The sequence below is a fragment of the Alligator mississippiensis genome, chromosome 1 (assembly GCF_030867095.1).
Source record: "Alligator mississippiensis isolate rAllMis1 chromosome 1, rAllMis1, whole genome shotgun sequence".
Taxonomy (NCBI): Eukaryota; Metazoa; Chordata; order Crocodylia; family Alligatoridae; genus Alligator; species Alligator mississippiensis.
This window is the reverse complement of record NC_081824.1, coordinates 177880342-178024520: the sequence shown is the minus strand read 5'-3', so window position 1 is coordinate 178024520 and position 144179 is coordinate 177880342. Positions and strand designations below refer to the sequence as shown.

Here is a 144179-nt window from a genome sequence, read left to right as displayed (position 1 = left end):
CCCATCCACCTGTTTGTATGCAATATACTGTTTCTGCAAACATCCCTGCTCATATACTCACTTGCAAGGAGGTTGGTGGAAACCTAACACAATGCATGTACTAACAAAGTGGATCCACTGAAAAATAAGAAAGAATATTCATAGAGAATTTAGAGGAAGATTAATATTTCCTAACTGTATAGTGGCACAGAGATATTGATTTAAACTCTGATATACATACATTGAACCTCTTTGTCAGCACCAATAGTGCCAGATTTTAGACAATGAGTGAAGTCAGGTCTTTGGAAGATCCTAGACACAGTCATCTCTTGACAGCTTAGATTTTTTTGCCACTTCATGCCAGTCTGCTGAAACCAATAGGGACTGCAGGGCAGCAGTGGGGCTTATTTTTTCAGGCCACAATACAGCGGTTCATTTTTTCAGAGAACCTTATTAAAACATAACTGTAATGAAGTGGGGAGAGGGGAGACAAGCAGCTTGGGGCTCCATGTAATTATGTGCCCTGTATTGTTCTACCATCTGCCTTGGATTCACTTGAAGGTCACATTTGGACCCTACCCAACCTTCTATGAAACTGTGTACTCATTTCTAATCCCTCTTACCTTGGCACATCTCCCAATAGTCTATGGAGGATGGAGGGTTTCGAATTAGTGCCAGAGGTATTTTTACCTGACTCAGTCCTCTAACGGATTAATGGACAAGCTAAGCCAAGGCAGAATTGAAGCCAGACTCTAACAATTGAATTGTGCTTGTGAGACTCAGGTTGTGTGAAGTTAGTAAGGATATGAACTTGACAACTCTATCCCCACCTGGGCTCCGCGAGTCAGGTTCTATTGCTTAGACACTGTACTGAATGCAGTGTGGCTCTCATGAGCCTTGATTCATAGATCTGACTCAACAAAATATAATGGAAGTTTCATAGTTGTTAGGGGCTGGAAAGGACCCTACAGATCATTGGGTCCAACCTCCCTGCACTTGGGCAGGAAAGACTGCTGGGGTCAAATGACCCCAGCAAGATGGGCATCAAGATGCTTTATGAAGATCACCAGGGTGGGTGACTGTATCACCTCCTGGAGGGAGCCTGTTCCAAACCCTTGGTACCTGACATGTAAAGAAGTTTTTTTTTTCTTATGTCTAGCCTGAAGTGATCTTCAATCAGCTTGTGCCCATTATATCTAGTCCTCCCCTGGGAGGCCTTGGTGAATAGTTACTTCCCCAGGCCCTGATGTACTCCCCTAATATACTTATAGGCTGCCACCAAGTCCCCTCTAAGTCTTCTCTTCTCCAGGCTGAACAGTCCCAAGTCTTTCAGCCTCTCTTCATATGACCTTGTCTCTAGGCCTCTAATCATGCATGTGGACCTCCTTTGGACTCTCTCGAGCTTCTCAACACCCTTCCTGAAGTGTGGCACCCAGAACTGGACACAGTATTCCAGCTGTGGTCTCACCAAGGCCAAGTAGAATGGGAGGATGACATCTTTAGCCTTGCTTGAAATGCCTTGGTAGATACAAGCCAGTGTTTGATTAGCTCTGCCAGCTACAGCATCACATTGGTAGCTCATGTTCATTTTGTTGTGTATTATGACACCCAGATCTCGTTCAGTTGTGATGTTGGCAAGTGTAGCACTGCTGAGCCTGTAAGTGTGTTGTGGATTATTTCTCCCCAGAAGGAGCACTTTGCATTTTTCTGTATTAAATGACATTAATGTGAAGTCTTCCTACCTTGCAAGCCTGTCTAGGTCACAGCCTGTAGCGCCAGCCTTTCCTGGAGTGTGACCACGTTCCCCCATAGTTTGGTGTCATCAGCAAACTTTGCCAGTTCACTTTTAATACCCGAATCCAAATTGTTGATGAACATGTTGAAAAGCACTGGTCCAAGTACTGAGCCCTGAGAGATGCCACTGGTCACCTCCCACCATGGTAACTCATTCCCGTCTATCAGTACTCTTTGGGTCCTACCACAGAGCCAATTACCTAGTCACTGGACTGTGAAATAGTTGAGGCTGCATACTTCCAATTTAACCATGAGTACATCATGGGAGACTAGGTCGAAGGCCTATTTGAAATCCAAGTATATGACACCAACCTCATTTTCCCTATCCAGGTGGTAAGTTACCTGATTGTAGAAGGAGATGAAGTTGGTCTGGCATGACCTGACCATAATGAATCCATGTTGGCTATCATTCAGAATACTACCTTCTGTTAGTGATGGACTCTTTGATAATTTTTTCCAGGACTTTACCCGGGATTGAGTCCAAACTGATTGGTCTGTAATTCCCGGAGTCCTCCTTTCTCCCTTTGGCCTTCTCCCCACATTGGCCTCCTTTCTCCCCACATTGGCCTTCTTCCCGTCTTCTGGGACCTCTCGGAGCATGCAGTCTGAAGATCGCGCTCTGCTCTGGCCCCAGACCAAGCTGCCTCACCACAAGATCCCACCCACTCCAGATGAGCCCCCTGCCCTGTCCTGCCATACACCCTGTCAGCCCAGCTAGGGCCAGTCTCCATGGTAACCCAAGCCTTGTGCTATCACAGCGCAGCTGGGGCTGGGGTCTCCACGGAGAGTGGCCCCAGCCATGCGGACAGGGACTGTTGGGAAATGGAGTCTGGCTGCCAGCCGGATCTGCCATTTTGCCCACACCTGAGCTAGAGCTAGATGGAGGGAAAGTTTAAGGCTTTCAAGTCTTAGCAAATATTTGCTTTTCAACAAGGTGGAAAAATGGCGGTATGCAGGTATGAAAGGCAGGGTCTGCACTGGGGAGGGGAAATAGGCCTAGGGCAGTAGCTTTGAGAGAAGAGTTAAAAGTGCCTCTCTTGAAAAACCTCTTTCATTTGTGAAGAGGACAGGGATTCTTTCTTGTTAGATAGTGGCAAAGGGGAGCCATGATGCAACTGGCTGTTTGCAACTATTTCTTCTCCTTCAAGCTAGCTTGGGTGTCCACACACTCCGCTACAGTCTGCAAAGTAGACATACCCTTTCTATGCTCATTCATGCTTACAGCTCTTGCTGAAGTGCTCAATCAGGTCTAGGGCAACATTTTTTTAGGAGATGCCCAAGAGGAGTCAAATTCTTGTTCCAAAGACGTTGGAACTATTGAACCAGCTCCAAAGCACAGTGAAATTAATGATAGTTTTCCCATTAACTTCAGTAGTCTTTGAATTGGAACCTAAGAAAAAGAGCTGTTTTGATTGGACACCTAGGTAACCTGATATATTTCTGTTCTGCAATGAGACAAACATTACTCTCAGACAGGTTTCAATGTCTAACTCTTGCAATCGCACTTTCTGGATTCATTTTCCTACTGAATGCGTTCTAATCATTTACAATTGTCTCTTTAAAAAAATATACTTCCAGGAAATCTTAGTGAATGCCTTGAAGAGCTGTAATGGCTATTAGTAGGAAATTTTAGCAGTATTCACTTCTCTTTAATTGCCAGTTTATAGTTTGCTGAAGTTGGGTACTGACAAAAAGTCATTACCTTCTGACTTTGATTCAGTTTATAAAACCACTGAGATGGTGGGACTTAACTTCCTCATTGAATCACCACTGCTATTCTCACTCTTGTTGACAGCAAAAAGGCTAACCCCTGAATAGGCCTTGAGAAACAAACAACTCCATTCCCCCTCACTGTGCTTTGGTGCATGTTGGTGAGCGTTTGCATGGAGGCAAACCTGTTCTGCAGATAAGAGCAGGCCCTTGAGTTCAGCACTGCCAATCTGGCTGTTCCATTGGCAGTACCTGGGGGTCATGGTTGACCACAAGATGAACATGAGCCTTCAATGCGATGCTGTGGCTAGTAAAGCAAGCAAAACGCTGGCTTGCATCCATAGATGCTTCTCAAGCAAATCCCGGGACGTCATTCTCCCATTGTAGTCAGCCTTGGTGAGGCCACAGCTGGAGTACTGCGTCCAGTTTTGGGCTCCACAATTCAAAAAGGATGTGGAGAAGCTTGAGAGAGTCCAGAGAAGAGCACCGTGCATGATCAGAGGTCAGGAAAACAGACCTTACGATGATAGGCTGAGAGCCCTGGGGCTCTCCAGCCTGGAAAAGTGCAGGCTCAGGGGTGATCTGATGGCCACCTCTAAGTTTATCAGGGGTGACCACCAGTATCTGGGGGAACATCTGTTCACCAGAGCGCCCCAAGGGATGACAAGATCGAATAGTCACGAACTCCACCACAACTGATTCAGGTTGGACATAAGGAAGAACTTCTTCACTGTCCGAGTCCCCAAGGTTTGGAACAGCCTGCCGCCGGAGGTGGTTCAAGCACCCACTGTGAACACTTTCAAGACACATTTGGATGCTTATCTTGCTGGGATCCTATGACCCCAGCTGACTACGTGCCCCTGAGGCAGGGGGCTGGATTCGATGATCCTCCGGGGTCCCTTCCAGCCTGAATGTCTATGAAATACGCTCAATAAAACACAAGAAGAAGAATCCTTCTGAACTGCGTGTTTTATGATAATCACTTGGTATTTCATGAGTATAGAATGACTATGCTCATTAACCAAACTCCCAGAGATTTATTAAGCAGCTTGGTTAGTAAAAGAACAATTAAAGATTAACGGCTCTGTGACTGGCCTGTGCTTTTTATATACCCAGTTGTTAAAGTACAATAACATGTTTCTTAATCGTTTATCATTTTGGCACAAAATAATTGTTTGTTATTACCATTTGTATTACAGTAGCTCCTAGAAGCCCCAGCCAGGGATCAAAGTCTTACTGTGCTGGGTACTTTGCACACATAATAAATAGACAGCCCTTGTCCCAAAGAGATTACAAATTCAGGAACTTAGATAGAAATTGAAAATTATTTAATATATGATGATGTTGTCTTTCACATTCTCTCTCTCTCTTTCTGCTTATGGCAAAGTGACAACCCAGATGTTCACTATAAAGCATCCCTGTTGCCTTTCTTGTTTTGCTGTGTTCTCCATAGCTTATAGTTAATAGGAACATCTCTAGTGTTTATGCTAGTGAGTTATATAGGAAGCAGAAAGTTCTGTCAGAGAAAATGAAGGTAATGCTTTGTTCCTGGAATCTGATCCATCACACACTGTGGTATTTCCTCCTCAGTACCGTTCCCTCTCGCTCACTAAAACACATATCGGGTCAAACACATTACAGTTGATTCTTCAGTTAATGGCTACTGAGGCTTGGTTTCAGTATGTTGTAACAAACTCAGTAATTGAAAATTGGGATGTAGGAATAACAGCTTCATCTTCATTTCAGCACATGCATGCTTACACACAGATACAAATGCAAAAGAAGAGAGTTTTGCCTCTTTCATAATAAACAGTACTTTATCCAGCATGATGGCATACTCTCATTCTACAGTAATGAGCATGGTATTCAAATACAGAAATCTGTGTGCTGATGGTTATTTAAAGACAAGCAAGTGTCTGAGCTTCCATGTGTTTCAGAGGTGGAGAATACACATTTTCTAGTCCCCTCTAGGAGGAAGCAGGCTCCAGGAGTAATGCCAAGAAAGGCAAAACTCACCCAAGCCAAACACTTTCTCTTTGGATTGGTAGATCTGTTCTGTACACTGCCAGTGATAACATGGATCCTTCCTACTTTTTCACCTCTTCATGGCTCACTGAAGGTGCTGTTACAGGTTACCTTTAAACCACTCTAAAACTGGAATGCTAGGTGGTGTTACAACTACAACAGTTTCGGAGCAATTGCAGGTTAAAGCTTAACGTCATCTCCGACTTGCACAACTGTGACTTGCCACTAGACGGCCTGGTGAGTAGGGGCATGGTCAAGATCCAGGACTCGATCCTTCCTCTGGAAAGAGGCTGGGGGGTGAAAAACAGCAATAACATGGGGCATTTATACACATACATTTGTCTGCTCCGATACGTTGGAGATCCAGCACATGCACTTGTATAAATAGTGAAATGTGCACCAGTGCGCTTTGAACTAAAACACTTTCAATGTGTTTTAGTTCAAAAGCATGCCACTGCCATTTTCTCAGTGCTGACACACATTTCAGTGTTTATACAAATGCATGTGCTGCAGTGCTGGGCACTTTTCAAAGCTTGGGGGGGTTAGAGATGCCATGAGCTCTGATGGTGGGATGGGACAGCACAGAGGCCTGCAGCTAGGCTTCATCCCCTGCCCCCCTGGCTGTGGATGCAGATGGCAGGTGCTGGCTCTGGGATCCGGGCACGGGGGTGAGCCAAGGTGTGCTACAGAGGAAATGCTGCAGGCTTCTGCTCCCACTTCTGCTTTGCCATCAGCCATTGCCAGCTGCAGGGAGTGCGTGTGTGTGTGTGTGTGTGTGTGTGTGTGTGTGTGTGTGTGTGTGTGCGAGTGCGCATGTTTGTGTGGCGTGCAGCCCTCAACAGCTCACCAAAACTCACTAAGTGTCCCTCCAGCCCAAATTATTGCCTACCCTTGTTATAATAGCACCCTGAGTCACTGTAGGGGGAACTCAAATGGCTAGAAGTAAAGGCAGCAGCTGGTGTATCTGTTTCTCTTTTGCAGCAGCTGGGTTAGGGCAGAAATGCTTGGTTTTCTGTCAGCTTTGCTCTGTCCTAAACCTTGCTATGTACCTTCTATCTCATCTTTCACGTTAGTCTTTGATTAGCAGACTTTGGGTGCCTTTTTTTTTTTACTCCATAAGTGTTCACTTTTTGGCTCTGTCACATTTTCTGCACTAAAAAAGGTTAGTGATGTAAATACAAAAGATTAAGGCAGTGTGGACTATAAGTTTGTCTGCCTGGTTTGATGAGAGGCTTTGCTCTTAGTCTCCCAACATGGGACTACACTAATTCCACCCGCCCAGGTACAGTTCAGCCTTTCCCTCCCTGCATCCATTGTGTCCTCAGGCTTATGCTGCTGTGCCTTGTCACTGCCCACACACGCTCCTTGACCTTTAGGATGCATTGAAATGATCTTTCATTTTCCAGTCCTTTACTGGATGAATTGACTTCCAGGGACCTGGGAGAGTAGGTCATTTATTCCATTCCTTCTTAGAAAATGCCTGAGAATTGTATTGCACTTTTATACCCCAGTTCCACAGATATGGTCTGCTGCCAGGCCAGCTAGTAAGAGTTACATTAAATCTCACAGGGCTCCGTGTTGGGTCACAGAAGAAGAAAGGCTTAAATATCTGTTTTTTCCAAGTTGAGAAATCAAAGGTAGACTATGCAGTACGGTTATGCTAGTACATGAAAATGTAATCACTGGCCCAGTTTGAAGGATGGCAGATTTTCTTAAATCCGCTGTAAAAATATAAATAACAGAGGGAAAAAAAATCAAAATTATTTGAAATGTCTCTGAGAAGTGTCAAAAATGTTTGCATGGGGCAATGTGCTGTTTTCTGCTGTGATAGTCTTATCCCCCTATATGTACTGAACCCCTAGGTATTTGGTTTATCTATTTAAGGTATTTAATTAATACCTCAGATAAGGTACTGATCATTCTAGTACCTAGGAACTGATAATGCGTAGCTGAGAGAGAACTTCATTATCAAAATCCACCATGCAGCTCTAAGAGCAGAATTTTACCCTGACAAAAGAATCCAGCATTTGAACTAATCCAAACTTGCTCTTGTGTGCAGCCTAAGAGTCCCTACTGGTTAAAAACATAATGAAAATAAGATAGAGTGAGGAATTAGACTTGCAGCCATGTTAATTTGAAACACATGAGCCTATAATGACAGAATGAAGAATCAAAGCCAATGCACACACCACTTCTTTTCTTTGGCAGAGCATGGACATAGGTTGGTTTAGTGTCATAGGATTTCACAGTTGGTCCTTCTAATGTTTGTTCTTGAAACGTGCAGTATTGGGGATAAACCCTTGCGCACACAAGTGGCATTTTTACATGTGCTCGGTGCGGTGCGGGGGAAGTGCTTTAATTAGAGCAGCTCCTGCACTGTCATGTATCGGTGTCCCTGCGCTTCAAAATGGGGGGGGGGGGGGAGAGCACTAACTATAGCTTGTTGAACAGTATTTAAAGTGTCGCCATTTTGAAGTGCGGATGCTGATACACAAGTTGTGGAGACTGCTGAAGCACGCTACTTAGTATGCTCCAGTAGATTTGATTAATCGGAGCAGCCTCCCTGTACATCTACGGGCACCCTAGGTTTTTAGCTACTAGTGTAGCAGAATTTAGGGTAAATTGTTCTGCAGTTGCATAAATAGGGTCTGATACAAGGGATTTGTACCCAAGCTGCTGTGCTACTGACTCACATGTTAGGATGAACAGGACCTTAAAATCATGAAGTTTAATTCCTGACCATCAGTTCTTCTTTGTCTGAGATCTCAATAAGACAGGTAAAGTGTTGGCCATGACAGCTCAAGAATTCAGCCTGGGGTCTGGTACCCCACCATGGAGTAAAAAGGCGTCTTAGCTAATAATTGAATTGGAAACAATAGATATTTGGACTGAGAGGTGAAATGGAAAAGGCAGGAGTGAAGGAACCTCTGAAGACTGTTGAAACCCTTGCATTAACTAATAGGGTGCCTGGGCATAGCATCACTTCCCATTTGCTTTTAATGGATTTAGCTTTTCCTCCGTAATCTTTCCATTAGGTGCTGTTGGAAGCAAAAAGGACCGAGTGCCCCCCTCTGGTTGACTTAACTTCAGCATAAACCCCTAACCAAAACCTGGGAAGTTAATCTACCTCTCCTGGGTGCTTGACTGAACAGCACATCCCTACTTGCAAAGCACTGCACTGAGTTGAAGGGATTAAAGCAAAACATTGAGAGGGTGAGGAAATAAGTTTGAGTGAGCCAGCAGCTAATAAATTAACCACACTTCTAAGGGAGGACTCCTCCTTATAGGGATCTGAGCCATAATCCACACTTGTGTCCTCTTGCTAGAGCTCAATGAACCAATAAGCTCTTCCCTTCTCTATTGCACCCTGCTCAGTTTGTTGTCCGAGAAAAGAACACACTGATCTGGAATCTCTATTCCCAGCCTCTATCACAGCACTGGAGCTGAGTTGGGGGCCATCACTGGAGTCCCTTGCTGGTGCCTATAGTTGCAGTTCAATCAGTCCCAGTCTTGCTGGATGCATCTGCACCATGTTGAATCTTCAGAAGTAGAAGAGTAATACACAGGACCCTCAGGTAGGCTTTGCCACCAGGGATGTTCTCTTGGCAGGGGCCTTTCCCCTGGCTCTCTGCCTCTTTCAGCCTTGCCTAGACGCAGCTTGGAGTGGTTGTCCAAGAGATTTCGTCACCAGAGTGACCCTTTGCTCCATGGACAAATAGTGTGATTCTTTTATTGCATCATCAGGGATCTGTGTTTTCCATTTCCCATGGGAAAATGGAGTAAACCATGGATTTTACCTTTTACCGGAGGCAAACACAGATTTCTCATTTTACTGGAGAAACCTATGGATTATACAGTTTTACAAGCTCTCTGCAGGCTGGCAGAGTTCCAGCCTACAAGGGGGCTGGGAGGGAGTGGGAGGAGGGCGGTCAGGCAGGTGGTGCACACATGGCCACCAGGCAGCCTGGAGGGGTGGGGAATTGAGGCCCCCATAGGGTGGGAGGAAGTTGAGCAGGGCTGGGGCCAGGGATGCTGCCCAGCTGGGCAGTGCCTGGGGGTTGGAGCCCGGGGATGCAATGTGCAGCTGCAGGATCCTGGTGGGAGTGGGATGGGGCCATGTGCAGCTCATCCAAGGTGGGGGGGGTGGCAGCTCCCTACTGCTGCATGCACTCCCAGGGGAGCAGGGGGCACCCACACCCCCCAGATCTATGTGTGGGGTTGGGGTGGAGTGGGATTCCCACTGCAGGCTCAAGCATGGGGGGCACTCTGCTCCCTGCTGCTGCGTGCACTCCCAGGGGGCTAGGGTGCAACTGTGCCTCCCAGATCTGGATGCAGTGTGGGGGCTGTGTGCTGACCGCTTCAGGCTCATGCTTCCCCGCCCTACTACCATCCCCCAGGGCCTCCAAAGCTCAGTGTGTGTGACCCAGCACTGCAGGGAACAGCGAAGCCGTGCAAGAAACTGCCTGCCCCTGCAAGCTCCATGCTGCCTGAGTCCCCTGTGTGTAACCCTGTGTTGCAACCCCTGCTGCAGCTGTTCAGGCGGGGGGCGCCTTGCAGAGCCTGCAGTGGCAGGCAGCTTCCTGCGTGGTTCCGCTGTCCCCTGCAGCACCAGGTGGCACACACTGGGCTGCGGAGGCACCAAGCGAGGGCAGCAGGGCGGGAGCCCACAGCGGGCAGCGCGCACCCCCCACTCCAGGCACAGACGTGGGGGGCACAGGTCCATCCTGCCCCCTGTGAGTGCGTGCTGCAGTGGAGAGTGGCCCCCCAACCAAACCTGCAGCGGGCAGGCAGCAGGGGAGGAGCCGGGCTCCACTCCACTGCAGCAGTCACTGCCTCCTGCCAGGGCTATGGGACTGCCGACTCGGGTCCCTGGCCCCGTAGCCCTGAAAGCTGGGAGCCCCCTCCAGCAGGTCTGGGGGGGAAGGGGCACCAGCAGGGCTGGGGAGTTGTGGAGCGGAGTGAGGGGAAGAAGGGCTGGGGGGGATGAGGGGCACCAACAGAGCCAGGGGGCTGTGGGGAGGGAGTGAGGGGCACCAGCAGGGCTGGGGGACTGTGGGTGGGGGAGTTAGGGGCACTAGCAGGGCCAGAGCGGTTGTGGGGTGCCCTTTCATTTTAATAACAGATTTGGGGGGGTTTATCAGAGAATTTGTGATTTATTTATTTTTTTTATCAGACAATTTGCAATTATTTTTTTTTTGTAATCGGGGAAAACCAGGATTCCTGCTCATCATCCTTTAGGAGGAAAAGCTTTGTTGCCTCAAACTCAATGCTTAACTCTTCTTTAGCCAAAACGTCCCTCACCTGTCATTTATCTGAACTGTAGATGAAGTCTGACCCATCCTGTCACTAGCAGAGCTGGAATAAAGCTCTCTCCCCTCTAGAGCCTCTGTCCATCTCCCTCTAAGCTGCTTTCCCTGATCACCAAAAAGTGTCAACAGTGAGATCCTTCCTTTCTAGTGCTTCATGCCACAGGGTTTACACCCTACTCTATCTTGACAGGATCCTTACCCATGTCATCAGTTATATCCTCTAGGTGACCTTAATTCTGGGGCACACAATCCAGCAAAGTGACTAAAATGAAATTCTCTTCTGTCCCTTAACTGTTATTTATTTTGACACTTCATCCCAAGTGAACCACAAAGCTATTTGGATACAAAATCTCCTGATTGCTTCATGCTTCTGTCTTGACTGCAGCCTTTAGCAGTGTAATTGTCTGGATTACATAAGGGGCTGGATTATGTTCTAGTCAAATCCGCTTCTACCAGCTGCCTGCATGATTTTCTCGAAGGCAAAGTCCACCCTCATGAGGTATTAATGAGCCTGGGCAAGGTTTTCCTCTTGGTTACACTCCTGTAACTCCATTGAAATGAGGTGTGCTTCGTGAATATAGCCAAGGGAAGAACTTGACCCTGCTTCCTTGCTGTGGGCATTGCACTATTTTTAACTTGTTTCAGTTAGGTGAGCAAGCTTGAATGTAAATTTACCATACAAAAGCCTCTGGATATAAAGTCATTAGTACGAATGAACTAACAGGCTGACAGTATTTTCTGGAAGTACCTGACCCTATCAGCAGGGACTGATGGTGCTGAGAAAAGCTAAAATGGGCTCTTTTGTTTCAGTGAGGCAAGTGGTTTATTAGATCTAGGTTGGATCAAGGCAAGAGTAGTTCTCCGGTGAGAGAGAAGATCAAGAATATGGGCTGAGCGTTCCACGGGGAGGAGCTCCAGTGGTGGCCACACCTAGAGAGACAGTCTGAGTTGAACTCTGTCTTCTTTTGTTGCTAATTTCTGCACTAATAAAACCACCAAGGGGTCAAGTTTGGTTGCTACATAACATTTACAAGAATGTTTTGAGAGGATCATCTGCTTGCACGCTCCCTGCTGGATTCCAATTTGTCCTGCTTATTAAACAAAGTTGATCCAAATGCTTGTCTTTGCAGCTTCATTTATTCCCTGGAAGTATTTTATGACTTTTAACTTCCCCATTAACACTTCTAATTGACACTGGTAGGGCACTTGCCTGGTTGTCTTTATCAGAGATTGGCAGAGAGCATTAGCATGAGTGAATCATGACTGCTGTCCTCAGCAGTAAAACCTGTAATGGTTAATGACAGTGGAACTTGGCCTGAATATCACCCCATTGAAACAACTGGAACAAGTATGAGCCTCTCTGTTAAAGCAGGAAAATCCTTAATCAGAAAAAGTGCCATGGCTCCAGGCCTGTTTACACCTCTATCCTCTTCCTGGTCTCTGGGCATGTGTACATGTGAATTTAAGCAAGCTTGAATTTAATCCACATTAAACTAATGCACATTGTGTTTTTTGGCAGGTGTCTACACATGGTGTGACTTGGAACTAACTTTAGTCCCAGGTCAGTGAAGCCCTGCCACGTGCCCCTGTGGCCACCAGAGGGAGATGCAGCCTCTGGACACATGGCTGCCAGCACTTGCCAGTGATGTTGAAACCAGAGCCGGTTGCCAGCACCTGGCAGCCATTTTGCAAGTGCACCCTCTGCACTGTGACCTCTGGGCTGACTCTTCCTGTGTCAGAACAGCAGCATGTGCCAGCTCTGCTCCTGCCACGGCTGTGCTTACCAGCCCTGCTTGCTCCAGCTCCTGGCTCTGGTGCCCAAAGACAGAGTCCCCCCACTCCTCAGGGCTGCTACAGCTGTCCTGCTCACCCACCATCATTCTGTGTTCCTGCTGCTTGGCCACTTAGTGCCACCCTATTTTCCCCTACCTGCTCCAGCTGCCTGCTGGACAACTGGTACATTGCCTTCTAGTGCCACTGTGCAGCTGCTCCCACCTGCTCCACTGACCACAGGCTCCAGAATGCCACTTCTGGGACCACCGTCATCCTCCTGTCCCAACAGCCCATCGCCTCTCGGCCTTGCTCCCCTGGAGCTGGCGGGCCACTGGCTACAGGCAGCCTGGCTCCCCTGCCCCCTTCCCAGGGTGGGCTAGGCTGCTGGCAGAAGCTGCTGCCCCCTCCCACATGCCAATTGCTCTGCTGCACTGCTGCCCAACCCATGGTGCGCAGACAACTGGGGTGAGGGGCTGGCCATGCCCCTATCTTCCCCACAGGGTGCCTCTCCAGGGAGGCGCCTCAGAGCTGCCCCCCTTATGCTGTTGCTGCTCCCCGAGTATGTCCCTGCTGCGTGTGCCCCAGGTGGTACATGATGAGCTGTTTGTGCAGGTGGAGTGCTGCTGAAGTCACTAAGTGCTGCTGCTGATCCTGCTGGTGCCCTGGCACACCTATGCTCCTGGTTTGGTACCCTAAGTGGTGACAGTGTGAGGGGCAAGCCTGAGTTTCCCCGCAACCTCCACCACTGCCTTGAGGGCCACCTGTCACAGCACTACATGTCCCTGTCCCCCACTGCTGAGGACAACATCACTGCCAGCATCAACACCTTCCTTGGCACATGAGAGGCCTGTGTCCACCCAGCTGTGGGGACAAAGGCTGCTCAGTAAAGTTTTGAATTGTATCCTGCCTCTCTGCATGCTGTGGTGGGGGTGGGGGGAAACACCTGGGGCCAGGGGAGTGCAGGCACTCTAGGCAGGGAGCAATGGCAGGGGCAGGGGCAGGGCTGGGGACTGGGAGGTCCCTCCCACAGTGCAGGACTTACCATGTGTCCGAGACTGGCAAGGCTGGTGGCTCGGTGCAGGGTTCCCTGTCAGCAATGGCATCCAGCTGTGCCCAGTGTAAACAGCCTGTGATGAGTGGCAGGCTGGTGCCCAGCCAGGTCCCCTGCCCAGGGAGGACCTGGCACTGCTGGCAGCCAGTGGTGTCATGGCTGGCCACTCCTTCTGGTGGGCTGTGGAGCTGGGCCAGGGGTGAGGGAGCCTCTAAGCAGGGCTCCCCAAGCTGTCAGTGAATGCAGCAACTGGGGAGGTGGGCAGGGCAGGGCACTGAAGGCCTGAGATCCCCTCCTTCAGTGACAGGTCACTGGAGGCCTCATGGTGGGGTGCAGATGAGGGAAGGCCACCCTTGCTGGTGGCACTTGCAGGGCTGCAGCATGGTTCCTGGGGCACAAAAATGTGGGTCAGCTCCTGCATGAAGGGCATGGTTTTTCTGGGCATGACTGGACCAATGATTGAAGTCAGTCCTGGCCACCCACTGTGCCTGCAAGACCTTGGCCTACATGTGGCATTACCACACTGTCCAGGAGCGGCCTCATACATGCATCCTGGCTGAAATGGCCTCATAAATGTGGGTGTTCAAGTGCCCACCCTGAGTGAACTGCTTCTACATGTTGACCCCTCCCCAGAGCACCACAAGGGGTGGATCTCCTTGTGGGTCCAGTTGGGGCCCTGGGCACTTGGGATGGGTAGGCATGCAGGCGGGGCCAGGGCTTGATGGGGACGATGTGCTGGACATGTTCCCCATGCTGGCTGTCTAGGCTCCTGTACAGTTGTCCCTGCAATGCTGGCCCTGGAAGACTGCCAGCAGCATCCAGTATAGAGGCATGGGCAGGGACAGTGGGTTGCATGGCAGAGGCACTTCACCTCAGTGCCTACAAAGAGACAGAGCTGGGGATGAGCAAAAGTAGGGAGCAGGTGCTGGTCCTGTTGCCATAGAAAGCAGGTCCAGCAGCCCTGGGGGGGGGGGGATCTCAGAGCTGGTCAAGGGATGTAGCAGACTGCAGACCTTTGCAACACTCTTCTGTGGCCAAAGAGCAGCTCCAGCTAGGGGACAGGACAGGCAGAGGCTGCCTTGGTCCTGTCCAGGGGGGCACATGGGTCTGTTGGATTCCTGTACACAGCAACACGCTTGCCCAGGCTCCTGGGGTGTGTGCCCCAAGGCATAAAATGTCTGGAGGCTTTTAAAGCCTGCAGCTGGGGGCTGCCAAAGAGCAGCCCAGCCCTGGAGAAGAGGCAGCCAGCCAGGAGCCCTGAGGCTGGGCTCTAGCCAGCCCCCTGGTGGCTGCAGACCCAGCACTGAAGTCCCTGCATTAATGTGCATTAATGCTTCTACACATTAATCCACTTTAACTAATCACACCTAAATTTGGTACCTGCTTCATACAGGTATCAAATCTAGGCACAATTAGTCTAAAATCACCATTTTTGAAGTGTATTAAAGGCACACTTGTGTAGATGTGTGCCCTTAATGCACCTTAAATTAGACTAAAGTGCATTAAATGCCCATGTGTAGACACACCCACTGAGTACATTCCCCTCATGTGGTGGGGATATTGTGCCTTTGCTTTTGGCGTGAAATTCTGCAGTTCTCTCACTGAACTTGAGCCCTGGGGTATAGTACGCTGTTCATCAATACTTCCTCCATTAGGTTTGACTGAGTTTGCACACCTCGGGTGCATCCCCATGAGCACGCATGTGTGGTTTGTGGTGCCGCAAACCCATCTATGGTGCCACAAACTGCACATGCTGCATGTGCACATATTTGCTGCATTGCTAAGCATGGCAGTTTTTTTCAACACTGGGAGATCCCAGTGTAAAAAAAAAATACGTAAAAAAAAAAAGCAGTGTGGCGCAGGTGGCTGCAGGGTGCGCCACTCAAAACTGGATCCTGGCTGGCCAGAGCTAAACTCTGGCTGCCAGCCAGATTCTGCACACCTGGATCACCACCACTGCTGCCCTGGGAGGCCCCCTAAGGCCCCAGGCAAGGCTGCTGGGGCCAGCCCGGGTGCTGGCTTCAGCCTCCCCTACCCCACCCGGGGCAATTTGCTGCACACCGGAGCATGCGTGCAGAGGTGTGTCCAGGGATAACTTGTAGCAGCACAAATATGTGCCGCTGCTATTTGTCCCCAGGGAAATGCACATTCCCACTTGGGGGGACATGTCACCCTTCCTGTTCTTCTTTCGGGAGCATGTGTAAGACTGCTCAAGACAAAAGACTTATTTTACAGTAGGAATAAAGCATAGGGAGGTTGGGAGAAGGAGGACTTGAAAAACAAGGAGTGTATAGACTTCTTTTTTGCCTAAAGACAGTTGTCTTCTCTTGATGGTTTTCTCCAGGTTTCTCCCCACATAACAATAAAAGCATAAAAGTGGTAGTCCTTCTGAAACATTCCCCCTTTGAAATGACCCTAAGTTTGTGTGTGTCCACTCCTAAAATCTCAATCTGGTTCTCCCAAACAGCTCTATTTTGTTTTGAGTCTTCCTCTTTAAACTGGCATGGTTCTTTTTGTAAATTGCTTTAGTTCTTTTCTGTGTTCCCAGATGATGGCTCTTCTGGACAAAATGAGAGCTTAAGGCTCAGGAGGAGATTAAGCAAGAATTCTCAGAGCCAGTGGCTCTGCCATTGTCCCTTAAGAGCCCTCAGGTAATTTGCTCAGGGGAAGTTTAATTTGGGCAGTTAATTCTTTTCTTACTTGTTTTTTTCCTGACAGCCACCATTAAGTTCAACCAGTATATTCATACAATAAACATCCCAATAGCAAGACCAGCATACAGTATTTGCAAATGATTACAGAACACCTCGAAATTTGTCGCAAACAGAATTTGACCAAACACAGTGGGTGTATCTACATGAGATGCTGTGTCGCCATGACACTGATGCTACTGTGCAGTAGTAATGAGCTACTGTGCAGCAGCTTGTGTAGTAGCTTGTTGCTACTGCACAGTAGGGTCAGAAATGACCCATGCGCTGCTTGGACTGCGCAGTCAAGGGCATGTGTAGATGCTCCCAGTGTTACCCAGATTACAGGTAGCCTTGTGGGTAGGCTGATAAGTGACAGAAACAGGTCAACCGCCCAACCTTTTATTTGCTTGCACCTTTTATTTGCTTTGCTTTTATTTTTTAAAATATGAAAACAAACATTTATTCCAAAGTCTATCTGGCTACCCATGACAGCACAACATAGGTTTTCATCTATACCAGCTGAGAAGACTTGAGAGGTGGGAGGACGGTGGCATGCAGATTGGCAACAGGTCTTCTTGAATTTGCTGAGTTCTCCAAATTTCCCTCCAGCCTATGCCCAATATTTCAAGATGTCTCTTTAATATTCTAATTAATGATCTCTGTTTGTTTTTATTTAACTTTCTTTGTTTCACTGAAACTTTTGGAACTGGACTGAACCAGAGCTCTTGTGAACTTGGAAGGTGTCATTTAGTTGGGATTTATATCCTTGGGAAAGAAAGAGGGAGGGTTTCTTGTGCCCTCTCTTTCCCCATTGTGGAATGTGGTTCCTGTTTCTTCTTTACCTTAGATTATGGTCTTCTCTGACAAGACTGTTTTTGTTTTATAAATTATCTAGGCATTTTAACAAAAATATATCAATTATAGCAAAAGAATATTTAATACATTTGGTTACATCAATAACTACTATTTTAAGGTAAGGCTATGATATAGTGTATGCAGATTAATTTAATGCATGGTCTTTCCTTATCTCCTTTCAGGCCTTGTGCTGTGTTTAATTGTTTGATGGCTTCCTTTACTTGCTGACCAAGTTAGTTGTCACATCTGCAAAGGTTCACACTATGGTAACTCAGAAACAAGCTTTGGGGCCTTCTGCTTAGCAACACTTCTGCAGCTTAGTCGAGGCCCCTTGAAAATGGCCAAGGCTGGCAAGAACAACAGCTGGCAAGAAGGACCCTGTAGTGACTGCAGCAGTCACATATACTCAACACCAGATCCAATAGTTTGTAAAGGGAGGTGTGGGAGCAGTAGCCAGCACTGTAGGAGTGGCTGCACCCCCATTCCCAGGTTCTCACCCCAACTGAGATGGGGAGGCCACCACTCTGGAACAGCCAGATGGAGACTTTTTCAAGTCCCAGAATCAGGTAAGAATATTTCAGCTCCCGTTCAGCTCCCTCTCCCTTCCCTTCCCTTCCTGCTCAGAGGCACCCCTCTCTCCCATTTCCCTCCTTGCCCTCTTTAGTTATTCCTCTGGGATCAGGAAGTCGAAACCTGTCTACCACCACCACTGTCCAAGGAGCTCCTGCCTTGCTTTAGCCAGGGCTGTAAGAAGCAGCTCTGTGGGAATCTATGCTGGGCCAGAAATAGTGGCAGCAGGTTTTCCCTCCCAGTGCCCACTCCTGGTCTGGCAGGGAACCCCCAGGATACTGAGTAGAGAAGGAGCATCTGCTACTGCTACCACCACCCTCAGCTGAACCTAGTTCCCCATGCAGCCTGGCTGGAGTGAGGCAGAAGCCGCTCTAACACTCCCCGCACTCTCTGGTCAGCTGGGTGAGGGGCAGCGGCAGCAGCTGGCAGGGAAAATTTCAGTGTTAATACGACTCCATGAGACCCAGATTTTCAGTTTCATGGTAAATAGAAAAAACATTTTAAAATATTACTCACAAAATAGAGGGTAGTACCCTCTTCTCTTTCTTCTAGAAGCAGACTCTAACCATAAGATCCTAGCTGGGAAACGCATGAACTCCATTGATTTGTAAAGCACCAGGGAGCCAATGATGTGGCTAAAATCCAGGTACAATCATTTGCAATCCACATCCTCAGCATTCCTATCTGCTGAATAGGCTGTACCACGACAATGTCCACACAAGACATTTTAGACACGTGAAATGAAAGGTACCAGCACTCCAGCTCTTTGCTCATGATTGAGGCCATGCATCCTCTACCAGCTAGCCAAGAAATTGCATGGCTTTGGACCTACTTCTGACCCTGTACATCCCAGAGCCTTGCAAGTGCTAGAGTTGCTCTGTGACAAAGGCTACCCCAACACACTAATTGTTTTGTGTGGGTAGAAACAAGTCTCTAACCCTATATTTAATTGTGAAATTAGCAAATTGTACTGTTCTGATTAGTTTCATAGTCTCCATAGCATTGATTCTGTTCCATGATTGCATGGTTCAGGTAAGCAAGCAGCACAATGTAACCTACAAATTGTAAATTTGATTGTAATACCCACAGTCTACCCGTGTAGAAAAGTTACAAAAGAATCGTAATAAGGAAAATGTTAAATGCACCGCGGAATTTATACAGCTAGTCAACAAAAAGTGAATTGATAATTATGAACTGCACAGTGTTTGTAAAAAAACAGTTTGTGAAATGATCTGCAGGCCAAGAATTATTGGTTAAATGAATTCATAAATCATTCTGAAAACAGATAAATGTGAGAATGCTGCAATCTGTTCATAAACAGCAAGAAAGTAGAAATAAATTATCTATTGCCGGTTATTTACTGGGAAAGCTAGCAGTAAGGCAGCACCATGTCTTTAATATTTGAATGGTTATTTTTGTAAACATGAAGGACTAGAATTTTATTCAAACTCTGAAGAAAATGATGGTTCACAACACTCTGTTTCTAGAGCAGGAACCAGATTTTCAGTTTTGTGGGAACTTGAGTTCAGTGTCCCATTCCTTGCCCCATTCTTGGATGGAGGGAAAAAAATCTCATAAAATCAAATTTTGGTGGGGGTAGGAGGGAAATGTAGGTTTATTGAAATGATTCATTATTTCAACTCTGAAACTCTTCCTAGTTTTGACACTTAATTTTAGTAAATTAAAAGAAACTCTGAAATTATATGTTGTTTTCAAATGAAAAATTAGTGTGCCAAAATTGTTGAAATGGAATTTTCCATAGTAGGAAAATGTTCTTTTAATTTGTTTCCATGAGGAAATGTCACTGAAATTGATATACTTTAACAGCACATTTTACTTTCCACAGACTGGCATTTTCTGAAGGAAAAGTGTTCTATCAGAAAATTTCCAAACAGTTCTAGTGTTATCTTCAGCATATGGTCAAATTTCAGCACAAGGCCCCTCCATCCCATTTTTATTTTAAGAGCAGTCCATCACATTCAGAATTCAGTGGATATTGTTTCTGGAAACATAATGGCATGATATGTCCCCAAGGGGTTACTTTTTTTCATGCCAAATTCTACCTGTAGTTGCAATTGGATCTAGTTCAAATATTGTTGTATACTTTCATTAGGCCCTGTTAAGTAGTTTCAAATTTCATTCAAAAAGTAGTTGCACTTGATTAATGAGAAAAGTAGTTAAGTCATTATGTACACAATGCTAAATGCTGACATCCCTGCTTAGTTCTCACGCAGGTATATTCCTGAATAAGAACTAAGTACAAACTGATCGTGGAGCAGGACTTTATGATCTGCCCACTAGTTTGTGCAGTTAGAAAAGTTTGTGTTTACCGTAGCAATACTGTCATAAATGTGAAAGCAAAAAGGATGAGCACAGACAGCAATTTGCCTATAAATAGTACCTATAGATTATTCATAGTCTTCCTGCATCTAAAGTAGAGGAGGCGAATAAGTGGTAACATGAGACAGGTATACAGAATAATGCATGGGCTGGTAAAATTGATTGATGTCTGTCTTTTTCTTTTTTGCATCCAGCCTTATAATACAAGAGCAATGGAATACCCAATGAAAGTGACTGGTTTGGGCAGAGTTATGTTTTTTCCCATCTGAAAAGTGAAGAAAAATATTCCTGGGCATTTCTGGCCAGGTTCAGAGGGAGTTTTACAAGACTAAAGTATCACCCCCACCATTTTATTTCACTTTAGAAAAATCTCTCTCCTGCCCCCTCCCCTGTTTTTCAGGGGATGGAGGAGGGAAAAATTGAAAGTGTGAATGAAAATATTTCTTCCTCAAAAAGAGAAATTTCTTTTCATTTCTTTTCAATAAAAAGTCATTTTCTATGGAAGAACTCCTGACAGAAAACTTCCACAGAGCTAAAAATGCCCTCCTGTTCCTCTGCTAGTGGCAATACCATATGTAATCTCACCTTCCAGACAGGAAAAATAACAACAATGATCAATCGCATGAATAATCTGAAAGAGAAAAAATATGACATAACAGTCTTACCAAAGAAATTGCATTGTTCTGGTGTTCATCATAAATGGGAAGAAATAGCATTTACAGATAAGAGCACAGGGTTTGTCTTACAGGATTAGACCACTGGTCCATCAAATCTATTCTCCCTAGCAGAGCCCAATATCCAGTGAGGCAAAACACCTTAATTCAGGAAGCCAAATGTGCATTTAGGAGGAAAATTCCTACCTGGCTTTGCAGTAATCACATTATCACCAGAAGTGTAATACGTATTTCATTATTTTTACCAAATAGAATAATACTTAGTACATCTATCGGCTCTTAACCTGAGGAGCTCAAGGTGCTTTACAAACATTAATTAATTAATTCTCGATGTTGATCACAATATAGATGTTTTAAATGAACTGTCTATTACCATAGAAAGGTTAAATGAAATACTCAAGGTCACCGAATAATTCAGTGGAAAAGCTGAGACTCAGACCCAGGACTTATAGCTCCCTGATCTAACCACTAGATACACTGTCAGACCCTGAAATCTTTACTCTATCTTCATTAAATCTTTTTCCCTCCACAAAGACTCTCATTTGCAACAGATCCTGAGCTGTTGCAAACTTGCTTTTCATTTCATTGAGTGTTGCAAGTTTGGCCCCTCTCAGCACATGGGAGTCTCAATGTCAGTGGGAGTTTTACCCAAGCAAGGACTGAATAGCTGCTCTGAATCCTAAAAGTAGTCATTTTCCCCATGCAATGCAGAAATCATAGTTGACAGCATAGAAAGGATAATGAGACAAAGTATATTTTGCGCTTCCATGATGCCCACAATCTCAAAGATCTTTATAGTCATTAATTAATGATGTTCATTACTTAGTTCAGTACCTCGCTCAGACGTAGATTGTAGTAGTGGCTCCATTTTGTAAAGGGAAAAACCAAGGCAGAGAGGTCAACTAAGGCCAAACAGGAAGTCAATATCAGAACAACACTTAAATCTCCTGATTCACAGTCCTGTGTTTTCTAGACATAAGCACTTCCAACTCTCCGATTTCTTCTACGTACCATAGACAAATAATGGCAAGTAATCCAAATGCTCATTAGCAGAAACAAATCTCTCTTTGTAGGATTTTAAAGCCACTCTGAAAATGGACACATCAATATAACCCTCCATAGAAAAGCTGACAATCACAAAATGGTGTCATGCTGCAATAACTGAAATCCCCTGCCAGGCTGCTGATGGTGCTTTCTAATCAACTTTGCAATGAATATTCTTAAATCATGTTAATCCACCATTTAAGCAGAGATATCGGTTCCAGACAATGAATCACAATACCTGGAGGGGAATATACCTGCCGCTTCCCCAGAGAGCAGGTGATTAACAGAGCACGCATGCTGTCAGATGAGCTAGCAGCAGTGGCGTTTATCACCTCGGAGCTCCTTGCCTCGGATGAGGGAAGTCGTGCTTCCTGCTTTTGGTACAATCAGCTTTTATTTATGTGGTGCTAATGTAAAAGCATTCTTAAAGGAAAATGGCACCTGTTTTGCTCTCTGGGGTAAATTCTGCTCAGTTGCACAGATGTGTGTCTCACTGAACGTGGCTAAATGCTGGACTGATACCATGGCTTTCCTGAAAAAAATGACAACCCTCTAAAAATTCATGAGGTAAGAAATAGTCATGAGTGAGCAAATTTTTTTAGAGAATTCATGACCCTTAGTGCTGGTCTGAATGGTAATGAGGAGGCTGAAATATCAGCCTTACATTGTTTGCCTCATTCTTTTCAATGTTCTCCTTCTCTTGTGCTTCTAGAGTCCAGCAGGTATGGAGAGCCCTGAAATGCCATGCCAAAGGGATATAAGGTTCCTTGGGTGAATTTGATATATTTTATTAGACCAACCCAAATGGTTGGAGAATAGTTATTAAGCAAGCTTTCGAGGTCAAAAACCCTTCGTCAGGCTAAGGAAGTTTCAGCAGTTGGTGCATGCTCTTCCTGGATGGAATGAAAAGTAAAGAAGCCAGGGGCTGGGCTGGGGAGTCAGTTGCCAGGCAGATTGTAATGCATCAAAAATCCAATGTCTATGTTTAGTCCCTGATCTCTAGTATCCAGCAGGTTGATGAAATGGAGCTCATAGGCTCGTCTCTGGGAAGTGTTGTGTAAGTTTCCCTTGAGGATCAGGACTGAGAGATTGGAGAGAGAGTGGCCCTCCTGTGAGAAATGTGCCCCCACCGGTAATTGGGTGTTTCTGTCTGATGGATTTCCAGTGTGCGTTCATTCTGGTGCACAGTTGTTGTTTGGTCTCTCCTACATATCTTCCATCAGGCATTTGGTGCATTGGATGAGATATATTACATTCCTGGAGGTGCAGCTGGAAGATCCTGGGATGCTGATGCCTCTGTTGTGGGGTGTAGTAATAGTGGAGGTGGTGGAGATGTGGGGGCAGGTTTTGCATTTCTTGTCCTGGCACGGTCTGGATCCATTTGGTGTGTTCTGGGCTTGAGGAAGTTTGCTTCTGGTGATGAGGTTAGCAAGGTTCGGTGCTTGTTTGAAGGCTAGGATGGGTGGCTCTGGGAAGATCTCTCTAAGAATAGGGTCTCTTTCTAGTATGGGTTGCAATTGTTTGAGGATTTTCCGCACAGGTTCGAGGGATGGGTGATATGTCATAACCAGCGGTGTGTGATTTGTGGGGGGTTTTCTTCTGTACTGCAGCAGTTCTTCACGTGGTATCCAGGTGGCTCTTTCAAACGTGCGATCTACCTCTCTGGAGGAGTGTCCTTGTTGGGTGAAGGGGCTTAGGTTGAAGCAAACTTCCTCAAGCCCAGAACACACCAAAAGGATCCAGACCGTGCCAGGACAAGAAATGCAAAACCTGCCAACACATCTCCACCACCCCCACTATTACTACACCCCACAACAGAGCCATCACCATTCCTGGATCTTCCAGCTGCACCGCCAGAAATGTAATATACTTCATCCAATGCACCAAATGCCCTGATGGAAAATACGTAGGAGAGACCAAACAACAACTGCACACCAGAACGAACGCACACCGGAAATCCATCAAAGACAGAAATACCCAATTACCGGTGGGGGCACATTTCTCACAGGAGGGCCACTCTCTCTCCAATCTCTCAGTCCTGATCCTCAAGGGAAACTTACACAACACTTCCCAGAGATGAGCCTATGAGCTCCCTTTCATCAACCTGCTGGATACTAGAGATCAGGGACTAAACATAGACATTGGATTTTTGATACATTACAATCTGCCTGGCAACTGACTCCCCAGCCCAGCCCCCGGCTTCTTTACTTTTCATTCCATCCAGGAAGAGCACGCAGCAACTGCTGAAGCTTCCTTAGCCTGACGAAGGGTTTTTGAACCCAAAAGCTTGCTTAATAACCATTCTCCAACCATTTGGGTTGGTCTAATAAAATATATCAAATTCACCCAAGGAACCTTGTCTGTCTATGTCCTCAGACCAACACAGCTACAGCCTACACCCATGCCAAAGGGATCGCATCCCAAACAGGAGGAACCTGTTCCAATGGGATTTCTGCAATCTAGCAGCTCCCGCAATTTGGATAAGCTTGGGGAAAGGATCTGAATATCAGAGAAGCTTTCCATGTTGAACCCCAACTCTGAACATTTCAAGGTTTATTCATCACTCCTAACTACAGTATTAACTATAATAGCTCGAATTAACTACAGTAGCTTGACTACTTATGCTGCAGTTACTGCTGTGGCTGAAGCCGCTGTAGACATGTCTAACTAGCTTTAGACTAACTGATCTGCATACTGTTATTAGGATGCCTGCAGCAACAGAGAGCTCAGGGCAAGCTAACTATCTGAGTATTTAGCCCTGACATTCAAATCAAGGGTTCCTTCCCTTGGGCTCCCTGAAACCTGAGGATTCCCCTATATCACTGGTCACATTTTACCGCCTTGGCTTCAGGCTTTGCTATTATGGGTTCCATTTCTAGAAAGCTTTGCTCATATAAGCAACCCTTGCTCACTCGAGCAATCCCACAGAAAGTAAACTGGACTTACAGCTATGGGTAGAAAAAAAATTGAGAGAAATCTTTACAGCCAAGTACAGATAGTCACAAAATCCAAGGCAGAATCAGTTCAATCTTTGCAGGTTCATCTAAACTGTGTAGATTGAACTGATAAGCAAGTGAACAGACATCATTTTTTACTCTGGAAATGCAGCCACGTGACTGCAGTGGGCCAGGCCAGAAGCTGGGGGGTGCTAGAGCATGCAGGCCTGCTCAGCTGGAGCAGACAAGCTTAAGGCACGGGTAGCCTGCCCACCCTGCGAGGGGTGTTGGTGGGGGAGGTGCAAAGCAGTCTGCGATGCTGGGGGACTGTGAGTTAATTTGAATCTGGAGGAGATCTGGGACAGAAGTTCAATAAACCAATTTAACCTAAATCAGTTAAGTCTGATACTACATCCATCCAGATTTATCTTAAACTGGTTTTGGACATTCTGAAAGTGGTTTATGTGCACTGAATTTCTGTTGTTACAGATTTGAACCAGTTTCCAATCAGTTATACTGGTTTATGTGTATTTTCTGCCCCTAGCCTAAGTCTTAATCGATACTAACTTAAAATACCTGTTTTTCATGTTACATCAAGAAGAACGATGCATAACCATAGACTCTCTGTGGTGAGTCCACCCCTCAGTGCCTTATCCCATGACAACCTCTCCACTGCCTGGTGAAGCCATGAGGAAAATAGCTTATGTGAAAGCCAAGCAGCGGTGAACACATACCACTTTCCTGTAACAATGGCTGCATCTGAAACCACAACTACACAAGCTCAACCATTAATTTGTGTAGAAGTGCAAACAGGTTGCTGCAGATGTCAAACAGGAGAGGGGTGTACTTCAGGCCCAGTTTGGCATTGCTGTATTTCATAGATTTCATAGTTGTTAGGGCTGGAAGGGACCTCAGAAGATCATCAAGTCCAGCCCCTTGCCCCAGGGCCAGGAAGTCAGCTAGGGTCAAAGGATCCCAGCAAAATAAACATAGTATCGTTTGCTCTTGGCCTTGAACTGTGGTTCACCCAGGATGTGTTTACTCAAGGAGGAGAAAAACCGGCTGTATAAAGGAGAGCTGGAATGGAACTGAAAACAGTGCATCTGTTACCTTTCTGGTTGTGGCTGGATAGCTTCACTGGAGGCACTGCAGGTAAAACATCGCTTTGCTATTTTATTTATTAAAAGATAAGGTAGGAAAATACAAGTATTAGTATTGAAACAGCATCACTGACACACTGAAAGGGATTTTTCTTGGTGAGATAGAATAAATTACCTGGCCCAATCCTTTAGGTACACTGTTACCTGGAGGAAAAGCAAAGATGAGTTTGCCTTCCTGTAAGGGGTCTTCGTGCTAACGTGATAAGATGTCAGAAGTAATTGGATCTAGTGGTAGTGGAGACCCTCAGAGGAAGAGAACTTTATACAGTGACTGTAGGCTGTAGTTAAATGACGCAGAAAAAAGGTAACTATGTTGTATATGCAAGATGAAGGAGATTCACATTCATGAATAACCAGAAAGGAATTCTTTTTAGACTGTTAGGTGTAGAAGACCCTGTCAGGATAAGGACATGGGAGGTGCTCTTGCTTCTTGATCAGGCAGAGGATTCTTGAGTTATTTTGCTGCTTTCCTACTGATTTGCTGTGTCACCTTGGGCAAATTACTTTAAAAAAATCCCTGGCTCTTTTTCTTTTTTTAAAAGAAGAAATCTGTATGCTTCACTATCTCATAGGAGCATGGTGAAGGTAATTCATTGATGTTGATAAAGTGCTTTGAGATCCTTGCCTGACAGGCTCACCAAGAGAAAAAGGACTTTCACTACCACAGCAAGTAGTGCATGCCTTAGTCAAGGTTAAATGTGAAGCTGCATAGAGGATTTGGCAGTGTTGGTTCTCTGGAATTTTAATAATGTGTGAGGTTAAATTGCAGTGTCTAACCTCCTCCCCCAAGATACAGAAGTTGGCTGGGCCAACATTTGTTGGAAATGATTTGAGAAGACTGAAAAGAAAAACATTCTCAAAGATATAAAACACAAACATGTTCTTCATTGGCTTATTTCTACTTATGACTCAACGGACAATGGCAGAAAAGGCTACTGAATATTGATGTGTATAATATTACATGAAAAGCCTCGCCTTCGCCATGTGCGATAACCAGCACTACCTGACATCACCAAGTAACTCATAACAATACTAGCTGGTTGCCTTTCATGTGGGTCAGAGCTGGAGCTGGATGAAATGCACACTCTTGTCAATGGGTTTTGCAGTGCTTCAGTGAACAGCAGGTAGTCTTGGCAGTCTTGGGTTCGCATGGCAGTCCTGGGTTCTCCACCGGGATTTTCTGATGGGAGTGTGTAGGGGTGAGCCTGTTTCTCTTTCTATTTCCCCAAAGCTTGACCCATTCTTTCCTGTCCTCTCCAGTTGTGCCAATATTGATTTCCCCTTCTCCCATCCTGACTTCTTATCCCAGTCCCAGTCTCCTTTGTCTCCTACTTCCAGTTGAGTCATGGACAACTTTCCAAAGGTGGTCCATTGCAATAATTAGAAAAAATGACATTGTGCAATCTTTTGCTAGCAGGAGGGGAAACAGTGGGAAAATTAAAGAGGAGGTGAGAGAAACAAGCAGGGAAAGCTAAAAGGTACCAAATAAAAAGTTAGTTATAATTCTCTTTTTAACTTGGGTTGTGGTAACAGCTTAAAGAAACTCTGAGAAAATGTATGTCTAAGCCCTTCTGAGTAATAGCATCTTTCCCGTATGACAAAGAGGGAAACAATGTCTTGCTGTCCATGTCAGTAGGTGTTTCAAAATCTCACCAGTGTTATATATTGCCCCCTCCAAAAGAAAAGATTCAGTCAGAAGGGCTCTTCCTAGCACTCGTGGAATAAAACTCACTTATGCAAGGGCTAGCACAAGGACAATGCACCACTCAGATCACACTAAAACCCTTAGTATTCAATTCACTGTGACACCACAACCAGCACAGTCACTTTAAGTGACTCAAGTCCATGTACAGGGATTGTAAGGTGGTAACAAATCAGAAAGGCAATAGTTGGTGCCTGCTCTGCAAAGGTGTAGATACCTGGCCCTGGGAGGTCAGGGCAATAGTGACTCAGGAGCTGAGTGCATGTTCCTGTACCATGGAATTCAAGCAGAACTGCATGATTAACTGCAATAGATATAGAAGTGAGAGTGATAGATATGTAAGTGAAAGTAATACAGCACAAGGGTCTGTATAGACTCTGTGAGCAAGGGTGAATTTCAGCCACACAGAGCAAGAGCTTGCATGCCTGTACATGTGCATGCTTATTGGCTAAGTACAAACATTCAAAAAGCTCGAGGCGGAATCAGGCTAAGTTATGTAGTTCTCTGTAAGCGGCATAGTTTACATCGGTAGTATGTCTGCAAAGCTGATGAAGTTATTCTGCAGGGGGAAGGTAGCTAAGTGCATTGTTTTCTTCACTCTGGTTGCTAAATTATTCCTGATGTGTTAAACAGTGTAATTAAACACACACGCGCGCGCTAAAAACTCTTGTTGTTCTCCGTCAGAAGAGAGAGAGAGAGAGCGTGTCAGCCCCAGCCTTCAAGCTCTGTTAGTTTTAATTTGAGTTGTGGAATTAGTAATCAGTTTTGCTGGAACACTGTTGCAGGAAATAGATCTTTGCATGCAAGGGGCTCAGGCACAGTTTCAAATGAGTATTTGTTAAGGAGAAACCATTCCCTTGTCATGTTATGGTACATTACGTAAGATTTATTTCTATTGTATTAAAAAATGCAAGCCCAAAGGGAATGTTCTTTTTTCATGTTGGCTGAGGGTGATTTCTGAATTTCATCTGATTCCTTTTACCCAAAATTGCCTCCTTTAATTAAAATAAGACATGACAAGCCTTGTCTTTCCAAGGCTACTATTACAGGTCCTAAGAGACATGGCATAAAGCCAAGTGACTAACAATCAAGCAGGGTGTTACCCTTATACAGAACAAGGAAGTTTTAACTGCAGTTTTAATAAGTTTAAGTAAAGTCTTCAATGTACATGTTGACACACAGACAATCAGGAGGCAAGCATTCATTTCAGTGTCAGCTCCTCATTCAGAAAATGATGGGAGCTCCTTGAACCCCTGAGGATGAAAAGTAGAAGGCACTTTCATTTGTCAAAAGGGGAATAATAAGATCCACTGGTTGGAAGCTGAAACTAGGTATATTCATTCTTGAAATGAAACATAGTGAATATAATGAAGCATTAGAGCAACTTACCTAGGGACATGGATTCTCCATCTGCTGCAGTCTGCCAAATGAGAGATTCAGTAGCTCAAAGAGTAGCTGTGGACTGGATGCAGGAATGACTGGTCAAAGTCCTGTGGTCTTTCATGCAGGAGGAGATCAGTGATCCCTTCTGACCTTAAAAATCAATAGTTTCTCTGCTCAAAGTGACAACTGAGTATGAAAACAAAATGTGGTTAATTCATAATGCAGATGACAGGAATGGATTTAGAGGCAAGGTTGGATGCATTTTTCTGAGGACTCAGAGGGATGTTAGCACCTTTTAGAGAAGAGTGGCACAGCTTACACTGAGGCTAAAAATCTGGTTGAGTAATCTGGGATGGTAAAACCCTTGAGGTCCCATGAAGAACCAGAGTTTTAGCATTCTTTTATGCTCCTGTCTCATTTTGTATATTCTAACTGACTGCTCTTTAAATAATGAAGAGTCCCTAAGTAATGGAGTATTCGTGGGTTTGCATCAGACTCCAGCGTGCTTGCGGGTGCACCTGTGTGCATGTCTGTGACTTTGAAAAAGACATGGGATCAGTGAAAACAAAGATCTGTAAATGCTGTTTTTACAACTAATAGCATAGATGGGAACAAATTACATTATGGCTTGAGCATATGGGAGTCTACAAATCCTGATTTATCTCCCCTCATCTGCAAGTATGGTGAGGAACAGGGCTGGAGAATCGAGCAAGAACCAATGAAGGATCCATGTTTACCTATGGATTCACAACCAGACAACTTATCTTCTGAGGCTTTTCTCAAATCCCTCTTCCTCACTTTTGAAACATGGTCTACTGTGTTCTTTGTCAAACGTAACAGGGAAGGGGTCTAGTGCTAGAGCTATTACTCCTTGAACTCTTCACTGTTAGCAACTTGCTCAGTGCTGTGCCACTGCTGTGCACGTCCAGAAGTGGGCAAAATTCCTCTCTCTGGTGACAGGGTTTGCCCTTTGTAAGCATCATTCATGTTACTGCAACCAAGGAAATGTCACACTGCAGTGCGAGTAGGAGCTATTCCCCACAGAGAGTTGCTCTTTGGATATTTTCTACATGAGCAAAGACTTTCCTGGTTGTTCTGGACCCAAGCAACTCACTCAAAGGAATGTCCCCAGATTTGGGTAGCAGGTTGCAAAATCCAGGTATGGATCTGCACGTCACAGTTGAGTCAAGTCAGAGATTGAATCACAGAATCTAAATGCCCCTGGTTTTGGAGTAAGTAATGTTATTCCTGAGTTCAGTCAAGGGGCTGTAGTCAATGTTTAGGAATAGATTAACTGTATTAACAAATACGTTAAAGAAGAGGTATGTAGCAGGGAGCCAGCTTGACCATACAGCTACTCAGAAACCTTGTTTCTAACTAACTGTCCACAACCAGTTTTCTTCTATCAAGTTGGTTACATCTGTACAAACTTTTTCTAGGGTCAGTTTCTTAGAAATATTTGTCAAATGCAGATTTGGGTCTATGTCCAAATTCTGCAGCCCAGTCTATTCACTCCATGCTGGTTATTTGAGAACATGATCCAAACTTCCATACAAGTTAATGAGAATCTGTCCATGTCTGTCAATGCGTTTTGGAACAGACTCTGAGAAAAGACGCTACCAGGGAAGCGTGTTTCTTGGTGAGCAGTCTCAGCACAGGCAGGTGTAGCAAAGGCAGGTGCATCTGGGGGTGTCCTGAGCAAACAAAGGTTCAAACATTTTCAGTGAGCAAACAAAAATGAAAGTAAATAACCACAACACTGCCCTGCATGCAAAGAAACCAACAGCTACAGGACTTAGGGAACTATTACAACTGCCTGTGATCACCTTGCTGTAGCATGGTTGGAGTGTTGTAGCCAGAATGATTCAGGAAATATGCAAGAAGCAAGGTTTCTATTTTTGTAATATCCTTTATCAGGCCAAATGTATAGTTGGGAGAGTTGTCAGACAGGCTTTTGGGCACCGTGTGCCTTTCCCCTTGTCTGGGCAGACCTGAGGAAGGGCACTTTATGCTTCAAAGTTTGGCTCACAACTCTCCCAACTGTATGGTTGGTCTAGTAAAAAATATCATTGAAATACAAAAAACAAAACCCTTGCCTCTGTCATCATCTTGGCTTTTTTATTCCCCCTCCCTGCCTTCCTCCCAAGAACAATTTTCCTTTCCCTTTCTTGCGCACATTCCCTTGCCCCGACTCACTCTAGTCTCACTTATGCTACCTAGGTTATTCAGTCTTAGCTCAGTGTTTCCAAGATCACTTGCCCTTCCTGTCCCTAGAGAAGACTTAAAATTGAATGTAAACCAATGGCATCATGGGTTTAAAGATAAATCAGCTGGGATTTGACTGCTTCTCTTTTCCACAGGCATTTCCAGCTAATGAGGATGTTGTCACCTTCGCTGCCTGCAACCTTGTCAGTAGCTGCTACAGAATCTTCCCTCTCCCTGGGTGCTTGGAGGGCAGCATTTCAGATTTGGCAATTAATAGCAGTCAACACTGTTTCTCCTTTACAGGATTAAGAACATGATGCTAGCCCCTGGCCCACAGCGCAAGCTAGTGGAAACCTGGCAGACAAGGGAGAGGCCTGGGAGCCCACAGAACCTCAAGAAATTAAACAACCAGGACTTCAACCACCTGAGAAGCTACTACCTGAGCAAAGGGCAGCTATTTGAAGATGGCACCTTTCCAGCACATGCCAGTTCCATTGGCCCCCAACTGCTCCCTGAAGACACCCTGCGTCATATAACATGGAGGAGACCAATTGTGAGTTGTTACTCATGATGGGTTTTAGTAGCTCTGGTTTGTAATAGGAATGCTAAAATCAGTGTAAATAGACAGATGTTTCATTTTATATGTTGCCTGTTAGCTGCACCCATGAGTGAGGAGCTGTGCACAGCAGTCCTGACCTGAGAAGGACTAATCATTGTGTCTCAAGAACTGTGCTCCAGAGTTGGTGGGAGAAGGTGTTTAATGTGACATCTTCTGCAAGAGTGCAGTATATGTTCTCCTCCACTGGCCATTTTGGAAATCCTCAATGCCTGCTTTTTAAATAATGGAGGGTCCAGAGCCTGGAGCCTTGAGGGTAGGTGTCCTCAGGATTCACTCTTCTAAAGAGAAGAGAGATGGTGCCAAATCGTTAAACTACTCACTAAGGAAGGTAGAAACCTGGGCTCTAGGCTCTCCTCATCCTGAGGGGATTCAAAGCCACATCTCCCCCATTCCAGGGGAGTACCCTAACCATCAGGTTATTATAGTTTGAGGGTCACCCTCATTGCCTTGAAGATGAGCCACTAGGAAGCCCACAATGCAGGATGTATGGAGCCAGAAGGAAAGCAAGCAAAAGGGAGCGTGCCTCTATCACTTAGTGGTTTGAGTACTCAGCTGTGATCTTACTCTCAGGCTTATTTCTGATGTTCTTCAGTGACTGTTTGATGCAGCAGACATTCACAGTCCTGAGAAGAGGGACCTCACCTCCAAGACGAGTGTCCTAACTACTAAACTACAGATGCAGGCTCCCTATTGCTTTCTGTCCCTGGCCTTATGGTTCTTCCTTTATTGGCTTCCCAGGGATACAGCTTCAGTGGAAATGGTGGAGGCTGACCCCACCCAAGCTATTTTGGAGCCTCGTTGTTAGATGTTTGAATCACCTAGATGTGAGGAAGGCCTATAACCTAGGTCTTCCACTTCTTTGGTGAGTGCTCTTACCACTAGGCTATTACATGGAGGGTAGGTGGCAGCATCATCTCATGCTCCTACACCAACCATATTTTGGAATGGAAATGCTCCTGGCCCTCGCAGCTTGTGCCTGACTCAATGCTGTTGATATGTAATGAGCATTCTCAGATCTTGCCTCCTGAATTTGGAAGAGTTGAAGGACTGCTCTGCCTTGTGGTAGGCTCTCAGTGTTACTTAAGTGGGAGCTAGGCTTAGCTGTTCAGTTGCTCAGTGTCAAGAGTCTAAGGTTAGGCACGTAGGGAAATGTACAGTCCAAAATGTAGGTGCCAAATGACTTCACTGACCTAATGAGTTTTGCAACCCCCTCAGGCGGGGTTCTTCTCATTGGTGAAGCTGGGCAGTTCTGCCTCCTGGGTGAAGGTGGCTCTGGGGGAAGCCGAGTCAGCAGCACAATGGCTGCCCCAGTCACCCCTTTAGTTATTCTACTGGTTCTTCTGGACTACTTTTTTGGACATAGGTGTTTAAATTTCACTTAAGTCCTACCTAAATCTCTTCTCTGGACCTCACCCATAGCTTCCAGTTATTTAAATGACAGATAACAATTATAGCTGCTGTTCTTGTTTTAATAAAGCAGTTGAGGAGCAAGCTTGTTTCTATTTTACCTTGTGTCTTGTCAAGAAAATTGCCAATTACCTTCAGAATCTGGGCTCTTTATATCTGGCAGTAATACACAAAGCAGAAAGAAAACAACCTGATTTTCACACACCAGGCAAGTTAGAAACAGCTTGTTTTGACTTGTAAAGTGAGCCAATTTGATATGGGAGTCCCTGAGGGGGAGTGAAACAGGAGAACAGAGGCATCATTTTAAATGTCACTCTTCTTGATTGTGCAGTAGCTGCAGTTTGACAATAGACGGGAACATCGTAGGCCATGTTTTCAGAACCGACCTATGCTTTTACATGAAAAGTGTGTGAAACAATATGCATCTGCAAAACTGTATGCATGCATGTTTTGCATGTGCCACCTCAAATATTATTGTTGTAGGCAAGGCTGAGAGAATTGAATGAAGCAGGGGTCCCATAGAGAAAACAGTGTGAGAGCATGTAATTAGAGACACTGTCATAATCAGAACTATGCAATTAACTGATCTTTCAGCTTACCAGCAATTCTAAAAAGTGGAAGAAAAAATGAGTTTCATTCTGAATGAAGCACTGTATTCTGCAGCAGAGCTCTTTAATTTAAAAAAAATAAAATTGGAGGAAAGTTCTAAATAAAAGGTAGGTGCCAGCTGAAAAAAGTAAAGTGTTCCCACTTTAAAATGTTAAAACATTCTGACTTTTGCTACATGAGCAGTTCAGTAAAACCTGTGAAATGTTTCAGTGTTTCCAAAATTGCCTTTTTTGACAGGAAAAATGTTTCCACAAAAACAATCAGTGCAACTCTAATTGTAATGGCATACAAAAGGGAGCTGAATTAAGGTTCTACAGTCAGCCAGAATTCTAATGGCCTAAAGTGGCTGAGTGCTTGAGTTTGCAACATTAATAACATCAAAACATAAAGCTGCTATGCATACCTGTGAATGCATGTGTACACACACACAAACACTCATCACTAATGTTGCACCTGCAGATGGATCACTGGTTCAAGGATTGAACGCTTAAGTCACCTCAAGTCCAATCAGTGAGCTGCAGTAGAGATCATTCTCCAATTGAGGGATTGCTGATGACACTTAGGGCACAGACAGACGTTAAGTTTGTTGCACAATTGGCCCCTTGAAAGTGCTGTACATCCAGGCCCTGACAGAAGTGCATGGCTGCAGAATGCTTTAAAAGTGCCTGATTGTGGGACAGATTAACCCTCATTTAATGAGGATTCAGATAAAGGTGCTCCAAAGCAGAGCACTTTCATTAACTTCTGGTTGTCTGTGCCCCCAGGGCTGTCTTCAGAATGGGAGGAGGGAAGGGAAGGGAGGGAACTCCGTCTGGGGTTTCCATCTGGGGTGGATTGGAGCCCCCCTGAGGGATAATATTGTCTGTCAGTGTGTATCATTTTTCAATACACTGTGCTCAAAATCACAGCCCACCGAGTCTAACAAACACCTTTACAGATGATTGTGCCAGAAAAGACCATGCTAGGGTCAGACTCTGATACATTTCCTTATGTTGATATGTTTCCTTATGTGCCTTACGTTACACTTCCTTACTCCACATGTTGTCCATGGATTTCGTTACACATTTAGGCACCGTTCAGCAGGGGTTTAAAGTAAGATAGGATGCAACAAATGGCTGTGTCTGGCACCTAGAAGGGCTGGGCAAGGAATGGATGAGGACACCAGTGATGAGAACTGCATATTTCTGTGTGACACTCAGTGGGCGCATCTACACATGTACTTTAATGTGCATTAACCTATTTTAATGTTCATTAAAGCATCAGTAAAAACCCTGTATTATTTAATGTACATTAAAATAGGCTACTGTGCATTGGGTGCCTATACTCATACATTGAGGCTGCTCTGATGAGCTGTAATTACAACCCGTCGGAGCAGATTTGATTAATCAAGCCGCTCTAATTAAAGCACCCCCACTGCCTCCCAAAGCATGTGTATACATGCCCATTAAGCATCACTTAAAAACTGTGCACTTTAGTTAATGCGCATTAAGACATTTTCTTAGTACCACACAATAGAGGGTGCCTATACACGAGTGCAGAGGCTGCTCTGACACACTGTAATTATAGCATGTCAGAGCAGATTTGATAAATTGGGTTTGCTGGAGCGTGGTAATTACTATGCTTCAGCCAGCCTCCTTGTCATGTGTATCAGCATCCCCATGCTTCAAAATGGTGGTGGGGGCGCTGTATCTAGAGCTCATTTGATGAGCTTTAGATGAAGTGCTCCAGATGCCATTTTGAAGTGAGATGGACAGGCGCTTTAATTAGGGTGGCTCTTGGAGCCGCTCTAATTAAAGTGCTCCCCCCACCCCACTGGAGCATGTGTATATATGCCTGAAGGTATTAAATCTAATGCGCATTAACTAAAGTGTGGTAATGCATGTGTAGATGTGCCCATTTATGTAATTCAGGTTTCTTCTGGCCATATCAGTCCAGATGCATGGGGCCTGAATGCATTTGGTAGTGAAGACTCCTGAGAGGATTTTCTTTCTGTGCCAGAAAGCCCCGGGAGGGGAGGGGAAGAAGGAAAATGTGGAATGAGTTTGGCAGCCACCACAGAGAATTTTTCAGAGAAGGGGACTCGGGGAGAGGTTGCTTGAACAAAAACCTGGGCTGCAGCCACACCACCGGGTCTTACTGGGTCCTTTTTAAATGCTGCTCCTTCTGAGATGCAGCATGTCAAAGGACTAAGCATAAGAATAAACCCTGAGCAAATGTGGCAGTTGGATTTAAGCTCTCCCCCCCCCCCCCATTGGAGATCAGTGTTTAATTTGAGACATTTTGAGCAGTTCATATGAAATATGAGAAACAAGCAAGTGGTAAGGGGTGCAGCTGTTCAGCGGTTCTTTTAGTTTAGCAAGCTATTTTCTGGGGTGAAGGGAAGTTGCTTATCCAGCTGTAGACCCCAACAGTTTTCATAGCTTTGGTATTTTATGGGCGTTGCAAGGACCCTGCTCAATATTCCTGTTTGCCCAAAATAAAAATCAATTCCATTTTTTGTTTGTTTCATTTAATCAGCCTAATTGAATGGAAGCAGCATTTCCAGCTGTGACAGTTTCACAGAAAGGTTTCTTAGCCTCTTCAGCTGATTGAAACGGAGTGCATCTACACATGCAATCAATGCAACATGATAAACTTTGGATCAGTTTGCACCAGAATACACTACTCCCAGGCACAGCATCTACATGTGTGCCTGGAGCAGCAGCACTTTGAGCCAAGGCAGAGCAGCCCTGGGTTAGCAGCTGACTTGTGGGGTCAGCCCCAGGCTCTGGGTGGTGGTGTGAGGTAGGAGAGGGAATGGCTGGTGCACAAGAGTGCCAAAACCACAGAGCTGTGTGGCAGATCCCCAGAGCCTGCTGCCAGCACAGAATGGGCAATGCCTTGTGGCAAGAAAGAACTAGCTTGCATAATTGTCCATTCACTTCCGTGAATGCTCCCCCATGTCCCACACCCTCTGCTCCACACACCCACCCTCTGCTCCTCACACCGGGCTGGGGCCTGGGGGTACAGGGCAGTGGGTTGGGAGAAGGGCATTAGCAGGGATGGGGGGTGGGAAACTGTGGGTTTGGAGTGAGGGGCACCAGCAGGGCCAGGGGGCTGTTTTCTACTTAAAGTATTTACTGGGTGGGGACCGGGCACTGTTGTTTACAAATGGGTCTTGGAACAAAAAAGGTCGAGAACCACTGATATAGGAGAACCTGGATTTTGAGTAGAAACAGAGGTGAGGAGTTGATGTAACATTACTGACCTCTCTGTTTACCAAAGAAGGGTGTAACCTTTGAGAGAAACTCCCACAACAAGCAGAAGTATAGGATTTTAGACGTCTTAAGCTGCGCACATAGTAGACAATATATTGTTAATCAGAGCCAAGTAGTAATGCTCTGTTTGCTTTCGCTATTTGATGTTTTCTTTGTGCCACCCAATTCAGGCTAAAAACCCCAGCCATGTAAATATTTAGATAGAGGGAAGTGTCTTTTTCACTTATCAAGTGCTTATTTGGATGGCAGTTCTTTTTCCAGAATAAACCATCTCTGGTGGTCCCTGTTTCTTAATGGCTGACCACCTCACAATCTCTATCCTGGGAAATGCTAGAGAATTACTAGTGCTGACATTTTACAGGTTTTATTTAGGGAAGTTAGGCCTACCCTGAGTTATAACAGATCACTAAAGTTATGGGAGTGCAAATAATTTACACCTGGATAAAGAAGGTAAAAGGCTTTATACCCTGCATCAGCTGTTCCATGTCAGCTCATGTGCCTCCTCTTAGTGAAAGCAGACCTGTAGCAACTTACCGCTCTTTCAGTGATGGCCAGTAACTGCATTTTGCTTTCCAACCTGCCTTTGGTTAAGAGCATGGCCACAGGAAGGTATTGTAGAGCAGCTGATGCACAGTGAATCCTCAGTCCCTTTTACTTCTTGGTAAAGTGCTTGTATGTCCATACTCTAGATCAGTAGTTCTCAACTTTGTTTGTACCAGGACTCATTTGTAAACATTGATGGTCAGTCTTGACCCAGTGCCCCTTGCTCCTGACCTGCTGCCCCCTGCCCTCAGGCTCGAGCCCCCCCCTGTGTGTGGGGCAGGGGTTGGATGTGTAGGGTGGGGCATGGGGGGGCCCAAAAAGCCCTTTGCAGGCTGTAACTCTGCCAGGCTACATGGGAAAAGCCACCGTTTCCTAGGTTTTTCTCCTTTTAAAGGAGAATCCATTTTTAAAGTTTGTTCACAGCCCTTTCATATATTCTTGCAACCCACTTTTGGGTCATGACCCATGGGTTGAGAAACTCTGCTCTAGTTCACACAGTAAGTCCATCATAAAGTAGAGAATGGAACCAGTGTCTTCCCAGACTAGAAGCCTATATAGTGAACACATAACCTTTGCAGAAGTACGGCTCCCTGTAGTTATTCCTACAGACTAGGGGTGGGAAATTATTTGAGCCCAAGGGCCACATAGGGAGTTTTGATGAGCGGGCACAGGCCAAGCCAGCACCCTACCCCCTCTCCCATGCAGCAATGCACAAAAACTCCCTACAGGGCTTTGGGTGGGTGAGGAACAGTGCTGGGGAGCAGGATGGGTGGGTGAGGCTGGGATCATGGGGCAGTGACAGCTTCGGGCTGGGGCCTAGGCTGAGGCATAATCTGCTCCCTGCATGCCCTGTCCTGTGGGGGAATGGGGGGTGTATGGGTGTGTAGAGGGGCCTTGTGTGCATGAAAAGGGGGGGGGGGGGGATGCTCCCTGGCCTCTAGGTCTCAGGAGCCAGCCAGGGATGAGGGGAGGGAGGGGGATGCAGGGGGCATGTGCAACGGCCCTTGTCCAGACAGTGCAGTCCATAGCTGCCCCCATGGTGCTCCACATGGGGCTGAGCCCTGCCTGAGGAAGCCTGTGCCTTACTCCCACCCATGCCCACAAAGCCAGCCTTGACCCCAGCCCCGGCCAGTGTGCAGCTTCTGGCAGGGCTGTTCCTGCTGTGACTGCAACCAGCTGGGTGCTGCTCTGCTCCCCTTGCCTGTAGTGGGAACTGCCTAGCTGAATCTTCCCCTCCTCCCCTCCACAGTGGTGTAGCAGGGACAGGAGCAGAAGCTGCCGCTGAAGGCAAGGGGAGCGAAGCAACACACGGCCAGCTGCAGCCACACCAGGAGCACCCCAATAGAAGGTGGGCATGCTGGCCAGGACCTGGCTGATGGGACTGTTCAACTCCCTTCACCTCCAGCGGCTGCTCCTCCTCTTGCTCCTGCCCGTGCTGTGCTGATCTGGCTGAGCAGGCGGGAACCTTCAACTAGGTGGCTCCTGCCCCAGTGCACGGGCCTCCATCTCCTGGCCACCTTTCACCTGCTCCATCTACCCACGGCTGGCTGCTCATTGCGCTGGGTGGGCAGAGACAGTGAAAGGCAGCTGGGAGCTGCAACCAAAGCCCAGCATGCCAAGGCAGGATCTGCCTGGCTGAAGCTCCCCCCACTTGCAGTGGCACAACAGAGGCAAGAGCAGGAGGAGGAGCTGCAACTGGAGGCAAGGGGAACAGAACAGCCCCACCAGCACAAGCCCCAGCCAGTGCACACAGCTTCCAGCAGGGCTGTTCCTGGTGTGGCTGCAGCTGATTGGGCGCTGCTCTGCTCCCCTTGCCTCCAGCAGTGGCTCCTGCTTCTGCCCCTGCTGCACCACTCTGGGTGGGCCAATGGGGGAGGAGCTTCAGCCCAGTGGCTCCTGTTGGAGGCAAAGGAAGCAGAGCAGCACCAGGAACAGCCCCTCCAGAAGCTGCATGTGCTAGTCAGGGCCTGGGTCGAAGGACATGGGTGGGAGCACAGCCTGGGCTGCCCCAGTGGGAGTGGTGGGGCTCGGCCCCACGTGGAGAGCTGTGGGGGCAGCTGCCAGCTGGATCCAATCAGTTGGAGGGCAGGATCTCTCCTGTAGGCTATATTTTGCCACCCCTGCTATAGACTTATAGGACATATAGACTTAAAGGTTAGCTATTCTTGGTATTATTAGTATTGTATATCTGTGTGCTTGATACCTTATAAATACACTGATGGGCAAGTTCAGGGCCAGGTTTCAGTCTCAGCTGAAATCTAGAGTAACACCGTTAAAGGCAAGAAGGTCTGCTGGATTAATATCTGTGTGACTGGGTGCATCTACACACAAAGTTTACTTCAGTTGCCTAATTAGCTCTGCAGTAAACATCTCCATGTCTACACATGCACCCTTATTAAGGCACATGAAACTAATAAAATCCAGAGCAGGCTAGTACTTGTAAATGTAAGTACTAGCCTGCTCCAGAGTTTTTTCATGCGCAGCAGCACAGGTGTAGACACTGGCCAGCTGGCTAGGGCATGAGGGTGCTTCAGGGCAGGGGCTGCAGGGCAGCTAGCCCCACACTGAAGCACTCTCATACCTCATCCAGCTCCTCCACAGTACATTGAGCCTGGGTGGAGCAGCCGAGGGCTGCTGCCAGCCAGGGCTGCTCCGACCAGGCTCAATGTGCTGTGCACAAATAAATTCCAGAACAATATATCCCAGAGTTTTTTGCTCCTGGGTTCACATTCAAACAGCACACCCACTCTGGAGTTTATTCTTGTGCATTAATTGCACATGTACCTACTGAGAGCAAAATTTGGCCATCAGTCAGTATGAACCTCCATAGTGACTTGAATGGAATTTGGAGCCGAGCCCTTAAATAAGTAGCCCAACAAATCAGAACAGAGCATGATGAGAAGCAGGCAGGGAACTGGATGGAGAGAAACAACAGTAAAGAAAGGAAAGAGCATACTGGGGATAGAAAAGCTGGCAGGAATTGAAGTGTAGGCTCCACCTTTTCCAAAACTGTTCCCTAGAGTCCTTTGAACGTTCATTGTGTGAGCCATAGATCTGTTCTCCTTACTCTGAGCCTCTTCTTATTGTGTAGTATCTGTTTACCAGCAAAGATTGTTGGCCCCAAGAATTACGTGGAACTGTTCCATTTTGAGTAAATGATTAAATATTCCCTGGGCCAGTGAGAGGGACTAAAGAAAACTTCATGATTAGGGCATCAGATGCCGGCAGAGATGAGATTTGAATGAAAGTCTCCTGTATACTATATGAGTGTGCTAACTACCAGGGTGCTGACTATTCTGCTATGGGATGTCATTGTCTAGCTTTCTTTTTTATTGAGAAAATCAAAGAGAAGTGTCAGTTTGTCCCAATGTGGAACAAAAATAAATTCTGACACTTTTAAATGTTTTATGGAATAGATTTTTTGTTTTCCTGCCAGACCTGAAAAAAAAAATCTGTCCAGCTATATTGTTTGCTTGGCTGTTATGATGATTTGCCAGGTTTTTCAATAATCTCTCTAAAACATATTTCATTTCTGCTTTATTCCTGCTTACAAATGGATGCATTGACATTGTCCTTTTTTCCTCTTCTAGTGGGTAGAGAGGGACCAGATTTTCAAACGGCCTCAATGTCCAGAGCTCTCCTAGTGATATTTTTCACTTTACTTCAGCACCCAAACATGCACCCTATGTGGTGAGATCTTTTGCAAAACCTACTCAATTTATGTCTTGATGTTGCCCAATTTAAGTCAGTGAGATTTTTGCCCTTGTATTCAGTGGGAGCTGGACTACACACTTGCTGCCTACAGATCTCCTCTGAAAATTTAGCCCTTGATGTATCGTACTATATAGGGAGAGTGCAGTGGTGACTGTCATCTTGATCACTGCCATCCCGATACATTTTTCTGACTGCTATTTCCTACCTCATCCTTTTTGCTTCAGGTGAGGGTAGCTAACTGTCTGTAAATTATATGGACAGTCTGTAAAAAAAAAAAAAAAAAAAAAAAAAAAAAAAAGACTAAAACACATGTCTGTGAAGTCCATAAAAATGAGTTGTCCATAAAAAAAACTAAGAAACTGTGAGCTTGATTGAAATCTATCCTTGGTATGAGGCTAGGTGCAAGTACTGATGGACAGACAGAGCAGAGCAGAGTAGAGCAGCACCGTCATGTCTGAGCTTGACTGAAGCTTGACGTTTGCTGGAAGCTCAATATCAGGGCTTTGTGGCCTACAGGAATCTATGTTGCACCCTTCCCCATTGCCACAGGCTGCTTCTGTCTCCTATTGGCTATTGCCTACCTGCAATGTTCAACTTGAAGATAGGGATGGATGCACAATCCTGTGCAGTTTGAAGCAGTAGGAGTGACAGGGAGGGTGGAAAATAAAATTTATTTTCCCCAGATTTCTGGGTCGGAGCTTGAGCCAGATTAGAAAGTTGGAGCATTTTAACATGGGGGAGGGCAGTGCCTTAGTTAGAGCAGCTCTGAGACCCACTCCAATTAAACTGCCCAGGGTGTCTCATGTATCAGTGTCCCTGCACTTCAAAATGGCAGTGGGGGTGCTTTATCTAAAACTTGTTGAATGAGTTTTACTTAAAGTGCCCCCACTGCCATTTTGAAGTGCAGGGATTGTGATACACAAGACACAGAGGTGGGCTGAAGCACAGTAATTACCATGATTACTCTGATGCACTGTAATACAGCAAATTGGAGCAGCCTCCCAGCTCTTACATAGGCACCCTTGGTGTTAAACCCCTAAATTTGAACCCAGCGCTTGTTACTGCTATCTAGGAACTGGCAAATAGGTTACATTTACGTTACGTAAATCATAGGTCAATAAAAACATAGTTCAATAAAAAAGTGTAGTTGTCAGTAAAAGTTTGCAGATTGTCAGTTAAAAAAAATTCCTGGGTTGACCACTGTGCATCAGTTCCAAATATTTACAGCACCCTTCCTGGAAAAGGACTGTGTTCTAAAAAAGTTCCACGCCCTTCCTGTGAACCTTTTCATATCTGTTTGAGACTGCTAGTTTCAGTTAAGCCCACAGATAAGCTCCATTCAGGTTTTCCTCAGAATTCCTCCCTGTTATTACAACCTGACCTTTAGTTTTTGACTGCAGGATGCTCAGTTCTGAGCTAAAAGCTGCCATTATTCCAGCAGGAACAGTCAGTTTCCTTTCTAAGGTGCATTATCGGCTTCCACACTCCTTTAGATAAAATATCCCTCAATATACTTTGACTCAGCTGAGAAACTGGATAACTCACTCTTGACAAGCAAATGAAGAAGAATCCCCTTTTCTTGTGTTCTTTATTTTCTCCTCCTTTGTGTTTTAGTAAACATCCCCTGAAATAGGAAGAAATCTAAGCATTACCTAATTTAAATAATTATATGGCCCCCACTGCTATAGAGTTTGAACACCTTTCAGTCTGTAGTTTTACAGACTGGGCACTAGGCCACAGAGAAAGTGACTTATTCAGTCTATGATGGATTAGAGAATTGAATATTGTCAACCTCGTTGGACTTGAGGTGTTAAGGACCAAGGTGTTGGCAGTCTGGCTTAATGGCTAGGCACCTGAATATAGATCTCCTGAATCTCCTTAGGCTAATACATTTAACACTACATCACCCATCCTCTCTTGGGCTACAAAGGTACTTGTAAGTGTGGTATGGAAAATAGAAACAAGGCAAGGACCCACAGATACCCAGCAGAAGTAATCCTTTCTGTGAAATACGTGAATGAATATGTGAAACATGTTGAATATGCAGATAAGTATCCAAAGTTACTTTTTGTTGAATTTGTTAATGACAATGAATAACTTTACATTACTTTATGTTATCTGTATAGTTTGTGCTTGCCAGCCTGGTAGCACTCTTACCCACATTATGGTTGTGGGGTCATTTTGTTTCAGAATGCCCTTGGACAAATATAACATTTTCCACTGGTGTAATGTTCTCCCCTAGATTCCTGGAGACTGCTCTTAACTGGGACTGCCAAATTGGGACTGCTCTTAAAATGTGCTGGGTAGATTTTATTTTTAATGGATTTTGTTCTGGCTTCTGTTTTTATATGTAATATTCACTTGTGCGTAGACAGCTGGAGGCATTCAGGCTGGGGCTGTCCCTAGACTGTATCTTTCTCTGGTTGGAGAGGTCTACTGGCTTCTTCCGACTGAGGAGCCCCCTTCAGCTCAGCCCTTGCTGGTAAGCTGTGCTGAAATATGCTGATGTACCAAACGTGTTTAATTTTATGACATGTCTCCATAAAACACTAACTTTACCTAGATCAGTGTTTGTCAGCCTCATTGGACCAAATATTGACAGTCTTGCCTAGTGGTTATACACCTGAAGTATAGGTGCAGTCCAGATGAGTCTCCTTGGACTAGGTCTGGAGCTCTGCTTTGGCCTCATTACACAAGGTAATGAGAATGCCAGCTCTTACCTTTCATACAGAAAAAGAATATAGCAGTTTCTCTGTCTCAAAGAACTCAGATAGAACCCAACAGGTTAGATTGTTTTTGACACTATAGATTTCTATATGAAATCTCTGATTTTATCTTGTGAACCACGGGTAGGTGTTCGGACACCTAACTGTGCTGCTATTATGTGGCAATTTCCAATACCCTTAAAAGGATCTCCTGGCACCCCAGACTGCCACAGCATCCTGGTTGAGAATCACTGATCTAGACTGTGCATGTCAACATAAAGTAGGATACTTTGTCTGCTTTGTCTGAAATCCCGTCAACAGCTCTTCAGCAGAACAGTGTCGGGCCAATATTTATATTTATTTTATATGCATATATGTGGTTTACAAGCAATGGTCTGTAGCATAGCCAAAGCTGTCAGTCATCATTACGCTGCAACGTTATGGCCACTCAGAACGTTGTAACAACAATGGGGGGAAGAACAAGAGTCACAAACACTGTTACAGGGAAGATAAATGTACCCATGTGAATGTGAAAGGGCAGCAGCAGTGCACCAAGATATATTAGGGAAAGTGGGGAGCCTAGGGTACCAGTCACCGGTATCTGCACAGGCACCATATGCCATTGGTTGGCCTGAAATGGCTTCTTGTGTCATCCCCCCCACAAGAGAACTTTCAGTGGGATTCTAGGGGGTGTCTATTACTATGAACCTACTTCACAAAACTGACGGGGCTCTCACAGCTTTGTGAGTCATGTCATATGCAGGTTTCATGTTGTCAAATCAAACATGCGAGAAGGAATGCCAGTCCTGCTTCATGAAGAGCTGCTAAATGATTTTTCTTGCCCCAGCTGTCAGGTGTTGCTTCTGCCTCTTGCCTCTATGTTTGCTTAGGCATATTTATTTGCTGCTGCATTTGGGACTTAATTCCATTTCAAAGCAGACTGTTACACAGCAGAGAGGTGTTACAAGGGTTACGTGTACAGAAGGCTCAGAGATATAATTGAGTGAGCATCTTTCTACCAATAAATACAAAGATGTGATGCAATTATGTGACATTTGTTAGAGTACAGCATGCAAGCATGACACATTTATGAGTGCAGGGCTGGGTTCAGAGGCTTTTAATTTTTAATTACTCAGACAGAAGTCTTCTATCTGAATAAGGACTGAATTAAAGAAAAATCAGTAAGAATGCAGGAATTTGGCAGACAGAAAATAAGCTCTCTCTCTGTAGCTTCATCAACAGAAATGATGCAAAACATTTCAGACAGTTCTATATTAGTGGCATGTCAATCACAAAAGACTCAGAGGTTTGATCTGGAAAAGCATGGCTACATCTGGATACTGATCCAGATAATTTGAGCATGTTTTTCTCTCTCAACAAGGAAAGAAAAGCACGTAAACACACCTCTTTTTTCCCTTGAGCTAACCTCCCCCTGAGTACCAAGAACCCTGAAGCTATTCTTTCCCTTCCCACCAGCCCTTCCAAAAGACCATGGTTTGATAGAGATGTTCAAACCTGGACAACATGGTGAGAAGGGAGGCATGAGAACCTGAAGAGAAGGTTGTGGGAAGTCAGAATGCCTTTGGATGTCAAGGTGTGTAGACCATAATCATGGCTTCCGTGGAAAACAGCATCACAAATTAACAAAGAGAAGCCTAAGTATCTCCTTTCCTGTAAATGGTAGGCAGCATGTTATAGTAGAGAGATTCAAGGTCTTTTTCCCTCTTCATGTAGCTTCAGAGGGCTGTTTTTGCCCAGGAAAGTTGTGGCAATGATTTTCAAAGTGCTGGAAGAGCATTCACTAATTCATCTGAAATATTTGTCTGAGAAGCATTTGAACTTTTGTATGCCTCCATCAAGCAGAGTGCCAAAGCTTGTGTAGTTCAAACATTAATATTTTTACACAGTCATGATTGTTGGATTAATATCACTGGGAGGTAGCAAATAATGACCTCCTGGGATATCGGTTGAAAAGTTACAGAAGAAAAAGACTACAAGTGACAGGAATGTGCATGAGTGGTAGATACTCATACTGCCCTTTGCTTTTTCCTTCATTCAGGAGATACAACACAATCCCCGTTTAATCATGGAGGGTGTTAGCAGATTTGATATTGTTCAAGGAGAAAAGATAGGTAAGATCTAAGTGACAAGCATGGAGCAATAGATTGCGGTCCTTTGCTTCTGCTGTTATCTGAGTACTTGGTGTATTTCACTCCACACACACTCAAACCCACAGAGAACACAGGTATAACTATGCTATGTGTATTCTACAATCATTTATACATGGTCTATGGTTCAAGTCCCTGTGAAATCAAAATGATACCCATTGTTGCTATCTATTTACCTCTAGGTGTAGAAAGAGAGGCCTAGTTGAGGCCCAATAGAAAGTAACATTCAGTGGATCAACTTCACTTCAGTGTAAGAATTTGCTACTTCATTTGGCTTTGTGACTGTAAAGTCCTTGTCTAGCAACTTTCAACTTTTTCTTTTCAGGGTCTTCACTTTTACCATCCCTCATAACTAAGCTTACCATAAGGAAATCTGAGATATCCAGGACATTCACATTCATCCAGGACATCTGGGACATCGCCCCCCGCCCCTTCCCCATGCTGTCACAAGTTGGTAGGGGTGAGGCAGCATGCCAGGCAAGCAGCAGTGCCTGCCTGCACGGTGCTCTGCACCACTCTGACTCCTGGACAGACTGTGCCCTGCGCCCCTGCATTTTTGATACTCCCATTATAATTGCGAACAGACAGCTGGGACCAGCCTCTGAAATCTGGGGCTGTCCTGGCTAAACTGGGACATACGGTCACAGTACTTATAACTATCTTCATTTTCCTTGCCATGGGTATCTGTCTTTATCTTGCTACAATTCCACACATTTCTGCCATCCAGAAATCATGTCTCATTTTGGGAGTCACTATTTATTCCTTTTGAAAGAAATAGCACTGTCACCAAGTTGGTCCTCCCAGCTCAGGGCCTGGCGGTGGCTGCACACCATTTATACTCCTTGTAGGTCTTAGGATACTCACACAAAGTAAGGAGCATATTTGTGGAAACCAAGTGGCTCCCTACAACTCCTTCATGGCAGGCAGATACCATGATGGGTGTAGTCTATAAAACAAGTGGTTCTCAACCTTTTTAGACTTAAGGCACCCTTTGTTAGTGTCAAGGCACCCCTCATTAGACTCAAGTCATCCTTTGGAACATGCCAGCTCTTAGTTGATTTTTGACTTCACAAAGATAATAGAACAAGTTCTCCTGCAAAGAATTCAGAAAGATCACAGCAGATCAGAATGCCTTTAACACTGGGGTTTCCTTTTGAAATCTCTGAATTTGTCTTGTGAGTCATTTTGCCGCACCTAGCAGTGAATCACTGCTATAAACTTAAATAGAGAGAAGGATTCATAGATTCTAGGGTCGGAAGGGACCTCAGTGGGCCATCTAGTCTGACCCCCTGCCCCTGGCAGGCAAGAAAAGGGTCACCAAACCTGGGATCATGTGATCCCAGTCAGGTGCCTGTCCAGGCGCCTCTTGAAGACCCCCAAGGTCGGGGCAAGCACCACCTCCCTTGGGAGCCCACTCCAGATCCTGGCAACCCTGACTGTGAAGAACTTAAATAGGATAAATAGGAATATAGTCCATGAGGTCTTTGAATTTGGGGCAGTGCTGTCATTCATGCTTGTTTCTATTTTGTCCAAACTGTTTTTGACATTTTATAGTAACCCTGTTCCCAAAAGCAAAACATTAGAAAGAGACAGATCTTGGTAAGGGAGAGGAGATCATGAGGCAGCAAGTGTGATTGCTTTGTTGTTTCTTGTCTCCTTGAAGGTGACTGCTGGGTTCTGGCTGCCCTGGGTTCTTTGACATTGCAGAAGCACTTTCTGGAAAATGTTCTCCCAAAGGATCAAGAATTCCAAGACAACTATGCTGGGATTTTCCACTTCCGGGTAGGTCACATGTTTGTTAGTGGCATTGCTCCAATGTACTTGTCTGAAGAGTACAAGTGATTGTGAACTACAACCCTAATCCTAAGCACCCTAGACCTTTGGAGTGTTCCACAGCAGACCCTTGCTCAGAATTTTCTCAAAGGCTATGATTTTCTAGTAGGCTAACACACTTTCTATAATCCAGATCCTTACATGCTTCAGGGTATTGGTATTCTGGTTCTGAGCATTATAGTTTGTGCTAAGGGTGACCAAACAAGTTAAAAGTGTTCTGATTAATTAGTGTACGTGCATATTTAACACAGAATTCTTGTATCTTCTTTAAATTTGTCCTACTGGTTCTCACTGGGCGCGTCTACACGTGCACCATTACTGTGCAGTAACTTAGGTTACTCAGTTAACCGGACTCAGGAGTAAATTTGCTACTTGCATGATGCAGGTAGCAAATTTACTCCTGAGTAGTTACTCTGCAGTAAGGCATATGTAGACACCTCACTGTGCAGTACCCCTGTTTGTGTGCACTGACTTGGGAGTAACTTTACTCCCAAGTTGGTGCACACACAGCATTACTATGCTGTAATGCCTACACGTGTAGATGCCGGTCTAAAAACCGCTTACTGCACAGTGAATGCACGTGTAGACATGCCCACTTATCAGTAAAGCTGGATTCACTATCTATTTGACCTTTCTCAAGCTTTCTTTGTTCAGCATCTTCACCTCGCACTGACATCCAACAGACAGGAGACATAGGCCGTTTGAAATTGCTCTGCTTGTGACATTTTAAAAGTAGGCCAGATTCTAAGCCTCCCACAAGTAGATGAATATGTAACTAAAATGGAGGCTTTACAAAACCAAACATCTCATAATCCAAATACTAAACCACAGAGGGAGAAGAACCATTACATATCACCTTGTCCAATGCATTTTGTCTTAAATACATCCTGTTACTTTTGTGCAATCTAACATAACTAATTCTAGCAGATGGGTGTACACCGCTTCTCTTGAGAGTGTACGCTACAGTCTAACTACTTAGACTGTACAGGAGAACTATCCTGATATTTCATCTAAATCTTACTGTATTCCATTGCTCCTGGTAATGCCAGGTGTTTCAGACTCATTCCCAACATGCAGAGGTGCAAGATAAACCAGCTAGTCATACATTAAAATGAAGCAAATGAGACTTTCTTTCATAAGAGCCTCAAAAGGATTATTTAGGATAAATCCTTAAATCTCAAGCTGTATAAATACATTATAGCATTTGAAAATGTTTTCTCTGTCCTCTCACCTGCAGATAATACATCTGCTTCTATTTTTCCTGTAACAAGCAACCGAGAAAACAAACTGAATGAAAATTCCTCTTCAGCAGTACCCTTCAATTATTCCATCAAGGATATTTTAGTGCTGTCCCCAGCTCTCAGTTCCAGGCAACATCACTAACAAGCTTTCAGGTTTTCATACGCTGATATGAATCACATTTTATTTTCCTATATTGTTTTGTTCCTTTTCAGTGTTCTTCACTTTACAAACTGTGGGCCCAGTCCTATCAGCTGCTGAGGGTTTACTATAAAATGCTGAGCCTGGTCAACTCCTAATATGGTTATCAGGAGTGAAGGAAGCTCAGCACCATATAAATATGAGATTCCATGGATCAAATCTATCCCTGGATTACCTGCACTGAAGTTAATTGAGTTCCTTCAGTGATAAGTTAATTCTTAGGGTGCACATGAATCGCTTTGTCCACCACATGAATTGGTACCTCTGGGGTAGAACACAGCAGCCATGGTAACACTGCACTGCAGCAGTTCAGAGATGAAAAAGTATTCTTTCTCCTTCTGAAAGATTTGGAAGAACAAAGGTGGAATGGTTCTACCTAAGATGAAGACCAGTCATGACACTGGGGGTAGAGTCCCTGATCCTGTGAAAAGGTTGCTGGGATCTCTAATGAATACAAGTGATCAAAGCCTCAGCTTCAGGGCTCATTCAAAAGGCACCTTCCAAAAACTACCATGGCCCATAATCCTGTCTGCCACAGGAATTGAAACTCAGAGGATTTTCATCTCTGCTGTTCTTGGCATCCAGTTGCCAGCTGGTCAGTAAAATAAAAGCCATAAAAGCAATGTCATTTTTTTAAAATCAGGAGATCGCCTTCCTGATTTTATTGATTAAGGAAACCAGTGGGTGTCAAGAGCTGTCTTCCTTGCATGCAGCCTCAACAGGACCCTTCCCTGTCCCATTCAGTATAATTCCCTCAGCTGAAGTCCTGAGGCAAACCTCCAAAATCTTGCTAAGCCTGAGTCATTGGTCCTGTATGTGTTCAGAGGAAGTGCTCCCCTTCTTTGATCACCAGTGCCACTTCCAGCAGCATGCCAGGGTTTGCCCAGGTGTTCATATTCAAGTGCTGGCTCCACTGTGGGTGAACTGTCTAAGTTTGTGTGCTCTGACAAGCCCAAACAGGCATGTCTATTGGAGCCTCAGCAGCCCTCTTTATCCAAGAGTAAAAAATGCAATTCTAAAGTCAGAAGGTCTCCTAGACTGCACTAATCTCCAAACAGAGGCAAGAGTCACGTTGTAGTTTGAACTTTACTCTTGACTTATGGAAAATCTCCAATATCTGGATTCAAATTCTCCTAGACTGCACTAATCCCCAGACACAGCGTATTGTTTGTACTCTGGAAATATGTTTGCTTGTTATGTTTACACATGAGGTGCTGTGTGAAGGTGTGGCTAAATTGCAAACCTAAATCCTTTACACCTATGCTTCCCGCTTTGTGAAGTTGGCTATTGGACTAAGCTTTCCTTACTGAGCCAGTACTCTCCACTCTGGGAGAAAAGGGCATTTTCATTTAGAAGGACAGCAGTTTAGATTTCATAAGTACTCTCCCATTTTTTACTTTCCCTTATAAAACTAAGGCCTCGTATACAATCCATCTCTCTCCAGATTTCAGTGATTCAGATATAACCAGTATTCTAAACAACCCTGGCTTTCGTGTTATAAAATATGAACCCACTTCTTCGTCCTGTATTTAGCCTAAAAAAATGGGTGGTTTGGTGTCAGGCAGACTGAGACAAATTATCTATCCCTCCTTTTCATTTAAAATCGCTGAGCAAGTTGGTCACTGAGGGTTTCAAGTGCAAATAGCAATACTGTTTTAATAGAACAAGTCATTGTATTTTTCATTCTCCAAAGCCACAGTTATTCTGAGCTAACTCTACCCCAACAAAACATCACTGAAGTCCTTAGCAGTAAAACAGCTCTGAATGTGGCTTCCTATGATTGCAAAGTCATGCTGCACTGCATTAATCTGCTAATGACTCCTTTAGATTTTTCCCCACTGATCTCTCTCCTTATCTCCCTCCTTGAAATGTTTCATCAGCTGGATCAGTCAGAAGAACACCTGTTCTGCCCAGCTGCTGAAGTGGCCAGTCACTTCTTTTCCATCTATCAAGCAGATGGATAATAGCCCAATGTCATCCTTTTTCTCCCTCCCTCACTGTTCTCTATATGGCCATTACAGATCATATAAAAGTTTACAGAGAGCTATATCTAAGCAGGTTTTAAACTCAGGAGGATAGAAATAGAAAAAAAATCCAGAGGCTGGAACTTGATGGAAGGTGTCTCTGACCAAAAGGTATCCACAAGAGAAGACCCAGACAGCTGAGTTGTGAGATTTGCCATTTTGTCTAGACACTTGAGTTTTTTGTTTCTCTGAAATACCTGCTGTAGTCCAATTATTATTGATACCCACCTCTTAACATGTCTATAGCATTTTTCATCCAACAGGATCCCAGAGCACTTGATGTCCCCAAGTGACTTCACCTGCCATTGAAAGGCAGTCACCTTTGAAATGAAACTCAGCAGCTTGTTTAACCGTGCGCAGCAACAGTCCAAAACAGTTGAGGAGAGGAAGCAAAGACATTACACACATCCCTGGTTTAGATTCACTCTCAGGCTATTTCTGGAGACTGTTGTTTGGAAAGAGTATTTATTCTTAAAATAGGTTCATTCTTTTTTTTTTTTTTTTTTCCAGTTCTGGCATTTTGGAGACTGGGTGGATGTGGTGATAGATGACAAGCTGCCTTTCCTTAATGACAAATACCTGTTTGTCCACCCTCGGACGAGAAATGAATTCTGGCCCTCCCTCCTAGAAAAAGCATATGCCAAGTAAATATACTCAAGGTGTATTTTTCTTTTCCACTGCAGAGTCCTTCATTTATGTGGGTATATGCTGCAACTGCTGCTATGGATAAAATATCCTGTGTAGCACTGCTTGGGATCAGTCACTGCTTCTGAGTGCTGGATATGTAATAAATAGAAGCTGCATATACAGGGAGCCAACACTGTCTGAAGACTGTAGACCTTGGACTGAAGACACAAAGTTTCCTGCATCAGTTCTGGGCTTTTGAGTGCTAGCTGGAGTTTAGAGCAGTAACACAGTAAGGTTAAAAACCTTCTCTGACTGTCCCTGACCTAAGGAGCATTACGGTCCAATGAATAGGGCATTGGTTGGAAACTTGGCAGACTTGGGTTTTACTGGTATTTCCCTCTTCACACCTGAACTGATTTCATATTAGGCAAGTCACCTTACCTCTCCTTCCTTCCCTCCCATGTTTGTTTTTGTTTTAGGTTATAAGCTGTTCAGGGCAGGGGCTGTGTTTGCACAGTGCCTGACACAAAAGAGGCCCTTCCTTAGTTGAGGTCTTTAGGTGGTATCATCAGTGGCAAAAAAAAAACAGTTCCTGCTGACAGCCATGTGTTTGCATTCACAATCGTGGCAGCAACCAGAAGTCACCACTTCTGCTTTGTTCTGGATGCTCAGCTGTGTTCCTGCACTGCTGGGCACCATCATATTAGCAATAATTAGAAGTATAGTTATGAGTAGGAACTGAATTTTGGACTTTTGGCACCAAAGACATTGTCCTTTATTAACTGAGCTAAAGAAGAATTATTGGGCGCATCCAGATGAGTGCACATATGTGTTGTGTGGTGCCTCAAAGCTGCTTGAGGCACTGCAAATCACACACGGCACATGTGCACCCGTTTGCTGCACTGCTAATTTGCAGCCTGGCAGCAAAATTTGACACTGGGAGACACTGCTGTCAAAAAAAGCTGCATCAAATAAAAGCACTGTGGTACATGTGGCATCAGCATGCACCTCCAGAAACAGAGCCTGGCCATTCAGAGCCACACTTTGGCTGCTGACCAGGCTCCGAGCAGCCAGGTTAGAGTCACTACTGCCCCAAGAAGCCCCCAGGTCCCTAGGTAAGGCTGCTGGGGTCAGCACAGGTGCTGGTCCCAGCCTCCCGTACCCTGCCCAGGACAATCTGGTATGTGCTGGAGCACACATACAGAGGCGTGGCCTTGGGCACAAAGCAGCAGTACAGATAGGTGCCACTGCTATTTGTGACTCAGCAAATGCACACTCCTGCATATGCATGCTTGGCTAGATGCGCCCATTATGGGTAAGTTATAGGCTGGGGCCAGTAATTAGGAGACAGGACTTAAAGCAAACCTGTGTATAACATAGGGTTTCTCAACTGGGATGTTACAACACCCTGGGGTGCTGCAAGATCATGTTAAGGGTGCCATGGCACCCAGCCCCGCTGCGAGGAGTTAAGCATCTGCTCCTCCTCCTGCCTAGCCCCAGGCATCTCAGTGCCCCATGGATAAGCAATGCTTGTGGCTGCTTCCCACCCCCAGCAGCTCACATGCTGATCACCTACATGTTCCAAGCAGCTTGCTCAGCCATGGATGGGTTAACCAGTGTGGGGCTGTGGGATTGTGCTTTTCAGCCTGGGTTGAACCTCAACTCCTCCCATGCTTCCAGGACTGGCAAGAGTGGTTGCAGGAGCAGGTGGCTCTGGGCTCTAGTCTCCAGCATGCAAGTTCCTGGAGGAGTGACTACAACTGTGATGGCCATACTTGTTCCCTCAGGTGCAGACCACCTAAGCCACATGGTGGAAGGTGGGGGTGCAATGTACTACCTGCTCCTTGTGTCCCAGGGTTGGGAGGTTCTCATTAGCATAACTCTACATCCCAAAGATTTCTGTAAGAGGGTTGAGCCCATCTGGGCCCCATTTTTACCAGCAAGATTAGTTTTTGGGAGTCTTTTTAGTGCGTTCAAGTGTCAACTGGTGCAGTAGCAACAAATTCCTCACACATTTTATTCTTTTGCAAAATTTGGAGAAGCAAAATTTGGGAAAGATCAGTGATTCTCAGTGCAGGTAATGCAGCACCCTGGGTTCTATGAGATCCTTTTTTAAGGGTGCCACAAGGTGCGAGGAAGTAACCACTGTAATATATGCACATGCTTTTGAAATGGGGTGCTGCTTCCATAGAAGTTACCAAGGGGTGCCTTGAATCTAAAAAGGTTGGGAACTATTGGTATAACACATACACACACAGCACTAAACATAACCTCTGCATTTTAGTAAATTTATTAGAGGATAAGCAAGTGTTAAAGCATTTGTGAGACTCAGAAATAGAAGACTTTCTGTCATGCTATATCTCAGAAAAGTTGACTAAGTTGCCGGTCCCACTTTGCTGGGTAAGTTTTCAATTACAGAGTGAACTGAGCCTATATTACATTAAAATTGCAACAGATGCTGTTTATGAGATTTCCATTTGAGAAGGTTTTTCCCTGCATACATGGTAAATTCCTTTAATCGGTGTAGGACAAGGACATTGCTTAAAAATACAATTAGCCTCAAATTTCATTTTCTGATTCTCCAGTTTATTAAGTACAGTGTACCCTGTGGTTTTTAATGACATGCCATACCTGCTGTAAGCACAGTGCATTTTAACTCATATTCTTTGCAGTTTCAGTAAAAGCATGTGGCATGCAGCATGAGGCTAGCAGATAGCACAGTGTATTCTGACTCAGGCGATCACAGGTCTGTGTCTGCTTCTGGCCTGCTGAGTGACATAGATAAATCACTTCACTACCGAAGGGCTCAATTTCCTCATTTGTAAAATGGGGATAATCATATCAGATTGCTTTGCTTTGGAAGCTATTACTGGGAAAGAGCAAAAGGGTGTCCCTCATATGATCTTGAGAGAGCATCGGTGGTGAAATACCTTTTCTATTGCATGGCTGCTCAGTTGCCAATGTGAAATCAGCAGTGGTCTAAGTTCAGTTTCTAGAGCTGAAATGGAACTGGAGTAGAGCACAGAGCCACTGCTAGCATTCCTGTCATGGAAAAAAAATCAGTCTTTGCTTGATCTGTGCAATAGCCCTGTTCATATTTTATGCTTGTGATTCAAATCATTCTTCCCTCTATTGCCTGAGTCCACTGGTTGTGCAGTCTGATACATCTGCAAAGCTAAAGAAACTGCTCTTCAGTTCAAGTGGCAAGACCATTAGTTTTGGTCCTTACAGTCCCAGATTTCATCCCAAGGAAATCTACTGTATCTAGGGCTAAGTACAGACAGTGAAAAAGCCTGAGGCTGAATTGATTCAATCTTTGTAGATTGGTCTATACTGCGTAGATTGAACAGATAAACAAGTGAACAGACATTCACTTTTGATTCCAGAAATGTAGCCACATGCCTGCAGTGGCTGAGGCCAGAAGCTGGGAACCACTAGAGCACAATTCCCTATTTGGTTGGGCAGACAGCTTGGGCCAAGGGTAGCCTGCCCACCCTGCAAAGCGGGGGAGGGGGGCTGTGGGGGAGGTGTAAAGCATCCTGGGATTCTGGGGGACTGAGTTAACTTGAATCTAGAGGAGATCTGGGACAGAATTTCAATAAACCGATTTAACCTAAATCAGTTAAGTCTGATACTACATCCATCCAGGTTTATCTTAAACCAGTTTTGGCCATTTTTAAAGTGGTTTATGTATACTGAACTTCTGTTGTTTACAGATAGGAACCAGTTTCCAATCACTTATACTGGGTTATGTGTAACTTATGTTTCTAGCCTAGGTGTGCACATATCCCTTCCTCCTGACACAATGCCTTTGTAACCTGCTTATGTACTCAGAGAGCTTTAAATGGGAATTCATTTAGTTAACTTCCTCTGTGCATCGCTGATTAAGATGGACTATATGGACAAATACATTTCCTTTCTATTCAGGTTACGAGGCTCCTATCAGAACTTGCACTGGGGTTACATTTCAGAAGCTTTAGTGGACTTCACAGGGGGAGTCCAACTGCACCTTGATTTGCCTGCCTCCATTCCTAAGCTGGAGGAGGTACTGAAAGCAGCTGACAAATCATGTTGCCTGATGGGCTGTACCACACCTGGAAAGGTAAGTACAAGGTCAATCTTCCTTTCTTTTACTATATCTGTATGAGGGTAGCATCTCTGAAGGAATTCCTGTACAACAGAAACTCTCAGAGGTAGTCTGTATATGTCTGTATTATGTCTCTATGGGTCTTATGGTTCTCTCTGGCTCTCAGTCTAATTACAGTGATGAGTATCACCAGAGAGGCTCTCCCTACCTAAATGAAAGGCTGAGATACTTAGACAGAAAAACCAGATGCTGAAGTCCAGAAGAAATTTTATGGATCCAAGGTACTTAATAGGCCTGTGCGAAGTGGCTAGTATTCGCTTTGGATTCGGCCGATTCGGGGGACAGTGATTCAGTTTGGTGTTTTGAATCACTGTCCTGAATCGATTCGGTCAAATCTGATTCAGAGATTGGGCTGCTGCCAAATCGGCTGAATCTCTGAATCGGCCCTATCCCCCACCCACTCACTCTCAATGGCTGCCCTGCCCAGCCCCAGCTCCCAGCTCTTTGAAAAAAAACCAAACCCACTCATTGGCTTCTGCCTGGTAGGGGGGTAATCCCCTCTGCCCCCACCACTCCATGCCACATGGGGGGGCTCTGTCATGAGCCCCCCAACCCCCACCCACTCTCCCAGCCCTCCCATGGTTGCCCTGCCCGGCCCCAGCTCTGGCCCTTTAAAAATAAAAAACAACCAAAAACCATAGACTCACTGACTCCTGCCCAGCAGGGGGGTGATCCCCACTGCCTCCTGCTGCCCCGTGCTGCTTGGGGGGGGGGGGGTCTTCCACAAACCCCCAGAAGCCCTGAGGCTGCTGCAGCAGCCAGTGAACCCAGGGTTTGTCTTTTTTTTAAAGGGCCAGGAGCTGCGGCGGGTGGGGCAGCCATGGGGAGGGGCTGGGAGAGTGGGCAGGAGTCAGTGGGTGCTCAGGGGAGCTGGGGGAGCAGGCGGGGGATGGGGCCAGGCAAGGGTCCCCCCATGGTCCCCTTCCCCTAGCCCTCTCTCCCCCGCCCCCTACTTACCAGCATGGAGTCTGGGTCCAGCTCTTTGCTGCAGCCAGTTGCCAAAGCTCTCTAAATCTTTTCCAAATCAATTCAGAGAGCTTTGAATCAATTTGACATTTTAATTGGTCTCCTGATTCGATTTGGATTCGGAGATTCAGCCACTGAATCGGGCTGAATCTCCTCTGAATCAAATCAGCACCTGAAGCTTTGCACGGCCCTAGTGCTTAACCTGTAAATTTGGTTTATAAATACTGTTTCTAGATAGCTCCTGATCGAGCCTTAGACCCCTTGTACCAGGGTAAATTTGGATCAGTGACTTTGGGACCACAATTACAACTCAGTTTCTAGGAAAGGAGGACAAAAAAGAAAGTATTTGGAGGCATTATTTGATATTGACTAATATTTCAATTAATAGAATCTACAGTTAAAGGCTAAATAAGGCAAGTTCTTCAAAGCCTGAAAATGTATTCAGAGTTATGAGGAAATTATGTAATGCTGCTTTATGGGCCAGTCATGTTCTGGTAGGGGCATCACAAAAGGATTCACAATGTCTGCTGGCAGGCTGCTAAGAGACTCCTGCAGATTTATACAGAACATGCAGAGTTCCAACCAAACATGTGTCATGCACTCTTTACTGCCTAGTTCACTAGAGGATAGAAGTCTACTACTGCCAAGCAGATAATGGAAGGATCCCTTCACTTCAAGCAGTACAGACCTCTAATGAGCTGTAAGACCTCTACTACTATCAATGACCAAGTTGCTCCAAGTCTGGACCCTTATGAGATTTGCAGTTGCACAATGCCCTCACTATTTCATTAAGGTTTTTGGACATGCGTATGGCTATAGCGTGACCTATTGCAGCTGAGATTCTGATGTAAACCAAAAGTTGGTCCCTTTTTTTTTCCTTTTCTTTCCTTCAAATAAATCAAATATCAGTTATGCGCATGGATGAATAGATTCTTGCTAGTCCTTCAGAGGGCTAAAGACTGTGCTATTTTCTTTTCAGCAGTCACTTGGAAACACAGAATGGAAGAATGGACTTGTGAAAGGCCATGCCTACACTGTGACAGGGGCCAGAGAGGTAAGCATTGTAATCCTTCCTCAATCCCCAGTCCTGTCTACATTAGTAGTTGTTCTTCTAGTCTACTCTGGGCTACTTCAATAGATTTTAAAATCAGAAGAGACCTTTACAGTCCTCTAGTGTACCCCCCTGTACAACACCAGACCACTGAATTTCACACACAGTCCTTGCAGTGAGCACCGTCTTTCTACAGTCTCTGATTCTATGAGCACATCAACATGTGCAAATACAGCAGCTGGAATTAATATGCAATATGTCGCTGAGGCTTGCAAACGCTGACACCATTAAAGTGGTGCAAAAGCATTGAGTCCGCTTTAAAGTGTTGTGCACACACACCTTTGATTTTGTCTACGCACGGCCTAGTACTCTAGAGTAAACTCTCCCAGGCGTGTGTCTACATGTGCAGGGATGCAGGAGCTGATTTGCTGGTCCTAGGAGCAGACTGCTCCTGCTCCCTGCAACCCTGCACTGGGCCCCCGCAGCAGCCAGGGGGAACTCTCTCTGGGCTCCCCCTGGGTGCTGGCCCAGGAGCTGGGACATTGCTCCCTGTCCTCAGGAACTGTGTGCTGCCAGGGTGGGCTCTGCTTCCGGAGCCTGGGAGGGGACAACATCTCCCTGCTCCAGCAGCAGGGAGCTCCCAGTCCCTGCTCTGTGATCATGGGGCTGGGACTGAGAGATCCTTATCTCCCAGTGCCAGCTCTATGGTTGGGGGGCCTGGGCTGGGAGATTTTTATCTCCCAGCACCACCTCCATGGTCATGGGGCCGGTGCTGGGTGATCCTTATCTCCCAGTGCCATCTCCATGACCACAGAGCTTGGACTAAAACAAAATTTGAGGGAATTTCCATTCCACCAAAAAAACCTAAAAAACTTTTAATCTTATCTTGGTATAAGATAAAAGTTATTATGGCATAACATCAAGATTCTTTCAGTGCTGGATAAAATAAATGACTTTTTCTTACATTTTTAGGTTTTTATTCATGTGCATCTCCCCTCCTGCCCCAATATTAATAATACCTGACTAGGGGAAAAGCCCATTTTGGGGCAAAGATACACTCCACCAGTTCAGTCCAAAAGATTCATTTCAGACAGCATTTTTGCTTTTGCAGCAAGGTCAGAGCTATCTTGCGGAGCAGTTGCTCATGGTCAGATTGGTATGGACCGTGGGGTTTTTCTTGCCTTCCTCTGTAACAGAGGGTGTATCCCTCTACCCAGGATCTCAAGTATATATTGACAACATTTCTTAGAAGCAGGACATTGACTGCCATGGTTCTCCTACTTCACCTGTGGCAGGTTAGGGTGTTAGGTTTGTGTTGTGTCAGGGTTGATGGTAGAGTTTAGATTATGGTTTGTATGGGATGGTTTGGATAGAGATAATCCTGCTTCAGACAGGGATTGGACTAGATGATGCGTGAAGGTCCCTTCTAACCCTACTTCTCTTCTCTCTGTGGATGTGTTGACGGTGACAAAACAAATGGGGAAGCCAGACAATGACTTAACTTCCTCTGGAGCCTGTTGTCCAGCTGTGACTTTCAGAGGGAGATATGCCATGCCCTTTACTCCAGAATCTCAAAGCACTTCGCAAAGGGATTTGTTTTCCTCACCCAAGTGGCAGTCCCCCTCTAGCACCCCAGCCCAAGCCTGCCTTCCCAGGAAAGGACTTTTGGTTCTGTAGCAACAGGTCAGAGCAACCAAAGACCTAAGTATCATTCCTAGCTCCAGTCACTCCTTTCCTCAGGGAGAAAATGCTTTGAGTCACTCGACAGTGACTCTTGGATGATTGAAGAGTTGACTGAATGGGCTCCAGAGTAATCCCTATCCGGCTACCACAGATAAAGGGGAACTGTTATGATCTTGAGCTCTGTGAAGTAGAGGAGTAGAAGGGAGATGAGCAGGGGTGGGAATACCACTGCTACTGCTTTGTATGTGTTGGGGAAGCACAATATCTAAATCACTGGCAATGCGTAGAGGGTGCATTCCCTGAGATTGGCAGTGCATGCTCTGAGATTGACTGCTGCTGCCACGGCCAGTGGTGCCTGGGGGCGGTTGCCCCCGCTGCCAACACTGCCGCTGCTGCCTGCAGACGGTTGCCATGCCCCCAGCCTCGGGAGGCATGCAACATTCATGATCAAAATGGTGACTATAGTATAGAAAGGTGAAGAGTCAGGGGATGTAATTTGGCGAAGTTCCCCTAAAGCAGCAGTTCTGAACTGGGGGTACATGTACCCCCAGGGGATACACATGAAGCCTCATCAGGGGGTACATAAGATATATTTCATACATTATCTAACACAGGTCGAAGGGCCTAAAAAAAATTAATTTCCCATTGCAAGGTGGTACATTAAGTCTTACTCTGAGACCAAGGGGTAAGTCAAGTGAAAAAGGTTCAGAACTGCTGCCCTAAAGCAAATCAAACGATATAGGTTTACAGCAACCAAGGAAGGATCTCAGCCTGTCTAGGGATTAGAGAGCAAACCCAAGAGCCAGAAAACCTGAGCAGCTGTTCCCAGCTCCACTCCTGACTTCCTGTGCAAACACAGACAAACTGTTAATCTGCCAGTTTCTAGCACATGCAAGAGAAAAATGCTGCCTATTTACCTCTCTCACAGGAGCACTGCCGAGGAGAGGAGTGGGGCATCATCTTTGGAAAGCTTGTAAGGAAACTGTCCCTGTTTTTTGTGGAAAATTTTCTGCCTGTACTGAGCATTCATAACCTCCAGTAACTCCCTGAGTCTATGATGAAAGTTAAAGGCAACGCAGAAGGCCTAGTTCCCCTATCACTTGTCAAGTTTACTGCCACTGACTTCAGCACTGTTACTCCTGAGTTAAGCCAGCGAAAACAGGAGAATCAAGCCCAGGAACTCCAGTTCCTGAAGAAGAAAAAGTCTACCCCCTTAGCAGGAAATACTGAGCTCAAAAGAATCAGGGATTGGATTTCAAGTTTACAGTGAGTTTACAAACACCACAAATAGACCAAGAGAAAAATCCCCAGTCTCCTCCTCTAAGTATCACTCCCATTTCCATATGCTTTATCTCGGCCTTGTACTACAAAATCTTTGACTTGACTAGCTCAGAAATGCCAATTGTATGGAATTAGTAACTGCATTTTCCTATTTGTGTCACAGTACTAGATGGCAAGTCATTGACTGCTTCTCTCTGTATTAGCTCAGTGCTTATTGTGCTACAGGAGGAATGGTTATGATTTTCTCTTATGCTTCATTTTTCTACCACACAGCAAGGAGGCATTGATTTTTAGCTGCTGCCAAATGAGGTCAAGAGTTAAATCAGTCCTCAGAGGTGCAAAGGTGTGTTATCTATCTCTGCATATCCTGATTGTGGAAAGCTATGACTCCTTGGCTTTTTGTTCTTTTCCTTTACAGATACCTTACAAGAATGGCTCAGAACACATAATCAGACTGTGGAATCCTTGGGGTCATGGGGAATGGAAAGGACCATGGAGCGATGGGTATGGATTTAAAGATTTAATCTTGTCCAAAGGCTAGATTTATTGCCAGAGTGGGCCACCCGAAATCCATCAGATGAAAGCCCCACTTGCAAAGCTATCTCCCACAGAAATCCAACTGAGGACTAAAAACATGAATGTGATGTTACTTTTATACGTGCTCCTAGCTGCATCTTGTTCAGCCATCCCTTTGTCTCTAGCAAACAACTTTTACTGTGGATAACTACAGGTCTGGTTATCTACTGTCTCTATCTGAAGTAGGCTCTGAACATGCTCTTGAGCATTTAGCTGATATTTAATACTTCCATCCCATATAGGATTAATTTCTGTGCTGCTGAACAAGGGTGTCTATGTAGATTACTCCTGCTGCAATATTACATTGGGTGCTATCTCTGTAATGTTGAATCTTGAAGGGGGAAGAGCTAGCAAGAGGGCCATTAATGAGGGCACAAATCCATTGGTCATCTGTCGATAGCTAGCCAGTGGGACAGGTTTTTATGTAATTGAATGGGAGGAAAGAGGATGGGCCCCAGAGGCAATGTAAAAGCATAGAGCTTCCATTTGTATAACCGTAGTCTTGAATGGATCTTCTGGGTCCTGCACATATCTCAAGGAGTTTCTAGGTTTTGCAAGCTGGCCCTCCTGCTTGCTCTACTTGGGGATCCATCCTCCCTTCTGAGAGTAAAAATTATCTAGAGAAAATCCCATGGCTTTGCTGAGCTATTGAAAACTATCTGTACTGAGACCAACCTGAATCTAGCTCTTGTGATTTCTGTTTCTGACTGAAGCTGGTGTTTTCTGAGTGAAGAGCTGTACAGGTGCCACTATAATATTGTGATTTAATAACAACAATTCTGCTCTCCTCTGGTGCTAACAATGCTAATAACTTCTCTGCTGAGAAAATAAGCCTGGTACTTAATGTCTGGATGGGCTGATGGGAATGTAATGTGTGATGCAGATATGTTTGAGCCCGGGATAATAGCTATCTACTCAAGACAGCATTTCCCACTTTTTGGAAGGGTGAACTATAATCCTAGCTATAATTGAAATTTCGCTGGAGCACGCTTACAGGTAAACTGCATAAATCAATAAATTATTGATTCATGCTCTGTTTATTTATCTTACGCTCTGCAGAAAATACAATTATCACTTAATTATAAAACTGCTGTTTGGAAATAACACAACCAACTGGCTAATGTGCTCTCTGCATGGCAAGAGCACCGAGAGATAATATCAGCATTAAAAATGTTAAGCCTCAGTAGCTCACTAAACATTCAGATATTAAGGTGTATGTTCAGGAAGGTGGAAAATGGGACGCAGAACTTTCCACTTCTAGGTGGCTATTCAAATGTCTTTGCTGCACATCATTGCAGTGCTGTTGCCTAGCCTGTGAAAAACAAAGTGGTGGTTCCAGTTCAGTTCCCAGTGGACAGCTGTCCACATTAGCTCAATGATGAGTTTAAATAGATGGGCCAACAGCCAGGTAGGCCTGAAATGCAGGAACACCCTCCAATTCTCTGTAACGAATTCTGCCCCTGTCATGGTTGAGGGGAAAAAGCAGCCTTGCAAGTGGAAGTAAAGTCAATCAAATGCTTTTTTAACTGTAAAATTGCCTTTTCAACAATACACCTTTTCAACAAAGTTGCACCCAAAACCCCCCTTATTTCTCTGTGTATGTGTGTGTATAATACAGTTGAATGTAGGATGGCCTAAAAAATGTTTTTTTTAATATATATACCACATTTCTGTAATATACACACAGACATATATTACAGAAATGGCCTAATTTTATTTATAGAGATATATCTATATATCTATATAGATATAACAGAAATGAGGTGTACATATATTTGTCAAAAATATCCCTACACTTTTAGTCCATCATATGTCCAACAATTCATCATTTTTGTGTTTTTCAACAAAAACCTGTGAAAAGTGAAAGAAAAGATTGGATAAAAATGTTTTTTCTTGATTTTTTTAAAGGTGGGGAATGGGTTGAAAACTCACCATTCCTGTGTAGACTCAAAGGAGAAACTCCCATACCATAGTGTCTGGGGGCCGGGCAGAGTATAGCAATGCAAGTTCTTGTTACAGCTCTTGGGGTGTGTTCTTTTAGGCCAGATCCTAGGAACTAGTTGTTCTGAACTCAACATGGTGCTGAGGCCAGAAAGATGACTTTATGCAACTTTTCTGCCTCCTTGGCATATATTTCCATGTATAAAAAGGTAAGTTATTAATCATGGATTGTTTGTGTCATTATCATGTATGCTAAATAGGGGGAGGTCCCTCAGTAGACAGGAAGATGCTTTGGGTATGGACAGGTGGAGAAATAGTCGTCAATATGAAAATGCATGAAAAGCATTACATATCTTTAATTGTTGCTTACTGTTCTGTTCCCTTTCCCAGTTCTGCCGAATGGAATCGAGTTCCAACTGAACAAAGGAGAGCTCTCTGTGAAGAGAAGGACGATGGGGAGTTTTGGTATTTTCCCATTACTGGTTTTGTCTTCTGGGGTTTCTATTCTTGTTTCTTTTAGAACCAGGGTGGGAGATGAAAGGAGCATATTCACTTCCTCTGCTTTCAGTCACCCTATGTTAGACATTTTACCAATGCATCTTTGGATTAGTCCTTGGGGTAAGCACTGTATTTAACGAACAAAGTATGAGAGGAGAACTGGTGAATATTGGCATAAAAGCCACGTTCAGATGAGCGCGGCTGCGTGGTATGTGGTGCCATAGACACGTCTGTGGCACCACATACTGTGCGTTCAGTTGCTCTCCGTACTGCAAGGGAGCAGCGTGTGTGTGTGTGGGGGGGGTTGTTGGCCAGGCTTTGTGCAGCAGGCTTACCATTGCTGCAGCCCCGGGAGGGCCCCAAGACCTTAGGTAAGACTGTTCAGGCCAGCCCACTGCGAGTCCCAGCCTCCCCTACCCCACCCAGGGTAACTTGCCACACACCAGAGGCTGTGTGGCACAGACATTCCCCAAGGACAAGTATCAGTAGCACAAGTGCACCACTGCTAGCTTTCCCCAGAGAACTAAACATCTACACATATGTGGACGTGCCCAAAGTGTTCTTCCAGCATCATCAAGGATGTCAGTGGCAGATTTGGGAGTTGAAACGACTTCCCTGACCTCCTATCCATTGCTTAACCATTGGACCATGTACGCCCCCACAAGACGTTGACTTGTTAGACAATATATGTAAAATCTCAGTGAGAGTAATAGAGAATTTGGGTAGGCAGCTGCCCAGCCATCAGGGCTTGGGGTCCTCCTGGTTAGTCCAGGTGAGCTCCTAACTCTTATGTATATTGTCAGTTTGGGGTATAATTTTGACACAGCTTATCCTTATGTATAAAACCTTTAGCCACCAGGAAGTCTCCTTCATGCCGACTTGCATGGTCAGACTCACAGCATGGCCAGGAAGTAGGATGACCACATGGGCTGGTGCTAGGGAGAGTTTGCAGACTTGCAGGCTGGCATGCAATAGTGATGTGGACTAGACAGGTACTGAGAAGTGAAATGTGGAAAGGCCTGTGCTGGAGAACTAGAGACTGCAGTATGGATATGACCTGAAATGTGGTGTGTTGACAGCAGCTCATGGAGCCTATAGAAATGTCTCACATTCTCCTTTCTGCAAAGGAACTGCTTTATAACCCCTACTTTTTTTTCCCCTCATCAATGCAAACATGATCTTTGTAAGTAGTTCCATACTCATAGCCCTTATTGACTTTAAACATATGTTTACATCATGTGAGTTCAATTGTAGCATCTGGGCTTTAGATAGTAGAACGTAGTGATCAACCCATTGCACAAGGTGTCACCAAGGTCAACTGGAGCCTGTGGCATGACATTTCAGCCCTGGTTACATATTCACTTTTGAGCACAGTGAGTGTGAACATTGATAACCAGCTGATGCATGATACTGGAATGTAAAACTTTTTTTTAGGATGTCATGTCAAGATTTTAGAAACCAATTTTCCAGCGTGTATATTTGCAATAGTACACCAACATTTCTGGACTTTGGGGATCAGCATAATACAACATGGTTCATGGACACACATGCAAGTCAGTGGATTCGAGGACTCAGCGCAGGTGGAAGCAAGCCTCAGAATGGTAATAAACAGGGATCCTGGTTTTCTCTCTTTAAAAATAGCAAATTCTCTAATTAAAAAACCCAAAACTCGTGTTTTTCTGTGATTGATATGAAACCCCACTCTCTATATAGGTATCAGTTGAACACAATGTTTTATTTATATATTTACAATTTTAAAGCAATTTGGAAGCCTACCAGTTCCTCAATCACTATAATAAAATAAATGCTAAATACCTATACATTTTGGCATTAGATTTTAGGTTTTTTATCACGGAAAATCAGAGCTTCCCCTGCCCCCTTTGCTCACAAGGACACAGTTCCAGTTGTGGCTGTCCCCCCACAGGTGCTTTGTGGCTCTGAGCAGCCCTGATATGCTGGTGCCCTGCCCATGCCATTGCCCCTCACTCCCCACCCACAGTCCCTTGGCCCGGCTGGTGCCCCTCCCCACCTACACTCAATGCCCCCACCCCAATCCCAGCCCTGCTGGAGAGGACCCCCAGCTGCCAGGGCTACAGGGCCAGGGACCCAGGTCCTCAGCCCTTTGTCCCTACCACATCAGTGCCTGAGCCCTGGCTGCCACCCACAAGAGGTGGCTGCTGCAGTGGAGCACAGAGTGCAGAGCCTGAGTTCTCCTCCCCAACATGCAGTACAGCTGGAGCAGAGGCTGTTGTGTGGGAGGTGGGCACAGGCTGCCTGCTGTGGGCTCAGGCTCCTCACCCAGCTGCCTTCCCCTGGGAGCCTCCACAGTATAGCAGGTGGGACTCAGTGTGTCAGGACAGAGCAGGGCTGGGCAGAGAAGCTTGGTGCCACTACTGGGAGCTCCACACCACCCTGGTGAGACACCCCCTGCCCACCTGGCAACAGTAGGGAGCACAACTCCATGCCACTGCCCCTGCTGCTGCCAGATGAGCAGTGGGTGCTTTGCCAGGATAGCACAGGGGTCATGGCAGTGACAGTGAGTCGAGCTTCCCTAATCTGCTCTGCCCTCCAGATTAATATATATGATTATCTATGATCCATAGATAATCATATATATCTCATATATCATATGAGATAATCATAGAGTCATAGATCCATCTATGAATCTATGCTGGGCCAGGTCCTGCCCGCTAGACTGCAGAGGTCCTGGGGTGGGGGGGCAGCAGGGTGGGGAGCCCTGAGCCCACAGCAGCCAGCCTGCATCTACATGTGCCTCCCATGCCCCCCACCGAAATGTGCTCAGTGGCAGGGAGCCAGCTTCCCCCCCTCCCTCCCGGATGAGCTGCCTGCAGCTCTGTCTTATGCCATGACCAGGCCCTGCGGCCATGCATTTTAGTCTCAGGCCCCAAGATCCATGCGCCACCTGGGCTAGGCAATGGCCCCAGCTCTACCAAACTCCTTCCCTCCCTCCCTCACTATGAGGACCTCAGTCCTTCCCCACTCTACTCTACCAGACTTACCTGTAGGGAGCTGCTCTCCAGGTTGCCTGGCAGCTAAGTTTATGTATCTGTGCGCACATACACATGGTGGTCAGGCAGTGGGCACCCTCCTCCCGCTCCCCCCAGCCCCTTACTTGCTGGAACTCTGCCAGCCTTCAAAGGGAAACCCACCATTTCCCACATTTTTCTTCTTTAAAGGACAACATCTGTTTTTTTTCTCCTTAAAATGAGAAAATCTGGGTTTTACCATGTTTTTCCACAGTGAACGCGAAACCTGTCCCCATTTTCTTCTCTTCCTGCAACCAAAAACACACACAAACAGGAAAACCTTCTGAGGACCACATTGCAAAAATAGTGATTAAAAATGGTTAATGCTTGATGTCTTCTACCACAAAAGCTAGCTCTCAGCAAAACAGACAGGAGTGAAGAGGCAGCCCCCACCTCTGAGTCAACTAATGATTCATGATTTAAGAAATCCTGGACCTTTAAATCAAAACTCACTTGTCTGCTATTCTCACCTGGCTGAACAAGGAGTTACTGGAAGTCTCATTAGAGAATCCAATCTGGCAAGATATCCAGACTATTTGGCAGAGCAAAAAATTGTACAGAAGATATATGCATATAAGATGAATTGGTCAGAATCCCAAAGCAATTCTGGAGGTGAAGAAAGGGAGAGTATCTGTGTTTGGTACCTGATCAACTTTGGTGTTGCAGTCTCTGCTCTGAGTCCTTAGTTGTGGGGAGCTCTGATTTGCTATTGTTGTTGCCATATCACTATTGGCTTTTGTTATTATAATCTAAGAGAGTGACTTGTGATCAATAAAGGGCTGCTTCTGCCTTCAACATTGATCCCTTACTTAGAAAGAGATGGGTTTCAGTCTCCTCCTGTCACTGACTACAATGTTCTAACAGCAAAAATATTGCGAGCGTGTCTGACCTTGGTGTGCAGGGCAGGGTTAAGAATACAGGGAGGCATCAGTGCTTGTTCTGTTTGGAAAGCTCGTAGTACTCTAAGGACAACATATGGAAGGAAGCCCCTGTCCGTGGAAGTACATTTTCCCATCAACCCTTTAATCAAGCTCATAACTGAATGTGCCCTTGAGCATAGTGTAACTACTTGTGAATAAACCATCATCTCCAAATACCAACCCAATACAGCTTTGCCCCTGTGATCTTTTAATATCTAAAGAATAGACAAGCTGAAGAGGAAGCTGTCTGCTCAGCCCCATGTGACCAGCTTGGATATTTCAGCGCAGTTATTTTAAGATTGTCATTACTTATCAACTGTGCTTCTTAGGTCCATTGCTTTACAGGCCTACAAAGGCCTTTATGTTTTAGAAGCCAATTGTTGCTCCTGACACCTTACATTTTTTCATGGTGAACAATTACCTGGAAGATGAGTAGAATTTATTTGAGCTCTTCTTTCCATGGTTGTGCAGCTATGAAATCTAAGCCAAAATCCATTTCACCTCAGTGCATCTCTGTCTGCCCTTGATGTCTTGAGGAAAGCTAGCCTTTGTGCTGGACTGGGACGCAGCTCTGGGATAAGTGTTTGACTTCACCATAGCTTTTCTGTGTAGTCATTGCTCAGCTACTCAGTTAACTCTGTGCCTTAGCTCCCCCTCCCCAAGATGGAGATGGTCCTTTCTTTTTCACACAGTTGGTTGTCTTGTCTGTTTAGATTGTAAGCTCCTTGGAGCAAGGATTTTCTCTTACCATGGGTATGCCCAACATCTACCAGTCAGGTCCTCATCTTGGTTCAGACCGGTGGGCACTATTGTACCACCTCTAATTAAACGAATAATTTCTCAGCAGAAGCATTTTCAAGGAATCCTCAGTACTTCATCAAGGTGGTAGATGCTGATCAGAAAGAGAATAACGTTGTGGTGTCACTGATGCAAAAACCTCCCAACAATGCACAAGATACACCAAAACTGGACATTGGCTTTTTCATTTTCTGGGTAAGCAGAACCAGCCATTATGGGCAGCAAGTCTGGCAGTTTAGGTGTGGTTTGGTTTTGCCTCTGTATAGATATTAGAAGCTCAAATATGTCCTCCAATGCATGTGGGAAGTTTCTGGTAACTTGAGCTAGAAGCAGCCATTTTACTTCCGTGTAGACTCTGACCTGGTGCATGTTAGAGTGCCTATGGGAAGAGGAAGATGTGGCAGACACACGTGGGCTCACTAATTCAGTGGGAGCCTCCTGTCTAAAACAGGCAAGGATGATTTGCAATCCTTCAGCAATGAATGTTGTGATTGTCAAGGCATTGTCACATATATTGTGGATATTGCAGCTGGTGGATTGTAAGTGGCCTTGCCACTGGCCACAGAGGTTTTTAAAACTGGGAGAATAAATGACATCAAGACTGGCCTGAATCAGACGTCACATATGTGCACTCTTGAATTCGAGGCAGGTTTCACTCAGACCCAAACTCTGAGGTTCAGGAGAGTAAATGATGTCATAAATCTACCGGTTACTCATGAAAAAATAGAGCACTGCTCGTCCCAGATTTTATTGCCCATTAAAAATCAGCGGCAGTGATCTCTGGTGAGGAGTAAAAGGTAATATAAAGAGCATCCATTCAGTGGAACTCCTAATCCTTGCCCACAATACTTCATGTTGTGTAGTTATTAGTCCTGCAGGATGCTGTAAGGGCAGTACCTTAAGAGTTACTGCTGCTGCTGCTGTAGGTGAATAGGGAAATCTCTGACTATATCTCTTGACTAGGAGTCCCTCAAGATTCATCAAGCATTGGGCATTTCACTGCCCTCTGAGGTAATGACCCATTTTGTCCAAATAGTAGAAATGGTGCTTGTTAGGGCTGGATTATGAAGCCCACAATTGCAATGAATAGTATCTCTATAAGTAGCTCTGTTGAAATCGTGGGAAGGAAGGGCCCTTGTCCACATAACACGTTACCTAGATTCACCTCAAGAAACGATGGCAAAAATTGCCATTTCGGTAGCTTGGTCACATCTGCAGATACACGTTGACTTGGTATTATTGTGGTAGATTTCCAATTATCATGGTAAATTAAACCACCTCCAACATGTATTAGGTATTAAGGTATTAGAGCAGTCCTCATTGTGAGTAACAGTAGCACAGTCTGACCCTTGGTGAATTGCCTTTCCTTTCTCTGAAGTTATTCTGTATATATGCTGGGAGCAGGCGTTTGGTGTGGGAGTGATATAAAGTGGGAGGGGACCCAAACTGACAACTTTCATATTAGATCATAATAAAAAGGGGATTTTTGTCTAATCAAGGGTTTTTGGAATAGAGGGCAGGTCTTTAGATTTGCTTGGTCTTATTGAAAATACATATTTTTATCTCCTCAGGTTGATCCCCAGGTATGTTCACTTTATTTTTTTCTTTTCTTTTTAAATGTTCAATAATTTCCAGAGCCGGAGGCAGCGGGAGGGGCAAACTCATTCAAAATTGAATTTTCAGTCTGTGTTGTCATTAAAAACCTGGAAAAATATGATCAATTCCAATAATTATATGTATGTGTGGACAGCATATATATAAGTACTGCCTTCTCATATCCATATATTTATAAACAACATTCTTCAGGACTGAAGAGCAATCGCAGAAAGTGTGAACATTAACATTGATTTTGGCTGTATTGATTTCTTTAAGTTTACTGCAATACTTTAACTAATATTTTGCCTTTATTTTCTTGAAGTTTCTTTCCCCTTGGTGCATTGCCAGTATATCTCCTTGGCTGATATGTCACAAATCCAAACTTTAATGCAGTAAAACTGTATTTGTTGTGACGCATAGCGTATAGAAACACATACATATAACTGAAATGCAGCCATCTCTGGTGTGGGAAGCAGTTAACAAACACAGAGTACAGTAGACTGCAGACAGAAGGTTGGCCAAGTTCACCCGTGTAAACCTCTGATCTTTCAAGAAGTGCCAGATATCTAAATGGTATAGACCAAAGCCTTGCTTTTGAGGGTTTGTCTGAAAGATCAATAAACAGTGGACCTGAGTCCATGATAAACTTGTTTAACTCTGTAGACTCCAATGGAGTTGTTTCTGAATATATTAAACAGAGGAGTGCCTAATTTATCCGCTGGTGATGTGTGAAGGGCTCAATTCATCCTACCAAGATGTGGATCCCTGTTTTTTAAAGAAGCCATAATTATCTCAAACCTGATACTTAGGACCCTTATGCATCCTGGTCTTCTAAGTCTGAAGATACCAAACACACACAAGGTGGTGCAAACCTTTTGAGTGTTCTTGCCAAAAGGGCCGTGTCCTGAACTGGTGGGATTTGATGCAGCCTTAGCATCTTCAGCATAGCTATACCATTTCACACCAGCTAAGGATCTGAATCTGCATGTCTGATGTAGCAATTGAATTAACCTGAAATCAGGAAGCCAAGCAGTGTATAATTCTGTGGTCCAAGTCACCATTTCACCATAGAGGCTCTGTGTTCCAATTTGACTGGGATCACAAATGGAATGAGTTTGGCAGTCATGGTGTCATCATCAGGAAATATTTGCCTATGGCTCACATCTGATGAAATGTCTAGCTCAAGTGAGGCCTCAGAATTTTGATGCAATGAAAGACCCTTTTAATGGGAAGCTTAAGACCTGCAGAGAGAAGTTGCTGGCATTTATTACTGAGGGATAGGGGCAGTAGAATTATGTAATTTTACCAGCCATATCATTCTATACTATAAGAATGTCCACACCAGAGGGTGTCACTCTTATAACATTATTGGTTTAAATTCATATCTTAAATTATATAGAAGGAACTTTCACATGTAAAGAAGGCCAGTTGCTTATGCAGCTTCTCCTTTCGCTGGGCCTGACTGGCACATGCTAAAATTCACTCACCTCTCACTCCCCCCTGCAAAACAACATGCTCTCGTTATTCATTTTTCAGTACATTTTGAGACCCATCAAATCACCACTTGGAAGCAGAATAGATAGTAAGTGTTGGCAGGATAAGAAAGAAGCACTGTACAGTACAGGGTGTACAACAAAATGGATATGTCTGTATTTATTAAAGGGTTTCTTAGGGCTATGAGACATGGAGCACTAATGCATGGCTGGAAGGGAGGTTTAATGTTGTGCAATAGCTGAGTAAACATGGCCTGATTCTGATCTTGCACTAGCTTTACTCATTTGGGATATACAGGAGTTACTTCTGCGTTTTCAGTGGAAGGAGTTCAGAGTAAGGCTCAGATGGTGTAAATGAGGATTGCACCATTCATTTCAATGGAACAACACCCATTAATACAAGCTGAGCATCTGGCCTGCAATACCTTGAAGTCCAAATATCTCCCCTGTTCCCAATAGCAGTCTTTTTTCTCCCCCAGACAGAAGGCTTATAATATTTTCTCCTGACGACATGGCTCATAAATAACTGTGTCACGCTGTATAACCATTCTAAATGGAATTTATACACTCTGATGTATTTGGGGGGAATGTGTTTAGTAAGGGCTTTTTTTATTATGCTATCTTTACATGCCATCATAGTAATAGCTGTTACATTATATTTGTTTCCTCTTGACAAAAATATTGGAATAACAGAAGAAATATCAGGGTATGTTATTTCCTTTAAAAAAAACCAATGTAAAGTTGCTGCTCTGCTGCTAGGAGATATTCTTGGCCGGATGAAATATCTAACCAGGGTTCAAACCATTCATGGCCATGATGTGTCCCAGGGAAGCTTTTGCAAGAATAAGGTTATTTGCCTCAGTGCCCTGGACAAATTCCAGATCGGTTAACCATGCTTTGCCCACCTAAAATCCCACCCCTCCCCTCTAGTTCTTTTTCACTTGCTACACTCTTGCATAGTGCTGCTGGGTGCTCTTAACTGCTGTTCCACACCAGAGATGTTCACATTTGGTGGTGGGTGGGGTGATGCCCATTTACACAAGCTGGAATTTGTAAAGCTATTTTGGATCAGTGTGGTTGAGAAGTGCTGTGAGAGTACAAAATTGCCACTGGCAACAATTTCCTTCAGTTCCAGGACCAGCTGAATGGATTGCCGGCTGCATTTTTCTCACAATATAAATTTACACCTTGGAAGGAAGGTTTCATCGCAGTCCGAGACATCACTGGTTGCTTTACTTTGAGCCAAGGCACCTATGTAATTATTCCAGTTACGTCAAAAGAAGGCCAGGAGTCTGAATTCCTCCTACGAATCTTCCTGCGGAGTCAAGATTACAGCAAGTAAGATTGTTATAAGTGCCACTTATATGAGCCATGTTTACAGTGTGCAGAGCTAGAATGCTTGTTAAGACTGTTTCTACAGTCAAGGCAAGTAATGCAAAGTTTTGTTTTTATTGGTTTTGTGGAAAAATAATGCAAAGATAAGGTTTAGTGGCAAGGATGATGTTGGTAACACTAATAGGCATGTAAGCTAGGCGTACCTTTGTGTAGGACTACAGTCACAGAACAGAACAATGCTCCATCTAGGGTTATCAAGTCAATGATCACATTTCCAGCAGATAGGCCCATGCTTTCCAGGAAAGCCTAAGCATTCATTAAGCATCATTTTGAGCATCGCATTACATTCTCTATATCTGAGATGTCCCTCCAGCTGGTAGTAAACTTCTGTTCCAAGTAAAAAGGACTCATACCTTGTGTTAGTTGCTGTTGTTCTTAAATAATTCCATTGCAATAATGCTGATAGGTCCCTATCAAGATAAGTGCCCCGTTGTGCTAGTGTTCTGCAGAGGCATTAAAAGATGGCATGGTGCTTACAACTGAAGTACCTGATTCTGTAGCGCAATTTATGTAGGTGGATTCATTGCACAGATCAATAACACTCCACGGGGGCTGGAAAGTCAGCCAGCAAAGATAGGTTTGTAGATTCTGGAACAATGCTTGTAAAGTTATTCCTAACCAACATAAATGCATTTCCTGTAAATGCACTACATAATGGCACTGCCACAATACCCTGCGCTATACCCTGTATTTGGATTCTCACATAATATGGCCCACACTTTACTTAAGAGATTGTTTGATGAACACTTCTTCTTACTTGTGATAGCAAAACATTCAAGCCCGCAGGAACAATTAGTTTTGAAAAAAGGCTTTGAGCTAGACTGACTTCATCGGGGCTATTCATATGAGTAACTGCTTGGTTATGCATGTTAGAGAGCTGCAGTCTGGGCCAATATCATTTTAGCTTCTCTCAGGGGGAAGAATTCTGTCAGCTCCAGGACATGTCTGTTCTGCAGCCGTGGCACACCTGAGAGCACTACTAAAAACCACATCCAACCAAGCTGCTCCCACTCTGCACATATCATCCCCCTTCTGCTGCTCTCCAGGTCTTTGGCTCCACCTCACTTAAAGAGTGGCTGCAGAGGGTAACCTCAGACCAGTTACACTGTCTCATTTCTAGGTTTGTCATGGAGTTGAAGGAAGCAGGCAGGGTCTGAATTTGGTGGTCCTCTCAAGAGTGCTGCAGAGGCGGGATAGACATGCCCTTACGCACATCTGTTACTAACTGTGGCCTATAGCCTCCAAGGTGTGTTGGCAGCTAGCTCTCATTCATAACCATTGGGAGCTTGTTACCTAAATACTTTTTGTGGCTTAGGGGTCTTACTCCACAAATCATCTCACTGGGCGCATCTACACAAGATGTTTACTGCGGAGCTGCCTAATTAGTTCTGCAGTAAACTTTCAGTGTCTGCATGTGCAGTGCTATTAGGACAGAGTAAACTAATTAACTCTGCCATAGATTAGTACTTGTAAATACAAGTACTATCCTATAGCAGAGTTATTTACTCCATTGCAACACATGTATAGATGCTGACAGGGCTGGCTAGGGCATGAGGGTATTCAGTGTGGGGGCTGTCAGCCAGCTAGCCACACACTGGAGCACTCTTATGACCCAGTACTGGCATGTTGAGCTGGGTCTGAGCAGCCCTGGGCTGGCAGACTGACCCCCCCAGACCTCCTGCCAGCTGGGGCTGCTCCAACCCAGTGCAACATGCTATGGTCCTGGGCACACATGTAAATGTGGTACCCAGAAGCAATACATTCTGGAGCAGTTTGAGCCAGAGTAAACTACTCCTGGGCACAACATATACACATGTGCTCAGGACAGCAGCAATTTGAGCTGAAACAGAGCAGTCCCAACCTGGCAGAGGGCACAGGGGGGTCAGCCCTGGGCTCTGCCTGCCAGCATCAGGTGGCAGAGGGGCTGGCTGAGTCACAAGCATGCTAAAAGTGCAGAGCCATGTGGCTAGGCAGCAGACAGGAGTCTGGCCCTAGGTTGGCTGGCTTGATGAGGAACAATTTACACCCATGGTCAATGTCTACATGTGAATTTAATCACAGTAAATCACCCCAGCATAAGATAGTACTGTCCCAACATTATTATCTTATTGCAGGATTAATTAGTTTACTGTGGCCTAATACTGTCACATGTGTAGATGGTGATGCTTTACTCTACAGCTAAATAGTCTACTCCACGGTTAAGCACATGTGTAAACATGGCCACTAGGCACATTGACACATACAATTAATGTGATGCAGTAATTGCTGGCATATGTTGAGCCAGAGTTTATTGCTTCCAGGACTATGTTTAACACATGTGCCCAGGACCATAGCACATTGTGCTGGCTCAGAGGGGGCAGGGGGCTCAGAGGGCCAGCCCAGGGCTGGTCCAACTTGGCTCAGTGTGCTGCAGAGGGGCTGGCTGAGGCTGTGCTGCAGAGGGGCTGGCTGGAGTCAGCTGGCAGCCCCTGCACTGAAGTGCTCTCATGCCCCAGTGAGCCCCGTCAGTGTCTACGTGTACATTGTGGTGCACTAAAGAATGCTACTGTAGGATAGAACTTGTGTTTACAAGTACTAACCTAAGGCAGACTTTATTAGTTTACTGTGGCATAATAGGGCTGCACATGTAGACACTCAGATTTTACTGCAGAGCTAGTTAGGCAACTCTGCAGTAAACATCTCATGTAGACATGCTGACTGAGTAGCAAGATACTGTTCAGTGTGCACATCTACATGAAACGTTTGTTGTGGCATTACGTAATCAACTACACAGTAAAGTCTCAGCATCTACTTTTACAGCCCTATTGGGTTGCAGTAAACTAATAAACACTGCTGTAGGTTAGTACTTGTCAATACAAGGGCTATCTTATGGTGGCATTATTTAGTGTGCTGCAATGCACATGTAGATGCTGGCTGGGGCATGAGAGTGCTCAGTGCAGGGACTGCCTGCTACCTAGCCCCACAATATGTGCCAGAGTTTATGGCTGTGCGTAGACAAAATGAGGGGCATGTGTGCATGACACTTTGAAGCAGGTTACATGCTTTTATACCACTTTAATGGTGTCAGTGTTTGCACGCGTCAGTGGTGTATCGCTCAGTAATTCCAGATACTATAGCAAATTTGGTGGTATAATGCACCTTAAAAGTCTTGGGGTGCAGCAAACTAAAACTCCACAGGGGAGGGGAGGGCAAGCTGCCGGCAGAGTTTTAGTTTGCTGCCCTACAGTTGTGGAGTGAAGCACTGGGCTCCATGCAGCTCTGGAGCTCTGCAGGAAGCCCATGCAGGCAGCCTAGCATCAGCCCAGGAAGGCAGGCTTCACCCAAGAAAAGCAGGGAGCCTGATCTTTTTTTTTTTTCCCCTGGAGCCTGCCTACCTGCCTGAGCTGTGCAGGGGCCTGGTGCTTCCCTCTGCAGCTGCATGTACATTGTATCCCCCTGTGCCCCCTGGGACTGCCCAAGCCAGGTGCCTGTGGCTGGGTGCCACCAGGAAGTGAGGGGGTCACCACTGCCACAGGGGAAGCACCCCCCACCCCCGCAATCCAGGGACTGCTCTGCCTACTGGCAGCTAGCCCTCCCCTTCCTGCTGCCGGAGAGGCAGGTAAGTTCAGGTGTGTGCATGACACGGGGGTATAAAGGGCCCTAAATTGAACCGCTGTTTTAAAAAACCCACCGCTTCAATTTAGGGCTCCCGTTTTGTCTACACACGCCCTATTGCATCACATTATTTGCACATGTAGACCCACCCAGTGTAGGTGAAGGTAGCAGCTGGGAATGAAGAGTGTGACCAGGCCTACCACAACTGCCAGTACACTCGGAGCTAGGGAACTGCTGTACTACAATAAACACAGGGAAATATAAAGTATGCTACAAATATTGCTTTTTTCAACTAAAGCAAGATTGGAGTGCTGAGCGCTGCTCTTTTATTTGCCTCAGTAACAATGAGGCCAACAGGTTAATTTTTATGTGGACTTTAAATTTGTCTTCTGTGTTAAACTTGTTGCTTTTTCATGTCCTCAAGTGCTCCTTGAGTCTTTTTATTAATAATATTAATCTTGTGTTTGTAACTATTAAACTGGCTAAAAGGAAATGAGGTGAAGATTTCCTAAAGATATGCTCAGTGTAAGGCAACAAGTATCTCTTGCCTTCTTGTGAAGAAAGCTCTGCTTGAGTAGACAGTGGGCTTGATTCTCTTCTTTCTGATACTAGTGTAAATCCAGAGAAGTTAGTGCTCAGTAAAATAGGTGTGAGAAGAGAATCAGGCCCATTTCAATCACTGCTACAGCAGTACACTATTCCAATTTGACTGAGAGCCACTTGCAAGGTACTGCCCTCAAATGTGAGTCCTCAGTGTGTTTGCAAAGCAAGAAACTGCACCACACATCCATTTTTATTTAATGAAGTGGCTTAATAAAGATCCCCGGGCACTGGATTGCTTATTGAGATTTATGAGGTCCAGTTATGAACCAAAGCCATGTGTTGCTCACTATTACAAGCATCATTGCTGACACACTCATGGTAACTGAAGAGTGGGACTCCCAGGCAGTGTCCACTACCCTCTTCTGCAGATATGCACTCAAATGCTCTCTTTTCTGATATGACTCTTGTGATATTTTCTAGAGACCCGAACACCAGGCTCAGCCTCATATCGCCAAAGGTAGGAACATGTGAAAAGTGATTTAGATCAAGGGTTAGCAGCTTATGATGGCTGAAATCCAGCTCACAGCAGCACTTAGCCTGGCCTGGCATGCCTCCCTTCTCTGCCATTGCCATGCTGCTGATCTCCTAAGTGTTGCCCCCATTGCAGCACTCCGTGCTTTCTCTGCACCCCCTTTGGCAGGTACTGCTTACCGTCACCACCAAATTTGGCCTTCACCATTGCCATTGGGAATGGGAGTCAGTGATGGTGCAAGGCAGAGACAGCAGCAGGTGGCCTGGGCACTGCCAAGGGGATGGTAGCTTGTGGTAGTGGCTGGGTCAGAAGTAGCTGCCCCTCTTCTCTGAAAGAGAGCCAGCCTCTGATTTAAACAACTGGAGACACATGAATCAGCTTTATGGTACAGGTGTTAAAAAGCCTCTTTTCTTCCCCCACTTTTCTCCCTCCCTTACTACCATGGCTTTTGCTTTCTCTTGTGTCTGATGCCTTGCTCTGGGCTCAGCCCAGCCATTCTGCACTCCTTTGTACCATTTTGCTAATAAGACTAAGGCAGGGCTGTCCAACGGGCCTCATATAGCCCATGAGGGGATAAATTGTGGCCTCTGGGCTCCAACCCAGCCACTGCTCCCCCTATCACTCCAGCTGCAGCCTCTGGGCTCCCTCTCCCTCTCCCTCTGGTGGGGCCTGCAGTCTGCAGCCCAGGGTACCTGAGTGGCACAGTGAAGTATAGGGGAAGGAGGGCACCTGGGCACATGGTGTAGTAATGGGTGCATGGTGCAGTGGGGGAAGAGAGGCATGCAGCACGCGGCCTCATGCACCCCTAATGTGATCCACAGGGTGTGCAGCCCCCAGCTGCTTAGAAGTTGGATAGCCCTGGACTAAGAGACCAGTTCATTGGAGAGAGAACTTCAGAACCAGGTCCTTGATATTTAGTGAATGTACCTGAAATCACTGTCATCAAGACTATGCCAATCTGCAGCACTGCATCTTTACTTTCCACATGAGGATTAGTCCATGTAAATAGAAGATGATGGATTGCCAGAAACAAATACTCTTTAATGCAGGTCTGCTCTGATCCTGATTCCTCTCACTCCTCAGTTATATCAATGTCTCTCTAGGAAAGTTGGTGAAATGACACCAGTTATAACTACTGTGAGATTAGATTTGGGCCCACATAATTGCTGCCCATGTGCAGTACAATTTCTAGTCCACCTGCTCGACTAGCCCTCTGTGACTTATAGACTTTCCAGAGCTGGCATACTCTACTGGACAGCCCCCTCCTGCCTTGTGTGGCGCTTCAGTTTGAAAAGCACTGTGCCTGATTTTCCTCTTGCTAAGAGCAGTGAAAAGTAGGAGTACCAGCACTACATTGAATAGTGTCAGAGAAGAGAAACTCGAGTCCCTTTTTGCTAATGATGGAGTCAGCAATTAAGCCCCATTAATGAGAGCATAAACATAAGTATCTATTACCCAGTTGCATTCAGACGCTGTCAACTTCCCCACCAAATGTCATTAACCAATATTTTGCCTTTTCTTAACATGGCACCTGATTCTACAAACTTTGCTCATATAAACTGTCCTTACTCATGTGAATCATCCTATTTAAGTCAGTGGAACTACTTGCATGGGAGAGGATTAGCAGCCTGGGCCCAAAAGATTAATTCAATGCTGCCTATGCAGTCTTCCTCTCAGACATGTCTCCCTCCTTCATGTATTTCTGCCTAGGCTTTCCAATTCCTATTCTGATATTCACATACTCCTGACCATCCATCTAAGATTCTTCTGACCCCTCCTTTGTCTCTGTGCTTGGAACCATTAGCATGATGAGGGGTGGGTGGCCCAGGCACCAGCCTCAGGCTCCTATTTAAAGGGCGTGCAAAAAAAGCAGTTGCCACCACTGCCCCAGCCAGCTCAGCCCATGCCAGCACCTGTGTAGGATGCAGAATCTGGGAGTTACACCTCTGCTTGGAACATCCTTCCATTAAGGGACGCCAAGGTTTCCCCCTTGTCCTCCTTCAAATCCCTTCTGAGCCCTTGCCCCTCTTCTATATAGCAATAACATCTATGCGCTGCTTCTTGTCTAATCCCTGCTGCATCTCTTCTTTCCTTGGAACTGCCAGGTCTTTGAGGCAAAATACTGTATCCTTTGTTATTCATATCTTACCAGCTATAAAGTGCTGTATGTGTCTACAAAGCTACATAAATAATGAGGTTTTTCCCCCTACCTCTGTTGTGACTTAATTTCAGTATGTGCTTGTTCTGCTTTAATCCAGGATGTAGCCAAACAGAACCAAGACAACAACTATGAAAACATCTTTCTAAGATATGCTAAGCAGGTACCCTCAATAAAACTGCTTAATAGAAAAAAAAACAATAAAAATGTGTGTGGCATTGTAAAAAAATAGCTCTGTTCTTGCTATCAATCCACGCTGAAAAATGTCTTTAGAAATAAATGTGGGTTTATCAATCCTCAAATGGATATCCTCAAAACAGTATTGATCTGCCTGCCAAAATCCAGAGGAAAAAAAAATGGAAGATGGAATAGAATGGCTAGCTTGGTATATTAGAGGATGATTGTTTGTTTGGGGTTTTTTTTTAACAAGCAATTAGCAGTAAGTCTTGGATATTTTCCCTCTCTGATCAGGTTTGTTTCCAGCTTGCATTTGCTGCATTTGGAAAGCATACATCAGTCAGTGTTGGAGTAATTGATTCCCGTTCTCTCTGAGCCAAGCTGTGTGTGTTCACAGGAGATGCTTTTAATGGTTTAATAAACTGTTATAAAGGGCTCCTTGACTTAGTCAAGGGAAAAAAATTGCTGCCAAAAGCTTTTGCACAATAGACCTCTCACAGCTAATAGCTATATCAGTGCATAAAGGTGAAAATGACACAGACAGTCATACAGAATGCACTGGAGGGGTCTTGGGGTGTAGTGGGGACAAGGAAGGCAGATTTTATATGTCAGCACATGAACAGCATAGATCTATGGGGTCAACGTACAAGAGACAGTGGCTCAGAATCTCAGTTTGCTTATGCCAGAATAATAGTGAATAGATAAATCCTCTTGCAGCATAAAGACAGGGTAGTCACTCCAGCCCCCTCTCCACTTACAGGTATCGCACTATTAACTGGTTAATTGTGCAATTACCTTAAGACTAACTTAATTACCTTAAGTTTATTAGATCCCATTGTGCCTTTACCTGAATGTGTACGGGGGTCTCTTATGCCACATCCCTGCCTGGTGGCCAAGAAAGAGGGTGTGGCTAGCGTGCCCTTGTGTATTCCTACTTGCTGTACAAGTCTCTGGAAACTACTAGCAGGAGAAAGCAGCCTTCATGTTGCTCAAACTCATGAGAGGAACCTTGCCCTGTACCTAGAGTTTGCAGGATTGGGAAGGGACACAGACGTGGCTACGTACCACCTCTTCATTCTTCTCTGAGTCACAAAAGAAGTTGGTGGCTGAGCTAGGCATAGAATAAGTGGACTTGTATAGAGTGCAGGTTAACTACTGGTATAGTGCACTGAGTACTTGAATGAATCATCTCTACTTTTAGGTGGCCCAACATCTCCAAGCATACAATCAAATAATTAATTAAGCAATAGTAAAGGTTGCTGGGGAGGCCTGATACCCCGAACGCCTTGGTGCCAGATATGTCACTACATTCCTTCTCACTGACAAATTGATGCCAGAAATGATTCAATCTCTGAATCATAACAAATAGCATGTGAAAGAAGATGCATCCACAAGGGACTGTTTCAAGTGAGTTGAGAGGAATAAACTGGTGACCACACTGATGCTGATAAAACCCCAGGTAGAAGCATATGTCATGTCATAACTCAGACCTTCCCTGCTCCCTCCTGAATTGGCAAGAGATCATTATTTCAGAGAAATGGGCAAAAATATAGAAAGTTTGTATCTGAACCGAATACGACTCTGCAGTTCCAAAGCACACATGTGGGAGTCTGAAGTTTGTCTTTCCTATGATAACAGGCTCTGAAGGACCTGAAAAGCCATCACCCTGTAGTCAGTATATCTGTATATTCACTACTGTATGTAGCTGTTACTGGTAATTTTGCCTAGTTGCTGATATCCCAGTAAACCAATGTATAATTCAGAGGAATTTTGCTTTGGCTTATCTTGTGCATCTTCAGATAAAAAAGACCCCCAGAGCAATCCTAGGTGGAACAAGGTGAGGTGGGGGCTAAGCCATCACATAGAGAGTCCAGAATCCTATGCTTTGCTCAGCCACAGACTTCTTTTGTGACCTTGGACAAGTAACTTAGGCTTAAATCCAACATCAGGTTTAGACAGGTAGGCATGCTGTTAAGATAGCTATATAAGCAGTAGCCTAACTAGGGTGGGGTTACAGGTGCAACCTCCCTGGGTGCTGACAGGGGTGGGAGGGTGAAAAATACAGCTTTTGCCCCAACTGCATGATGGTAATAGCAGCTGCAACCAGCAGTCATTGCTGTTTCTGTGTGTAGCAGCCTCCCTGGGTACCCAGCCATGTTTTTATGCTGCTGTCTATGCAGCTTGAGATCATCAGCAGACTATTTGCAGATCTAAACATTGTCTTTCTTACTGGAAAGGCCAATAACCCCGTGTAAGTCACAAAACAGAGGACAATAATCTTACTCTTTCTCCAGTAGCCTGGTGGTGAGGTCATTTGCCCTGCAAGGAGGAAGCCCCCTTCAGCCAGAGAGGCTTTGCACCTACCTAAGATAGTACCATAACCACCAGACCAGGGACTTACATATTGAAAGTGTCATTCTCCACCTCTGATATTTAAATTGGTCCACTGAGCACCCAAAAGGAGAAGATGTATGGGGACAGGAGGAAAGTGTCTTTGGAAGTGTGCCTTGCTTGTCATATCTTCTCTTGGCTATCAGTGGACCAGTGTCAACAGGAGAGCACTCCTGAAACTGCCTAGCCCATGGCTTGCTTGCTAGCTACAATGTACCACAGAGAAATAGCTAAAAAAGAAACCCCTCCAGCAAGGACTGGGAGTGAGAACCTGAGTCCTCCAGGCTACGGGCAAGTGCCCTAATCACAAGGTTTCCAGGCTAAAAGTAGGTGGTTTCTTTGTCAACCTTCCCTGAAATAAGTGGTGTTAGCCTGCCAAAAGAGGATTGGATGTGGATCTTAAACCCTCCAAAGCTGCTTATCTATATGAAAATGGGGAGGTTACTTCTCCACTCTGCCTTGTGGCAATAATATTCAGAAAGCACTTTGAGATGCTTGCATTGGCAATGCTGATTATTGTTCTACAAAGAAAAGAAAATGGTTCAGAGATCCCAATTTGTCCACCCAATTTGCAGCTGTATCACTCCACTAACCAATGGAGTTACTTCTGATTTCTAGTGAGTGAGGAAAAGAAATCAGGGTCAAGGTGAGAAATAAGGAGACCCAGTGCTTATGAAGGCTCTTGTTTGTTCTGCCTTAGGGTTCAGATATCAATGCCTCACAGCTGCAAAGAATTCTAAATGAAGTGCTCCTGAAAGGTAAACCACTTTGGGGTCTACTTTGTGTTCATTGTGTTTCCTTATTCTTGGTCTACTGTCAGAGTGAGGGCTTCATGCTAACTCGGATGGTCTTAAGCAAATGCCCACTCTGGTTGAGAGAACTGTTTTATCCAGAAGAACTGAAAACTCTCCACTGGGATTCCCTTTGTGCTCAAGAGTTATTTTAGAAAAAGTATGATCACATGAAGGGAAAACACACAGCAAAATAGTTTTACAACCCAAACCAGATTCCCATAACATACCCCAGTCATTATGGTCACAGAGATTAGCACATGTTGCATCTTCACCACCCTTCCTATGAGGATCCTTGGGGTTTTGAGCCCAGAACTTTGGAACCAGCCACAGGAGCCCAGGCACCTGGCCAGCCCCCAACCCCAGCTGGAACCATTGGGAACCAACAAACACCTGACTCGAGGGCTATAAATCCTTCCACTTGTTGCAGGCCCTTGTCCCAGCAACAGCCTTATTTAGTGCAGTTGTTTATGACACTCCTGACTTCAGTTAAATCTTGTTACTGCCTTGAATCTCCTGGCCTCAATTGTTTGCTCTGGCCATGACCCTCTCTTGACATCCTGGAACTGGGACTGATACCTAGTGCTGACCTTCTTTTCCATTCTGGTATACCCCTAATCATTAAGACTGACTGCCTATGCCCCAGTCAACTCTTACATTCTTGTTCTAACCCTTAGTGTCTAAATAGTGCTATAATGGCCTCTCCATTCAAGAACATCAATCAATCAAGATTACAATCAAGGATATCCCCCTTATTCCTGCCCTGGGTCCCATACAGATCCATCCCTTACCCACCTGCAGCCTGTCCTGCTGTTTTAGCTCTTGGACCTCACACAGCTGTACTGAGGTCCTCTTACTATGAGGCTGCAGTGCCTCTGCTAGCTAGTCCTTACACCACTTTTCCAGTGGCCCTCCACCATGCCTCAAAGCCCTGACATCCCTGTTTTATTTTACTCCTAACCTTCTCACACAGCCCTGGTCTGTCACCTCAGACTTGACTTCAACTCTCCCTTGTCAAAGTCTGATCTTGGTCTTCCCCATTCCCCAGGCTGTTCCACCTGCCAGCAACTAAACATTTGACATAGTATATGACTAAGTCCCCAAACAAGGGATCAATGCAATCATTTACACAAGGAATCCAACATGTAGAATTCATTCATCTGGTCTAAATAGTTTTTTTTCTGTAGCTTTAGCTTATTTGTTCTTTATTTCTAATGAGAAATTATTCCATCTGTAAAGAGGGAAAAGGGGAGCACCAGCATTGTGTGGAACCTAGGTAAACTGTGGGCCCATTTGAGAGATGTGACACAGCCCCTTCAGGGAACATGCAATTCTAATTGCAACTCCTCCTGCTGTTTCAGAGCCTGTGCCAAATCCTGGGGGTGACATGGATTCTCCATTCAATCCTAACAGTGACACGTGCAATCGCACTGGCAGAAAGTAAAGAGTTAACTCCATCATGTACCATTGCTTTTCTTAATGCTTTCAGGCAGCCCTCTTAGTCTAGCCATCTGATCTCTTTTTGTTTTATCAATTCTTATATAGATCAAACAGCCGGCCCAGAAGGACGATTCAGCTTCGATTCATGCAGAGGCATTTTAGCTCTGATGGATGTATCCTTTCAGCAAAAGCAATAAACTACCCCTGCACTGCCCATCCTTGCCTTGAGTTATGGCTGAGCTGAGCCTCTCATTGTGAGAACTTGCAAGTAAATATTTTCCATGATTTCCAGTAACTAACATTCCCACAGTATGTTTGTGATGCACCCTTGCTCTGCATCTCCCTGATGATAGTGTGGTTGGGGTGGGGGCATATTCCTCTCTCTCATTACTTCAGAATATGTTACTAATAATTACATTGCCCTTGTCTTCAGAGCTCTCAGTGATTAATATGCCATGGCTCCCAACTTTAAAAACATCTATTGGCTCCCATGCAAAAACCTTTGGATTTGGCAAGGCCCACTCCATAGCTAGCACTCATGGGCAGATCCAGGATTTACTAAAGGTGGGGGGGAGGGGGCAGCATATTGCCCCTCACACCATGTGGGGGTGGGGGCAAAGCATGACCATAGCCCCTGGGATAGCAGGAAGCCAGGCAGAGAGCAGGCACATGAAGGCTAGGGACCCACCCACTGCCACCACTGCTACTCTCCCTGGCTGACCCAGGCACCCAAGAGGTGCTTCTGCATCACTTCAGCAGGGAGCTGTGGGGAGAAGCGATGCTGAGGGCAGCAGCGATAGCACTCAGATTCCTCCTTCCAGTGCCTGCTCCCTGCCTAACCAACCCCATCCCCAGAGTGTCCCTCGGCCCCAGAAGGAGGAATCTGTATGCTACTGCTACTGTCCCCAGCTAAATCCAGCTCCCTGCACAGCTGCTCCTTGCAACCTGTGTCTAGAGTAGGGCAGGAGGAGCTCTGGGGCTCCTCCTGTGCCTGTGCCAGCCAGGAACAGTGGCAGTGACACAAGGTGGGTTCCTTCTTCTGGTACCTGCTCCCAGCCAGTGAGGGACATGGGGAGGGGAAGCAGCAGAGAGCAGGTACAGGAAGAAGAAACCCGCCCATTACTGCTGCTCTCCCCTGCCAAACCCGGCACCCCACACACCCTGCAGCTGGAGCAGGGCAGGAGTGGCTCAAGCTTCACCTGTGCCACTGTGGGTCATTTGGCGACAGTGGTGGCAGAAGGGGGTGTGACTGCACTGGTGCACCTCTCATCCCCTACCCCCATCTGCCCTTGCTAGCACTCTTCCTGTCCACCTTTCCTTCAAGGCTGCAAGCTTGGCTTGTCTATAAACTGTTGATTCAAGGCCACTGCTTTAAGTATATTGTGACAACAATTAAGCTATGATTTCTGCTGGCCACTCAAGCCCTGGCCAGTGTCTGAGGTGAGACACTGTGTCACTCTGGAGTCACATGAAGATGCTTGGCACACCATTCTTCCTTTGGTATGTGCCTTTTCTATTTAGATGGATCACGCAGTCTTTTTACTGTTAACAAGACAACATTGGAAATACATTGCTGGCCCTTGTAGAACAAGAAGGTTCCTTGATGAAAACATAAATTCTCCCCTGTGCATTCTCTCTCTTGCTGTCTCCTTTTTTTCTGGGCCTTGGAATAACTCTGAGACACTGCCAGACCATTTCAGATTGCCAGAAAATGAATAAAAATGACCAGCAGCTCCTCTCTTTCTTCCCAGCTTTTGTGTATCTGTCTGGAGAGAGACACAGGGAGACTTTTCTGTTGCTATATCCCTCACTGCCTAAGTGGTCATTGTGAATTCACGGCATGTGCAGGGAGATGACACAGCCACTCTTTGCCCCACTATTCCATTTTTATTCAAGACAGATTTTTCATTCACTAAGTTGCTGTATAACCCATATACAGTGTGACCCTACTGGCCTTTTAAAGACAGGAACAGCTGCACTAGCTAAGTTTTGTGGCAGCAGCAAACACCCACTCTCATTTCGCTGGAGCTCAGTTCAGCTTTAAGAGAGCTTGGGCAGCCACTGACACCTTAAGTGAAGTGCTGTGCTAGCAGGGGGGTGGCAGCTTGAGGAAGCCTTTATCTGCAGAGGACTGAGGCAGGCAGGATACCTCCAGCAGTACTAGAAGCAGACTCACGCCAGAGTAGCTGCTGTGCTTCCTTTATGGAGCTACTGTGAGCACTCTTCAAGGCCAACTTAGAACTGCTAAGCAGGGTGCAAAGGAGACTAGGTCCATGGGCTCTTCTCTCACAATTAAGAGTGACCCCTTGAGGTGTCTGGTTCTGCTTGTGAGTGATATGACTACTATATATCTTATGTTCATAAAGCTCCCCCCCTCCCTATCTTAGGAAATGAATAGCACAAAGGCTTCCTGAATGTTGGCTACAGGGCTGGTGATGCTTCCTGGTGCTCTCTTCTACCCTAGTGCATGCTAGTGTGAAAGCAACAAAACCTTGGCCAGGGTGATGCCCTGTAGACAGCATGCACAGAGCTGCTGTGCTTACCCACTGAACCTCACAGAAGTGGCAGAACCACACTAAAGCAACATTTGTTCCTGCCCAGATGCAGCTGCATTTCAGTGGGCTCATGTGTTTGAATGGATTTGTAACTTGAGGATCATACTCTGAAATGAAACGCAATTAAAAAAATATAAGATATTCATTGATTTTTAGTATGAGTGAAAGAAGGTCTAGAATACACAAAATAAGTGAACTTCAATTCGAAAGGTAACTAAGAATCTTTAAGCTGCATAGTGCTTTGCTTTCCTCAGTTTAAAATAGCAAAGCAACAGAGATCATTTCTTTCATCCCTCTTTGGTGGTGAAAGCTGTGTCCAAAATGTCATTTCGGGAGAAGCAGGATTTCAGTTAGCTTCCAGTAAAGGATTAATCTTTAACCTACATATGCAGCTCAGTTCGAATGGAAGACTCACCCTGCAAGAGTTCAAGAACCTTTGGAAATGTCTTGCTAAGTATAAGGTACATCTGAACTGTCAGTGATCCATGTTCTCTGCCACTGTACTATTGTATTTTTAATTAGTGGGATCCCAACATGCTCAGAAATCAAAATATTGTTGGGGGAAAAAATTGCAAAGGCTGTGCAGCTTAGTAGATCAAATGCCAGCTTTATCATTTAAGAAAGGGAGGAAGCTCCAAATACTGGATGCAGAGCTGTATGTCAGAAGGTCTAAGTGGTAAGAGCAACTGAGCCAACAAATTAGGCAGCAGGCATTGAGGACCGTGTTTGGCCCCACATTTCTACTGAGGAGTAGGCCCGGTGTTCAGTGTGATAACAGCTGTTCACACATAGCTGGTTGGGAAATTTTTAGCACGTTCTTTTGTTGGGAAAATGCCAGTGCAGTCAACTCAAACTTTTTGTGGAAGCATACCAGATTAGAAGACATTTTCTTTGGAGAAGACTTTACAGCTTATAGATAGAAGATAGAATTTCTGGTAAGAAATGAAGACTGTATACATTGCCCCACAATAGCCAGGTGGTCAGGAACCCCACCTAGGAAGCAGAAGATGGTTCAAGTCCCCTGATCAGAGTCAGACAAAGCAGGGTATTGAACATGGGTTTCCTCATGTCTTGTGTAAGTGCCATAACTACCTGGGTAGTCTTTTTCTGGGAAAAAAACCTCACGCTGTGTGTTTTTTCCCAGAATAAAAATCTTGAAAGCATTCTACTTCGTCCTGATGCAGAATGATAAACAGGTTTGTGGAATGAGAAAGCAGCCTGCTGCCCAATTCTTCCTGTCTTCTCTCTTGAGATGGTTTGTGGCCATCTCAGCTCTGTCCTCACCTTTTATAAATGAATATGGCTTCATTGAAAACAGAGCTACACCCAATTATACCAGGTGAGGATATACTCCTTAGAACAGTGGTTTTCAACCTTTTTTTCATTTGTGGACCCCTAAAAAATTGTGAATGGAGGTGTAGACCCCTTTGGAAATTTCATATGGAAGTGCAGACCCCTTTGAATTGTAACTGTGAGTATTCACATACTTTTGACTGATCATAGTCATCTTTCACAGACTCAGACATAGTCAAGGGGTCTGTGGACCATAGGTTGAAAACCACTTCCACAGACCACAGGTTGAAAACTACTGCCTTAGAATAATGATGTGTCCTGGGAAATGTTACCCCACCCAATGACACAGCAATACTTGAATTCAGTAACTGCTTTTTCAGTTGAGTCATTATTAATGGGCTGCTTTTTTTGGCAGAGGAGATATAAATGAAAGGGTCACACCTATGTGAATACTCAGAACTGCTCATGCAGTAGCCCACTAAAATGCCTTAATTAGTTTGGATGTCCCACTGCTAATCACTGCTTGCCTTTTTTCCAGTTACATCTCACCTCATCTCTGTCCATCAGATCAGGCCACTATCACTTAACAAGCTGGAATAGGAGAAGGCTCCGCCAACTGCGTGCCTATGAAGGCCAAGGGAGCTCCACAAGTGTTGGGAGCAAGGATATCCCAGCTGTTTTTTCTGGACATAGGTCTTTTCCACTGCTGTTCGTCCAGTATAACACTGCACTGAGTTTCCATCAAGTCCGTTCAGCAAAGTGACAGTCAGATAGCACAATAGTTCATAGCAAATAATTGGGGAGTTGTCATCAGATTAAATTACAAACAAACCAAACACCGTTTTACAATGTTTTCCCAGGACTTCTTCAAGAGAGAAGCTCGAAGCCTTTTGGGACTCCTTGATGCTTCAGACTTGAGGAATGCAGTGCAGGCAGTAGGTAGGTTTAACTGTATGAAACTTTTCCCAGTCTGTTGACACCCAAAATATGGGAAGGATGAAGCTGGGATGGGGGGAGAGGGGTTAGGAGAGAAGGGATAAAGAAATGAAAAGTAGGAGGAGGGTGGTGGGAATTGTCTGGAAGCTCTTGTTAGTCAGATGTAGTACTTTCATTCTGGTTTTGGTATAGGTTTGAGATCTGTATGGAAAAACAACATAATGACCAGCATCCACATCTCTGTCTAACCAAACCAAAAAGATAATTTCACAAGGAAGCTCTTTCCCCAGCTGCTAGCTCTGCTGTACTAGGATTGAATGAAGCATTGTTGAACTGACTGCTGGTGATGGACATCTGCCCTGGGGCAGGAAGGCCAAGGATCAAAGAGACCAAGGAGCGAAGTAGGCCTGGAGACTAAATTATCCTTTGACTCACAAAGAAGTGGCCTCTCTAGGTTAGGCTAAAATACATGGCAAGGGGGAAAGGAGCAAGTAACCTATGTTAGTTCATTCATTTGATCTCTCCTGGGCTCTGAATCATTCTTTAGGAGAAAGCTACATTGATAGACCTTTTAGTTAGTTTGCACTGACCTCTGTTGGCTAGACTTATCTTCAGATTTTAAGCAAGCACACTGGTTTCTGTCATGTGGCTGAATTCTTCTAGCTGAATCCTCTTACTGAGGACTTTGTACATCACACAGGAAACTACTCTCCTATAACACTGCATTAGCAGTATTTCCATATAGTTAAATAGCTATTTCAGCTGCACTACCCTCTTTTAATTTCCTTTTACCCCATGGGGAACTTTGTAGAAAAAGTAATCAATGAAGGTCACAAAACTAGTGGATTTTTTTTTCAGAAGGGAGATAAGGAAGGTAAAACATGGCCTCTAGAGACGAAAATTCCCTAAGGGGCTATGGGCAAGAGGCTATAGGGTCTTTTATCTGGAACATATCACTAATATGCCAAATAGTAAAGGAAGCAGCAAGAATGATATCATAATAAAGGCACTAGAGTGTAAAATATGGAGGAGAATTGCATGTGGTGCAGTCCTTCCAGCGCAAACAGTACAGATACAGAATGGATAGAAAGGGGAATAAACGTAAATGGCAAATTCAACACATTTTCCCCTATAAGAAGTTTTTAAGGGAAGAGTACAAACAGCACCTTGCTTCTTCCTCTACTGTGCAGCACAGGCCAAACTCTTGTAGGCCTGAGGGAAGTGCCTCCCTTAAGTTTTTGTAAAGGTGGGAGCAATCAGATCTACAGGGCCTCCTTAAGCCTGCAAGCAGCCCCGGTATATCCAGGTAGCAACCCCTGTTGCTAAATACGGGAGAGGGTTCAGCATGTGTTGAAGTGTTTGAAGGCTACGTGTATACAGCTAGGTATATGCTTACTTTTAATTAGGGCATTAATGATTAAAAGATAATAATAATGGTCTGGGTCCTTCACTGATACGAATCAACCTTGCTTCACTGACTGCAATGCTGCCTGGCACCAGGTGAAGATCTCTCTCTCTCTCCCTCTCTTTCTCTCTTTACATATATATATATACACACATTTAAGAGCTAGCTATAAGCATCAAAATGTTTGGAAAGCTACACATCACATTACAATAGCTTCACATCCAGCAATTAAAAAGCTGCCCTCTTAAAGCTTAAGTAAAACCAGCCAAGGTGATTTGACCATGAAAGCAGAGAAAGAGGAAGGGGTAAAGAGTAGAAGAAAGCTATACATAAGGCCAGAAGTAGATATACTGGAACATGCCCTTGGAGTCAGAAGCTTTTAAAGATTCTTTTCACATTGGGAGCAAGGAGAGCCTGACAGAAATGGATAGCAGGGGAAATGAGCTACAAGCCCCTGAACTGACCACACGAAACTCCAGACCACTTGTTTAGTTACAGATGTGACTATGGGATCCTTCGATGTTGTCTTGAGGAAAGATTCCAACATACCTCCTTGAGTCCAAGCTATCTGGATAGTAGGCAGACCTTCTGTTTCAAAGCGCTTCATCCAGCATGCTTCACTGCCTGAAAAGGATTAACAAAAGAGATGAGATGATTCTTGCCAGAGTGGATTAAAAAGCTCCCCATGCAACTAGGTTACATAAGAGGAAAATATTTTTGTGTTTATTTAACATGAAGGCAAGCTATGACATTTCCTTTTAGTATAAATTTACTTAAAATGTGCTAGTATAAACTTGTTACATGCTATTGCAATAAAATATTAAGCAGTATATTTTTGCTGATACAGAAAAATCAAACCACTGAACTCCTAGGAGTCACTGACTAAGCACTAAAACCAGGGCTGATGGTGGTAAGGATTGTTTCTGGGGGAGGCGTGGAGGTGGGGGATTTATACTAAACCAGCTTCTGACAGCAGTGGCTGCTGCAGCAGATGCAGAGTATTTTCTTCTTTTCTGCTTATTCAACTGGTTCAGGTAGATGACCAGTTCATTTAAGTTGATAAACCCATTGGGAGTTGAAAAAGCAGGAAAGTGTGCTTTCCTCTTCCATTCTATGACTAAAATTAGGTTTGACAGGGCGAGATCTACTAATGCTAAAGCCTTGAAGGACATGGAGACCATAGATCAGAACACTGCTTTCAGTTCCTCTGCACAGATACTACTTTTAATAAAGCAATTTAAAATGTTAACCATGTTTACCTAAAAACTAATTGTTTTAATGTATCCAGCCTATTTAAGTTAGCTTTAACTAATGGAAATGCAATTTAAGATTGCTATTTGACACATTTTTAATTAAATTCCAGTTTTCATCCAAACAGAGCTTGACAGCTATTGAATAAAAATTAATTGTCCAGTAAAAAATAGAAATGCACCATTCGCTATTCTCTAACATTATAGAAGACATACAAATTAAGAATCAAATAAGTGTGTTCAGCTATATAACTGCTTGAGTAAATGTACATAGATACAGCACTCTTGGTTAGGAAAAAAGGTGACAGATTTATTGTAAATTCTATATTTGTGAACATATTTTAATGCCTACCAACCAGTGAGAATCAATCTATCCTCCTTCTTCTTCATGAAAATAAAAAAGTACAAATGAAAAAGAAGATTAAAGTTGATGATTAAAATCAAGGCTTCTTGCTTGCTGATTTAAACCATGATAAAAATTGGCTATTTATATCACTTTGATTCAAATCAATCCACTCCAGTTCTTGCTCCTACAATACAAGGCTGCGGTGATCTCCAGATATGGGAATGGGAAGGACCTATCTAATACCACTTGTAGAGAATGGCTGGACCCTGGGATGTCCAGTGGCCACCATTTTCACTGTCTTCTCCACTTCTTTTTGTAGACATCACTGCTACTGAGCAGCTCCTCCACCTCATGGCTCTGAGATATGGCAACTCCTCCCGGAAAATCAACTTCCCTGATTTTGTGTGTTGCATGATCCGGCTTGAAACAATGGCAAGTAAGTCAAACCCCTACCCGGATAGAGTCTGACAGGGCTCCCGCATGACTTTTTACACATCAGCACATGTATTAGGAATATCCTTAGCACTGCAGCTGAAGACCAATCAACACAAAGGAACAGTCCAGGCAGTGTAGGAAGTTCTCCTATGGAGAAACTAATAGCTAGAGAGAGCTAGCTACTTACAGAAGTGATTCTCAAGCAGGGTGCTGCACAATATTAGCACAGTTAGGTGTGCAAACACCCACATGTGATTCACAAGATAAATCCAAAGTTTTCAAATAGCAATCCACAGTGTCAAAAACACTTTGACCTGTTGTGGTCTTCCTGAGGTCCTTGACACAAAAGAATTGCTTTATTATTTTTCTGCAGTCAAAAATGAGTGAAAGCTAAGAGCTAGTATTTTTGAGGGTACCTGGGGTATAACAAAGAGTGCCTTGAGTCTAAATAAAGTGAGGGGTATCCCTGACAAAGAGTGAACCTGCCATAATGCAGGGGCTGGACTTGAGGTTCTGGGCAACTGAATCAATTAATCTGACCCAGGGACAGATTCCCACCCAATGGTTTCATGTGTTGAGGTAGTTATCCCATAAATAAGCAGTTCAGCAGTGGAAGAAATCAATTGGTTGGGATCACTATGGGCACCTTCCCTTTGAGGCTTTGCAAGATATTTGCTTTTCCTACGAGTGGCTCCATCAGCAAATACTGACCATGAGGTACACTATTACAGCACATTTACTGGCTGCTCTGGCTCTGTCATGTCCTGGAGCATCTGAATCCCTTTGGTGTGTGACCCCCATCAAGATTTGGACCTGTGGTATAAAGGATGTTGCATGCAGTTTATTGTGCTGCTGCCATGAGCCCTCCCATCCCAATCAGAGCTGGGGGGGGGGAAGCCTGTGATCCACCCCATTTACCATGAGCCTGTGACCTAACTATGTCAAAAGTCCTACCACTTCCAACCTAAAAGATAGCTCAAAGCCTTGCCCATTCCCTAACCTTAATTCTAATTCTTACCCTAGCCTGGGCTGCTCCAAGTGCCCCATACCCAGGCCCAGGCTGAGAACCAGAATCTGAGCACAACAGCTACCTTGGAGAGCCCCCAGGCTCTATTGCTAAACCTAGCCACAAGATCCCTAACTGTGGGACTGTTACAGTGCCCTCCGTAGCAAAGGAAACTTTCCAGCCCCAAGCCTGACCACTGCTGGGAACACTCCCCACTGTAACTTGGGGTAGGAGGCCTAGGATCCACTCTGCTAACCATGAGCCTGGATCACCCTACATACCTATGCCATAATCGTAGCTCCAGGGGTCCTAACCCCAACTAGAAAGAGAGCCCAAAACCTTGCCTATTCTCTAATTCAGACCCTAACTTTCCATTGTTGGAATCACGTAGGCCTGGTTCTACAGGCTTCCAGGGAGGGGACCCTTTAAATAAACTGGGTCTTAAGTTTGCCTGTATTAGCTGGACTAAGGACTGTATTAGTTAGCATTTATGTTCCAATCAACCTTTTGCCTTCTGGCCTGCAATAGAACTATATTTGGAGTGATGGGTTTGGAGAAGACCAAGCTGTATTTTGGGGAGGACCACATCAACTACATGAGAGGAAGGAGGAAACAGGGCACCTTTGTGCCATAGAAGAGGCTTATTGTAGTGCTTAGGAGGCAGAGCTTGAGTACCAATCACAGAAAGCTGAATGGCAAGTACCAGAGCCCTGTTCTACCCAGGTAGTTTCCATTGATCTCAGTGATAATTATTTCTACACTCAATATCCTGGCAGCATGGAATAGAGACTGACAAGGCTGTTGCAGAGTTGAAGACAGGAATAGATCTAGGGGGACTGTGGGTGGTACAGCCACTTGTCTTCTCCATTTTCCCCTGCAACTGAATTTGGGGTTAGGCAAGGGATAGGAGCAAATAGTACCAGTAGCATTCATCTCCTGGGTTCCCAAGCTGTGCCAGCATATCCTCTGGCAGCAATGCTAATGAGCTAGTGTGTTCAGAGAGATCACTGTCCACGCACTGCAAAGCCAAAGTGAGTGCATATGGGGATGCACACCCCCACCACTCACACACATCAAGCCATCTATGAGTAAAGGTCCCCTTTGTCAATTTGATGCTCTTGGGCTTATCAGAGAAGAGTGACACAGTCAGCACATCGTTTGAGACTCTCCCATTTTAATGCTTTTTCTCATTAAGAAACAGAACCCTTAAAAGCCCTGCCTTTCCAGGATGATTTATATCTTCTTCATTTCATAGCTGGAAGTTCTTACAGCAAGAGAAATATCCAGTTTTGTGTCTTTTTCTAATAAAAATGGTTTAATAAAAAACCTCTTGCACAGTAAGTGCCAATATAAAGACAACTCCTTAAAATCCATTTTGAAAGGAATCACTAAAAGTTTCATTGCTGTCCATAATGAATACCTAAAATGCACTCCAGTCTTTCAATTATCATTTTACACAAAGTTTAATGTATCATACATTCTTTTTTCAAACACTTCAAATTACTGTGAATAAGAATTTTTTTCAGGAGACGATAACTGCCAAATAAGTATAAAAGACAGTCCAATTTTATGAGTATGTGAATAAAGAAGAGAAGATAAAATTTGCCCCATTAAATCATTATTCTTCAGATAACGAGCAATGAAACCTAAACCAAAACCAGCTTCCACTTTGCTGATCAAATTTGAAATGGAAGTAGAGAAGCACTGCAATGTATTATTTCTCTCCAGAATCAGGTAGCATTGGTGCTTCATGTGAGGAGGAAGAGGCTTACTCCTAAATACAACCATATCAGGGAAGCTGCTTACGGGGGACTGCTACCCAACCACATGGAAAAGGCAGTGTAATACCACTTATGCAGGCCTCTCTGATCTTTCTATATAACTTTCTTTAACTCAGGGTTCGTTAGTACAGACAGTTCCTATTAGGTAGCTCTGAACCAAAACAGGGTCTCAATAACAGAGATTCCACAAATGTTGTATGCCAAATATGTTCTTGTGATAAAGCATCCTAGTATTAGGATGTATCAGGGCTGTTCGACTGGTGGTCTGCAAGCTCCATCTGGGCCACAAGAGGTGAATGCGTGGCCTGCAAGATTCTTCCTAACTGCTACTCCTCCCCTTGCTCCTGCTGTTGTGGTAGTCAGGGTCTCTGGGGCAAGGAGTAAGCCCAGAGATCCCACCACCTGCCCAATGTTAAAGGGGGAGCTTATGCTGCCTGCACAGTGCATCGTGAAGGGGGTTTGCACTGCTCATGTGGTGTGGCAAGGGGCATGTGGTGTGGGGGGCTTCGCTTGCCCACATAGCATGCACTCTTAGTCTTGCAACCATGGTGGCCTGTGGTCCTCAGAAGTTGCACAGCGCTGGATTATGAAATTAGGAAGAACTTTCTAAAATTTTACTTGTTGCAATTTAAATCCATTATTTCTTGTTCTAATCCCAGTGGACACAGAACAAGTGGTCACCCTCCTCTTTATAACAACCCTATTTGTATCTGAAGACTTAACAAAGCCTCTCTCAGTCTTCTCTTCTCGAAGCAAAATGGTCCTGATTCCTCTACCTCGTCCTATGTGTCGTGTTTGCTAGAACCCTGTTCATTTTTGTTGCCCTCCTCTGGGCTCTTTCTAATTTGTTCGTGTTTCTTGAAATGTACTGCTTTAAAAGGGCACTAGTGAGGCCTCCCTAGTGCTGAACTGGACTGGAGGGATGATTTACAGGCTGTAAACTTGTTCCCTAACCTTGGATCTTCCAATGAGGCTTGAGCTCTGAGATTTAAAAAAAAAATGTTTACATTAGATCTGATGAGAACTGGATAAAATGTATCTTTGTCTCCAAAGAAGATGGACCTAGACTGTTCTCAGTGGTGGCAGGTGACAGAGGAGCAATGGTCTCAAGTTGCAGCAAGAGAAGTTTAGGTTAGAAATGAGGAAAAACTCTCACTAGGAGAGCAGTAAAGCACTGGAACAGGTTACCCAGAAAAGTTGTGCAGCCTCCATCCTTGGAGGTTTTTAAGACTCAGCTAGACAAAGCCTTGGCTGGGATGATCCTGGCCTAGACCTCCTGAGGTCCCTCCCAGCCCTAACTTCCTATGATTCTGTGATTTGCTTGGACCAAGTTTTGAAGCTTCCTGTAAAACAAAATATAGTTCATGACTGAAGTGTTCCATTCTGATTTGAGGTCCCTAGTTTTACATTTGCTTATAACAAGTTTCAGAGAGAAAAATAAAATCAAAATCTTCCATTTTGACCTTATCAATGTAGTTTGATTTTTTTTCCCTAGATGAAATTTTTCTGAAATGGAAACACTCCCAGGACATGAAACATTTAGATGAATCAGGATTTTCTCACAGAAAAGTTTTCCGTCAGAAAGTTTTCAGCCAGTTCTAATTTCAACAGCTAGATAAATGAGAACAGCGTTTCACAATTGCTCTCCTCAGGATAAATTTCCAGGGCTTATTAATGACAGCATGCAAGTGACATTTCAGGTCATACAGTGATCACTAGCTGCCAGTAAATGAATGTGAGGAAGAAAAAATTCGCTTTGCAGTGACAGACTTTTCATAGGTTTCCTGTGTCTCTGGAAGTCTTCAGGCATCAATGAGCATGGGGAACAAAAAAGTGGAGTGGATGAAACTGGTTCAATTCCATATCAGAATTGCAACAGCTTTGCTTTCCATGTGTTTTAAGCTCCTCCTAACAGTCTAAAGCTTTCTTTGTTCTCTCTAGAGGTATTTTATAACTTAACTGAGGATGGAAGAATTTATTTCAATGAAACACAGGTGAGAAGCACTCATGTTCATTGTGCTCTTTGCTGTCTTTTGCCACAAATTCTTTTCTTCCCATGATCTAAAATTAAATCTTTATTAGTGCCTGTTTTCTCCAAAGTAACATGGAAAAGAATAGCATAAAGATTGTGGTTACATTTTCTTAGAGAGAGTAACTGTACAATAAGGATGAAACCCTTACCTAACCAACCTGGAGTCAATGGCAAAACTGCACCCCACTGAAAGCCTACAGTAAAGCCCTAGATGTCCAGCTATCAGGACTATTAGTTTAGGATTAGTAACATGCCTGGGTTTGAAGAAGGGAAAAGAAAATAGATTTTAAACAGCCTGAGGGATAGATAGTCCAAGGAGGCTGTACCAATCTTATCACCTGATCTTTAAATTAAAAAATAAATCACCTAACACACTGCACCTTACCATAGTCTTTGGGGCTACGAGTGAAGAATTCTGTATGTTTTTTTCCTCAAAGATAGTGCCCAACTCCTGTTTGAACTATTGCGTGTAGCTTGTAGCATGATTTTTGTTTTATTATATCAACATTCAACACTATGCACAGCTAAGACACATGTCTCAGCAGAGGGTCTCAGCCTTTACCATGTTGTCCACGATATGAGTTGTCCAAAATATGATCTTGTCACACTATTCTTTCATTCCCTCGTGGTGATACAGACCACCTCCCCTACAACAGCCTCAATGGAGCTATCAGAATTACTTCCCATTTGGAAAATCTTTTTGTGTAACTTTACTACAGGAAACAGAGAGGAGTCCACATCCCCTGTCAAGCCTATCCATGCCCCACAGCATACAGAAAATATACAGAATATATAGAAAATACAAAAACAACCCCAAAACAAACATACATCATTCTTTACTTGTAGGTTCAAAGACTATGGTAAGGTACAGTGTGTTAGGTGATTTATTTTAGAATGAAAATGGCTGTGGTCGTTTTTAAGTGATAAGTGATGTTGGCTGATTAAATTTACTATAACTATTTAAATCCTTTTTGTTTGTTTTTTATTCTTTCAGTGGCTGATTTTTATCATGTACTGCTAAAGCAGTGGCACACTACAGAACTGTTGGTAAGGAATCATCTAAATACTCTGCGTTCATATATATGTATGTATAAAACGGTGGAAAAAGTTTCTCTGCAACTTGCTGTGACAAACTTATGCGAGTTACATGCCAACACATGACACACCACCATAATCCAACATAGTGGTGGAGTGTGCTGTGATCACAGGCAATTTGTGGCAGAAAGAAAACAAGCTGGGTTAGAGCTTAAAGAAAAAGGACTAGGAGCATCCAGAAGCCTCCTGGGTTTCTGTCACAGCTGAGCCACTAACTCACTGTGTGACCTTCGGCAAAGTCACTTGATTTTCTTATCAACCCAGCTGGAAAATTGAGTTAAAAAGTAGGAACTTTGCTGAAACCCAGAGGCTGCATCCAGATGAGTCTTCCTGGAACATATATATATATATATATATATATATATATATATATATAATGAGTGATGTTAAGAGAGATTCTGCGATGCACTTCCTCCTGCCTCTTGGTTACCCTTGTACTGTACTTAGAAGCCAAAAATGTAAATAATACATAGGGATTTAGCCCTGGTTCTGGATCCTCCCTGCTTACATAGCCCCTAGCTTGTCCCACTGTCTAGGGTGTGGAATTCATCTGAACTTTATGCTGTGGAGCTGTGCTGTTGCCTAAAGGCTTGGGGTCTGATGCTGCATGGTAATGAACACCTCACTGAAGTGAGCAGAAATCATGAGTACACCAAGTGTAGAAAATCAAAATCTCATTCCTTCAAGGTGCCAGGGCCAAAGTCTTAACGATCCCAGTTGCACAGCAAAATATATCTTCTGCCTAGGACACCCCAGAAGCAGCCAAGCTAAGCAGATGTTAGGTACAGGAAGCAGCCTCTGCAGGGTATTTATGTACAGAGCGGCCTTAGAGAAAATGCCACCCTGGGCAAACTTATATTTTGGCGCCTGCCACAGTGCCCCCCTGGCACCCTCCCCCAAGTCACCGGCACTGTGTGTGCGGGGTGTGTGTATGGGGGGGAATGAGGGGGGTGGGTGTCTGGATGCATGTGTGGGGTGGGTGTGTGTGTGTATGTGTTGTGGGGTGTGGATATGTATGGGGACATGTGTGTGTGCATGAGGGTCACATCTGCCCCAGTAGTTACGGATGGTAGGGGATCCCATGGGCTGTCACAAGGCTGTGTGTATCTTCTGAGATGCTGGCCTGGTGCTGGGTGGCAGGGGCTTGGCACAGGGTGGCAGGAAGGGCAGGCATCAGGCAGGACTGCCTGCATGGGAAGCCCAGCCCTGGCGGCAGAGCACTGCCACTCAGTGCCGCCCACCCTCGGCAGTGGTGGCAGTAGCCAAGGGGGCTGCAGCTTGGCCTCCAGCCCTAGCAGGTTGGTGATGGCAAAGCCCTTGATGCACAAGTCAGGGCTGCCCAACCCTTCTACCTTCTCACTGGGCAAAGCTACCTTATCTTTAGCCCAATCCTTGGTACCTTCCTCCCAGACTGTCATGCTTTCTGGCAGTGCCTGCAACCACCACCTGGGTGCTTTATATGTGTCTGGTCAGCTCCAATCTGCTCTGGGTGTGGCCAGGGGAATAAACTCCACTGCTCAGCCCCCAGGTCTAGTTGGCACTGAAGTCCTACGACAGCTCCTGCCTGGCATAAGCAACTGGGCAAGGCAGGGCAAGTGCATGCGTGCATGCATGCGTGCATGTGTATGTGTGTATGGCGTCCCCTGTCCACGGCATCTTGGGCGGTTGCCCCGCCATCCATCTCTACAGCTGGCTCTGCTTATGCAGCTGTGATAGGGTGGCTATGAGGATCTGGGCAGAAGAAATTCAGCCTGTGTCCTTCACCTAGCCCATGCTAACACCTCCTTTTTCCTCTGAATGCTATTGCACAGACAGCCTGCACTAATCAGGGCTCCATATGTGTTCACATCATACCCCTCCTTCTTCAGAAAGGCCCCTCATCAACTTCAAGAGTGAAGTGGATTTGCTTCTATGCCCTCTAAAGGCTAGAACTACCAAAGGACTGGTAGGGGGTTGGACTAAATGACCTCTGGATCCCAGACCAACTTCTCTGTGATTCTGCATATGTCCAGGACTGCTCCAATCTGGGCATCTAGCTTTGTATAGGCTCCAACTTTTATTTTTGCTGGGGGCGGGCTAAAATGATTTCCCACCCCCCTGCCCTGGCAGCACAGCCAGAGCCTGTGGGAGGGCGGGGGCAGATGCAGGCTGCCCGCTGCAGGGTCAGGACTCCCCCATTCCCACTGCCCTCTCCCTGGGAGCCCCACGCTGGGCGAGCCACCATGGTGAGGTGCCCCCTGGCTGCCCTTTAGTAGCAGGGGGCACAACTCCATGCCACTGCCCCCACTGCTGCCAGTCAGGCAGGGGGTGCCTTGCCATGGTGATGCAGCCAGCCAGTGCAGGGCTCCCGGAGGGGCAGCAAGGTGGGGAGTCCCAAGCCTCCCCACACACAAATTTGGGGGGCACCTACCCTCCATTCCCCCTCCCTGGGAGTGTGTGTAGTAGCAGGGAGCTGCCTCTGCCCCCTGGACGAGCCACCTGGGTCCCACGCACTGCCCTGGCTGGGCAGTGCCCCAGGCCCAGCCTCTACCCCTCACCGTGGGGGCCTCAATTTGCCCCGCCCTTAGATTTACCTGCAGCAAGCTGGGGGAGCTGCTCTCCACCACTGCCTTAAGCTGTATTCCTGGCCACATGCATGTGTGCACATGCACATGGCACCCTCTGCGTCCCGCTCCCCATAGTCTCTTGCAGGCTGGGACTCTGCCAGCCTACAAGGGGAAATGCTTCATTTCCTACATTTTTCTGTGGTGAACAGAAAACCTGGATCCATGCACGATACTGGGAGTCTGGGACAAATGCTGTCCCAGAGGCATGCAGCCCAGGAGGGCGACTTGATGTTCCCATTTCAGGACTGTCCCACCCAATTAGGGATGGGTGGTCACCCTACCCTCTTCCCGAGGGGCCAGGGCCCTCTGGCCCCTACGTACTCGGTGCCTATTCTCCTACCTACGCCCAACCGGGATCCAGAAACTATGCCAAGAAGCCCCTAAGCCCTCTGAGAGGCCTGCTTCAGCAGGCTTGCTCCTAGCACAGCTAACATACACTAACGGGACTGAGCCCCAGGGCCCTAGGCAACCAGTGATTACAGCACTGTCCTGAGAGGTAGGATATGTGTAATCAAGTCACTCAGTGAGAGGATGCATACGAACCCAACCCCTCTACCTCTTGGGTGAGCTCTATAACCACTAAGCTCTTTGGCAGACAAGGAAAAGCATCTCTTTCTCCTCCTGTCATTTGAAGGAGAGGACACCTCACTCCAGAAGAGTTCAGAACAAAGAATCCTAAACGAAGATAGGCAAATCTCAGTAATGTGACCAACAGTGCTGGATCTAGGCATAAGCTCCTTAAGCTACAGTTTGGGGCCTCTAAATAAGAACCCCCCCAAAATTTTCATTCTAATATGACAAAAATATACATATATATGGCTCCACAGTTATTATTCATAATGACTTCATAAATTTGTGCATAAATAACAATGATTCATCTTAAAATTTCATGAAAATCCATTTTTGTGGATTTTGTGGGTTATTTTTATTGTATGGGGCTTCTTAAGCTGGACATAGTTTAGGGCCTCAGCATGTCATAATCTGGCACTGGTGACCAAGACTTGCAAAGCGTAGAGCTTGGAGACACATCTCTCTGTCCTCAGCCAAAAGGCAATTCTATCCTGGCAGCTTCCTATCCAGGTTGTTGGCATTTGTAGCACCTAACTTGCCCTATGCACAGGGTGACCATACGTCCCAGATCAGTTGGAATAGTCTTGTATTTTAGAGGCCAGTCCCAGCTAGCTGGTGAAAATTAAAATAAGCATCTTGGGTGTGGGGCAGGGAGGCAGAGTAGCAGGAGCTGTGAAATAGGAAGCCCTAGCAGACAGCAAAATTGTCCTAATAAAGTTGCTTGATTAGTGAAATGACCATTAAAAAGGGGAGAATTAACACCTTTGAAGAAAACAGCAGCCATTGTTGGGACATTGACTCCTTAGCTGCCTGAATAGTAGTAGTAATGGTGCCCCACCCTGCCTCTGCCTGCAGCAGCAGAGTGGCAGGTGGCAGGGGTCCAGGTTTCACATTGTCCCATATGGTCATCCTACCCATGCATTATACAGGGAACCAAGACACTTCTGCTGGGTGCTGACAGTCCCCCTAGGTGGTAAGCACCTGAATGTTAAGAACTACAATGCTAAGCAATGTGAAACCTATGTCCCCTTTGGGCACATGCAAATTTGACTGAACTTTGCTGTTGGTTGCGAACAGAAGAGCATGTTTTGGTGCACCGATCCAAGGTATAGACACATGGAGCTGCTTCGAAAGGAGAACATTTCCGAAGGGCAGCAGCTGGTACATTCTAACTGTTACGTGTGAAAGAGCTGAGAGTGATTCACATGTAGCGAAATGCTCCATCTTCAACTCTGCTTCATCCAGGATTCAAGTTGTTGGTGTGAACTGTGCTCATTCACATAACAATTAAAATGGAACAGCCGCTGCCCTTTTGAAACAGCTGAAAGTGTACATTTTCCCACACCCTAAAACACTCTTGGGTGTGGTGCTAAAATTGTGGCTTTGCTGTATCATTCTTAGCTTCTTCACACACAACAATTTAAACCTGACAGCTGCTGCCTTTTTGAAACCTTCCCCTTTAGAAATGGCTTCTGATGTACATGTCCACACGCATAGATTTATGCCTGCAAAAATGAATAATTCAAATAAGAAACTGAGGCTAGAGTTTGCAGAGACCATGCTTGCAGTTACCTGTTATTATGCCTGGCCTTTAAGTTTCCTGGAAGAGAATCTGGGTTGATGCACAATATGATGTCCTGTTGTGATAAAGCTGCATTTTGATGTGTCAGTGTTTGCACAGTGGTGGGGTGTTTACATCACAAAACAAACATCAAGTAAATACAGCATTATGAGGACCTTGCCCTGAGGGAGTAAAGCTGGTTGAATTATTCATTGCAAGCAAGTTTCATAACCAATTTAGCCTTTTTTCTGTTCATGAATCATTCATGAAGCGATCTTAACTTCTGCAAATATATCATTAATCATAATTTTTCATCTAATAGTTTGAACAAAATTCAGCCTATAGGGTGTTCATGAACTGCTCACTTCAAGACTCAATAGCCATTCATTACCTATAGCATGGGACTGGTCAGTCAGGTCATACAGCATGCTGTCTGAATTGTGATTGGAGGGCGGAAACTTTTTAAGACAAAAGGCCAGCAAAAAGCAAACAAATATGTGGAAAAATGCAGTTTGTCCTCACGTTCCTGGAACTTTGAGGATGTCCAAATATATTCTAAGTCCCCTTGACAATGCCTTGTGATCAGACCATAGGGCAGCAAAAACCCCAGAGAACTAATCTCGGTACTTTGATTTGTGAAACTCCTTGTGAATGCTTGCTTATTTGTGTTATAATTGCTCCAGAGACCAGAGGTTTTACTCATGATTTGGGATCCTGTTATTCCTAATGCATTTGAAGATGGGGGTTTGGGGAGTGGGAGTTGCTTAGTCAACTCTACAGAGGACAGCTAAGAAGGGGGCATCAATCACATGGCTAGCTATGGCAGATGGGTACTTCTGAATTCCTGCACATTTGCTTTCCCACCAAGCCTTGTTATATGGCACTGATCTACAGATGGGAGGTATAAAAAACTATCATTTTTTACCTAAGAATTCCTTCCCCCCTCATTCTAGGCAGCTTTGGTATTTATTGATGCATGAAAGGTGCTTGGGTTGCATCACAAAAAGGATGAAGATAGCTCTCCACAAGCTAAGCAGTGTTGATGGATGAACTAGACTTTCTTGGAATAAATAGCATATGGTTGGTAGTATTCTGCTTTCTGAACAAGGGATTTTCCTTCAGACTAGCCTGACTTGATGTAGAAGCAGTAGGAAGCCATTAATAAAAAAACAGATGTCCATGGAAGAAGACAGTAAAACCTGAGGAAGAAGAAATTTGCTCCCATTTCATCCATAATTAGGAACAGTGAGATTGTTATCTACAAACTGTTTAGATCTTCTTATGACTACAACACACAGTTCTCCTCATAAATTGGTGTCGATCAGAAGTAACTCTATTTATGCCAGCATAAATCCAATGTAAGCAAGACAAGACCCTGCATTTTTAAAGATTATTTTTAATGTAATAAAAATAAACAAAATATAGTTTTAGTTGGACGTTTCTGTTAGTTACTAGCTTTTACATTCAAATGCCAGAATTGGTGGAAGAAATAAATTGAAAATGTAGGGGAAAAGGGACTTTGTGAATATGTGCAAGTGTCTAAAGTGATGGAAACAGAAATGTTATTTACTAAGAAAGAGAAAAGACAGGTTGGAGGCAGTCAATACCAACCTCCCTTCCAGGATGAGGTCAAGAGGAACTCGTAAAAGTCGCATTGCTTTTCCATCGCAGAACTTCTGAAAACTAAATGGTGCAAAACTTTGGGAAACTGACTTGACAGGAAAATGGAAAAGATCTATGGAATCACCTCATTTAGTTTCTATGCTAGACTGCTTACAAGCAAGTTGATTTGAATTCCCTTCAGCCCTTTCCCCGGTGTCCTAAAATATGGGCATCAGTTCTTGTTCAAAAGTTTAGCTCATCCACAAAATAAATATGAGCGTTCCATCACTCGTGCAGCAAATCAGCTCTTCTGCTTATCCTGATGAAGAACTAATGACCTATTTATTTTTTAGTCAACTGCTTTAAAAAAAAAAAACCTCTTGAAAAACTCCATTTGTTCAAATGCCAAAGAGAAGGATGCAAGTATCAGTGTATGAAGGCAAGTCAGGGTTGTCATGGCAATACCATTCGCACAGCACCTCAGCAGAACCTTCAAAACAAGTTTCTTCCAAGCCTTCTGCACTCAAATGTCACATCCTTTTATTTGGCAGACAGGCATTCCAGGATGGAGCGGTAAATGTGTCACAAAGCAAGAGAGTCTCTTCTGGAGAATTCAATAAGATAGGGTTACATTTCTAGACGCTTTAAAGCATTGGCCATACCAGTAGGCCTTCCATACATGGGCAGTCCCACTGATTTCAAATGTTAAAAAAAAAAAAAGAGTTGCTGTTTTCAATGCAGTTTTCAAAGTAGACAATTTCTTTATTTTTCAAAATGTGACTAAGACAGGGGTTGGCAACTTATAGCCTGTAGGCTGAATCCAGCCTGCCAGGTGATTCCCTCCGGCCAGGGAATCCCTGATATCAGCAGCATAAGAGCCAGGCAGCTGACCTTCCAGATGAGTGCATTAAGCATGGGCAGTGGGCAGTTTTACGTGTTGTAAAAGTTATTTATTTTTATACCATGACATCTAATTGGACTACTCTGCCAGCAGCAACGTGGACTTGCCCTGGATTGTTGAGTTTGCATCCATTTTAAGGGAAAAGCAAAGTATAAGAAGTTCCATGACAAAAACTGCAATAAGAACAGAGTCAGGGATCCTCAAAGCAGTCTAAGGGAATTAGACATAACTTCCATTAAACAGGCATCAGGCCAAATGTATCAGTGCCATGTGTACTAATGGAGATTTTGTAGTATGGTTACCTAATGCCTAAAAAACAACATTTACCAGGTCTTCACAGGTAAGTCCCTGAACTGACTCTCAATGACTTTTAACCACTGGCTAGATTTGACCCATAGCCCAGAACTCCAGTTCTCCTGTAATCATCTCATCAGGGTTGAGTGAGTGCCTCTGTTTCTGTACATGGTTGCACGTGAGCTTAATCCTTCAGAGAGCAGGGGTCCTAGAGATGAAAGTGCAATCACTGTACTTTTGTGGGTTTGAGGCTGTACAATTGCATTGCTCTGCGATAGAAGCTAATAACTCATTATTTTCAGGCTGAGCATGGCTGCCTGTGTGGAGCTATAAAAGAATTGGTATTCCACTTGATTTATACCTCCCACTAAGCTAATTAAGCAATAATTCTGGAGGAATCCATCATTGTGACAGCCTTGTTGATTAACCATCCCAAAAGCAAAGTCAAAGGTGCTTAGTATCCTGAAAAAAATCCACTGTCAATAATGAGAAACAGGAATTTGGCTACAATACAGCTGCAACTATATTTTCAACAACAAAAAACAGAGGTTTAATATTATTTACACTCAGGAACTGCAATTAAAAAGTCAACATTTGTCAGATACCACACAACTATTTGCTATTCTAAGCCACAGGAGAAACAGTTGCTCCTTAGATACTTGTGACTGATTGACTTTTGTCTAATGCAGATTTGCAATGGTGACCACTCTATCAAGTTTTATATTGACAAGCTAGTAAGTGTTGCCAAGCCCTGCATTGTTATTGCAAATTGTGCAATATTTGGAAATTCCCTGAAAGGCACACCTCCGGGATTTGTGCAATTACATTTAAACAAATAAATAAATAAAAGCCAATACTTTCAGGAAAAGAGGTTTCTAATCCTCATGAATATGGAGAAAAGCTTAAAACATGACCCTTGAAAGCTCTGATACCAGAAAACGGATACAAATCCAAGAGCATACCATTTTAAAAACTCAAGATTTTAAAGCCAAACTAGTCATTTCTTTTTAACAGCTGAGGACAGAAGAAAGGAATTCCACTGTGATGGATGTGGGATAAATACCTGAAAAACTAAGGTAGTTCACTAAGTGTTACAAGAAACGAAGGGCCTTTGTACATGCCACAACATTGGCCTTTAAAGTGGCTTAAATGCCCTTTTGCACTGCTTTTATGGCGTTGCTGTTTACACTGACGGCGGCATATTGTGCGTTAAATGACTTTGGGACATAGCAAAATAAAACATGTCCAAGGTGTTTTAGTTTGCTACCTTAGTAGCCACAGAGGGAAACACCTGGCCCCGTGCAGCTCAGGGGCTGTGCAGGCAGCCTGTGCAGGCAGCCCAGCTGCAGCCCAGGAAGGGAGGCTCCACTGAAAGAAAAAAAAAAAAAGTAGCGGGCCTTATCTTTTTTTTTTTTCTCCCTGGAGCCTGCCTGCTTGAGCTGCGCAGGGGCCCAGTGCTTCCCTCTGCAGCTGTGGTGCCCCCTGGGACCACCTGGGCTGGGTGCCTGCAGGCATGTGCCACCTGGTAGGCGCCACCACTGCCACAAAGGGAAGCACTGGCTCCTTCTCCCCCACAGCTCAGGGACTGCTCAGCCCACCGGCTGCTCGCCCTCCCCCCCTGCCACGGGACAGGCAGGTAAAGATCAGGCCCAACCCTTTTGTACACTCCACAGGAGTTTACTTCATTTTAAATTGAAGTGTGTGTGTGGGGGGGTAACCCCCACCTTCAATTTAGGGAGAATTAAACTGAAGTAAACCCCTGTGGTGTGTACAAACATCCTAAATGATCCCAGAGTGCTCCCAGACTGCCCCTATAGGCATCCACATTCAATAAGTAGATCCTTAAGACTCCCTGTCAACTGCTGCTTAACCCTGGAGATGCTGGAAGCCCTTGAGGGGGTAGGTCCACAAAAGGACGTAGGTGTCAAAATTCCAACCCGTTTCTACTTTTGGCACCCTACCTCATGTGTGAGATCTACATACACAGTTAGGCTGGGGTTAGGTACACAAGAGTCTGTGGACACTTTAGTTTTCTCCAAAACCTTGCCAGTGGTCTGAAGTTTTACTGCTGCACAGGCTCAGAGGTGCCCACCACCTTAGGTGACACGATGCTCAGGGCAGCCATCTTCTACCTACAGCCCACCTAAGAATCCCATCTAAGAAACTGGCATTCTTAGAGTAGGCAGCCTCATGCCTAAGTTCCCCCCAGACAGCACACTCAAGTAAGAGTACTCAGAACATGCCTAACACACCAGCAGTACTGGTTTCAGTTAAACGCACAGTAGCAATGACCACTTTCATTGTAAACAAAGCTGGAGATGAAGGTAATACCCACTTTTTATACTAGCCCAGTGGCTGGAGCAATCACCTAGGATGTGGAAGGCATGGGTTAAATGCTATCCTCAGGCTGAGGGTGATTCAAAGCACCCCAACCTTCTTACATCTTCCCCAGACATGGATGAGGCTGCTCAACTCCTCGCAGGGACCAATAGGAGTGGAACACCAGCTGCTCCCCAACCTGTACCAGTCCAGGGTTACCCCAGGGTCTGGGAACACCAGTGTTGACAAGTCTCACAAGAAAAAAAAGTGGCACTGGCTTTAAAAACAAGCCCAAAACAGCTCCTCAACCCAGTGTGGGGATATGGGGAATTTTAGGGCATGAAGCTGCTCCGCAGCTGGGCTGGGATCTTGCAGTGGTGACAGCATGATCCGGAGCTGGGGCAGAGCTGCGATCTACAGCCTGCATGCTCCAGGCAAGGTTGAGCAGGCAGCGAATTGTGGCTCTGTCCTGGCTCCAGACCATGGTGCCGCTGCTGCAAGATCCCAGCCCAGCTGTAGAGCAGCTCTGCACCCTGCCAGCACTGCTGGGGCTGGACTCCATGGAAACCCCAGCCCCGTGCTATCACAGGATGGCTGCTTTTGGGGGATCCATGGAAAACAGGCCCAGCAATGCGGGCGTGGGCTGCTGAGAAATGGAGTCTGGCTGTTGGCCAGAGCTGCCATTTTCCCTGCCTTTGAACTATAAGTCACCTGTCACAAAAAAAAGCCCAAAATAAGCAGCCTCCATATAAAACAAGCCCCAAAAATGGTAACCCACAACTCTAAAAAAAATTAAAGCAACCTTTTAAAAAAACAAGCCCAATTCCAGTTATTTTAAGTGGATTTGGCAACCTTGGGGAACATATGGAGAGAGGGGCAGTTGCAGGCTGGAATGCAGAAGTTTCCAGCACTTAGAAGTAAAGGCCTGTCCTGGCCTAAGGTACCTGCACACAGGAAGAGGAATCAGGCTGTGCATCACAGTCTCATGCAGACACCTAACTCTGAGAGTAGCTGGTTTTCAGACACATACCTCTCTCCAGCACTTCTAGTTGGCTGGCTTAAGCATCCCTCTGTTCTGCACACTGGGTGTTGTGAGTCCCACTATGAGGCACCTAATTTTCCCCTGATATAGGGGACTTGCACACACTTTTGGATGCTACTCTTAAATGGCCAGGTACCTAGATGTCAGGAAGGAGGGGGTTCAGCTAAGTGTTCCAATGCCAAAATGCCTCAGTTTCCATTAGCATTGCTCTATATGTTCGATTCTGCCTCACTCTTCAGGCTGAGGAATACCTAGGTTCCTAACTCATGCCTAAATCCAATGCGGGATCCACACTAGACATTTCTCTGCCTATCTTGTTTTCAGGACCTAATCCAGTAAGCTCTCTCAGAGCAGACTCCCTGGATCAACACACAAATGCAATAGGTCCTTCTGGCCAACCACCAGCACAGTCTTTAGAGTGCTCATCTAGGTTGTAGAAGACCCAGCAGTTCAATTCTCTCCTCTACCTCAGAGGATCTGAACTTATCTTTATCAGTTCCCAGGTAACAGCTATGACTGGCTCAGAGATGTGTCTCTTTCTCCACCTGAAGACATTCCAGCTTGCATGGAAGAGTTAAATTATCATTGTGCCAGGAAGACATAAGAGCACTCCTTAGCCTGATGGAAGAGGGAAAGCATGTCCCAGTCCCATGACTATGACTATTTAATATAATATAGCCTTTAGAGGAGGGACCCAGGCCTCTTTCCATGCCCCACACCCAACCTAGTAGATTATGGAATCATGCATACCCTCTAGCAAGGAGGGAAAGAAGGTTTAGATAACACCCACCTCCATCCTTCCTAGCTGACCTGGCTGGTCCAAAGAGACAATGAGTCTGGTGGGATACACTAATGTGTCAGTGCTCAACAGCTACCACTGATAGGCCTATAATGGCCATTACTTTTCTACTGAGGGTTGCTCTCTGGGAAGTAAAAGGATGATTAAAGTAGCCTTTTCTAAGCAAGCTCAACAGTGTCCTCTGTCCTAGCCAGTTCCAGGACATTGTCCAACCCTTGCCGTTGCACACGTGTCCCTTTCTTCTCTTACACACTTCTGCCTGCAGCATTCAACATCACCTATGAGTCAAACGTGATCCCACTCACCTTGTTCAGGAACCTGGCATCCATGAAAAATTGATCACCTTTTACCATGCTTGCCTGTTTTTTCTGTGGAGTGACAGTGACACCTAGGGGCAGGTTAGGCTAAACACAGCAATTGTTTGCCTATTTCCAAGTAGATGATTTCATGGGAAAAACACTTCCTGAACTTTAAGCTTATGAGATTGAATGGGGAAGCACACCACTACTCACCTAAAGAACTGTCTACAGAAGTTGAATGTATCTACTGATCCTATCCAGGGGCTCCAGGGCTCATATGAAGGAAGCTAATTACAGAGGAATCTGCATCAGATGTTGCTAATTAGCAGTGTTAAATGCACTGCCTGTGGAAAAGTTATTTCCCAGTACTACTACTTCTGTTCAGCCTGGAATGAGATGTAGACTTGCTACAAGATGAATCACAATCAAACTCAGATAGAAATCTATCCACTGTGAGATAAAACTTAAATACCAAGCAAGCCAATGTCTTCTAACAGCTAAGGGAGAATATGTAACAGGACTGTGGTATGTGACATTGGTCCTACTGTTTTAACAACCAATTAATTGATCACTGGGTCTCAAATGGACTCCAGCAGCTAACAAAGGACTAAAGGAGTGCAGACTAGGGCTGTGCGAAGCTTCAGTCCTTGATTTGATTCAGCAGAGATTTGGCCCAATTTGGTGGCTGAATCTCCGAATCCAAATCGAATCAGAGGACCCTTTAATCTCTCTGAATCGAATCAGAACCTTCTGAATCGATTTGGAGAGATTCGGAAAGATTTGTTGATTAGGACATAGACACAGCTTTAAACGTTTTTTTCTACATACCTCTAGGTAGCAGGGGCTCATGAGTGCTGCGATGCTGGGGCGCATGGAGTGTCTCACAGAAGCATAGGGGGCTCCCCAGAAGCACTTCCAGTCCAGTTCCGGATCTGCTGGGGACCACGCAGGGGGGAACCCCTGTGCGGCCCCCCCACCCCGCTCGGCGACTGGTGCCTCCTGGGTCTGAGGGTGGCACTTGGGGTCCCCCATGGCCAATTGCCGGGCCAGGGTGTATGGGGGGACCCCCCAGCGCACTCCTCAGTGTACTTGGGAGTGGACTGGAAGTATTTCCGGTCCACTTCCAGGTTTGCCGCTGAACACATGGAGGGCTCCCCCACACTCCTGTGGGACACTCCATGCGCCTCAGCATCACAGCATTCACAAGCTGCGCAGGTACCTCGAGGTATGTAGAAAAAACATGTAAAGCCATGTCTATGTCCGAATCACTGATTCTCCAATTCTTCCGATTCGGATTCAGTCAAATCAAATCAGGGACAGTGGTCCGAATCAATGAATTAAATCACTGTGCCTGATTTGAGCTGAATCTGAATTCGAAGTGAATAGGGCTCACTTTGCGCACCTCTAGTCCAGACATGGTGGCAACACCAAACATCTCCAATTCTTTAACCTATGTGTACCCACCCAGATACCTCCTAAACATAGTGATGGCTATGGCATCAGAACCTAGATAGAAAGAATGCTCCTGTAGTTTCATCCAGATTGAGTTATATCCAGGCATCTTTAGCCAAATCCCTTCCTTTCTGTCTGTGCTATGGGGTCTCATGGCCAAGTTCTGCTTCCAATTATCTATGTAAATCTAGTAAAACAGCACCGATCACTGAAATTGATGGATACTCTGGTGTTACACCAGTGTTATGGAGAAGACAAGCTGGCCATGGGAAACTAATGAGGTTGCAAAATACAGGTTAGTGAGATTAGAGTTACTCCCCTCTAAAAGCAGTTGGGTTGCCAAGAGCAGTTGAACAAGGGGACTGAGAGTCTGGTTCCTACAGAAAAAGCACCTCCAAGACAAAAACCATACACCACTATTTGATGCTAACTGCTACCTCCTGTTGGCAGCAAGGCTGCAGAGGCCCAGGCCAGCAAGGACTTAAGAGAGTGAATTCCTCTTTCACCCTTAGAAGTGGCCCCTGGAGAACAGGGTTGAAGGACTCTAGCACCGGGAGTAAAGACAACTTGTCTCACATCTACCCACCTTGTATTATTTTTGCAGACAGAAGACTTCATTTTCCAGGGCTGTGAGAATGGCCCCCTTTGCTCAGTTCACTTCAAGAAATGCCCTGGATGCTCACCTCACCTTGCTGGGGTCATATAAACCCTGCTGACTTTCCTGCCCTTTGGGCAGAGGGCTGGACCTGATGATCTCACGAGGTCCCTTCCAGCCCTAACATCTATGAAGTCTATGAAACAATTAAAACAAACATCATTTAGAGAGCTGACATCTCTGTCCAGAGGAATAAAACATTCCCTCTGCCCCACTCCTTCTTCAAGATTGTCTCTCTGACTGCCCAAGGGGGACAGAAAGAGAGGCATGGTGTGAAGAAGTCACTGCTGCTGACTTCTCAGACTTATTACTATGCCTAAGTTGTTGTCAAGAGGTCTCGTGGGCATGCTTATGATTGAAGGAAGCTTCTCCAAGTGCTGAAGTATAAATGAAGCCAAGTGCCTCCCGGGGAGAGGCTGTGAAAGATGAGAGTTATCACTGTCAGAGAGTCCAGACAGCTCTCATCTTAGATAGACTAGAGGACATAAAATATAGTAATGGAGGAAACTCTGTTTGTTTGTTTTGTTTTACTGAAAGAGAGAAATTAGGCTTTAATTATAGCTTCTGGCTTTAGTACAAGGAACACCACAGAGATTAAGGATGAGAGCCGCTGCTGTGGAAATCACTTCTGCATTGTCCACAGAAGTCACAGACTAATGAAACCTCTTTGTTTAGCATTGAAAGGCACAAATTACATTGACCATCCACAGAACAGGAAGACGTTTCCTTTATGGAAGGCTGCTAAGTTCTCAAGACCTTAAAGCCTTCCTTAATTTAAAGGCCTGCTTAATGCAGGTCTCCAACTTCACAACCTCAGAGGTGACAGGTTCAAATATGAGGCAGAAATCTTAACCAGAAAGGTCAAATTTTTTTTTAGATTGGTTCTAAGAGGTTGGGTGAAAAAAATAATGCTCTCTAAGGCAGGCCAGTATTTTTCCAAAGCTTGTTTTCCCCTCAAACAAAATACTGGATTTTTTATATAATTAATAATAAAAGGGAGTATCTGCTTTTTGGATAAAAAGAATTCCAGTGAAATTTGAATGAAAGAATACCAATTTTCATCCATTTTTTTCTATGGGGGGAAGGGAGAAATGACCCTTTGTTTTCTGTCCAGTTTTAATCTTCAAAGGACAAAATATTAGGCTGTTTCTTTACAAACTGAATTCGATCCAGAATCACCATAGCTCCCAACCTGCCAAAGACCAAACGTGGACATAAAAGAAGACAGAGACCCAGAATGACAGCACAAAAAGTTATTCATGCAAGAAACTTGAAATACTGTGGGATTCTTTTTTTAATTCCACTATGTCAAATTCACTGATCCATTGCTCTAGGTGTATATATATATAAAATATATATAAAATTGAAACACACAGGGCAAGCCACTTCAACCTCTTACGTCTGCAAGTTGTTGTTCAGAGACACAGCCAGATTTCTGGGTCATTATTCAAGTCAGCTTTTCAAACCTTTGTTGATGATTCACTCATGACTAGTTCCAGTTCAGAAAGCAGACAGTGATCAGACCATTCTCCATTCCTTTTTTCATGTGTTTCATTTTAAAGATTAAAAAGAAGCTAGTGTAGGTAAAAGTCTTGAACAGCTCCTGGCCTTTTGCTATGAAGAGAGTCATAGACCTTATTCTAAAACAAGTCCTGAGCCTCAATACACACTAGATAATAACTTTCTTTGCCCCTTTGCCATTTGTCTCCTATCCAATCCACTGAAATATCCTGTCACAGCAGCTGCTACAGTCCAATCAGCTGAACAGATAATGTAATTCTGGGCGTGAGACTACCTGCGCCTTCATCTGAATAGTAGGATCCTGGGGTACCCGGTAGCCAGTGGCCCTGCCCAGCTCCCTGGGTAGCTGCTACAGGGTCCCTGAGCGGAGAGCCTCCCCGTACAATCAAACAACCTTGCAAACAGTTATAAAATAATTTACAGGATTTAATTATTCACAAGGTAACATATAATCAATGCAACAGAACAAATGTTACACCACATGACCTGGTGATAGTGGCTTAAGGGCTAATGTGTCTTGGATATACCTTACACTAGGGGAAGGTATACAAATTACCCATGATAAATAAGGAACCAATACATAAATACATTGATACTCCAACTAATAAGCCATCGAGAACTTATTTACACAGTCTATAACTTGTATACTGTACTGAAGACCCTGTGTGCACTGCCCCAGGCAGGGTGTCTCGGGGAGCAGGACTGTCTGTGCCCCTGCACAGGATCTGTGAGCGGTCCCTGGTGCCAGCATCCCTTGCACATGCTTCAGGGGTCTCTGTGCAGCAGGCAGTGGCTCCTCTCCTGCAGTCCCTGCAAGAGAGCTGGTTCCTCCGCAGACCCCTTCCCTGGCTCAGCAGGGAGCAGCGCCTGGGCTGCGTGTTGGAGCAGTTCCCCTGCCCAGCACAGCCCCACAGCATCCGGCAAATGTAGCCCCTCCCTGGGCCCTGCCTGCCCTGGGGCTTCTGGTGGCTGGAGCAGTCTCTGCCCCTGTAGCGCACGGCTTGCTCCAGCACCCTGAGCCTGCCCCTCTCTGATGCCTTCTGACTCACAGGGGTAAAACCAGGGCAGTATCCAGCAGTCTCCCCCTGGCCCTGCATCCCCTGCCCCTCCTGTGCTCACCCAGCCACACAGGGGCTTGCAGGAGGGTCTTCCCAGGCTTGGAGTCTCCTCACAGGCAGCTCCTCTCTTGTCCGGCCCCGGCAGAGCTCGGCAGGGAAGGGCGGGAGAACAGACACAGCGCAGCACTCTCGGTGCAGCCTCTGCTGCTACTTCTGCAGGGCTCTGTCAGGGGCTCTCGGTGGAGATGGCCGTGGGGAGATCCTTTCCCTGGTCTCCAGCCTGTCTCCCAACCATTCTCTGTCCTTTGGTCTCCCCACTGGGAAAACTGCTCCCCTCTTTTAGCCAAGCCTCTCAGCCAGTCCCAGGCCAGGGCTCTTCCCGGGCTTTTGCTAAAGTCTCTCATTCAAACCCTCCTGGGGTTATATCACCCCTCCCACTTCCAAGAGTACTTCCTCCAAAACAGCTTCAATCACCCTTGGGGCAAACGGTGTCCCTACTCGGACACACTCTGTGTCCTTGCACTCTGTCCCTCTGCAGGCTAGCCCTTCCTATTCCTTCAGGTGGCTCCATTTTTAATGCTGCTACATCAGGAACAAAGTCTTACAGGAGAGTTTGAGCAGGAATCAAAGTGAGAGAAAGACCAGGAACCTGAGCCAAAGACCATATAAAGACTCTTATTGACTCCAGTGGACTTTGACTCAGGCCCCAAGAGAAACAGAAGGTATTGCTAGGAATCAGAGAATAACTTGAGGCCATCAAGACACATGAATTCTCTTTCTGACTCTGCCAGTCAGTTGTCATGAGACCTTAGAGAAGCCACAGCTGGAGTAGCGTTTTCAGAAGCACCAAGCGCTCACAACATCAGCTGAAACTGTGGAGAACAGTGGGACTCTGCATCTTAGGATCAGACCCTTGAACTGTGTTTTATCAGTAACACAAGTCTATAACGCTACTTTAATCCTCAAACATTTTGTGGGCAGTTTGTTGTTGCTGTTATCACTACTATGCTATTATTATTTTTAGGGGAATTCTAGAAACAGCACAGGGATAGATATACTGTACTTCTTTTCTCCCCCTTACAGCGTTGGTTCTAGATGGGATGGGAGGGCTTTATTTAAATTTTGCCTTAAAGAGGCATCCAAGTGGTTTTGATTTCATAGAAGGCAATATAGTATAGCAGACAGCATAGTGAACGAGGAGCCAAAGACTCCTGGCTACTGTGTGGCTCTGGGGAAAACAACACGGTTTACCCATCCATTAGACAGGTTTCATGCAAAGGACTTCACAGAACTGAGAATCACTTTTTGCAATGTACTCCAGACTCCATAGGTAGAGGGTGCTTTCAATGTGCGCAATGTTAGCGTTCAGTGAGTGTCTGCCCTGGATGGAATACAGACCTTTAACCAGCTATACCCTACCCCTGCGCTAGTGACTGTGAGGACATCCCCCCAGGTTTTCTAGGCTGCAGCTATGGACCAAATCATAGGTAAGAATTTAAGATGGGGGCTCTGGAAGGCTAGCTCAGGCTCTCAAGCCTCAGTTTGAATCAGATCGGTAAGGAGGCACTTACTGATGTACCAGTCAGTGGCCCCCTGGAAAAATTCAGAGGAGAGGCTAGCTGGATCAGGCAGTAAAGGAGGGTGCAGAGCTCAAGGCCCCACCAGGCAAGCTGGGAGTAGTGGTCGCAAGCAAGTCCAAGAGCTTCACACGCAAGGTGCATGGCAGGGTGAGTGCAGCGCTGAGCACCATGCAAGGGCCACTCCTGGCCCCCCTGCCTCTCTCACCCATCTCTCCTGCAGGTCTTTAGTGTGGTAGAGCCCTTGCACCCATGGCTCATCCCTCACATAGGCAGCTTGTAGTGGGGCTGCGGCTCCGTCAGGTCATTCCTGTGCTGCTCACCAGGCCCCACTCCGGCAGCGACCCCAGCCCTTCACAGCACATTATGCTCAGTGTGGCCTGCGCTTCCCTGCTTGCCCTGCATGTTCACAACAGGAGCATCTCTCGCTGTGCTGGGGCCAGTGCTCTGTGGCTGGACTAGGTGGACTGGGACTAAGGGGAGCCGGGGAAGCTGGAGTGTTGCTGGCCCATGGGCGCAGGGCTGCATGGAGCTGCGTGCACCCTGTAGGCAGGCAGATGCCTGCTTCCTTCCAAGGCAGAGATCTGGCAGGGATGGGTTGGAGTGGGTGACAGGGGTTGAGCCATGGAGGTGTGTTCACCTGCCCCCCCTGTCCCATACTAATCCCCAGTCCCACGCCTGCCCGAGGTGCAGGAGAGGAGAGGGTCCTGGTGTGTTAACTAGTTTAGCACGTGTTTAATGTTTCAGGAATGATAAAATAATAAAACATTGAGATGTATTGTATAGGCCTACTGCTTTATTTTAATTGCAAAAATCACTAACAGTATTCTTAGACTTGTACTGGAAGCTACTGGTATGGACTGTATTTTTGTTGTAGTAGTTTGTCATCGTGTAGGTACAATGTAAAATATGTATTTAAAAAAATAGTCAAACTAGAGTCTACACATGACCACTAAACTAAAACATCATTCCTTTCAGGTTGTTATACATTTATGGTGATCCCCATACAGCTGAGTCATTTTCCTATGTTGTTTTATTCAGTTTTGTGTGTGGCAAAACTGAGTAGTTAATTTTGGCATTGCATGTTGTACTTTATTTATTAATGTGCCATATAAACATTTAACAGGTCTAATTATTACTGTTTTTTGATACGTTCATGTTTATAATGGGATGTGAGGGGGCTCCAATTTTCTTTTTGCCCAGGGCCCCAATAAATCTTAGTCTGCCGCTGGAGGCACTGGAGTGACACAGGTGATCTGTAGTGCAATCCATTTACTGGTACTGTCCCCGGGTACCAACTCTCTGTTCCCAAGTGTTACAACAGGCTGGCCTGTATGTTTCCTTAGTTATCATGTCCCTGAGCACACTGCTAGCTATCACAATTATTTACTAAAATTTGACCTACCAGGTATCATGCGTCTTTGAGAGGTAGGGGTGAGGACTTTCACACAAGCACCAAATATTATAAGGACACAGCAAGTTTTATATGGAAAGGATGTGGGTGCCTTAGGGCATTTGTACCCATGCTTGTCTCACAGTACCAGGTGCTTTTAAAAGTGCCCGGCACTGTGGCTCATGCATTTGTATAAATGGCAAAATGCACATCAGCGCTGAGAAAATGGTGGTGGTGCACCTTTGAATTAAAACCTGTTGAAGGTGTTTTAGTTCAAAAGCACACTACTACCATTTTCACAGCACTGACATGCATTTTGCCATTTATACAAATGTATATGATGCAGCACCAGGTGCGTCAGCTTGCATGCAGACCAGACTCGACTCGACTGAGTCTGCTTTGACACATCGGATCTCCGGCACATCAGAGCAGACAAATGTATGTGTATAAGTGCCTTTAGATATTTCTAAGATGTCAGATCACATGCCAGGCTCACATTTTTGGCTTCACTCGAGTCATTTCTAACATGCACTGCAATAAAATAAGAGAAGCATCAGGCTTTGCAAGTAGGCTCCAAATAAAGTGAACACCCCCTGGCTAGGACTTTCAAAGAGCTCCCATAAACTCTTTTGAAAATCCCAGCTCCTGTGAATAAAGCAAATCTTATTCTCTTCCCAGGACGAGGATCTATTGGTAACTCAGCAAGAAATACCTATAAAGCATACATTTCCCAAACACACCCGTTTCCTGCAGGAACCATCTCTTTCTCATAATTTCTCCCTTCCTCTCAATGGCCGCTTGTACACACGATGGGGGTTTAGCTCCCAAATTGAAATGGTGGGTTTTTAATTGTGAAGATTTAGTGGCTTCTGTCACGGTTATAGTGAGGGGCCTGAGCCTCCCCCTGCAGAGCCTGCCCATGTCTCCCACAGCCAGGGGATGAGCTGCCAGCAGGCCAAGCGGCCCTTGAGCTGTGGGGGGACTTGATCCTTCCCTCTGGGCATTGGCATCCCTTAGGGCCACCTGGGTGGCCTGCTAGCAGGTGGGTGCTGCCCAGGGGGCACTGCCACCATGGAAGGAAGATCTGGGGCTCCTCACAGCTCAGGGCCCACCGGCAGCTCGCCCCCAGCCATGGGAGAGGTGGGCAGGCTCTGTGGAGAAGAAAAAATAAAGGATCAGGTCCCTTGCTGGTTTTTTTTCCCCCTTCTCAGTGGAGCCTGCCTACGCAAGCTGCTGCCAGGTCATGCAGTCCCTGAGCTGTGGGGGGGCCCAGTCCTTCCCTCTGTGGTGGTGGCGCCCCCTGGGACAGGAGGGCAGGGTGCTAGCTGTGCGGGTGCTGCCCCAGCTCACAGGTAGAGCCCACTGGACCCAACTCTTCCCTGAGCTCCTGTGGGGAGCAGCACCCAGCAGGCTTCCAGTGCACAGGCTTGAGTGCACGGGAAGAGTTGGATCCGGCAGGTGCTGCCTGTGAGCTGGGGTAGCACCCATGCAACTAGCGCCCCACCTGGGTGGCCCCAAGGGGCACTGCCACCACAGAGGGAAGGATGCCCCCCCGCCCTCAGTTTAGGAGGTGCACAGCCCAGTGGCAGCTCACACAGGCAGGCTCCACTAAGGAGAAAAACAAAAGAAGTGGCAAGGGGCCTGATCCTTTTTTTCCCATGGAGCCTGCCCACCTCTCCTGCAGCTGGTGGTTTTGCTGCCAGTGGGCCCTGAGCTGTGGAGGGCCCCAAACCTTCCCTCTACAGTGGTGGTGCCCCCCCAGGGCCACCCAGATAAGAAGCTACCAGGTGGATACTCTCTCCAACTCACAGGCAGCACCCAGCCTGATCCAACTGTTCCCTGAGCCTGAGCTGGGGCAGCACCTGCCCACTAGCAGCCCAGCTCCAAGAGGCACCACCACCATGGAAGGAAGGACTGGGGCCCTCCACAGCTCAAGGGCTGCTTGGCCGACTGGCAGCTCCCCCTCCTCCCCACCTCCCGCCATAAGAGCTGCAGGCAGGCTCTATGAAAAAAAGAAAAGGATTGGGCCCCTCATTGCTTCTGCCTTCAGCCCACCTCTCCCACAGTTGGGGGGTGGGGTGGGGGGATCAAGCTGTCAAAGGCTGCAACATTACAAATAGTGATGTTGCAAACTAAACTACATGCAGATGTGATTTAGTTTGTAACATAGCAAACTCACTTAAATCATTAACCCCCCGCCCTACACATACACACACACACACACACACACACACACGTACTGAATGACATGATTAAAATGCAAAAACGGCCAATTTTTGCCACGTGTACAAGCGCCCAATTGGTCTTCTGGCATTAACAAGCCACACCTGCCACAGTAGAATCTACTTAGTAGATTTTTGCTAACAGGTTAATTAACTGGGGAGACCTGCACCTCTCTTCAGGGTCACAGATTTCCCTTCCCCATGCTAGAGGCTCTGAAAAGTATATCTACAATAAAGATGCGTTCCATGGTAGGGGAGTGAAGCCATCTTCTGTCCTCACCCTTTGCTGCTTACAAACTTTATCTGTTATGCAATGTACAGCAAACCACGCAGACTATGCATTACCCAACTGGAGTTACAGAAATAGAATGGAATATGTTGCTCTTAAAGTTAAATGGAATAAAGTGCTCTTAAAGTCAAATGTTCTGAGGAAATGTGTGCAATAAAATGTAGATGAGATATAAGCTAGAGGACCGGAGCCTGCTCCATTAAAACAGAGATCCAATTCAGCAGGTTTTGTCCATTCAACTGAAGTAGCTTTCCCCACTGTAATTTCAATTAGATACTGCATTACTCACTTCCTGTCCTAAACTTAAAAGCAGGGTCCCTGCACCCTGCAGAATATTAGTCGCACCCAATTCCAGAGGTAACTCCATTTTAGCCACATGGGAAATCTGAGCAGCACATGTCTTAAAGTATAACTGCCTTCAAGGAAGTGGGAGTATCCCACTGTGAAACCAGACCTCTATAATCTGTTTCTGTTTATAGTGAAGGAAAGGTTTGGGAAACTATTTGTCAGTGGAGGATTCATGCTGATCCATCCCAGGTGACCCCCCCCTCAATAAGCCGTCTCAGTGTTGTGTTGGTGATGTGTCAGTACATGTTCACCAATGACCCATTTTTCAAGGCCCCACAAGTCACTCATTAAGAATTATCTTTGTAATGATTCGACTACTACTTCTGAGATCTGGATTTTTTCCTGTGAGACTAAGAATGAACCTTTACAGGTTACTCTGCCTAGAGTAATAATAATATAATCAGATCTATCATAACTATTCACTCATAGATGTCATAGTCATAATTCATTTGTAAAAACCTGTTTATCAGATTGGTAAACCAAAAGGTATGGAAAGAAAAAGTAATTACCCAAAGGTCACATGGCAAGTCAGTGGCAGAGCCAGCAATCAAAACTGGGACAGGATTTCTAAAAGTTACTGGAGATTTTTGGATAAGCAACTTGATACTTTATAAATATGCCTGATTTCAATGTGTGTGTATTCAATGGTGTAAAAGTTTAGATGAAGCTGGATATACCATATTAACTTGAACCTAAGTCAAGCCTGAATTTATGGAAGATTCTACACATAGAAAAGTTATAAATTTGTTAGCATTTTTCAGGTATAGAATCTAATTATTGAAGGCTTGTCTTAAATGCATCCCCCTCCTACTGCTACAGCAGGGAAAATTGTGGCTAGGGTGTCAGGTGGACCGCCCTTGCCCTCTGTTCCCCCCACTTCTTCCCCCTGCAGCTTTCCTGCCTCGCCCCTACCACTAGCACCTCCCACCCTCAGCAAGTGCTGACCCAGTAGGCAAATGTTTGTTGGGTCAGGGAGAGTGCTCTAACGCATGGCGCTTTATGTAAAGCATCATGAGTTAAGCAGGAGCCTGAATGTCTGTCTGCACCCCTGGATTATCAAGGTCTCTTGGAAAAGATAAAACCTTAAGCAACCACTTTTTACATGACAAAAAGATTATAAGTTGACAAAAAATATGTACTATAGCATTTATGGTCAGAAAAAAATTACTAAAGTCTTCTGGTCCTTTTTGCCTTCTAAGTCTTATTTGCTCACTTTATCAGTTCAGATAAGTTGGAGGCTTTCTACTCTGATTAGTTCTGCAAAATCTTTTCTTTAAGAGTGTGGCTAGGATTCTATTCTGATTCATGCAATGTCAGTAAAACAGTGAGTGATGTTCCCTGGTTTTGAGTTCAGATCTCAGGTTGAGTTGGCCATGTCTTTGTAAAGCACAGATTTGCTTAGAATCACTGAGAAACAATAAACCATTCATACAGAATCATTCCTCTGAATTTAATATCACTTTAATTTGATTGCAGTAGATAATATATGTACTTCATCCCTTCTAGTCAATTTGCCAAGCAAAAAATTGCATTTTAGCATACAGAGACAATATCCTTGGGGGGTTTTCCTTAACAAAAAAATTTCAAATTGCCCCTCATCCTTTCTAGAACATTTAAGCACTCAGACTTTATTTGGAACAATTGCTTAGATAATTTACATTTTACCCAACAGTGTTTTAATAAAACAGTGAGACATGCCCTCCAGATGGCAGAATTGAACTGCAGTCATGGCCAGAACTTATCCATTCTTAAACCAACTAACAAAATTTTTTCAATGGCAGCAAAGATATGAACAGCATTTTCTCATCCAAATAGTGAGCTAAGCTCAACAAATAACTTCCCTGATCTAAACTCAACATATACTTTCCTATACTTTCCTTTGGAGATCTATAAATCTACCTGTGAAATTTGTTATTGCCATAACCTCACAGGACCACAGGCGATGTTGCTAACTCCTGTGATTGTACTCTCAGCAGCATGGTGTTTTTCATAATACCCTGCTTCCTGGAATCAAATGATTATATGAGAACCTCAACTTGATTTCTTCTTCTTCTTCTTCGTCTTCTTTATAAAGCAAGTTTCTAACCCTTAGGATTGCAAAAGAAAAACTTAATACCATAGAGGAATACCAAAAGGAAAATAAAAATGACTTCACAATTTGTTTTTTTTCAATCTCATAATTTCTAAACCAGTCTCAAGATTTTAGGGGCCCTGGCTCATGATTTTGCAAGGTGTGTGTATGTGGGGGTAGGGCCAGGGAGTTCATCCTGCTGCATAGCTATGGTGACATTCTAGCCATAAAGATCTTACTCTCACCTGGATCTATTCTCCACAAAACAGAGCGGATTATTTTGGTTCCTGGAATGAGTCAAGGTGAACAGTAGGCCTGTGCAAAGCTTTGGGTGGCGATTTGATTTGGAGGAGATTTGGCCTGATTTAGTGGCCAAATCTCTGAATCTGAATCAAATCAGGGGGCTAATTTAAAGGTCTGAATCGATTCAATTGATTAGTCAGATAGTCCTCGGTGGCTGCAGCAGGGAGCTGTAGCCAGACTCTGAGCTGGTTAGTACAAGGGGCAGGGGAGCGGGGGCTGGGGTAGGAGGGAGGGGACCATGGGGGGACCCCTGCCAGCCCCCTCAACCCCTGCCCACTCCCCCAGCCCCCCACCATGGTTGCCCTACCTAGCCCAGGTCCTGGTGCTTTAAAGAAAAGCCCCAATGCTCACCAGGTTCTGCAGGCGGGGGATTGATCCCTGCTGCCTCCCACTCCCGCACACTGCATGGGGGGCTCTGCCACAAGCTCCCTGACCCTCCCTCTTGCTCCCCCAGCCCCCCCCACCGGTGTCCCATCCAGGCTTGTACAGAGCTCCCCACACAGCATGCGGGCAGTGGGGGGCAGCAGGGATTGCCCCCCACCACCTGTCAGCACCCAGTGAGCTGGGGCTTTTTTTTCCAAAGAGCCAGGAGCTGGGGCAGGCAAGGCAGCCATTGCAGGGCTGGGGGGGCTGGGCCTGGCTGATTCAGAGATTCGGCAGCAGCTGAATCTCCAAATCAGATTCAGCTGAATCAATTCAGGACAGTGATTCGAATCTCCAAATCAAATCACTGTCCCCTAAATTGGCCGAACCCAAAACAAATACTAGCCACTTCGTACAGGTCTAGTGAACAGTACTAATTGCTCACTGACGTCCGCATATAAGGCGAGGTGCTTGTTCATTATGCAGCTAGGGTGCTGACTGTTTTAGGTGCCAACTCGCAATCCATTTACCAGGGCAGTGCCTGAGATCAGCTGAACAAATTTAGCTATCAGCAATACACATCCTTGATGAGAGAGAGCAGGATATTTTAGTGAGGAATCTTGTAATGTCCTAGGAAGTTTGCCTGCAAATTCCCAACCAGGACTTTGGAACAATGAAAACAGAGAATGAGCTAAAACTTTCTATCCAAGTTCTACATTAAGTCCCGCGTACGCTCAGACAGGGCTTTAGGAGTTCACCAGAGAGAACTTTAGGAGTTCTGTACTCAGTTCTGCTCTCAGTGGGCACATCTACATTCAAGTAATGTGATGCAATAAACTCTGGATTATATTGTGCCAAAGTTTATTGCTCCTAGGCACCACATTTACATGTGCACCAGGGACTGCAGCATATTGAGCTGGGATGGAGCAGCTCTGGCTGGCAGAGGGGCTGGCTGGGGCACGAAGGTGCTTCAGCACAGGGCTAGCCAGCAGGCAGCCCCTGCACTAAAGCACCCTCATGCCCCAGCCAGTCTGGTCAGCATCTACACATGCATTGCTGCACAGTAAATAATTCCACTGCAGCATAATACTTGTATTTACAAGTACTAACCTACGGCAATGTTTATTAATTTACTGAGACCTAATAGGCCTGCACACATGGCAGCTCTGCAGTAAATGTCTCCTGTACACACTCCCAGTAAGTCCTAGTCTCTATTATAGGGCTACATTACCCTGGCAGCACTGAGGCAGTTAATGGCATAGACCACCATAGTTCTGGTGGCAGAAGGAGTTTTCTGGCACCAGAGCTACACTAGCTTCCCTGTATGGGAGGAGTTTTGCTGGCTTTAGATCGGGGTGGGCAAAATGTGGCCCGTGGGCTGGATGTGGCCCGCCAGGCCATTCTATCTGGTCCGCAGGGCCCCTAAAAAATTTAGAAAATTAATAGTTATCTGCCCCTGGCTGCCTGTCATGCAGCCCTCAATGGCTTGCCAAAACTCAGTAAGCGGCCTTCCACCCAAAATAATTGCCCGCCCCTGCTTTACATGGAGATGTTGCTGCTGGCAGTGCTCTGATTCCTTATTAGCAAATATTGTATAGTTTATTCAAAAACCTCCTAGGAGCTAGAGATATAATGAATCCTCACCTGAGGAAATCCTTTCCCGTACACCTACAGCTCATCTTTTCCTCACCTTCAGAATGCAATACAAAACAGTTAATTCCTGTCAAGACTTTGGCAAATTATGGATCAGAAGATGTTATTTATAGTGTCCTGACCCAACCCAGAACCTGGACACTGCCTGACTTGGGGTATACATAGATTCAATTCCAAATGGAAACTGCCCCCTCTTTAGATCCCTTAGTTAAGATCCTTCTGCCCGTGGGTAAACAGGGGCTGTACAGTGATATACATTTGAGGTGGGCCACATTCTTACTCTTGCAGACTCTCTGGGTATGGGCGCAAAACACATTTAGTCTGGGACAACTTACCTTGCATTTTACTGTGGAGTAAAATTACACTGGTATCTTGGATGGACCCACAACCAGCTCCCTAGGGCCATGTCCAAATTAGCATGGTTGTGTAGTATGTGGCACTGCAGATACATTATGGTGCAACATATTACACGTTCAGCTGTTCTCTGTGCTGCAAAGTAGCAGCGCAGGCAGTTTTTTTGACCACGGGAGATCCTGGGGTAAAAAAAAACCATGCAAAAAAAATCAAATCAAATCAGGGCAGCATATGTGGCGGCAGCGTGTGCTGCCCAAAACTGGAGCCTGGCTGGCTGGAGCCATGCTCCAGCTGCCAGCCAGGCTCTGAGTAGCAGGATCACCTGAGCTGCAGCCCCAGGAGGCCCCCAGGATCCCAGGTAAGGCTGCTGGGGCAGCACAGTGCTGGCCCCAGCACCCCCACCCCGCCCAGGGTAATCTGCTGTGTGCCAGAGGGCATGTGGCACAGGCATTTCCTGAGAACGATTAGCAGAGGCACAAGCTGTGCCATTGCTTCATGTCCCCAGGGAAACAAACAGCCAGGCTCATGTGGATGCAGCCCAGAGGTAGCTGTTTGCAGTAGACCAGTGGTTTTCAACCTTTTTTCAATTGTAGATCCCCATGGGTGACTGGTGCTGCCTTAGTCGGGGGAGGCACATGCCCCTGCAGCGACCAGTCAGTGACCAGGACAGGTCCCCACACAGCCAATCTCAGGGGGTGCACATGCACCCCCATGCACCCCCTACATGTCACCACTTTAGATCCCTTAAAGAGTTTGAATGGAAGTGTAGACCCATTTGGAAATTTCTAATGGAGGCACAGACCCCTTTGAATTGTAAGTGTGGTTATTCACATACTTTTGATTGACCATAGTCATCTTTTGCAGACCCCTTAGACATAGTCGGCAGACCCCAAGCATGGGCATGACACTGAAGAGAACTGTAGACACATGACTGATGTATTGCTCTAAATTAACTCAGTATATAATGACTCCTGACTTTATCTTGGAATAGAGTGACTTATACTAGTGCAAGACTGCGTATTATCTGTCCATTCCACTTCAACTGTGGACTTAAATCTAATTACCTGAAGTCTTAGCCTCATCTGAATGTTCATCTGTAGATGAACTTACTTAACCTAGAGCTTTTAGTCCACTAAGCACACAAGTTTTTAGAGGAAGCTGTAACTTTGCCTTGAGTGCACCAACCTGATGCAAGAATTACTGAGCAAACCCTTTGCCCAGTGTTATTTGGGAGTGCTGAGCTGGTGATATAAGTGGCTCCTTCTCCCCTTCAAATTTATGGTCCATACTTTTAATAATTTTAGAAATTAAGAAGTGACTCTCTCATATTAGCTCTGTCTGCCAATGTGCTTGTACAGAAAATGGGAACAATCCCTATCAGTAACCATTCGCCAGTAACACTAACATTCATGTGCCTCTTATTAAGCAAAAGTCAGTCTTCTGCCTGTGGTACCGTGGGATGATGGCAATAGCACTGACTAAAGCTAACATAATAGGCACAGCAAAATCTTACTAATACATTCTGGCTGGTGAAGCAACAAGGCTGACTAACTATTGGCATGGGTTTTTTTATTACTGACATGCTGGTAAATAACTGATTAGCTACAATAGAGGTGAGTGTATCATTGATTGCTCTGGTTGATCTATTTTTGGCATGGTTTGAAGACCAGTTCATGTTATTCCCATGGATCTGATGTTTAGGGCTTTAATTTGATTTTTTTTTACTGGATTACTTTGTCAGAAGGGGGGAGCTGGAACTTCATGGATGCGTAGGTACAGCATTATCAACACCATTATAAAATGACCAAATCTGCAACTATTATTTATGCATTGCCCAGTAATGTTGGGTATAGGGAACATGAAAAAAGTTTGCCTTGATAAGGGCCTGTTACACACCTAGTCTTTGTGTCATGAATACCTAACCCTAGCATTTTTGCTAGCTTGGGCCAATTCCCTTTCTTGAACTTGGCAATCACACTTCTTAAGGTGTTAAGGTGCTTGTTAAATATGACTCACAGCGAATGAAATACAGAGAGAAGGGCCCAGACTTCTAACCCAAATGGAAGTAAAACAAAGTTACTAATACTAGTAACACTAGTCCAAGGTAATTGGCCTTCCCACTTGATTTTCTCTGGTGGAGACTGCTAGGAAACTGGCTGTGGTGAGCCTGAGCAAAGGAAAAGTCTAAAAACTTGAAGTATGTAATGACGGGCAACAACCTCGTGCAAAAGGTTATTCTACAGTACTGTAGAGTACTCGTATTCTACGGGTGGGGGTCACAATATTCTTACCCTCATTTCACAAGTGGGTTAACTGAGACAAGCTCAGCTACAGAAACAAGAAAAGAACCCTGGTCTCTTGATCCCCAGCCTGGTGCTCATCCACTGCATCACACTAGTGTAAGGGCCTTGTCACGTAGGACACTTAGCATGTGCTTATCCAAGATCATAGTAAGCATCACTGTGTTGTATTAAAAGCTAGAACATGTTTTGAGTAGTTGCACTGTGATGATTAGTATGATTTCAGCCTGCTCTGGACAAGGATGACGCTGGCTTGTGCCGCCCTCTCCCCCAGACATTGACCCCGGCAGCAAGCACCTAGGAGGACATGCAACACCCATGCCCAAAGCCTGTGCCCTGCCCACTGTCTGCCCAGCCTGGGAGTGCTTGCCTCTGGCACACCAGGAGGATTTAGGTCTCTTCTGCAGGTGACAGGCAGAAGGAGGAACAGAGAGCTGAACCTGGGAGAGGGTGCCACTCCTCTCATTGGATCAGCACCTGCCACTGGATCCATGGGGCAAGTTGGATATCTGGCAGTCTTAAACTGGCCCTGAGGAGATGCTGGGCCTCATTCTGGTGCAGCACGGTAGTCTTAAACTTGTATTACCTCTGTGGAGCAGTCCAACAATAGCTGATCACATGTTACTTAACACCATATGGAGATACTCCTCCCATGAAAAGTCATAACTTTGCTATATAATACGATCACACTTAACATGTGTTCTGCTGCTTGGATGCATGAACATTCACGTTACATTCAGTTAACTTGTCCTAAGTGTAACATTCGACATGGCCTTAAGACACTCCATGGCACTCTGCAGAGGCCCCTTTGCACTGCTCAGCTACAACACAAGAGTCTTTAAGGTGGAAGTAAGTTCCATTTACACCCCCTTAGCAGCTGCTTCACTCAAACCCAAGGAGCGTGCAGAATAAAAAGAATTCTGGGCTTCAGAGCTATCAGCCCAGCATCTTCCTCCAGCAAGAAATTTAGCTTGGACAATAACATAAAACCACTGAGCTCCACATGAATTAAATATTTAAAGAAAAAAAATGGTCTGCAGGTAACTGGCTCTGTGTTGACTCTAGCTGACTGTTGAAAAGAGAAGTGCTACAAACAATTCACCAATCCCTGCTGTCCCCAGGAGACATTTCCAGACACAGCTTCCTCAATCTACACGTCAGTCATCTATTCATTCACTGAAAACAGATGCTTTAAAAAAAGGTAAATTGCGTGGCCTGCCAAGTGCCATCTTCCAGAGGAAGCTGAGTTTGAAGATCTTTTATAACCACTCTTGTTTAGCGTCATTTTGGCTTTGTGCAAAGAACAGAGCAGGGGAGAGAGATGTTCTGTGAAATGCCAGGGCATCCAAAATGAGGCACTGCTTGTTTGCTCACTGACTGCAGGTATCAGATGGTGCCAGGACAACAAAATGGCTGAGGCACGACACAAAGCTCTGAAGATTGAAGGGCATGAATAGTTTATGCTGTGCTTCCTGTTGAATTGTATGGACACAAGAGGCAGGAAGGGCTTTGAGTTTCACAATAGGGGTAACAGAAGGAAGCATTGATAAGTTTTATATTTGGAGCAGATCCTCTCCTTCCAAAGGAAACCAGCTTTCTCAGGATAACAGCACAGATGTCATCTCCTTTGGATTTACATCAATTGAGTTGGCCTCATTGATCCAATGGGAGTTGGTTGCCTGGCTGTACTTTGTGCCTTGGAAAATCTCCCCTTGCGTGACAGGCGAACTTCAGCAAAAGACAAGACTTTATCTGAGTCTGTCAAAATAGAACTGAGTTTCTCCCAGGAACCAGCTCTCTCCTGGCCAACACAGCTACCCAAATTTCCCCGCATCCCTAGATTCACTTGAACTTTTCAAAGAAGGAGCAGGACTCTCTCTCTTTTCAATTACCTGCGTTCCATAATGCTCTTAATTCATATTGCGATTCCCCCAGCACTCATTTGTAGTAGCTCTTTTATCATTACCTCTAGCAGTCTCTATAGTGTATGAGTTTCTATGGCCTGGTAATAAACCACAAAGTGGATACAGACAATGAGTAGCAAGTCTGCAATCACCAGAATGGTAATGTTGGTGCTGCCGCTAAGGCATTCATAGTTATTATTGACTAGAAGGACACAGGAGACTCACAGTGGATCATGGGGTTATTTTTTTCTTCACCATAGAGAGTACATGATGAAGCATGAAGCAGGCAAATAAGACTGGATACCAAGCATAGGGAGGGTGTTCAATCTTCATCAGAGGTTTTGATCTCAAATATTTCACAGGCATTTGAATTAGATAGAGCTTAAATAGTCTGGCTGAAAATCCTCCTCCCCACATGGAGGTGGTGGGGAGAGGTGGCAGGCTAACTTGGACTTAAATTTGTAGTGTTAAAACACAGGGTTTTGTAGAAATAGGGCTTAGAAATTTTCTTCAAGGTAAAGATGTAGGAGTCTTGACTCACTGTCTCCCCTGCTCTACCCACTAGCCTGCACACACTTTCTGCACATGAACAGAAAATACTGTTATAACACAGTGGTGCCCAACCTTCCTGCCCAGCTGGCTGGATGAGAGGCCTTGGGTGGTCTGCAGGCCAGATCCCATATGGGGTTGGTCCACACCACAGTGCGCTGGATCTGGCCCTGGACGAGCCCAACTCTATGCTTTGGATCCAGGTGCGAACCAGCCCAACCGTGTGTGCCTGGATCCAGCCACATACTGGTGCAATCTAATGAACAGGATGATGTTATCTGGCCCATGGGGCTCCCTTTGGGTCCAGAAATTTGGCAGCAGGGGAGCAGCAATTAACACTGACACTGTTCCTCCGCCACCAAATTTCCAGACCCACAGGGAGCCCTGTAGGCTGGATGATATGGTGTCAGGGTTGACTGGGCTGTGTGCAGTCACTTGACAGGTTTCTGTAGGCAAGCTGAGTCACACCAGGTATCCATTGTGTCTGAGTTGTCAGGCCAGGGGTTGAAGCAGTGTCATGGTCAAGGCAGATGATAGATCAGAGCCAGAAGGTCCAAACATGGCAGAGGCGCAGACTGTGGCAACACTGGGATCAGGGAGTGGCAGGGCTGAAGTTAGGCAGCAGCAAGGCAGACATCCAAGAAGCATACACAGGAGTGTTGTTACTGGGACAAGTCCCACAGGAAGTCAGAGGGGTGCATAGTCCCCCTGTTAGGGGCTCACCGCTCCCATAGGTTACTCCTGGTCACTTGACTCCTCATCAGTATCCTCATGGGAGGGATCAGGCTGGATTGGGGCTGGTGTCTGACCACCTGACTGGTGTTGCAATAAGCTTTGCCTCTGCCTGATGGCTTGGGCACTCTGGGTTTGAATCCCAGTGGCCCTAACATATAGCTCAATGGTGTGGATCTTGCCTATGGACCAGAGGTTCAATGCCACTGTTATAACATCTTCCATTTAAACAAGCCACGAAGGAGCTGACTACAGGTTAGATGGAGCCATGGTCCTTCTCCCTAAAAATAAAAACAGCAAGTACTGCAGTCACTACTAGGAGACCATTCCCCTTCATGGTGTAATACATAACCATGAAGCTGGGTACATCCTTTAGAGGTGGCATTAGAGTTCCAGTGCATTGTAAATGTTACAGCAGTAACATCTTTTTTGGAGTAAGGGAATGCATTCAATCTTCAGCAGATGTCATGCAGGCTCCTTACAAGTTAACCTGAAGTCCTGCTTGCTGCATTACTCCTCGCCCACAACAGTGAAAGAAGTGCAACAGCAAGAAGTGGAGGAGAAACGCTCTTTGGTAGAGTCTCTCTCAGACTCACCCAGTTCCCCACAGGTTCTTTTTCTTAGCTGGCAGGTCTTGAGAAAAGACCTTTTAGATGAAAGTCTTGATAAAACCTGACAATCTCAGGAAAAATATAACACATGCCACTTACCATTCAAGCTGCAAAATATAATCAACGGCTGCAGGAAAGAAGCTATATCCTTTTGGGATGAAATGTTTGTAGGGTTTACAAGGAAAGGGAATGAGATTGAACTGGAGAAACGTTTCTACATAAAAGAATTGTCCTAGGTTTTCTTCTGCTGCTATGAATTCTGTGGAAAGGGAAGTGGGGATTCTTTATCTATGAGTACAGCCAAATGACTTACTGATAAGGGCTTTGACCATTTGTATGGATTATTTGTCAATTACATTTTATAATGATAATTAAAACTTTTTTTTGACCAATTTAGTTGTTTGTATGTCTGATTTATGCTAAGAGATGCCCTCATTATGGTTTCATCTCTCCTTCCCTTTATCTCCTACAACTGAGTCTTCCCTAGACTCACACAGCAAAGTCTTCATTCTGTGTTTGTACAGCACTTAGCACAGCAGAGAGTTGGTCCTTATGGGAGTCTCTAGGTGCTACTAGTATATAAAGTAGCAACATCTTAATGCTACACGTATCTGATTCTTAAGGTGCCCAAGCTCTTTCTAAATCAAAGGGATGAAAGTTCACAGTGTTTGCCTCCATGCATTAGTAATGCCTTATCCAAAAAGAATTGCATTAAACAAAAGATGAAGGTTGCAAAACCAAGCCGTGAAAAGTTAGGAAATGCCAGAATTAATATTGTCTGGGCAAGCTTAATTCTCAAGCCTGGTGCTCATGCATTCTGATACAGTCTTTAGTTACATGAACACACTTTTCCCACAAGATCCCTGTCTCATTCAGTGAACAGGTATTCAAAATGTTCTTTAATTGCCCTCAGACTCTATGCTTGTAGGCCTTATTTAGCATGCACCTTCCAAGTCCTGCACCATGCACATAATTGGTATACATAAAAAGTGCCCACAATTTTGGGGTGCAAATGTAGACACCCAAAGACTTGATTTGTCCTTCCAAACACAGCTCCAGTCAATGTCATGCTTGTTGCAAAAGAAGAGCACACAGTTAGTTAGTACCTTAGGAAATAGTGGTGTCCATGCTTTGTCTAGGATCACTAAGGAACACTGTTAAAGAGTCAGGACCTGAATCCAGCTTTTTCCACTGGATTTGCACAAGGGTGGCCTTTCTCTTCCTGAAGTCTCCTGCCACATTCACTACATGGCTTTCTAATTCTGCAGTAAATGAGGCCTGAGTCCTACAGAGAAGAGCCTCCTTCACTCGAAAAGCCTGGTTCATCCCCATCCAGTGCACTGGATGAGGTAGGAGTCTTGTGGAAAAACAATTTGTGACCATGGAAGGGGCAAGGGAGAGCAGAGGCAACCACTGGTCTGGCCTTATCTGCCTTTGCAGGGTTTGGTTTGCAGCCTTTCTGGTTGGGGGAAGGTAATTTTCTACTTTAAAGAAGAAAACAAACAAAACTTGAAAACAGAAACTCTCTCTTGGAACAACAGGGACCCCCTCAATCGGTCTTCATCAGAGCTAAGCCAGACCTGCCTAAGAGTGCTTTACATTGAAAAGCTTGTCCAACTCTACTACACAGTTGGTCTAATAAAAAATAGCACCCTAAAAAATCCTTGCCTCTCACTGACTATCAAAGCTAGACCTTCAGATCCACTGTGAACCCCTTGATAGCTTTGAGTCAAGGATAGCTATAGAAACCTATTATCCTCTCTGGGGATCAGCCGTTACAAGCCCATCTTTTGCCAGTGGGCTTCACAGTTATTTCCCTGCAGCGGACAAATGCAGAGATTCCTGCATGCAAATCCATCTTCTGAAGGGGTGAGACTCTACTGCACATTGACCTTACCATTCCTGAGCCCATAGTTTTTCCTTATTCCCTCTTCTTCTCCTATGCCTGCCCTTTGCCGTTACCCCTCCCCCCCCCGATGCAATGGGTTAACAGCAGCACAACTGCACAGGGATCTCTCATGTACAGCAGACATGAAGCCTCCCTTCCCTCTCGACCCCACACTCAATGGCAAAAGACACAGGAGTTGTTTAATACCAATGCTTCACAGCAGCTGCTTGTCCAGAAACAGCCATCTTGGTCATAAAGTATAGCAACTATTTAAAAGCGCACAGCAATACTGTGAAATACTTGAAGACAGGAAAGGAAAAAAGCATCCTGAACTTTGCCTACATAAGCAGGATCTATGGCATATGGAAAGGCATCAGCAGAATAGGAATGTGACCTGGACACTAGGGAACAAGATGGAGCATGAAGGATGAAGGCCTTAGATGGACAGCTCTCCTGAAAAGCAGCAAAGCAGTGCATCAAAAGGGACAGCACTGCCCCAGAGAGAGGAGTGTCCACACATAGTATCAAAGACACTCTCAGAAGCATAGGACCTGTAATATGGCACTGAGGTCAGTAATAGCTCTGTAGATTCCTGTGCAGAATAGATCAGTGATAGAGGCAGGGAGGGAACATACCTATATGTTGATAATATAGGAGTGATACAGTTGGGGCTGGTCCTGCTTTGAGCAGGGGGTTGGACTAGATAATCTCTTGAGGTCCCTTCCAACCCTCATTTTCTATGGTTCTGTGAACACTCCTCATTCACCTTAGTTACCTACAGCCCTCAGGTGGCCACACGCCAGCATTTAGCTTGGGAGAGCTGACAAGCTCACAGCGTTTGGTGTCACAGTGGCACTCACACAATGATCACACACAAACTAGATTTCGGCAGAGGTCCCTACGAATGTAACGCCTTCCCCAACCATACCCAATGCCTATTTCTTCCATTATAAAAAGGCAGATATGTCATCTGGGTGCATTCTATGTCCTTATCTTCAGTCATATCAGTCACTGAGCAAATAAATAAAAAAAAAATCAGATATTATCAAATGCCAGCAAAAACAATATCCTGCACAGAACAAAGCTTTAGCTAACAAACAGTGTTTTTTCATGTTAGTTGGGAAGTGAAACTTTTGTTTTTATTAAATAAAGGAAAAACAACTGGCAATTAAGCTAGTCAGAGAAACTTCAGCAGACCCAGAATACAGTTGGAATACAGAGCTCCAACCAAAAACTGAAATAATTGCAAATGTAGGATAATCTCACTTGATAAAAGGTCCAATATTTTCAGAGTGAATTGTTTTCATTTTTCATTTTGAAATGACTTTCATTATAACGTTTTATTTTCTTATTATAATACTTAAAAAAAAAAAGTTACAATGAAAATATTTCAGTTGCATCAGAGCAAAACATTTCCAAAGACCCAAGCTATGTTGAGGTTTCCTTTCCATGGATTTTTCCCTCGAGGAGAATTTCCAGCATTTCCAGGTTCCATTTTGATTCAGAGCAGAGCCAGCTTCTGACATTGTGTAATGTGCTGGGAAACAGTATTTCCATCCTCCCCATGGCTTGGCCTAGGGGATTATGGCTGGCATACAGAGTGTTTTACCACTCAGTGGTTGTGTCTATATGAGATGCTGACTGCACAGTAGCCTGTGACTGCTGCACAGTAGCATCAAGTGGCAGGAAGTATGATGCGACCCTACTATGCGGTAGTTACGAGTTACTACACAGTCAGTGTCACGAAAGAGCTGTTCCTCAGCACTACTGCAGTCATTTACTACTTGTTTATACAAGTACTAAATGACTGTGCAGTAATGACTGTACAGTCAGCGTCTCTTGTAGACATGGCCAGTAGGTATAGGTATGAAATTGGCTGCTGGGAGGTTAGTCTCAAACAAGCGTATGGGCTTCAGACCAACTCCTCACAAACAAGCGTCCAAAACATGAATGTACTATCACAGATTGTGATAACTGGCCTCCTGGTTGGTAAACTTGACACACAGACCAAAGAATGAGACTGGACAGTGTGGGGAGCTGTTGGGGTCGGGGTGATGGGTACGGACAGAAAGTATTGTGTATTGAGAAAAACTTGTCCTAATCTTGCTAATCTGTTGCTAGGTATCTGAAGGCAGTGTACTTTCCTCCATCAGTTTGGCTCTTAACCTTTCTGCTGAAACTCCCTGTTAGGGTGTCAGGTTGTTGGTGTTCTTGGTGGCATGGACACAGCAGCATTCCCCAGCAAACATGCTCATTTGCACACACTGCCAAAGAGTTAGCAGAAGTTGCCATCACTCATGGCGGCTCAAACTGGGATTAGAAGGCATTACCAGGGAGACTACTAGCTGATACCTAAACTAGTATAAAGCCATCCAGATTCCTCTCTCCTCACTCAAAATAAAAAAGCAGATTATTGAACTAACTTGCTTTTTATATCTGCCTGGCAGCTACAGTTAAATATCATCCCTTTTCTTTCTGAAGGGAAGCTGAAGCAGAGAGACACAATGTCATGGTCAATAGCAAATTGAGAGAAAGTCACAAAGCAAACAACAGAGCCCGGTCGGTATCCTACTTTCAGGGTCTCACCTGGGACCGCTCTCCCTCCCACAACTTGGCACAGAACCTGGAAAGTGCTGATCCTTGCTCTTCTGCACTACCCAAATAGTATGCCCTTATCCTAAATATTGGACTTATCTAATGCCTTCCGCACCACAAGTTCTCCAAACAATTTAGAGATTGCTCCTATAAGGTTCATGTAATCCAGTGTTGAAATGCATTCACTTCTAGGGTGGCACACAGCAGTTATTTCACAGCTCTGAGCAATATTGTCCTACTGGTTTTCGTTCCCATTATTCATATTATACACTGCAGGAACTGTTTTCTCCGTGTTTGGAAAGCTTCTAGCACAATCTTCAAATAATACTTTAAGCTGCTTTCACTTTGTTTAAACACTGTAACAACCTTTGTACCAAAATATGCTTGAGTGTTTTTGAACAAAACAATAAAAACTCCCTGAAGAACAAGGTAAAAGAAGGGCTGATGTTACCTTTTGCCCCAAGGCTAAGCTAGCCTAAATTTTGTACTGATCTCCCTCTAAAACTCAGCAATGAGGTAATAAAGTTAAGCCAGATAAATAATAATAGCTTGCATCCTGGTAGGATTTGTGTATAAAAAGAAATGAAAAAACTGGAACTTTTGAGTTGAGAGAAAAGATAAATCAGAGGGAACTTGACAGAGGTACACAAAATGTAGAGAAGGTAGATTGAGCATTCGTGTCTCCTCTTAAACTGAAAGGCAAGACATGTAAAACTGATGGAAAGGAAATACTTATAATATGACACATACTTAACCTGTGTGATTCAACTGCCACAAGAAATCATCAAGACCAAGATTTTGGTAGGATTCAGAAATGAATAAGTCATTTATATAAAGACATTTTCCACAGTTCTATGAGCTAGAAGGAAAAAAAATACCATAGAAAGAATATAAATCTTCACATTTCAAGACAAAGCCAAGCCCAAACCATCAGGGTAAATCACCAGTGGGCAAGTTATTCCGTAACTGTCTATTACAAGGTTTCTTGCATCTTGTTCTGATGCAGCCAGTCCTGGCCAATGTTAAAGGAAGGATTAGATGGGTTGGACTAGAAGAGCTGTTGACCTTAATTTGTGTGGCTATTCCTGCTTGCCTTGATTCCCTTTCTTCTGGAGACGAAGGGCTGTCAGATGTTACAGCTAGGGAAATGGGGTGGGCTAGGCTCCCTTACCTGGTTTGGGACTGGAATGTGGCCCAGTGGTTAGCCAGGTGGACTGGGGATCCAAATTCTTGCTACTGATCCTAGGTCTGGAGGAAGAGTAGGGTTAAGTGGTTGTTGGACTAGGATTCCTGGGTTCTTCAGCTGATTCTGTTACCAACTCTGGGTGGCCCCAGGTATATCCCCTCCCCTCTCCCTGAGCAGGGCCATAAAGCTAAATCCTTTGAAGTGTCTGCCTCCCATTGGCTATCCATGTTTATGACTGGAAGTAGTGGAAGCCCCAAAACTAGACAGAACAAAGCTCTGCATATCAACAGGATCAATCCTAAAATAGCAGGGAGAGAGATGACACAACTTAGTAAAAGTGAAGGTGGAAAAGACTAAGCATAGAAGTCTCATTTCAGGGCCCAGCCCTTCTTTCTTTTAAGTGTTCGCATTGGCCCCAATAGGGATGTGATTGGGAGACAGGAGCCTTCGTAGTCTCAATTCATGACTAAATATGAAAGTTCCTCTCTTCCAAGCTCTACAAGGATCTATGGAGAATGGTGCCAGATAGGAGGAGGTCTACTGAGGAGCTCATAATATAAATGTGTTATAAACATCCTGCTGAAGCTCTGTCCTTTTATTAATAAGGTGCATAAGTACCCTACAGTTCACAGACTCCTAGCTCTCTAATGCATTTGATTCCTGTCATGCTTGGCATCTCTCCCCACCAAGTATGCTCCTTCCCCACTGGAGGCAGAAGGAGAACAGGAGGAACAGGAGGAAACACCAATGCTGGGGTGCTAGCAGGCCCTGCCTAATGCCTCATGCTCTGTCCTTCAGAGTGGAGGTAGTTTCTGCCATGTCTTCCAAGACTGAGACTGATTTTAAGAAAAGATGGAGGCCCTGGCAACATTTGAACTAACACTTCTTCCACCAACCTCATCTTCCCTCTCCTTCATGCAGCAGAGAGATGTATAGACACAAACCCATTGGCAGGGAAAACATTCTTCACACAAGCTTTACTCTCTTTACTCCAGCCAAGTTCAGTTTCCAGGAAAAGTGTGACAATGGCTTGGAATGGGAACATGGGCTATGTTTCACTCCTAAAATGGTGAGGTTGTTTACAATGCAATAACTAACATATGTTAATGATGCTGGTGTAAAATCCTGGTGGATTCAAGGCACAGATGATGCAAGTAGGTAAGGTCAATCTAAAACTTCCTCTTGTCCCATCCGTGGCTGATCTCAATTAGTTACATCAGCTTAAACAACAGTGCCTTGTCTCTGTTAGGATTCTAATATAGGTGAATTAAAGCACACTAGTTATCTCTTTAACATTAAAAACACAATCATGGAGGCACATTGTGGCCATGTAAAAAAGGACAATAAACCCAGGAAGGCATTTGTTAGAAATGAACTGAGATAGCAACATGAAGATACCAAGTAAAGCTGAATCAGGGCTTGAATTCAGATTCGGTAAGGCTAAGATCTTGTGAGCTTTTGGCACCAGAGGTGGACTTTTAAGACCAATTGGGTGCATCTACACAAGACGCTTACTTCACATTAGCCTAATAACACTGCAAGGTACTGTGCTAATAGCCTACCATGCAGTGTTATTAGGCTAATGTTCAGTAAGTGTCACAAAATAACCATGTGCGAGTGCTACTGTGCAGTTACTCTAGTTATTGGCATTTAGTTATTACTTCATTAAGGAAGTACTAAACTAAATGGGTCATAACTAAGGTGCATTAATGAATGTGTAGATGCACCCACTGAATCACAGATTTCTGACATTATCAACTTCTTCCACACTGGAAGATGAGTCTGATTTTGGATCCAACTCCAAACCAAATTTTTGGCAGTATGTTTAGGGCCAAAAGCTTTCAATATAGATCTAGTCTTCCTTAGATTCCAAAATGCAAAGAAGTTCTAATCAGATTTGCCCATCTCTGTTAATCATGCACATGTGTATTACCAGAAAGAGAAACAATCCTCTATCCCTGTATAGTTCTTGCTGTCTTATTAAAAGAAAGCAATTTGGAAACTTCTCTTTGGTACAATTCAGCTGGGATTTCTGTGTCTGGATAGCACAAAAGCTTTGCACTGAGTGACCTCAACTTTTGGTTTTGGAGGGAAGAGCAATAATAATGTCTTGGTTTGGACAATGTAAGAATTGATCCAAACCTTTACCTTAAAGTCAAGCTGGACTTTCTCAGGGATTCAACAAAGTTCAGATCACTTTGTATGAACATTATTCATTTTTGTGTCCCTCTGGATTCCAGCCAGGACTGGAACAGCATTGCTAAAATATCCTGAAAGACTGCTTTAATGAGATTCCTAGTGCATTACAGTGTGAAGCAGTTTGGATGTTTTGGATAAGGATGAAACGTGACTGCTTATCTGAATCATATCAACAAACCTTTGAAACTCAGCTGATCTGCAGTCTTTGCTAACAGCCTGGTCTCTCTTTTACACCAGAGAAGCTCAGTGCTTCACCAGGGTCCTATTCTCCATGGATTTTTTAGTGTTTCAGAAGTGCCCTGCTCAGTGTGAGACACTGATGGTCAGGGAAGCATCAGTTGCTTTGCTTTTTGAACTGGAAGCAGGAATAGGATATTTCACTCACACTCCTGACCTTTTCTCTTTACCATAATATAATCTACATCACAAAGGGTCATAACCTGAGCATGCATCTGTTTTCTTTTGCAGCTCTGCATCTTTGCATTTCTGCAGGCTCTGTGGGCTGAGGATGGGAAATGTCTGCTTTACCATACCATCCTTAAGGGTAGGGGGTTTCAAAACCCTGGGTGAAATCTGTCACACCACAGGGAATGGCAAGGCAAGGAAGGGGGTGGGGGGAATCATCAACCTCACCACTGACTTTATGTGATCCTTAGCCTCTCCTAAAAGCCAGAACATTTTTGACATGCTAGATGTTAGAGATGGAAAAAACCTAAACTAAGTAAAGAGGGAGGGGCTGGCACAGAAATCTTTGTCTAAATGCTTCCCTGAGCTTTTGCGCCAGGTATAGACATTATACTTTTACAGGTATAAGTGATCGGAAACCAGTCTATACCCATAACAGAACAGACTGGATTAAAAATGGTGGAACCCAGTCTAAGATTTACTAAGATTGCCTTCCCTTGCCCCACACCAAAGGGCGAACGTGTGTTCTGTTTGTAGCCGATCTAAATAATGCCATTTACGGAAAACCACATAACTTAGATGGATTCCACCTTGGGCTTTTTGGATGTCTGTACCTAGCCTTGGGGAAAATTTGGGATCTGGATTCAGGTCCAAACTTTGCAGAGTAGAAACACCCTCCATGAGAAGAAAATACAGGATCAGAATGGGCTCTTTAATCGAGGTGAGTAAGGCACAACCAAAAGCAACCACCAGGATCAGGCTGTGTTCCTCCAGGTTTGAGCTTTTGGAAAAAATCTTATCTGGATTTAAAAGTCTGTCCATTTACTACCCGTATTTGATTGGCATGTCTATGTCTTTCACTTTCTAAAATTCATCCATCCATCTATCTGCCTGTCTATCCATCTATCTATAGGGACAGCCCTTCAAAATTTGGAAATTTTTTTAGATGAAGTGTCTGTAAGGTGTACGCTAAGCTTATTACAAAGAAACATAAAGGACTGTTGCACAGGATGAAGCTCACTTTTCTATCTCCTGCAAAACTGGTATATGTTTATGGTCTGTTGTCTGATATCTGGGTTATATGCATTTTGGGCCTATTTTTCATTATTTTCTGCTCTGTTTCTCAGACCAGGGGTGACAATCATAGCAGAAGGGGTGGGATTCAGCCCACATGATATATTCACATAGTTTACATGACATACTCACCTGAATCCAACCTACTATTCAAAATAAAAAAGCTAAGTTTCTAGCCCTTATGGCTGCAATACTAACTGTCCAAATGCAGCCAGTCCTGATGTCTGACTCTACCTGAGACTAGAGACAACCTGAAACGAGGACCTCAGGGAGTGTAATTCCCTAGCTCCTATCCACAGTAAGATACGCTTCGTTCTGAATTTACATCCTGGCCTGTGGATCATGATGAAACCTAGCCAGCTTTCACAAATAAATTTGACATCTCTACTTCAGGCCATTCCTCTGTCACCATCTTCTGCACCAACAGGAAATTTCTCTAACTTTCAGATGAGATTGACTAGGAATGTCAGGTAAAATATGGGAACTCAGGGATACATAGGATGGGAAGGGGCCTCCTACTGAGTTGCTTGATTCTCCTCATGCCCTGTATAGGGAGCCAAAACATGTACATCTCTGCTTGGGCTTCCACTCCAAGGGAGCCAAGCACCTAAAGTGCCCTTAGTTAAATATTTGCTAAGTATCACCTTAGAGAAGATACTAAATCAGAAATGCACTTAGCTCCTCTGAGGGGTAACATGACAGCAATCCTCAGAATATAGCTTCTTGGCTTCTTCCAGGAATTGTTTTAAGTCATCACTTTGCAACTGCTTCTCCCTTAATCTAGACTGAAGACTCTTGATAACTTTTCCCAGAGATGTCTCCCTGTGCCCCTGTTCTTACTTCTTGCCCAGCCTGGAAGGACAGAAAGCCAGATCAATCATAACAGGTAATGAGAGGAGATTAGTGCCACCTGAAATGCCAGAAGGAAGTTCATTTGGTTTTTTTCTAATTAATAGTAAGGAGGTAAGACTCAAAAACAGCCAGAATACAGAGGGAGAAATCCAGCCTTCCTCATCTGAATAAAATAACTGGTGTGAGTCTGCAGTATAGAGGGGGAGGGAGAACATTGATTTTCTCAAAGGAAAGAGTTATCATTTGAAGGGAGAAAGCCAGAATGACCTCAGTGCAAAAATATCCTCTGTCTCCCTCTCTCCTTCTTTCATGGACAAATATAGACCTACATATTATCTGAATACAGTTTTCAAACATGTACGGTATGAACAACTTGGGAGGGAAAACACTGCTGCTTGCCCCTACCCTTGGTTTCATTGTTTATTTCCTCAATCTCATTCATCTTCCTGGGGAACTAGACACACTGATTACTACATTCAATGGGGAGAACATGAAAAACAACTTCTGTTCATCTGAAGTAGCTTTTAGACAGGCAGCTCCCCCCCTACACATGCCATATCACAACTTCCCCATTCACTGGGTCCAGCATGGACCCTTAGTCAGGGTGGGGGGAAGCACATGCCCCCCCCCCCATAGCCAATCTTGCTGACCTGGAGGAGGGTGGGGGGTCCCCCACAGCTGATCGCAGTCCTGGAAGTGGCTGCAGTGCTTCATCTGGCGCGCCCACTCCTTGGCCAGCGCTTGCAGAGGCGCCACCAGTGCTCCTGCCTGGCCACTGCTGCCTGTCACCTAAGTGGGAAGCCTGGAGTGTGACTTGTCAGGGGGTGATCCCAGGGGTTGTATGTGCACCCTCATGCACCCTATACACATCGCCACTGGGGTCCAGTATATCAGAGCAGGGCCAATGCCTTCCTTTTTGTTTGGAATGAACCTAGGACAGACTGGGCAGCACCACATCTTAAATTGCAACTCAGAACTGGTTTCCCAACTGCTATTGCTTCACATTTAGGCTTCTTGTCATTATTTTAATATTAACTTTACCCTTGACATGAGCTGCTATAGATTCTGATCCTACAACTTACAGGGACTAAAGAGTGCACTTCCAATACATGACTGATCATTCTGACAAAGATCCTATTTATGGCACAGGCTATCTAGACTTCATCCACTCCAATCCCACTGCTTCATCACTAACATTTAACTTCATTAAATCCTGGCGGTAGCTTTTTGCTGTGCCTTTCGCCCCTAGATTAAAGAGTCTGTTCTTATCCGGTATTTTCTCCTCATGGAGTATACTTATACACTGTAATCAAGGCACTGCTCAAATCTTTTTC

At 45.0% G+C, this 144179-nt stretch overlaps 2 protein-coding genes across 3 annotated transcripts; both read left to right on the top strand.

Annotated features, from left to right (window-relative positions):
* The first annotated feature begins 25330 nt into the window (after positions 1 to 25330).
* Positions 25331 to 69966, top strand: CAPN13 (calpain 13). Of its 2 annotated transcripts, none has more exons than XM_059717281.1 (11): positions 25331 to 25902; positions 31504 to 31753; positions 46114 to 46186; positions 47886 to 48004; positions 52030 to 52163; positions 56074 to 56248; positions 58239 to 58313; positions 61693 to 61778; positions 64182 to 64256; positions 65724 to 65890; positions 69101 to 69966. In XM_059717281.1, the coding sequence occupies exons 2-11, from the start codon at positions 31514 to 31516 to the stop codon at positions 69325 to 69327; spliced, it is 1371 nt and encodes a 456-aa protein (XP_059573264.1). In that variant the 5' UTR covers positions 25331 to 25902; positions 31504 to 31513; the 3' UTR covers positions 69328 to 69966. The 2 variants fall into 2 exon arrangements, with proteins under 2 accessions (XP_059573264.1, XP_059573261.1); XM_059717278.1 differs by lacking the exon at positions 25331 to 25902 and adding an exon at positions 30328 to 31403.
* A 264-nt stretch (positions 69967 to 70230) lies between these two features.
* On the top strand, positions 70231 to 105465 carry LOC132243267 (calpain-13-like). Its single transcript, XM_059724240.1, has 13 exons — positions 70231 to 70251; positions 70626 to 70637; positions 73240 to 73481; positions 78156 to 78192; positions 80466 to 80528; positions 83634 to 83691; positions 85270 to 85337; positions 88112 to 88180; positions 89873 to 89951; positions 93269 to 93385; positions 98113 to 98165; positions 99198 to 99250; positions 104989 to 105465. Exons 1-12 carry the CDS (start codon positions 70231 to 70233, stop codon positions 99222 to 99224), a joined length of 846 nt encoding a protein of 281 aa, XP_059580223.1. The 3' UTR covers positions 99225 to 99250; positions 104989 to 105465.
* Positions 105466 to 144179: the final 38714 nt, after the last annotated feature.

Bases quoted from the DNA above. Each gene is read 5' to 3' on its own strand.
- LOC132243267 (XM_059724240.1), top strand. From the start codon at position 70,231: ATGGCAAAAATTGCCATTTCG. The intron at 85,338-88,111 runs GTATCCTTTCAG...CTACATATGCAG, and splicing joins GCATTTTAGCTCTGATGGAT to CTCAGTTCGAATGGAAGACT. The intron at 88,181-89,872 runs GTACATCTGAAC...ATGTTTTCCCAG, and splicing joins AATGTCTTGCTAAGTATAAG to GACTTCTTCAAGAGAGAAGC.
- CAPN13 (XM_059717278.1), top strand. From the start codon at position 31,369: ATGAGGATGTTGTCACCTTCGCTGCCTGCAACCTT. The intron at 48,005-52,029 runs GTAGGTCACATG...TTTTTTTTCCAG, and splicing joins CTGGGATTTTCCACTTCCGG to TTCTGGCATTTTGGAGACTG. The intron at 56,249-58,238 runs GTAAGTACAAGG...TTTTCTTTTCAG, and splicing joins GCTGTACCACACCTGGAAAG to CAGTCACTTGGAAACACAGA.